Consider the following 144,179-nt stretch of genomic DNA (forward strand, 5'->3'; position numbering starts at 1 on the left):
TTATGTGGAGAAACATGCAAACTGTGTTAATTGAAAACAGGCTTAAGCTGCAAGCACACAATTGAAAATCTCTCTCATGCACTGCCACTTTAAGGAGGTCCACCTTCAGGTAAGCAAGGCAACAAAGTGGGCATAGCAACAGTCAAGGGCACTGAAAATTTCTTAGCCGGTGTATGGCTCATAAGACCTGTTGACATGCTAATCCCATGGAGACAGCAATGTAGGAGGGGAGGGGGCTGGGAGATTACAGTATAGCAGTGGAAGTCCAGCAAGGTTGCTCTGTTGTTTCCTGGAGCTCATGGCCTATGTCTTAAGAGGCTTTAAGAGGCTTGGAAGAGATGAGCTGCCATCTGGCTAAATCCCAAACAGCCAGCCACACATGGCTGGTAAAATGTTGACACTGCTGATGTTGTTTGGTGCAGCACAGGGCTGCTGATGACTTGATTCTCTACCTGGGAGAAGATGATCTGAACCTTATTTAGAATCTGAAATATGTCTAATATACAGATATCTGTGTTGCATATGGAAAAATGTGTTTTCAAGTATGAGTCCTGAAAGAGTGAAAATCAACTAATAGAAAATACAGTATGTATATAAATAAAGTAAAATAAATGTAGAACTTAAAGAATTTTGAAAGTTGAGAAACTCACAGTACTGTGTGAAGTAATTACTGTCCAGACAGCTCTGGGCTATGATCTTTGCAGCCTTTCCCTCTTCCAACAATGAATTAAGAAGAATATTCTGAAAATTAAAATAGTTATTTAGCATCAGCTTTCACTTGTCTTTCAATGAGGTGCGACATGTCTTAAGTCAGTTGCAAGCTGTAGTGACTGAAAACTGAAAACAACTTGACGTACTCTCTAAAACATTTCTCTCTGACACTAAACTTTCCTGGTCTGTTATGTTTTTAAAACTAAGACAAAAGTAGTTGTTCCCATCACAGGTGTTGCCATACATTTTTTAGCAGGTGCAGTCCACTTGAAATGTTTTCATGTTGCATTGTCAGTTTTGTGTACCTTAGCAGTGATTTGGTTTTGCAGCATGACGGTGGTTGTTTACAGTTTCACACACTGCATCTGTGTCAGGACAGCTACAGTACAATCCCTGCAGGGAGGGAACATGCTGGCACCAAGCCTTCACCCTACCAGTTTGCTCAGGTCTGTTGAAAGCATTCACTGTTCAGTTTACTTTATCTGTCTATGATTAAGCCCTTTAATCGGGTTTTAGATATGGAAATGACAGCTCTCCTGTGTCTGAAATAATTATACATACAAGTTAGATTGCCACCACACTGTCTGTCATTGTCCTATCAGCTAGTCAGTCATGCAGCCTGTGAGTCACTTAAGGGGACCATATCTTCTTTGATTTTGTGAGTTGATAGTGTGTGTTGACATCAGTGTTTAAAATAAACATCACAGTCTGGACTACAGTCAAATACAGTGTAAACACTGTCAGCTGAGATGCATGTACCTGCAGCAACTTTTTACACTTCTGTCATTTTGATTTTAGTGTGAATCTAAGAGGTTGTTCTTAGACAGTGTGACAACAGATAAACATTGTTGTTGTTTCTTTTAACATAAGGCCCTGTTTTGTTTACATTCCCCTTGCAGGGTGACACATGCTTTAGACTGTCTGCCTAGAGCAGACATGCACAGTGATGAATGGTGCTTTGCTCTCTTTCTTCTGATGTTCAGTCCTCATATCTCCTGATCAGGGGAACATGGTGTAGAGGTCAATCCTGGTTCCAAGAGCCTCAACCATGTGAGCTGGTGACATTAAACAAACAGGCGAAAAAGGCGAGGATAGCCTTTCCCTTACTAATCAATCACTTGGAAAGTGCCCATGAGCAAGGCACTCAGCTCCCAGCTGATCTGAAGACTGTGGATAGGCAGCTCAAATGTGCTTGATAGACTGAAAAAAGCAAATCTCTTTTCAGACTCTCTTTAGGAACCATAACAAGCAAATGTTTGTCCGATAAATAGGACATTATGCACCTGGAATATATTTTGTCCAGTACCAGAACTACAATGTGTTAGATGTTACCCTTACTGACATAAATGAGATGAGCAAACTATTGTCAATGTTTAAAGCAATACTATTCAACAGCAGCACAAGTTACAGACCCTAAAATTGCCATAAAGTTAAATCAATACTCCTTTAAAACAGATTATTTATTATTTATTGCAAACCTGTTGTGTTAGACTGCATTAGTTTTAGCTAGGTGTACCTAATAAACTGGTAACTGAATGAAATTCCCTATTCTGTATTGATAACTTTCCAACCTGACAAAATGTATTGTCCTGAAGTGATAAACTCTGCTATTTTGATGACAAAGATTCTAAAGATTTCACCAGAGCTTACATGTAGATAGGTAGAAAAACTACATTTTTCACAAGTTCAGAGGTGAATACACCCAAACAACATGCCATTATATCAGTTAAATGTGAGCTGGCCTGGGACACCTATCCGTGGATGAAAACTGCTATGAATCATCACCATTCAGCAAATGCAGAGACCCTGATCCTTTCTCACTGCAAACGTCTGTCAATACCAGGCGGCAGCATGTCTGTACACAATGCTCTGCATGGAATTGATCTAAATACAGTTGTCAGGCTGTATCTATCAGTGACATGGTCTGTCTGGTTCAGGTCATGTGGCCAATGGAAAATTCAGATTTGATTAGTGCAATCAATGCCTCTGAGTTCATGGAATATCTTTAAATATGTCACAGTGTTCAAAACCAGAAGACCTTCACTGATATGTTAAGTACTGATATTTAAGAATAATCTACTGTGTGCGTGGCTCAAAACATAAACACCCTGCTGCACCAAAGTGCAGCTTTAGAGGTTTGATTAAAAAAAATGTGTTAAAATAACAGCCAATCATAAAGTAGATTTGTGTTACTAAGGAATTTTTATAGTGGTGGAATCCTTTAGTTTACGGTTCTCATTGGGTATATATTTATATTTTGTTCCTCAGATATAGCTCTAGTGCTCCAAGCCTTCCTGTCCACAGATAAAAGCACCTACAAACATGAACAGGTACACACAGAAACATGCTCATCCTATGGGACGGGCTTGAGAACTAACATGTTGGACCTGCATCTGTTTCCTGTCTGTATTTGAAACAAGAAAATTACACATGTGGATTTCATCATAGTTTCCTCACATTTGGACAGTCTAAAAAGTAGGCCACACTATCTGGTGAATAAAGTTGCTCAAAAACCCACTCTCACCTTGCTCATGTCGCTGAATGAAAAAAAGCAAAGAAAAGCATTATGGGGGCATGAATGCGCCTCAGGACTCCCTCCTACACAAAACTTGCTGATCTATATCTCATTAAAAACACTAAAAAGCCTCATGAAGGGATCCCATTTTGGATTCTGTATTCTGCTCAGACAGCCTGTCTGTCCGAGGGTCACCCCGTGAACTTCTCTCACTCCTCTGTTATTATTCCATTTCCTCCACTTGAACGGAAAGACCGAAATAACCCTGCTGAAATCTATGGCTCTCTGGGGGCCAAGCTTTTGTGTTGGGGCGAGTGGAAAACAAGAGCAGTCGTGGCTGAATGGCACACTGCAAGATCTAGAGTTTCACGGCCTCATGGGGCTCGGTCCATAGACACAGACACGGCTCATTACATGAAAAGACTATAGGGAGACCATCCGAGAAGTGTCGTGTAAGACACTCAGCCTGTATAATTCGTGGGGGAAATTGTAGGCTGGACTCTTGACTGAGGCTGAATGATGACTGAGTATACAGTGATGAAATATTCTGTAACTACCTGCAATTGTGAACTGAAGAAGGACAGGTTATAATCCTCGCTCAGGGTATCCCCTGGTTTTTAGTCACCCCAGCGATGGTCTGAAATATTTCACCTGTTTAGATGATGAACATGGTAAACATACTTGCTAAACATGCTGATGTTAGCATTTAGCTCAAAGCACCACTGTAATACAGCTTAACAAGTTCACTATTGTGGCTGTAGACCAAGAAGAAACAGCCACAGCTTGAGGCTGAAGCCATATTATCTGAAATTGGAATGCCACCAACGGCCAATAAGTGCTGGCTCCAATTGATTCCAAGTCAAATAGCATTAACTTCTCTCTAGAAATGCTATGTCAATAATTTTTTCAGTAAGTCATTATGGTTGCAATCACTCAGTTTGTGCTCGGTAACAAGTGTGCCTGTTGTCTTTTTGGAAATGATTGCTCCTTTAATAAGATTTGAAGACTTATAGTAGATTTGATGACTGCAAGGTGGCTGTTGGTTGACAACTATGATTGCCAATTCACTCATCTGCTGCTCTCCTCAACTCCAAGAGTCCCACAGAGTTGGATTATTGTTGCAATAATTCTGTAAGTTTAATATTACAGGGAGATTGATTAAGATACAGTAAGCTAGTGTTCAGATTGGTCCAAGCTAACAGGGCTTGTTTGCAGAGAATGAAAGGAAAGAAATTTGGAAGATGCTGGCTTGAAATGGAACAGAGAACTCCAACCACAAGCAGCAACTCTGGGTTTCAACCTGGCTCCAATGCAAACCAATGGTTAATGTCACACCTCGCTACATCCATCATTATTCAGTCCATGATGTATTCTTTTATTCTTGTTTTCACTATGAAGTTATTGAAGTAGTTCATTTAAGGTTACATAATACAACTTGTCAGCCACCGGCGCATAAAATCACTGGCATCTATGTGGATCTGTCATAGACACAGTGCTCCTAATAGATGCAGTTTCTCAATAATTAATTAAAGCAGGTCTGTCTTTGCCTGCTTAGACATCTTATATTTTTTATAGCAGCACTTTAGAGGATGCAGCACACAAAATGTTGTGAAACAGGTGAGCATGAAAAGTCGCACTTAAAGTCAAAGTGCAACAGCATGCATAGACACACACACAAATCCTGGAAGACAGCTGTCAGATTCAAACTAATGAGAGTTGAGGCTGGCACCATAACGGATTTCTTTCTGTCTCACACTGTTTATCTGTCTCAGTCCCTGTCTTGCACACTCGCAGCAACCTGGTAATGTCATAGGTGGACTTTGTTATTAATGCTATCTGACACTGTCTTCCTGTGAGGCACAAGATCGAAACACATCACCCTCTCCCAAAAAAGGCCAACAAAGTTCACATGTATGCCTACGGATTCTGTGCCACCCCTTTTTCTATACTGTGTGTAAAATGACTCTCAAGAGTCGTTTCTTTAATTGAAGACTGTGTTAATTACACACTTTCACAACACAAATAGTAGCATATAGTTCAGCTCCTCCACACCTTACCCAAGTTCTGAGGTACCGTCTACATAAAGCATATAATTATGATCTACGGGCATGCTGGGACGTGTTGCTCCCTGCTACTATTTTTAGAGATTGGTTTATGTTTCCACAAGAGAAGGTCACTGTCCCTCTGTGATCTGATTGAACCCCTATGACTTCTCCAGTACTGTTGGTGTAATCAGATCCAGGCACACTAACAGCTCTGGTGCTTCCCCAGGTCTCTTCATGCATTATAGATGAACAGATTTTGTTGCGTGTTTTAAAATGAAGCTGTGTGTATGCCTGGCACTGGTGATGATCTGGTACAGTGATGGCCCTCGGCGCCATTTCACGAACAGATAATTAGGAAACTCTGCTCTTCTACTTCTGTATCAAGGCAGGCACTGACCGACAGTTTCATTTTTTTAAAATTCAAAAATGTTTCCTTTTTTATGGCTGAGCATACAAAGGATTGTGATCAAAGCAATTTTCTAAGTGAATTATATTGTGATTAATTTTAATAAAGGGCTGTTAACAAGGTGTCTCTGCAGAAAACAATAAGTGGCAGGTATCCAGAGAATAGGCTACTTAATCCTTATGAACTCTGTGGTTGTAATATAAAGCAAATTGTTGCTTTGTATTTATACACACAACAGTAGCAGAGCTGAAACAAACTATCCCTGGTTACAGATTCTCAATATTGAGGATTTGCTGCTTTTCTTTGTAATATGTATTGGTAAGGACAATATTTGGGGAGTTTTGCAATGTTGGTTGGACAAGACATCACCTTGGGCAATCACTTTAGGAATATTTTCAATTTTTATGTATGAGTAAAAAGGTTAATTGAAGAAATAATTGACAGATTATAAAAGTAATTGTTAATTTCAGTCTTAAACAGCAGGTTTGTTATCATGTCAGTTCCCATGTTGGGTTGTCCTAGGAGTTGAGGCTCCAACATGGATGTAATATAATAGCTGGATACCAGACCAAAAATGGCTCCCATTAAGTCCTTTAAGAGTTGGCACATATAATACACCAAAACAAGCTTCTGGGTTTGCTTCTGAATCGTGCAGCCCACTGAATATGTGCAGTAGTGTTTCCCCTTCTGGCCTTGTCTGGAAGTTCCCGCTAAGTCCATAGACTTTACATTGTAGTGACATCACAGATTTTTAAATTGCTTTCTCAGCTCAAGCAAGATTTTACAAATATATAACCTCCATGAATCAAAAGTTCATAATAGAAAGAATCATAATTTAACTTGATTGCAGTTCGAAGTGTCCTGTCAGCAGATTTACAGACATCTCTTTTACAATGGTAATCTAAGGCAAAATGAGCATAATGCCCTTGTTTTGAGTCCGGCCGAGGACCTTTGTTGTATGGAGCTCACCATCTCTCTCTCTCACCTCACTTCCTATGTTTCACTACTTTTGACTTGATAATAAAGGTATTAAAATTGCTTTTAAAAGTTAGCTCATGCAAGATATGTTCTAGAAACTCAGTAGAAACTCAAAAAAAGCATTATTTGTCACAGTGAAAATGAGTTTGCTTTTGTCCTTTCCTGAAATACAATTTAGTTATAAAGATGGGTAGGCATGAAAAACCACCCGCTTTTTTGACTGACACTGAAAGTGTAGCCTTTTTCCCTGTGATACAGCCTTAGTAGGTTAAGCAAACACCTTTTTGTTCAAAGGAAAAGTGAACGTGATGTGTGAATGCCAGTAAGCCTCTTTTTTATTCTCTGTTATCAGTAAGGAACTCTACTCTCTCCCTTGGCAACTTGAAACGTGTTCTACAACCACTTGTCGTCAACAAACACTATCAAACCTTTAATTGTGTAAATAGTCTGGCTGCACGTGTGTCTGATATCCAGGAAAGTCTGGGAGATTGCAAAAATGCGATTACTTTTACAGAGTTCGGACACAAGAGAGGCTACATGAGAATGTAGGTCAGGGAGAAATATTCAACTAAAAATTCATGGAGCAGCTGTAAAATGCAGACAAATGGCCTGTTTCTCTCTTTATGTTTGTTTGATAGGAGCACTGGCTTACTGTGTCACTAATAACATTAAGCTGGGCACATGCTGATGATGTCATGATGTCCTCACAGTAACTAAGGTTAGCCTCTGTGAGGCTGCAGCTGTTGTAGACAGGGCATCAAACCGTATGAGGAAGAGAAACTAAAAGTGTGATCGCTTTTGCGCTCTATTGCTATTTTAACTCACACACACGATTTCCACTTGACAAGCCACAAATACAGCAACAAACTCAATTTAGTATGTCTGTACATCTCTTGAAAGCACATCAATTCATAATGAGCTGCTGTGAAGACTTTAATATGACCAACCACTGGCTGAAACACATTAACCTTCTGCCTCTGGCTCTCATTCTGAATCCATGGTTGGATTTTTATTTTTTTAATTTCCAGTGAATATCTCAGCATGGTCAATGGGATTGTGTCAGCTGGTGAACACACAGTCTGTCCAGATAAGAATCCTCATAGCCACCTCCTCTGGGCATCCTGTTTTTCCCTCCTCATGTCTTATTCAGTCCTGTATGTGTGGAGCATTGGTGCTGGTGGTGTTAGTGAGAATACGCCTGGCTCTGGAGGAGCATCTCTGCATGCTGTAGGGCTCCAGGGTGCAGCCCTGGCAGACAGACGCACAGTGCTAATGGCTTTATGCATCAATATCTGTGTGTTCGAGTTGTTACTGTTATATCAGTCTGGACCAAATGAATGGCAACTGGAACTCTGTGTACTTTGCATAGGTCTACGTGTTTGTGAAAAGGAAGCGACTTTGACAGATCTTCCATGCGAGAAGTGTCACTGCTGCTAAGTCACAACCCTCACTGACCACAGGCCGCATGAGAAGCTGACATGCTGACATGAGAAGTGATTGGGAGTGTTTCTTTGTCAATTCTTTATGTATCAGTTATTGAGGGTGATTTACTGGCATTTAAAAGAAGAAACTATCTAATTTTTCATCAGCATCACTTTCATTTATGAATGGATATTTCAGATAAGTTGAAATGCACCAGGTATTTATACCCAATTCATTTTTTCAAACTAGACACATAACACTACTAATTAATGGGGGAAACATATACCTGCTGGTTATAATGTTGATTTCAGACATGTGATACATTATGTTTTTTAAGTACTTGTTTTAACTCTTAAGATTCTCTGTAGCTTACAATCAAATGAGTACAGACGTCATAGCAAATACAAAACAGTCAGTACCTTATTAAAGGAGCTCTGGTGCTTCTGCTACCTTGTCATTAAGAGCCATGTGATGTTCTAACTGCTTGTGGTGACGTCCTCCTGTGTGGCCTTCTTTCCCCTGAGGCCAGCCAGAATGAATAAGCCTTCAGTACCTTAACTAAATAACTTCCACTACAGCCTGTTCCCTAAAAGCAATTTGGTGAAAAGGATGTAAGCACTCGTCCAAGACTACTGAATGATACATATTTAAAAACAACATAAATAATGATCATACTTATAACCTACAGCTGTAAAATGTAGTCTCTGTCAGTGACTTTTCTAAGCAGTGCAAATCTGACCTCAATATGAGACTCACAAGGTAAATCCCCATTCACATTAAAGAGCACTGAAATAAAAGATGGCCTATTTGTTTTCCAACACAAATCTACATATATATGAACTATGACACACTCATATCACTTTCGTTTTTTTTATTGATAATGAGGTTCTTGTGAGGTTCACATAACAAACCACATTTTTATCCTTTAAAAAATAACATATTTATACTTAAAACATCTTACTTTACATCTTAATACATAAAGGTGTTGTTTCTTTTGCACAGCAAAGATATGACATTTATGTTTTTAGACAACATACCAACAGACATTATGTACATGGTAGTCAACATAATACTTGAATGAATTCCACAACAGTGCAAAAATAAAATAATTGAAATAGGCTGTCACATAAGCCCCTGACAGGAACATTAACAGGTGCCTAATTAGACACACTGAACCACTTCAGAAAAAAACGAAACGTGCTTTAAAAACAGAATGTTTCTTTTTTTATCATGAGGGACATTTTTCCAACAGAAAAATGCCATTTTCACGAGAGAAAAAAAGGTAGGTAAACAAGCTTGAGGCTACAACAAATCCTCTTAAATAAAAGAGATGGAATTAGTGCTGTGCGTGTTGAGGCGCACTGGGATTTTGTCGGTTCAACCAGCCATCTCTCAAATGGGCATGCACTTGTTTTCCATGTTTTAATGGGTGTACACAACCCTAAAATACCATTCTGTAGCTAACGTGTGCTGATTATTGTCCCAGAACATTTGAGGATCTTTTTTGAATCATTTATATTAGTAGTGGAGGCACAAATTAGAAAAACACTCTCCAGCACAAGGTTGACGACAAAGGAAATGTTTCTTGTGGAGACATCAGCTCAACAAAACAATGCGTCAGAGACGCACAGAAATGCCTAATTATTCAAGCAATTTCCTGCACCTTTAACTCTTCAAACCCATTAGTGAGCAGAGAGGGCTCCTGGTTGCTCTCTATGGAAGATTCACTCCCCGTGCTCTCTCCAGAGAGAAGTCTGGTGACTCTGAGGTCAGCTTTCAGTGTCTGCACGTCGTTTCCTATGCTCATCTCCCCCAAGTCATTAATAATCTGAGTCAACTCCTGTTTACCGTTTGTAACACAATCATCGTCCGTGTCCAGAATGTCTTCACATTCAAAGTGCATCGCCTTCTCCTCCTCCTGCTCCCCGACCAAGTCCTCCGTGATGGAGCCCAGCTTGGGCGCGCTCCGGCTGCGCTCCACCGGGGGTTTGTAGTAACACTGTCCGTTCAGGAGCTTCCTAAGAGGAACCAACGGAATGGTTTGTTCCCCTATGAGCTGCTGCTGCTGGTGCCTGGCATCGTCCCTCCGTTTGAGTCTTTTGAACTCGGCCAGGGCTGTGGCTGAGGTCTGGTACAGCAACAGTGCCATAGCCTTTGCCTTTTCCGGCTTGGACACCAGCACTGCGTGGCAGCGCAGCATCACGGCCTTGTGCTTCATCTCGTGCCTGTAAATCCAAGCAAAAATCTTGGGTAGCCTCGGGTCCGCGACGCAGTATGTTATCCGGTGCAGCAAGTACAAGTGTCCCGGTCGTCTGGCCTTATCGTCCACATGCACCATCCGGATCCCTTGCGAGCTGACGGTCAGCCTCATCTTGGTGCCATTCTTGCCCATTTCGCTCTTGCCCCAGATCTTGCTCACCGCCACGTCCGTGCAGCCATCCCCTTTGGACTGAATGGTAGTGGCATTCCCCAGGTAGAGCACCGTGTATGTAGGGTCCTCGCTGGTGATCTTCACCTTTTTCCTCTTTGACTTGAACATGCTGCCCACCCTGTTGAGTGCGCTCTCGGGGCAGGACTTGGCGAAGGAGGTGAGCGCAGAATAGTTGAGACTCACCGCATAGCCCTTCTGCTTGGACTGCTTATCTTCCTCAATCAGGTCGAACTTATTCTTCTTCCAAGGCAGCATTTTATTGCTGTTTCCAGTCAACAGCAACAAATTCTACTGAGAGAGAAAGGAGGGGGGAAACAACGTTTTATTACTACTAAATCCTACAAGTGTTTACTCTCAGGTCATATATGAGCTACTCTATGAGAAGTGAAAACACCGTACTTCATCTGTGCGTCCCGTAAAGTGCTCTTGTCCATTGTGGTGCATCACGTCCTGACTGTTTGTAGTGCAGATTACAGTCTGCTGTAGTGGGACGAGCCTCATGGTTTATATATCAGGAAAAACCATTTCAGTGTGACTGTAGGGGGGGACTGAACCAAATGAAAGTAATCATGTTTACGTTTGGGTTGACTGTGTTCATTGATACAAAACTCCCACGTTTGCTTCCTGTTTTTAAATGACTGAAGCATCATTTTAAACAAATGTAAGGTTCCTTATCTTGTAATGAATCAAATTACTACAGACACAAACACTGAATTATTAATGCAACAAGTAGCCTACACTGTGACATTTAATAATGCCATTCCTTACAAAAGAAAGAACTGAAATGCTCCGACATTCTATATTCTACAATACAGAAATTATTTTTTAAATCTTACCATGAAAAAAACTATTCTATGGGATACTACAGCCGAGTTGTCAACGAAATGAAGATATTATGTTTATATTTTCATTAGGCTATAAAATCATTGCTGAGCCCAAACAAATAAAATGTATGCATTAAAATGTTCATGGTTTTTCTTAAGCATAATTAGACTGCCTTATTCCCACCACAAACCAAAATCACGTTTTCAAGTCTTGTTAAATGTGTTCACATTGTTTTTGCCACAGTCCTGATAGATAAGATAGATTCGACATACGTAGCTGTTATATGTTTAACAATGTAGCACATTGACATTCACTGTGAATGAAAAGTGCAATACAAACAAATGCATTAGGCTATGTATGATTATTATTATTGTCGTTGTTGTTGTTGTAATTAGGCTAGTAGTAGTTGTTGTCGTAGTAGTGGCATAGTAGCTTACTTATATGGTGTTTGCACTTAAACGCAACATTAACATTAAAAAAATAGGCCTGTAAAAATAGGCATGTGGTCTAAATTAAATGTGTTTGTCTTTCGTGAAATTGATAGTAAAGACTACAGTATAATCGCCAGACTGTCATTTGATCATATTGATGAATGTGGGATGAGGGCAGCAGGGTAACCCTTATATGGCTCTATGCTGCCATCCTTTGGTTTGCATCAGAAGTGCGTTTTCTGATAGTGGAAGCAGATTTACTTGTCACTTTGCGCAATACTAGGCTTTAATTTAGGATGTAAAATCCATTTGCAATATATTAATGACAAGTGTATTATATGTAGCCTACATTATGTATTACTGTAAAATGTGCCATGCATACGGAACTAATGTTGGTGTAATCCCATTTTCTTTAGGGCACATTTGACAGCTGGACAAATAAGTGGACTGTTCCATAGCTTAAGATGTTTATAACAAATGAGTTATCTCCTCAAGACTTTCAATGAAATATTTGTTTCTTTTTGAACATGGGGTAAATATTTAAATGAAAACGCGTTCATAGTAACCGAGGTGTAATTGTCTGAAAACGTCACTAAATTGGTTTGTTCCACTTCCGCTTCTTACGACAACATCGCAGTGCCATGGACGCGTAGTGCACATGGGTTACGGTTGTTGCTGACATTTCTAGCGTTTCCAACTTTCAGTTTAATATTTCTACGGTATTTTTTGTGTGTGAAGACAGTATGGGTAAGAAGAAGTCAAGCGGAGGAGGCGGACTTGGCAGAGCTCTGATAAAGGAAAGACTCCAGGCTGGCCGAGGCAACAAGAGGGGCGACTCTTGGGTATGACATAGCAACAGCTAATCACGTCCTATAAGCTGAATATTTCGATAAGATATGGCATTTTATCAAGTCTGATTTGTTACGGCAGTGTTTGGGATAGCAAGCGACTCCTAAACTACATGTAGGATTTAGCTGTTATTTGTATATAACTTAACTGCCAGTTGTTGGTCACCAAAGTCTAACTAATAACAAAAACATGTTATTTTTTGCCTTTCTGCTTACGTAACGTAAGAAAGTACATTAATTAATACCTAGTCGTAATAAATAGATTCCTGTTCTTGACATACGATCCATATTGTAGTGTTTTTTTTATAATCAACGGGCTTCCTACTGTACTGTTATCCACGTGTGCAAGGCAGTTATAGTTACTCAAAAGCTATGTGATTGAAACATACCACAATTACAGTGTATAGTCATGATCAGGGTGGGGAAAGTTACCTTGGAAATGTAATAGGTTACAGATAACTAGTTACTCTATTTAAAATGTGATAAGTAATGGAACTATTTCAATTACTTAATCAAAGTAATGTAACTTACTACATTTGATTGATTTTTCTAATCTTATAATTAATGTTTTCAGCTGTTAAGGTAAGTGTACCCATTAAGCCCACCAAAATCTAAGTTCAGGTGTTTTTCATGGATACTGACATGATGTATAAGGGAGATAATTTCTTATAAAGCATTATTTAGCTCTCATTTGAAAATGTATTCATTAGTTCATGAAGATTTGGGAAGATATTTTATGATAAAACAGTGGACCTAATTGGTACTGTGACATCATTTAAGCCCATGTGTGTTCCAAGTAAGCCCATATCATAATGTATTTACAAAATATAAAACGATATTGTTTTCAAAGAATTAAATATAGCAATATATGTATTCAGTAACATGTTAAATATTAAGAAATGAAGAAAAACCCCACTCCTGAGCAAAATCTTAAAGGTCTGACTTCAGATGTAACCCCTCTGTAATAATTTTCATAAGTAAATGTAATTTAAATACACATTTTTTTCAGTAACTGTAACAGATTACAGTTACATATATTTTGTAATTAAATTACATAATGCTGTTACATGTAACTAGTTACTCCCCAACACTGGTCATGATAGACACTGTGCCTTTTGGAGATGCACACTCTTTAGTAATCACTGCCAATGTACACTAATCAGGTTTGGAATGAGTTTTGGCCTAATTTGACTTTTGATTCTCACTTTCAGCTTCATACCAGTGAGCTGAGTGATGGCTACGACTGGGGACGGCTGAACCTGCAGTCAGTGACAGAGCAGAGCTCAATGGATGACTTTCTGGCCACTGCCGAATTGGCAGGAACAGAGTTTGTAGCTGGTAGGTTATACCTCATTTAATTCTTGGGTTTTGCTTACTCAGTTTACTTAACTTAGGAGTTGCAAGTAGTGTGATGTATGCTGGGGTCTATCTACTCAGGGTCTGCTCAGGGGAATAGAGTTCATTTTAAGAGTTTAATTCTAAGTAAGTACTTAAGTTAGAAGGTTGAGAATGTGGGTTTCAACTTTTAAGTATTTAAATACCTTTTTTTGTTATTGTTTTATTGCAACTTCTTTCTTCTGTCCTCACTGGTGTTTGTTTCCTTTTCATAGAGAAACTCAACATCAAGTTTGTGCCAGCAGAATCTAGAGCAGGCTTATTAACATCTGAGGAGAAAATCAGGCTAAATAAGCTGCATGAAGATAACAAGCATTGCCTCAAAATTCCTCGACGGTAAGCTGAACTGATTTAGTCAATTAAATGACATGTATATTTGGCATTTTTAATGTTGTTATTTCTCTGCTTGTTTTCAGCCCCCACTGGGATGGAAGCACCAGTCCAGAGGCCCTTCAGCAGGCAGAAAAAGACAGCTTCCTTGTGTGGAGACGAGATCTTGCAGAGTATGTAATATTCATATCCATATATAGTTTATTGTAAACCTATGTAGGATTATCTGTGCCAGTAATTTAATCACTATTACTTCTAAAGGCTAGAAGAACAACAGAAGTTACTTATCACACCATTTGAAAGAAATCTTGAGTTCTGGAGACAGCTGTGGAGAGTCATCGAGAGAAGGTAGAAACAAAAACTTTCTTCTTCATTTATCATTTTATTTCTTCATACCTGTATTTAAGGAGGAATGTGTTCTTCTTATATGATGCTTAAAGTAAAACTGTTTATTTTCTTGTAGTGACGTTGTCGTTCAAATTGTCGATGCAAGAAATCCTCTGCTGTTCAGATGTCCTGACCTGGTAAAAGCATTTATCTCTAATGGTTACAGAATTGGTTCAGTGAGGAATGCGGTGTCTGTTACTGCTTATGACTAGCAGAAATACTGAAATCAAAGTGAGCATCAACTCTACTCTGTTGATTAAATTTATTCTTTTCATTGTGTGCTGCAAGGAGTCATATGTCAAGGAGGTTTCGGAAAATAAGGTCAACATGCTGCTGGTAAACAAAGCCGACCTGCTGACCAGAGAGCAGAGGCGAGCCTGGGCCAAACACTTTGAGAAAGAGGGGCTAAGGGCAGTTTTCTGGTCTGCACTGGCTGAAAGCAACAGACTAGAGGCAGAGGAAAAGGTGAGAAGGTGGAGGTTTACTGACAAGCTGTACATGAAACTGAGCCGATAACTGTGTGGACTTGCATTATCATACATCAGGGGTTTGGAGCTCAGAGAAATGTTTGCGCTCTTCAGCATTTTTGCGCTCTTCAGCCTTTAACCCCAATATTAAAAGTGGTAAACTTCCCTTCCCACAGGGAATGGAAGTGGAGGATCCAGAGTGTGGAGAGAGCGACCCAGAAGAGGAAGAGCAGCCAGACAATGAAGACTTTAGCCAAAAGGGTGCATATGGAGAGGATCAGGAGGAAGAGGGAGAAGAGAGTGATATAGAAGAAGAGCAGCAGGAAAAGATTATTGTAGATGAGGAGGAGTGGCACACCTGCTCAGAAGATGAGGGAGAAGAGGAATGGACTCTCGCTTCATCTAATGAATCCATCCACAACTCCAGTCGGCTGCTGCAAAAGGATGAATTGCTGGCAATGTTTCAGTCTGTTCACAGTGGACCCAAGTGTAAAGAAGACGAACTTACAGTTGGGCTGGTGGGTAAAATGTATTACTTACTTTCTGTGTGTGTACAGTAATCAAATATACATATGTTGTAATCTTCTGCAAGCTTTATTCAGGAATGCTGGTGTGTTTGTTCTCAGTATAGCTGTGACGAAGAGCTTCTTGAATGGTGCTGAAGAGTGTTTTAAATGGAAAATTAACTCAATTCTTACATTCTTATGACAGAAAAAAGTTGCAATATGAACTAAACCTTCATTTTTCATCATTTCACAACAGGTTGGGTATCCAAACGTGGGGAAGAGTTCCACCATCAACACTATTTTACGGAACAAGAAGGTGTCTGTTTCAGCCACTCCTGGACACACAAAGCACTTTCAGGTATAGAATGGCTCTCCAGACCTCTCCCATGTGAATTCAAGTCATGTTTTCCATCAGCAGAAGGACAAATATAAGATAAGATAAAACTTTATTGATCCCACAGTGGGGAAAATTCATTGCTACAGCAGCTCAAAAAGATCGATATGAGAAAAAAAACAAATGTATACAACAATAAAATGAAAAACTGAATAAAATGACCTTAAAGTGCAATTATAATGCATGTGATTGATTTTGCCTTTTATGTTCATGTATCACAGACTTTGTATGTGGAGCCAGGGCTGTGCCTCTGCGACTGCCCCGGGCTGGTCATGCCCTCCTTTGTTTCTACCAAAGCTGAGATGATCTGCTGTGGGATCCTGCCCATTGACCAGATGAGAGATCACGTACCAGCAGCCTCTCTGATATCTTTTATATGACAATCAATCATTTTTGTTTCTGTTTCAGGAAAAACTTTATGGGAAATATGGTTCTACTTGGAAACCCAGTTATACAGTAGGTCTTTGTCTGGGGAAACTGATGAACGCCTTACCTTATTACCTAATCTGACAGTGGTCTAATTTATTTTACATTAATCATGCCAAACATCCAAAATGAATTTAAAGTATATACATTGCTGTTTTTACCCAGAATTTCACATTTTTACACCATAAAGCTCACAGTGTTACCAGGCGATCAAAGTTAAGCCCTTAACAGATTTGTTAAGTATGTCAAACAATCCCTCGTGACGTATTGGAAGGCACCTACGGCATCAACATCATCCGACCACGAGAGGATGAAGACCCCGACAGAACCCCTACCTCTGAGGAGCTGCTGATGGCTTACGGATGTGGGACTACCAGACATTTATAGAGTTTTCTATTTAAAAAAAAAAAAAAAAAATAGTAAAAAAATAAAAAGAATTATTTGCAAGTGTGCAACTTTCCTCGGCTTTTATTTAGTATTCGGCTACTTCTTGTTTCTCTGTGTTTGTAAAGCACTGTGCTTTTAGATACAAGCTGTATAAAGTTTATCATCCTGTGTTTTCCTGTCTTTCAGACATGAGAGGCTTTATGACGTCACACGGCCAGCCTGATCAGCCCAGATCTGCCAGGTACATCCTGAAGGATTATGTCAATGTAAGTTGCACATCCTTATCAGATTTGGGGGGAAAATTACAGTTGTTTTGATTTCTTTTGATTACTTTTGTATACTTGGAAGGTAATATTGGATTGAATTTGAGTAACAACAGGCTGCTAAAAGTCAGTTTACAAACACTCCTCCATGATTTAGACCCCAAGCAGGACAACTGAATGCAAATTACTGTCATCTAGTGGTTGTTGCATTAACTGCAGCATGGCATTGCATTACAACTAAAAACTGCTGCGTCTCTGCTGTACATTTAAGACTGTGTTCTATACAAAACTGCAGGAACATAGAGATTGAATAAAAAGAGGGAGCAGTGGTAGTGACAACAAAGCAGCAAATGAGAGAAATAACATTTTATTTTCTCATTGTTTCATGGTAGTTACTTTCTAAAGCAGAAATAAATTACCACCAAATACTCAACAGATGGTTTACTGTGGAGTTAGATGCTTCATCTTCCTCCTCTGCATTTCTCTTTTTCATTCATTTATCCCATCCAACCCATTCAGCAGTAAATACAAAAAAACAAAACAGGACAAATCTGTGATATTTTTTCCTCGTGTTAATACTGCATCAAGTGCAGCAGTCATTTTTTAATACCTCATGGGTCTAATTTTCATCTACGTGGTTCCTCAAACAGGATTGTACAGTAGCGACTTGTAGTTCCAAGTTTAGTGCTTACGATTATTTTTTCTCGTTCCAAAGTAGGCTATCTGAAGGTTTTGCCAAAACACGGCAAATGAGAATTTTTGGGAGGCAGTTGTTGCTATAAAATCAGTTGTTACCCCACATGCATCTTGAATAGATGATCCTCTCTCTAACACATACTGCCTAACAATGTTGACTCCTCACAGGGCAAGCTTCTGTACTGCCATCCTCCACCACATATAGATTCCAAAGACTTCCAACCACAGCACAGCAAGTTCCAGCAAAGGGACTCGGACAACTGTGACCTCTCCTTGTCAACAAACAAAAAGAAAATCAAGAGAATCGAAAATGTGGTTGACAAGAACTTCTTCCATCAGGTACAATACATCTTACTGTATTGTTACTAGCAATGAAAATGCTTGAAAAGTATCTCTTAACATTGTAGCTTGTTTTCCTATTTCCAAAAAGGCTGTTTATTGAGAAATTGAATGCTTGAGTTTTGATGGGATCTCTGTCTTTAGGAGAATGTGCGAGCGCTCTCCAAGGGGGTTCAGTCTGTCATGGGCTACAAACCAGGCAGTGGACCAGTCAGCCTAGAAAAAGCTGGATCAGAGATGGTGGTGGGCAAGCCTTGGAAAAAACATGGCAACAAGAACAAGAAGGAGAAAGTACGCCGACTTACCAAGCATCTGGATGCCTGAAGATGATCTGAAATCTAAGCACTTTCAATTACAGATAATTTCAACTGGAATGGAAAAACCCTTAAGTATGGTTCACATGTGATTCCAAAGGAATAAATGCTGAGCAATATCTGTAGGTAGATGTAGGCCCCTTAATCCTGTGAGTAAAGAAAGGTCATGTTGCCTTGATATTAACCAGTGAAGTGCATAATCTGTAATGGACTGTTGTGGTTTTTAAAATGGTTTGATCATATTGGTGCAATGCATTCCATCAACTGAATCACCAGTTGTACATCAGATCTCACAGGACTGCTCGGAAATTAACTCTACATTCAGAGGGTGAGAATTTTATAAGATGTTGAAAAAGAGGTTTTCAACAATTACAGTTTGCTGAAGTTTTCAAGAGGCATAACTGAACGTCTTCATTAAACATATTACTGTTTCTTGGATACACCTTCACTCAGTTATGATTTATGTGATTATCATTGGCTATTGAATAAAAGTTAAAACGTATTATGTGTCACTTGTTTATTGCATTTCCATCAGGAAAATAATGATTAATCTTCAAGATGTGGGAAATATAGTTTGCTTAAAAGCTATGATTACTGTGAGTTTGAGTAGCAATCCAGGCTTTTGATATTAAAGGATAGGTTCACAATAGTTCAAGATTGTCTTACAAGAGTTCAGATGTTCAAATAAACATTTAAATACAGGTTTTTCTTGCCATAATCAGTCCTCCTGTTCATCCTATAACACAATGGAATGAAAGATGTGAAATGTTTGCTCATAGTGCTGAAATGTGTATTTTTCATGTTTTACACTTAATTAACCAAAACTAATATATTTATGTAAGAATTCCCCAAATGCAACATGTGCAATACACTAGAGTGCCAAGACCCCTTATATTTTACAGCTTTTACGAGTGTTGCTTTATTAACTGTTGTTTCAACGTCTCTGTTCTGAGAATTCAACACTCAGACATCGTTCTGGAGTTGAGGGTGTTATTTTATTCATTCAGAGATATAAACAATTCCCAGGTTGCCCGGCATTCACAACTGCGAGGCTGTCAAGCAGCAACTCATGTGTGAAAGACAGGAACATTTCCCCTCATATGCCTCATCCTGCAGAGGATTCAGCTCCTGAAAAGCGACGCTGCTCCTTGCAGGTGATCCTGAACTCAGGATGCATGCAAATGATTATCAAAAACTACTTGACTACACAGGTGTATCACCAACTATTGTACAGTGAAACTTTTACTTATTTTTTAAAGAAATTACGTATCTGTGCCACAAATGAGCCAGATAATCTCCCACAATTTATTCCAGCAATGCAACATTAATCACAGGTGAGCCCCTCCCTTAATGTGCAGTCACCTCTCAGGTACCTTTAATGCGCAGGTTTGCTCTTCGGCTACACGGCTTTTGGCTGGCACGGCATGGCTTGCTTCGTTTTTTAGCAACTCGGAATGTGAATTTATTTGCAATTAACATGAGGGTACGCATATTAAAGTTGGAGGGCCAGACAGGAGAAAATCCCAACCTGTCGTCCACCAACTTGCTTGCTTTTTGCATCGATTCAGTCACCACCTGTTTTTCCCTCGACGCAGGCAAACTTTGCGTCCCCATCGGTCTCTGCTCTTTATCTGCTCTGTTTTTACTGCTCTCATGTCTTCTGTAAGTAGTTTTTTTATGCAGCATTTTCTCCAGCAATTTACTGAAGTCTTTCTGGTATTAAACCTGTTATCACTGTTTCAAGGCTCGTGTATCAGAGGTGCAGAAATCGGCGAAGACATCCGGGAGAGACCATGACCTCTCTCTACTGTTTCTTGGGTAACGTGTGTGCTACCACTGGTGCAGTTATGTCCAAGCAGCTGCATGTTCTGGTAAGGTAGTAGTTTATATCATGGTGCGTTTCATCTTTTGCATTCAATACAGTAACTTATTTCTGCTTCCTCCCTTCTAGATTTTAATGGGGGCTTTTGCTGCTGCTATGGATGCTGTCAATTTTATTTCTTGCTGCTTCCCAGTGTGTCTGTGCTGGAACTCGAAGACAGGTAAGTTTAGAGCAATGCCATTAAATACGAGTAATGCAAAATTTATAGTCTCCTGGACAGTCACACTGTAGATATGGTACAAATACAAAATGTAGCATATGCACTTAGGCTTAATAGTAGCAGCCAAACCGTTTAGGCAAAACAGTAAGCTCTACAGATAACCAAACAAATGAACTGGGGATGTCACAACTTACTGTTTGGTACTCCATCTGATGGTTGTCTATGTTGTATGGTGCTCTCCCACAGAGAGGAGGCTGAAGATCATAAGAAGGAGGAGGAGACAGCACCTCCTTGCAGTGTGTGTGCTGATGGTTGTAGCAGGAGGGTTCCTGAAGTTCAGAGTCAGCCACGACCCAGCAGACAATCCCCTCAGTGGTAGAAGACTGCTGCACATCTCCCTGCACGTACGGAGATGACAGCAAGTTACAGACAAAGCTACACAGTGCAGCTACAACCCAACACACATACACTAACTAAACTGTAACATAGTGCACTAAAACACGACAGATAACAGATAACTGCACTTTGAATGCAGTTTGCATTAATGCTTGTTTTTTATAGTGATTAGATGCTCTGTCAATACATATGGTTTGTTTAACTGTGGAGTCCATGGACTTATGCTACACTGCTGTTTGTATTTCTAATGTGCCACTGTATGCCTCTAAATACACAATTTTAAAAATATTTTACAGCATCAATATCTGCAAATGTGGATGGATATTCATGTGCTTAAATCCAGCATTATTTGGCAAAATGTCCTGTTTGTTGTATCTAACGTTATAACACCTGATATCTGTTCTTTTTAACAGGACAACACTGAAATCCTGGGTTACATTCTTGGCCTGCTGTCCTTTGTCATCACGTGTACCTCCAAGTTTCCTGCCCTCTACAGGGCCGTAAGTGATCAGATACAGTACGGGTGACTTGATGTCACTTAAAAACGTGCTTTTATTGCTTTCCCAAAAATGTTCCTAGTGGTGAATCTTTTTAGGAAATGGCATTTGCTTTTCCCCTGCAGCACAGAGGACGGATGCTGACAAGGGCTAAAATGTTCTCTGGAGTGCTGTGCTCACTAGCTGGTGTCCTCTATGCTGCTGCTATACTCCTCTACGACACTCAGCTTGCGTTTCTTCTGACAGTTATGCCGTGGCTGCTGTCAGCAATATGCTGTGTCACCCTGGACCTTCTGGTATCCTTTTATTGTGTGGTCAGTGAGCATCTTACTGACATTATTAGATTCAGGGGTTTAGTTTTCAAACACCATAGTAACACTCTTGCCACAGACTGGAGATGGTCCCTTGGAGCACGTGTAACTGTATATTGATTCAACCTATGAAAGCTTTTATGTGTTCTAGACACAAACTGCTTTTTCCTGAGAGAAAAAAAACCCTTCTTTCATAGAAGAAGGAGCAATAGCAGCAATAGCCACCATGGCTGAACAGTGAAGGAAAGAGTGCCACTTACATGAATCCAAAGATCACCAACACAAAATACAAAAAAAGACCATCAAAAGTGGTTTGATCTTTGGGAAAAGCATAAAAGAAACAAAAACACATCAAGCACAGAGTAAATCAAGGGAGAGTGCGGTATAATTAGGTTAAAGTGATCTCTTGAAATCTTTGAATGTATATCAGTTGTCCATCTTTTTAGACCAACTGCAATGTACTGACCTTTGACCCAGATTTGTCAGATTCTAGTCATCTATTGGTGCAAGGGGGGAACCAGGCAGCAACCTATAATGTTTTCTCCAGACACAGAGAGCCTCTTAGGTGACACCACTGAGGAGAAAGCTGTCATTTCACTAACACAAACAAAGGTAATTCTTCATACTTAATGTTTTAGGTCTTATTTGTTTGTTTTCCTTAACTCTAGAAATTGTACATTGTTACATCTGTTGCACAAATAACAGATTATCACTGTAATTTCTTAGTGAGACCTTGATGTAGTGAGACTTACTGAATTAAGAAAGAACTAACTGACTGCTTTATGTTTAACAGTGACATTTAGAAATAAATGGTAGGCACTAGGCATTGATCTCTAAGATTTGAGTCATGTTCATAAAATGAAAGCCACAGTCACTTGTTTCTGTTTTCATTTTTTAATCTCATGGTTGTGGTTTGAGTTTGAACATCTTCTTTTTTACTATTCAACCTTTTTCTTCCAAGACAAAAAACGCCCCAATGACTGAGATGGGCCGTTATATGGATGTCAGTATTCAACCTGCAAGAAAAGTAAGCATAGTTGTTGCAGACAGCTTTTAATAATGGCAGTGAAAACTGGACATTTTCTCTTCCTGAGTCAGCGGTTCCTCTTGCAGTTTAATATCTAAAGTGGAGACCATCATGTTCTTGTTGGCAGATATGCCTGAACGAGGTGACAGTGTCCAAGGAGGAGGTGAATGAGCAGCCTCTGAATAGGACAGTACGAGTAATCAGAGTGGACAGTTTCTGCTATTCAGATACCTCTTATGACTCTTCGCAAATCAGTTCTGATCTAGAGGTGGGTGGGACCAATTAAATATTTTGTTAATGAAATGTGATGACATTTTCTTTCACAATGGGCTTGAGTAAGCTAACTGATCAGAAAAACAAAACTAATGTTTCACACAAAAAAAAGTAGTTTTTTGAGCAAATAAATTAAGTCATCTGTTGTTATCCTGAACCCATTCAACCCATCTCAACTTAAATAAATCACAACAGCAGAAGTGACTTCAATTATCTACCCAAGTTTTTTGGTTTCTATTCTAAAATGTTTCCCAAAAATGTCCAGAACGTTTTTTGTTTTAGGACTAGATTTTTCTTTTCATAATTGATACTACTGAAAAGAAGTGAAAAGGCTGTTAAAAAGGTTTGGACAGTGTCCTTTATCCAGCAATCTAAAATTGTGTTGACACGTAAGGATATAGAGTGTTCGTCAGACAGTGAGCCACTAGGTGGTGATAGCATGTAGACATAATGGGTGGCGCATGACAATTGTTAAAGTATGAATGAATGTGACTGTGTTTTTCACTATGATTAACTTGAGTTGTGTCACCTTGCGTGAACTGCTGTGATTACATTCAATTTATTGAGTTTATTGCCTTTCATGTTGGTTTATGTATCGGGTTTTCCCCTCTACAACATTGCACTGAAGTTCATCAAGAGGTAAAACTTTGGAGCTATAATATGTTGTCTGCTGAATGTTTGACAGGGTGTTTTTACTATTTGGCTTTGTTTTTCTGAGTGTAATAAACTGCAGGAAAATTGGATGCCTTGCAGTCTGACAGAGTTGGATTCTGTCCCTTCTTGATGATAGTACAAGTTTGGAGACCGCCACTTGAAATTGTGGCTGTGTTACAAAAGTATGCCTCCAAACTTCTGTTTCAATGCCACTAAAATGTCTTGTCTGAATCACCACCCCTAGTTTAAGAGCTGAAACAGAAATGTTCCTCTTCTGGTGTTTAATCAGAACCCACCAAGGGTATCTCCAAACCAATGTACTGGAATGTTAGTGTTATAATTCAACTTGTAAGAAGAAGTAACAGTGAGGACAGTGTGCTGCTGCAAGCCAAGCGTTGTGCTTTCCACATGTGACTCTGGGGGAAGTAAAGTTAGACGGTCATCAGAGGTTCTTCTTAGAAGACAATGGTCAGCAAGTTCTTTGAGGATTGATGAGTCGAAATCTACAGAGGACTGTGTGTGTGATCATGTGATTCTGTGGGTAAAAGTTTATGGTTTGTAAGAAGCAAGAGTTTGTATTTTAACTGCTGATTATAGGCTAAGTAAAGTGTAATGTGGCTTTATTCTGCAGTTGCACCCAGCATTATATTTTGGCTAAATTGCTAAACTAGTCTTGTATTTAGATGATGGTCCACATGTGTATAATTTCTCCTCTTGGGTTTCCGGGGAGAATGACATTTCAAGCTTATTCCTTCTCTCTGGCCATGATGCTTACAGCCTCAAGAGAAACTCCCTTACTGTGCTACTGTAGTACGCCAAGCTATGGAGGATGTAATTTAATTAGAAACAAAGGCAAATAGTGTGAGAGCAAACAATTGCAGTTTAATACTGTTTACCAAACAGGAAAAAGCAACGGATGTAAATGCCCTTACCGCAGTTAACGTTAGAAAAAAGAAGGCTTTGAGAGATTATTCAATATGTACTTTGTGTAAATTATGTTTGTGGTAAGGCTTTATTTGGCTGTGGGACAATTCTTCCTCTTCAGCTTCGTCTAACTTGAACTCTCAACAGTTGGTGGTGGTCTGGTAGCCACTCGCCTCACACGCCACAGGATCTTCAAAATATTATGTTGTTCATCTTTTTTGACCATTAATCCTGAGCAAATCTCTAGTCCAGTGGTCTCCAACCATGCTCCTGGAGAGCTACTGCCCTGCATGTTTTAGGTATCTCCTCACTCTAACTCGTTATCAAGCAGCTGAGGCTCGTCAAAGGGCTTGATAACGAGTTGATAATTAGAATCAGGTGTGTTAGAGTGAGGAGATACCTAAAACATGCAGGGCAGTAGCTCTCCAGGAGCAGGGTTGGAGACCACTGCTCTAGTCAATAGTCTTCTGCTGAAAAAAGCAGGCAAATTAGACTTACGTATTTCTCCTTCTCTGGTGTCTTTTCCACTTGCTAGTTAAAACTAACAGAAGCTGTGTACTTGTTGATACAATGGATAGTTATTTACAGGCAAGTTAACCCAGTGTCTAATCTTTAATCTATAATGTGCAGCACTGTTGTTGAGTACAGGACACCCAGGGAAAACTGTCACTTTTCATTTGCAACACTTTTCTCTCTACATTAAACCTAGAAGTTAACCAACTATAAAATGATTCAAAGCAAGCGGAGGACAGAAGAGATCATGGTGCTAGTGTACATGAATTTAAATTCTGGCTGTTTTACATGCCATCACCATACTCAAGGATGATGAAAAACCACACAACATTTTGAGTGTGCTGCCTGCCTAAACTGAGCAGCCAGCAGCTTGGATTGTCTATTGTACTGTTTCTTGCTCCTTTCTGCTGAGTGCTAGTTCCTAACTGAGGTGAAGGTGAGGGTGGGGTGGTGGGGGTACACTGAGGGGTGGAATTGTTTGAGATTTACTTTGTGGCTCAATTGTTCTGCTGTAAAGGATCTTTGATTAAAGACCAACACTGGGCTGGGCCTGTCTGCTTAGGAAGTAGTGCAAAAAATGTCTGCCTTGTCTATAGGGGGCCACAAGCTACCCTCTGCTATTTTGGGAGATGTTTATGGCGTCCTGTGTGATGCCTGCTGGCCTGGGGTTTAACTCTGAGCTTGAGGCATTTAGCTGTTGTTCAAATACAGCATGAGTCATCGGAGCGGTGAAATAAACCTTAATACCAGCACCTCAAACATTACAAACAAACCTATGTTAAATTAGAAAAGGGTTTGTCTCCTTTGTGTTCCTTTTGTTCCAAAAGTGATTAAGACTAAGTGCTACATAATAGTAATATCCTCTTCACAGAAGTGATTTTTGAAACACCCTTTAAAAACAATTGTTTGAACAAATAAGCTAACTTCTTGAACTAATTACTTTACCATTGTGAGAGACAAGCACCTAACTCCTCCACACTGGTGTCTTCTACTGCCTATTAGTAGATAATTAGTTTTAATAAGGTTGCTCTGTTTGCCCTTTCTTGTCCTTATTTTTTAGTGGGATTTTGAAGAGGGAAATGTACAGTGGAGCGAACCAAATGCAAAGCAGCAGGAGGAACATGAGTTTCCCCTGGAAGAGTGGCCAAGAATCCCCAAATTCTTTAACATCTGCACCTGTGCTGTTGCTGGACTCCCACAGAATTCTGTAACCAGAAAAGAAGAGGGTGAGAGTGGCTCCGCTGCAAACCCAAATGACGAGGAAATGTCAATTAAATGACGTGATACATTAATTTGAATGGTAATAAAAACTGTAAACATTGACCTGTTGTCTGACGTGTTTTATTGCAATGTTTTACAGTTTTACAGTTCAGTTAGTGTATGTGTGTTGTGTTGCTTTCATCCTCTCTGAGAACTGAGATCTGTTAGGAAGGTTTACAAAATACCTCCCCTAATAAAACAATATTGCTCCCCTGCTGCCTTGCAAGGTTATTGGGTCATATCCTGTATTTTGCCGTCCGACCTGTGTTATCAGGGCTGGACTGGGAAAGTGGGCCGGTGGCGCAGATAAGCACCAATCTAGACGGCTGGGGCTCCTCTGTCCTCTCCATCATCTCTCAAACCTCTGTCCCTCCACCCGCTCCAGGGCTTTAGACTATCATGCCAGAGCAACAGACCAGCAAATTTTTAACGAAAGAGACTTCCTGAGGTCTGATAGTGGAACAATACACAGATTAGAGTAAAGTTATGAAGCACATTTTACTCCTCCCTGTTACATTTCCTCAAGTGACATCTCTGAGACAAATGACTGGGAAACAAGTAATGCAGTGTAGCAGAGCAATTGCTGATACCAGCAGTTGTAATTAATGTAACTTAACGCCTTGTTCAACCTGTAATCCTGGTTTGATAGTTTGTGTGGGAAAATGATTCAACATTCAACCATTTATCAATCGTGTGAGCAAAGTTCTATTGTGATGTAACCTTATCATTTTATTGTTCCACCTATTTCTGCTGTCCATATTGATGTTTTTGAACAAGCTGTGATTAAAAGCTTAACAATGGGTTATGACACTTTGTCTTTCTATTTAGCAAGCATTTAATATATGGTTTGTAACAGGCTATAATGTAGTTAGAAGCAGATGTAAGGAAATGATTTGGTGTTAAACTTTGGTATTCAACTTCTGGAAAACATTTCGCGAAGATCATAACTGCATTGTACCATGTTGTCATTCATTATCTGTCATTGTTCAGCACATTTTGACAAATATAGTCTCGTATTGTGTAACACTGGGCTACACCTCACTGTTTTGAACATCGGGATGATTATTTCATGTGTGGCTTTGCTTATCATGACACACAGTGATATAGGAAAATATCCATATTAATACCGTGATATTTCAGTCATATAATTTAGTCAGTGCTTAATATATCTTTATTTATGTCATTGTATCGTCTTGCTTTCTTTGGGACATGAGTAATGAATCCACAATGAAACGCCTAATGCATTCCTTCCTGCTTCTTAAACCAATCTGTAGTAAGATAGATAGATAGACTTTTATTGTCATTGTACAGACACCTGAACAACGAAATTAAAAAGCTGTAGCTGAAGGTGCTTTTACACATAAAAAACGTATAAAGTGTTCCACATAATAAAAAAAAGAAAACATGAATAGGAATACACAAAGTAATACAGACAAAGCTACATGATAGCTTTGTTTTGCACAAGCTGAGATTAACTTGTGTGCGTCTTGGTAAAGAAATTCAGCATTATGTTTCTGTTTGGTAGTTCATCTTTATTTTCTATGACATACAATAAAGCAACAAAAAAAAAATCATGAATTTGTTCTCAATTGGTGTATTCTGGTGTGATGTTGAATGCTGAGCTAGCACTGCTCCATCTCTGGGCCTCAACCCTGTCCCTTGTGAGACTGGGCCAAAAGAAAACAAACTGCATGTCCCCCATAAAAAGGTGGAATTCTGTTTGCAGAAGTGAAGAGAAGCACGGATTAGGACATCTGAAGCAGCAGTGGTACATGGGTCTTTCTGTTTTTCTTGGCCCATACGTCAGTGGTCGCTCCACTGCAGAGGACATAAGATCCTGGATTATTTGAGCAGGACATTTTGTTCACCTTGCAAATTGTCCAGAAAGGGAGGAGGGAGAGGTGGATTTTTTCAGGAGTAACACAAAATCCTGAATTCTTGCCAGTAAATGGGCAGGGAATACATCAGAAACTGAATGTTGATCAATGAGTACCAAGTAGTTACTAAATAACTCTGAATAAAGGAGATAAACATATAATCATATAATAAAGTTGCTTGAGAGTTATAAGTGGCAGTCAACTGATCTGACATACAAAGATGAGTTTCCGTGTCACTTATGTCTAAGTCTAAAAAAAAGCCCTGATAATGTCTCAACTTGAGCATGATACTCTAAATTTCTTAAAGGAAGTCTGCATTACAATTTGGGCACATGGATTTTGAAACTGCAATGGGCAGGGAGGGCTCTAAAGAAAGACTCTTTTGATTGAATTATGTGAAACATAGGATCCAGGATCTCTGCTCTGCTGCTTCAATGGGAAATCCAATTCAACAACTCTGCTATAAATTCTACTGTTTTGAAGTTCATACATTCTCAGTGTTTGTTGACATTGTCAAAAAGGTGATATTTCTGCTTTATGCTTATAACTGAGGTCGTAAGTGGTGGTGGCATACTCGGGTGAATTATATTGAATGGTGTTCCTAATATTTTGCCCCTCTCATGTATGTTAATGGAGTGGACAAAATATTAAGAACACCATTCAATATAATGCACCCTAGTACACCACCATCACTCACTATTACCTCACTAATAAACATAAAGTAGAATTATCACCTTTTTGATAATGTCAACAAAAACTTAAAATGTATAAACTTCATACATGTAGAATTTATAGCAAAGTTGTTGTATTCGATTGAATTAGTTTGCACAGGTGTGCCAAGTGAGGTGGCCGGTGACTGTATATTCTTGTTATTCCAAATGTGGCTTATGTGAGCGGGGACATATGTTAACTAAGGACCAGCAGAAGAGTAGCTTTTAGGAAAATTGGGTTTTTTTACAGGAATATGAGTGTGCAAGCTTTCCACCTTGCGTGGCCCTCCAGTGACGCCACGCTGCGTCACTTCCTGCCGTCAGACAGCCAGTTCAGGCCAGTTCACTACGTGCTGTAGTACTCAGTCTGTCCCGCTGAGCTGTCAACACACAGCAGCCCCTGCTCTGAGTGTCCGCTGCGACAAGATTTTTCTTCTCAACTTGGTCCGTTTTCTTCTTCAACGACGTTTTCCTTCAGATAACAGCTGCTTTCATCTCACCATGACTCGGAGGTGATCTTCAGAGTGTCCGGGTGGTTCTGGGTGAGTCTGTGATCCAGGAACATGTTGCGGTGTCTCCTCTCTGCTGTCATCGTCACACATGTCAGTTGCTACCTAGCGGGGCTAAAGCTAAAGTGGTAACGTTAGCTGCTGCTTATGTGGATGTCAGCTTTCATCCTCTCATGAAGGTGAGAGGCAGGGAAACCAGACAGCTTTGCCGGTTAAACGGGAATTCGCCCCCACATTGTCTCAAACCGAAAGTACAGAGAAAGACACATGGATGTTATCAATAAGCTGGTCAATGAGTAGCGAGCTAACAATGAAGCTTGGCTAATGTTAGCCAACTAGCCCGATGAAGACTCTTCCTGGCAGCCTGGAGGCTGTAGGAATGATTCATTTGTCAGTAATTTAACATTTAACGCGTAGGATGTAGGTCTTACCAGGGATGTAGTCAACATTAGCTAGTGAAAGGTTAACCTAGATTAAACCAAGGAAACCATGAACCAAAGCCGCATCCTGCTACAATGTTACAGCTTTTACCATATGGCAATTACCAATAACACATATTTTAAAACTGATTCTTAGGTCCCTAAATGGCGATTTGAGTTGCTTGTCACGTAGTATTCACAGTTATTCAATTACTTAAAAGAGTACCTCTGTTCAGGTTGTGAACTGTTTGGTCAACACCTGTCACTCTGGTCTGATTAGTAACAAGCAAGGATGTACTGTGCACATGTCAAGCAAACCAGCTTAATTAAATTAACAAGAGCCTGGGTAATGCCTAATTTCATCTCATGCTTATTAGCTTTCACAACTTGAATGTGTGATAACATACTATTGAAAATATGTAAAACAAACTGTACCTATAAACATGCTCAGCCTCTCTTGGAGCTCTTTGAGTCATTTTTAATCTAATTAAAACACAAGACTTTTGATTGTTTGATAATTATTGTTTAGCCTCAAAGTAATAAATTGTGTGCACAAATTAACAGTAAGGAAACAATTTGTAATCTCATATAGCAATGTCAAAGATAAAACAGCACCCTGTTTGACAGCCTGAGGCACATCTACACCTCTGTGTCTACTGAAATAATACTATGAAATGCAAATGCACCCTTTACACTGCCTACGACTTTACATTGGGTGTGTTTTTTTGTTATGGCTGCATTAACAGAGAATGTGTGCATCTTGCAGCAAAGGCTAAACAAGAAGTGTATCAAAAAAGTATGAAAACGTTATTGTTATTATTTTCTTATAGTTTGCAGTAGCTCCTTCCTGTCTTAGGTCTCTTGGTGGGCTCCCTCACTCGTGGCCCTCTTACATAAAAAGTTTTTTAGGGCAGTCTGCACAAGGCTGACTTATACTTCCATTTCGCCTTGCCATTATTATTATGATTGGCCTTACTGTACTGAAATGTATGCCTTGAAAAATGTTTTGTATCCTTTGCTACTTTGGCACTTAACTGTTACTTCACTTTAGATTTGTTTGGGCGATTTTTTTTTTTTTCACTATGTAGTTTTTGCCTAATAATTGATTTACCAGCAGTTTGACCTTCTGAATACAAGTGTTTTTAATCTAAAACCACTTGTCACAAATTAATTATGTACAGATGATTGATGCAACTGCCATAAACAAGTAAATGTGTCATTGATCATTTGTATGTGCCATACCAGTAAAAACTTGAATGGATATTGGTATATACTCTTCTAGAGTTGTTATTCTTGCATTACTTGTGGCTACATGCTGTAATTGTGGATGTCATTAATTGAGACTGCTGGCTGCTATTTATTTATTAGTGCTGCAGGCTCTGCATGGTTGGCATACCCAGACTACAAAAGGGTTTAGTAAACAAAGGATCAGAAAGAGATTTGTATAGCAGCACTGACAAATTTAAAAACGCCCTGATCTAGTTCAAGTTTATTTGTGTTGCACAAATACTGATCATGCAGACCAGCTCAGGACAAATGTATTCTGTTTATTCACTTTTCAGCATATATTACTAACAGAGACAGTGGAGTGGCTGGTTTGTGGCTCTCTATGCAGCCACAATGAGACTCAGGAGATAATTAGTTTGTGTGGCTTTTATTAACATGTAACCTTTGAGTTGAGAACAGTACCCATACACACAGTGTTATATTCCAATAGGACATGAATAAAATAGTCCCTCTTACACCCATAAACCTGAGCAGCCTCTGACTTCATGCTGAAAGATTCAGATGTGATGTGCAAAGTGCAAACTTTGTTTTTAATAATGTGACTGATGTTACAAAAGCCTGGGATAAGCTGGACCCCACTGCTTGGATGAAATATATCTGATGAATTCTGTACCTCTAAAATAGACTTGTTGTATTCATATAAGTTATTGGTGTAAAATAGGAGTCATTTTTGAACAAGATTTAACAAACTTTGGGATATCCTCAGCTCACGCCTTGCTTTCCCAGCAGTCAGAGAAATGCCCTACTGGTGAAACAACATGCGCTCAGGTTTCGCATGTTTTCACAGTATAAAAAAAACTAGAGCTGAAAAGATTATTCAACCGATTTAACTGTTGACTGGTAATGTTTCCATGAAATGTACTGGTTTATTTAATTTATTCTCTCCACTGATAGGAGAGAGAACCTGGGGCCTGATCGTTGTAGAAAAAAAATTACATTAGTGTGGGAGATATGTGTGATTTGAATGTCTGCTTAGGTTAGTGCTCAAGAGTTTGCTTCATTAGACTGGTTGGAAAAAAATAGGCCAGAAAAAAAGGGTAACCACAGATTTGTGGTTGGATATCGATGTGAGACACACTGCATGTCTTACATCAGTTTGGATTGATGCATTTTCAGACACAGAGGCTTATTTGTACATTTTCTAAATTGAACTATAGTTTTTAGTTTAACATGATGCATGCTTGGTTTCCAATTTTCCTTTAGAGGTGTTACTCTGCCTCAGATCTCAGATATAGCAGTATATAAAAATCCCACTCGAGTGGCTCCTTTTCACTTGGAATTAAGTCTACTAATAAGAGATTAGCCTGAACGTTTTAAGATTTGTGTCCATGTGCTGGTTACTTAGTTCAGTAAGGCCAGGAAGTACGGACAAACACAGACTCTATAAATATGTGTCTAGAGGACGTACTTGTCTATGGACTCAGTTTGACAGTTTGACTTGGGTAAATAACCTGATGAGTACTTGTTTTAAAAAAAATAAAATAAAAAAAAAGGCGTAGTACATATAGGATCATCTGGATCCCTGGAATTGAGGAATTGAACCTGCACTTTTCACCTTTGAACTTTGAACTTTTCTGTGGGAGGGTTTGAGGTTCTGTCCAAGCTGAAGATTTGGAAATGGTTTAGTCTCAAGTTAAGAAGTAAGGCGCCAGTATTCCACGGGCCTTTGAACCAACGCCTCAAGACTTTTCACAGGTGCACTTAAGCACAGCAGCCTGCGATGGAAGGCCTGCCAGTGTTGATTTAGAGTTGAGATGAGAACTATCCTGACATGGTAAAAGTCCTCTCAACAGCCCAGCACTGTTTGATGTGGGAGCTCCAGAGCAGCATGATAGAGAAACTGATCTTTCTAGTACCGGCCCAGCGGTTTGTTTCCAACAAGACCAAGACAAACCTGCAGCCTTTATCAATGGAAGTGAGAAGAAACACTTGGAATGAAAATAGAAACAACTGTGAAATTTAACACAGTAATGCAAACCAGAGGACAGAGTCGTTTGTTCATCAGATAACGCTGAGTTCATTGTGGATCAAAGTTTCCCTTCTGTTTTAAAGTTGTGTAGTCCAGCAACTCTGGTACGTGTTCATTTTAGAGTTTATTCAAACATTTTACCAAGGACTTTTTTTTAGACTGTTTCCTTTAATTCCTTAGGAACCTGCATGCAGTTTGAGTCTACAGATTAATGATCCTGATTGACCGATAGTGTGATGTTGCAGGGAGACTTGTAGTGACGTGTTTCATCTCTCAGTGATTCGTTTTGAGGCTGCAAAACTGGATGAGAAACAGCAGCTGAAAACCTGACTCCTATGATTTTTGGACATATTAAACTCTTATTCATCACCAAAAGCCTCAAAAGCACCATTTTTTTCTTTGGAATTACTTGGAAGACTTCCATTTGCTCTATTAGCTTGTAGCATGATATCACAGCATCCTGTCATTCTCCAGGCAATAGCATCCCAAAGGTCGCCCCTTGTCTGACTGCATCTCAAGTCTGTGTGGGGCTAGATGGGAACATAAACCTTCTTTGGGACCTGTTAGATTGGGATCTGGCAGTGAGAGCACAGATTGAGTTACATTTCTTCCCTTCGTGCATTTGTCGTACCGGAAGTTAAGATTGTAATCAATTTCATCTGATTTGCATCTTTCATCTGAGTTTGCACTGATACACAGATGAGATTTGCGACTTAATTTTGCATATGAAAGAAACTTGAAACTGTTGAATAATCTGTTACTTCCACCTAGAATTGTTATTTCCTACCGTGGGTCATAGAGTGTCGTAAAGCTGCTCTATTAGGTAATAACGTGTTTTAATCTCATGCACAGTGGTATCAGAAGTGTTTCATAGACTGTCAAGCAATGCCACTGTTAATCCAAGAGCATGTGGTCTGACTTAAAACTTTGGATCTGTAGGATTATTGGTTTTTCCCAGCCTTTTCCTTCCATTATTTCTAATAGGGTTTTCTCTGGATGGAGCCCGCATACTGAGACCTTGGTGATTTTTGTCCTCATTCGTTCTCTTTTCCCACCACATTTTCATAACAGCCAATAATATCAACAGTTCTTCTCACTTGATAGTGATTGCAAGTGTACGATGCACAAACAATCTTAAAACATACAGTATCAGTATCTATAATGCATTTGCAGCCCATACTCTGTGTGGATTATCCCTACAAGTTTATGGGTGTTTGCTTCATTGATAGATCAGTTTGAGTAGGTTATTTTTATTACAATGGGCTTGAATTGTGTTTGAGGTTGATGTACTTTCATTAAGTCTAACAGCTTTTTACATAAAAAACATATCCACACTAATGACAAAACAAAACTTATTGTTCAGTATGTTATCAGTGGCGGTGGGCTCTTGAAGCTGGCTGGGGAAGAGGTTTTGGTTCGGACAACAGAGGAAGGGCAGGTAGTCATACAATTTTTTAGTAAAGCCAGTGGCCACAGTGATAAACAGCTTGATTGGCCCATGATGTGGAACAAAGCTTGGCTATTATACCCCATGAGTGGGAGGGGAAGTGATAAAGAAAGCACATTGAGTGCAGAGTATGATGGTAACAAAACACTTTCCTCCAAATGCTTCCATGAATTATAGACTCCTGTCATTAGGTCATGGCTCATTGTTCATGTTTTCCTTTTTGTCTGTGCGTCGAAGAACAGGACAGAAAGGGAAAGGACAATATGTCTAGTCTTAGCTATCATAGAGTTATTCATTTATATACAGTAGTTTTGCTTTGCTCATGTTCAGGTTCTTATGAAACACAGTACCAGTCAAAAGGTTGAACACACTAACTTTGGACTGGTACTATGTTCATTAAGTGATTGCTGAGCAGCTGCTTAAATGGGATCTTAACTTTGTACAAATTATATTTAGGTAATGATGACACTACTATCTTCAAACGATTCAAGCACGGGACTTGAAGCATTACTTTTAAGTTAAAGCTACCATACAGTGATGCATGACAACAATCTTTTTATTACTATCACGTAAGATATCGGGTGACATTTGAAATTAAATCCCACATAAAGCTGACACTGTAAGTTCGTTAGGCTAATTGATGAGGCGATCAACATTAAAATTAATCTGCGACTATTGTGATAATAAATTGTCATTTTCCAAGCATAATGTGCTGTACATTGTTTGGATTCAGCTTCTTGATTCTGAGCATTTGCTTTGCTTTTAAGACATCGCCTTGGTTTTCCAAGATATTGAGACAAGCATTTTTTTTGTATTTTCTTTCGATTTATAGATGACTTATCAAGAACATAATATGAAACTAATCGTCGGTTGCAGCCTCAGGCCCAGGGCTGTACAAACATCGGCTCTGCGTATGAAAGAAATGTTTATTTAAAGGTCCATTTGCTAATGTTAATTAATGTATCGCTGCTTGTAGTTTGCGCTCAGTTGATAAATTGGAGTGTCAGAGCTCATGATACACTAAAAAGAATTATTAATTTATTGTGTCCATAGATAATCACTTCATATAGTATGCTCCCTGCTAGCTAAGAGCTGTGCTTGGTACTCATCTGGTCTTGGTAGCTGTGTGCGTCTCTACGTCTGTCATCTTCTTACAAATACTTTCTGTTTTTGTTATACTGTTTTTTTCCACTCCCAACAGAGAATAGCCAGTGTTGCTTATTAATACAATAGCAGACTAATCAAATGAGAGACAACAATGTGGCTGTAGGCTGGGCTGAATGAATCTATAAATACCTCTGAAGTCATGCTGACTCCTAGAGGCCCCAAACAGGGTCCTCTGTATTCCAGTAAGAACAGTGGTCTCTTCTGTCATCTTCGTCTTCACAACAGGAGACTCAGCATTAATTCTGTTGTTAGTGTTTAGAAGGAAAGAAGAGGATGGGAGATGCATTACTGTCTTTCTATAGCATTGGGACCAGAAGGGAACACCAAGCCTCGTGAGTTGATGGTAGTCAGGAGGCATCACCTGCGGTTTCAGCAGGAGGTCACGATTATTATATAGACTTTTTAGTAACTGTGGGAAATAATTACTGGGAATGGAGCATAAAATGGATGGTCAGCACGGGACAGGATTAGCAACAACAGAAGTCCACAGGAGCCGGTGGGAACAGGAAGATGTACTTTAACATGATGGGAAAACATTTCAGTTACACTTTAGTCTGGTCTAGTCCGTGAAATTCAACCCAAAGATCTGTATCAGTGTGGACATGGTAATCTGTACTCTCTTGATGCTGTCAGTCTATTGTTGGAGTTGTTCACTTCAGACTTGTTATTAGAAAGTTCACTCATTTCCAAATGTGGTTTCTTGAGGACAATTGAGTTTAATTTAATTCATTTTAGTCAGTTGATTGTCTCCAGTAAACCAGTAAACACCTTTAGTGAGTGTCTTACATCACTTCGTAGGTTTGAAACTTCCTCAGTTGCAGCTCAATACACATTAACTATTTTTGTTTTTCCTTCCAATAATATGTTACTATTTTGTTGAAGTCTCTTCTGTAGTTAACCTCTATAGTCAATTTAGTGGAAAGACCTGACCTTTTAGAAAGATATGTTTATAATGTGCATTGTTTGTGACCCCCCCTCAGGGTTCCAGGTTGGTGTGGTGAGAGAGCAAGCTAACTACGGGGTGGAGCACTGCCTGGGGCATTTTGTCCCTGGCTGTCAAGGTAAGAGCACACCAACCAGCTGGAAACGTCTGCTTTATTAGTAGTTTTTGTGGCATATGTAGCCATTTTCAGCCAGACACCCAGGTTGTTAATCCCCTGGAGCTGATTGCACTGCAAATATACTGAGCAGCTATGTGAGGAGACTGTAGTAGCACCTAAATAACGAAGCTGCTTTGTAAAAAAAGAATTTATGGGACAAAGGCCTTCTCTAGATTATGTGTCTATGTCAAAGTACAACTAAACTTGCCTCCTTCCCCAGTTAACATGTAACATATTGGTATGTGAGCCACAAACAGGGTTAAAATGTCTGGCCCGTCAGCTGTCAAGCTTTAACTTTAGCCTGTTGTCTGTTTTGAGTATATAATTATGGAGCGCTGTTTTCTGAGGTCACAACCCTGTTATCTGAATGATGATTCCAACATAACAGACAATGTAACGGTCTCTGATTTTAGTAACCGCATAAGCTTGATACTTTGCAATCTGTGAGTCACCATACCAGAACAGCAGTCCCATAAAAGACTGTGTCCATGATGCACTGATGTCGGCATTTCCAGTCAGAGCAGACATTGGGGAGGGAGTGTTCTTGTTGCTCTGCACCCACTGCCTAGTGCCGGCCAGGGGGCTGCTATTGTAAAATACTAGGAAGGGCTTGGTCCTAAGCAAAATATTGCGCTGTATGCCAGAGAAAAAGTACAGCCGAGTGCAGCTGACAGATAAGGTCGAGTGTGGGGGTAGTGATACAGGATTACCATGCCTTGACAAGCCAGCGCTCCTTTGTGATCTCCCTGTGTTTGTGTCATTTCATATGGTTTTTTTTTTCCTTTCTGTTTATATGTGTGTATTTCTTTTCTTTGGCCCCCTCTCTGTTTGATGCAAGGCATCTCTGTATCATGATCTGCTTCTTTGGGCTTTCACACTAAAGGCAACGTTACAGCAGTGCACAGAGGAAGACCATTGTTTTCAGTGAGGAAGGCAACAAAGCTCCCTTGAAGTTGCATGAGGCAAAACTGGAGCATTATTCTATCAGTCAGAAGGTATATTTTTTATCAGTGGTAAGGTTGGCTGTAATTAGCAAAAACGGTCTCAAGGGAATACAAGGAAATGCAAGTGCCAGGTCAGACAATTTGCGGTTGATGTTTACATAGCCTTCATAGTCCTTGTTTCAACTGTTGAAGCAGCTTCTAGATGAATGATTGTCTGTGTAGCTCAATGATTATATATTTTAACCCCTGAAATATTTGCACATTATTCACATCGCAACTACATTTACATTGACCATTTACAAACACATATCCAGATGTAATACTCTTGGCAGGCAGACTACCTTGTGCAAGTTATGCACTTTTATGGGAAAGCCTGTGCTCTGAATGCCTCTTCTTCCTCTTATACTCCATCCCTTCGCCAGTATTTTTTACTTTTTCTTTTTCCTAACTTATGACATATATATGATGGTGTTGTTGACAACATAAGAGATATTGAACAATTGTCCAGTACCTTTTAGCTGCAGCTGCAATATGTCACCTGATTGTGTATCTCTTTTACTGAATCAGAATTTAAAGTACTTTTCGTAGGAGTAGCTGAGTTGGAAAACTATAGTGGTGTATACTAGTATTGTAGCTGTATTTGTATAGTGATGTGCCAGTTCTACTAAACAGTGTATTGACTCAACAGGACTGACAGTGTGATGTTCAACAGTAATGCTGTGTGTTTGCTAACATGCCAAGTGCTGTTACAAATCACAGACATGCAGCTGCAAGTTTTGTGCTACCCTTTAGCTAGCTGTGGATTCACATCCAACATGTGCATAGAGTAGCCAGCAATTGCTTCCCATTTCTAATTTATTACTTCCCACCTGCCTTGTGTGGAATGATGGGAGGTTACGAATAAAGCAGCTTTTTATTTTTTCATGGTTGTTCCCAGTTTGGCACACCAAGCCGAGCCGTGATGACACAGGTTTCCACAACAGCCTCACAGCCTGCTGTGGTCCTGCTGTGAGGCTGTAGTATCAATGGCTGTGTTGGAGACCAAAGAGAAACAATGTTTATAAATCTCTCTGTGTTCAACTCCTACTGCTTTTGTAGCTTCTCACTGAATCGCTCTGGCTCAAAGTTTAGTTCCTCTCCTGCTTTCATGTGACTAATATTTAATATCATTCTTATTTCACTGTCTCTTAATTGCTTTCAGCCATATCAGAGCTGTATTAAGTAACTGCTGATGAAAACCTATCCCTACATGCTTTTGCTGATTAATATTAAAAGCTTTCCACCAACAAACCACCTGGGGGCTTTTATTGAGAAGTGATAGGAAATGAAATGCAATAGCAGAGCTATGGTAGCAGTGCTATTCTCTATATAAAAATGTTATACTTAACAACATATGGAAATGTTTGGCTCTATCTGGTCAGCTGAGTAGTTTTAAATATTGTAGGGAGGAACAGCGATAGCCGCAGTTAGCTGTTATATGAAGATTCTTAATGCTTTTTCTGCACACCAGCACACCTCCAACACGATACACAGCTTTATTTTACCTCGCCATGCTGTACAGTGGAAAACACTCATCATGTGGCTGTTGATAGCATGGCTTGACGCATCTACCTCCACCACCATAGGAAAACTCTGTCAAGCTCCCTCACCTGTTTTTCTGACGCTGCTCTCATCACCCAAAAGCTGGGTTGGCATCTTAGCAGCACATGATGGGATGTCACCAATTGGAGCAGAAACCTGAGTGTCCTGAGTATCCTTAGTGTATTGGTTATCAATCCTGACCTTAATGCCAGTTGCCTAATTTTATATTACTTGCTCACAGTTTGATTTAGCCTCGCAGTAAATTCATTAGCTATAACCTCCGTTATTTCCAAGGGCCTGTTCTTCTTTTGACACTATCTGTATGTGAATGCAAAATTCACATACACATACTCTCAGAAAGTGCCTTCCTTGACAGCTGGCTGGTCCTTAGAGAAAACTGAGAGGAGGAAATGGAGACATGAGACATGCTTGATATTGGGTAACACACATTTGGTGACTCAGCTGGTCTGTGCATGGATATGTTGCCACACTTAAGAGATAATCTCAGGTGTTTTGAGGTCAAGCAGCTGTCTGAAAAGGGCTAAGCATGGTTGTAGTTTGAGCATGTCCTTTCAATGAACTACTGTCCTCCAGTTAGCTTTATTACTCTTTGTATCAACAGAAAGTAATATATCTCTTTTGAGTTGTTCTTGTCTCACAGACAGTTGAAGAGTTCACACTGGCTTAATAGGATTTTCCAAGAATTAAGAGAGAGTTTTATCCCTTCTCATCTGCCCCTTATTGACCATATGCCATTGAAAGTTTCTTTTATATCTATATGTAGGAATACACTTGATTTAATGTACAAAGCATTTAAAGTATCGGGAAAAAATCAATTAACTAGATTATAAAATTGAGTCGAAGAAACAACATTGAAGCAATTGAATTGACAGAAATTTGATATTTCAAGGGCTGATGGTACAACAACACATGTAATTCATACATATTAATGATTAATTTAATGATTTTGAGTTTATGTACCTTTAACATTAAGCAGAACATCACAAAGTGTTACTTATACTTGTCTCATAGTCAAACATTTTATATACATGGTAAAAATGTGTCAGCTTGTTATTCACATAAGCAGAAAAAAATTGATATCCAATGCCCAAGACTTAGAGAGTGATTGATAAATGCATTGCAGTGTTATTCACCTCCAAATATTGACAATGGTCGTACCTACTGACTAATTCAAAGGCTCTTGTAAAGTAGCGTTCAGGCATTTAGCTAATGCTCTTATCAAGAACATAAGATGGAAGCTTCTGTGCCTTAACAGGACATTTCATCTTGTGTCTCTTAAAGACAAACAGTCAGATTGATGCTACCATTGATCCTCTCACAGGACATTCTCACCTTTCACTTGATTTAAAGTCTTTCTCCATCTCATTTTTCTGCTGTGTTTGCAGTGACTAAGGAAGGGGCTTGGCAAACTGTTCTGCAGCATGGAGAAGGAAGATATGAAGGTCCTCAACAAGGGGGACGAGGAGGAGATGGTGAGCCTCATTTTCATCTTGCATTAGCACCAAGGTGGGAATTGTTATTTTGAGACTCATAAGACTGTGCCACTTCTATCTTTGCACCCTTCAGGAGCTGCAGGGCTACCGTCTGTGCCGTTGGCGGTTGGCCCTCGTGGGCCTCGGGGTGCTGTGTACAGGGGGCTTCCTCCTCCTGCTGCTCTACTGGATGCCAGAGTGGTGTGTCAAATCCACCTGCACCCGTACCACAGCCCGTGATGCCGAAGTGGTGTTGCTGCGCTCCACGGTGAGTAGTAAACTAAACTGTGAGGGTATGCATTAATGTTTGCAGAAAATATTGTGGTTTTATCCATAGCTTAAGAGAGGCTGTTGACGTCTTATCAATTAAAAAAATGATAGTGATATCAGTAGTGCTCATGTGGATGTGTGTGTGTAGGGTCAGGTGTTGTGAAGCAAAAATAAAACAAAGGCTAAGCAAAGCAAAAAGGTGCATGCGCTGGCAGTGAAAATAGCGAGCCTACGCTGGAAGCTGGGACTTTAATATCCTGTAGAGCTCTGGGCTCAGGTGCTCCTGATCTGGTTGGATACTGCAATCAGCTCCTCTGGCACCTCAAAGATAACATGGGTAGACACAGTAACTGACACGGCACATCCACAAGCAGACAGGGATTACCACAATATCCATAAAGTACGTGTCTGTCTGTGTGTGCGCATTCCTGTCTCTCTATGTTGGTCTCTTGCTTGTTTGCATTCAACCCTGACCATCTGTATATGAATCCATTTGTCGGATTATGTGTGTTGCTTACATTTCATGATGGTTGAAGAATGAGTAATATCCTTCAATGGAAATATTTTTGCTACTGTTCTCTTGATTTGTTCAGAAATAGGACTTTGGGGTTTAAGATGAAGATTACATTTAGGATTATTTAGGGTAAGGCAAAGTCTGAAAATAACAGGCAAAGCACCAGATACAGTTCAGTGTTGTAATGTGGAAACAAAAGTCCACCTGCTGCTCTGATCACTTGCCTTTTTAAGACAGACGTGCATGATAGAAATGTACTAAAGACAGCAGAACATGTGTCAGTGTTAGTAAGTAATGGAGGATGGTTATGGGATTAAGGTTCACAAAAGTTCAGTAGTTGAATTTAGTTTTTGTGTTTTTGACCAGGATGAGTTCCGGCGCTGGTTCCTGGCTAAGGTTCGAGTGATGCTGGCCCCGGGGAGCAACCCCTTCCACAGCCTGGAGACCCAGACCACCTCCCCCTCCTCCCCTTCTTCTCCCTCCTGCCCCTTCTCCCCTGACTCCCCGTCACTGGCCAACGGACACACCCCTCACCCCTCTGATAGCAGCCCCGCTGAGGAGCTCATCAGAAGATTCGCCGATTACCAGCCCACACAGGTAGGCTAAAACACTTGTCTCCACAGTATACTGTATTTACACACATACTGAACACAACATTGACAGCAACTACAAACACACCCTGACAGTGAATCTTATAACTAGCTGCCAGTCTAGCAACAGTGCCTCAGTGTCTGTTGAAGTTGACAGAAGGTTTTCCATGTTGTCATGTGTGATTATATCCCAAATTTCCATAATGATAGTGATAACACAATTTGTTAAATGTATCTTACATTGCTATTCTTGTGGTTACTCTCCATTGACCACATTCATTGCATAATGCCTTAACCTAACAAGTTTAACCAAATTTACTGTAGTGTCCTCCATTGATCCAAACATTCAAATTTCCGTTAAAAATGAAGGGGAAATATTGGAATTTTACATGGTGCACTGTCAAACTGCCTGTCGTCGTTTTTTTATTTTAAATGTGCTCTGACTTATTTTCTGGCTTTAAGTGTGTGGACATTACAGTAATGCTTTGCCTGTCCCCCCTGCCCCTCTCCCTCCTGTTTCCCTCAGATTCGCTATTTTACCTTCCATAGCACAAAGTATTATTGGAACGACGAGGTGCAGAACTTTGAGGTTTTAAAGTAAGCATTCTTTGATTTTCTACACAAATGTATTGAGCTATTTTTATACTATTATGCAGCATTTTTTACTGCAGTAGCAATAGGCTAAATAAAGAGCTTATGTGATAAATAGCAATAATGATTACTGTACAGTAATCATTATTGCCTCATATAACTGATGAGTAGCTGTAAAATGGCCAAAACAAGCGTTTGCATAAACAGCTGTAGCCAAGGTTGGACTTGCATTGCTGGCACTGTTAAGTGTTATTAAAAATGTCAAGTTTGTCCCTTGCTGTAACCTATATTCTCCCTACAGTGGCCTGGAAGATCTGCAAGTCAGCTGCTCCACCCTCCACTCGGAGCACAGTGCAGGCCTGACCAGGAACCAGCAGGAGTACAGGTAACATCTGTCTGTAGGATGAATCCAAAACTTGAGATCATTTGTACAACAGTTATACACCTGTTTGCGGTGGAAGGGTAGTCAGGACCATTTGTTACGTTTTCCTAGTGTTGCATATTATATAACAGTAATGCCCTGACAGCATTTTCCTGACACCTTTGAGTAAGTCAGGCCAGATTTCAGCTAGGATTCACCAGAGGAGGAGTGGCCAGGAGAAGGCAGTGTAGATATGTTGAAATGACAATTTATACAGAGCACACTGTTTTTAAAAGCTGCCTAACCTAAGAGTAATCATTGTAACCATCTTGTAAAGTGTTTAGGTTGACAACCTGGAAACCCTGACCCTCATATTACATTGTTGTGTATCTTTGCTTTATTCTGTGTGTTCTTAAAAATGAATGTCTGATTTAAAACACCTTGAACATAGAAACAGTTTGACTTACATGAATGTGGCTCTTGTTTGTTTTACCTCTTGACAGGAAACTGTTCTTCGGAGTGAATGAAATTGCAGTGAAAGTGCCTTCTGTTTTCAAGCTGCTTATCAAAGAGGTATGGCCCAATTGCAGCAGTTGTTTCTCTCATAGTCTGACTTTTCTTTAAATGAAAGACACTTTATCAACTTAGGTGCTCATTCCAGTGTTTTTGCAGGCATATTGGCACAATTAACTGACAGTTGCCTATATACCAGATTATAATGACTTCATTATGAAAAGTTGAGTTCATTATAGTGTGTGATTTCATTTGTGGACTACGGACATTTTTCCTCATTGTCTGAACTTCATTCATTCAAATAGTAGATCTCTGATTGTGTGCTACCAATTTGTTCTAGCTTTTAAAGGTAACTGATTGTTTGTAAAGGATACAATATAACAGTTTGTGCCCTTCAATTAACTATTCAACAAAAGTGCAGACTTTGTGAAACATGCAAAAGGACCAATTTTTCCCAAGTGCCTCAAAGATTGCTGGGAGGGTGGTCTTATCTACATACATTTACATACTTGAGAAGTAATTGATTCAGTTCAAGGAAAGAAACCAATGCTGTGTCCAAATACCCTAAAAAAATACAGATACAGCTTTGCATTATTATGTCTGCATGGAATTAGTCAATTGAGCTCTATTTCTGATGAGTACATAAACCCTAATCCTTCAGGTTCTCTATTAGAAAAAATACATTCGAGCAACTTCAGTAACATAACTGATGCTGGGCATGTGCATGAAACTTAGTTAAATTTCCACAATGCATCATTGGCACTTTTTTCCTTTTAGGCAAGTCCTCAAGCATCTCTGTTTTCAAATGCATCACAGTTTCACCTTCATGCTATCACCTCTGTATTTGCCATACAGGACTAATCTCTCTCTCTGTCTCCTCCTGCAGGTCCTCAATCCTTTCTACATCTTCCAGCTCTTCAGTGTGATCCTGTGGAGTGCCGATGAGTATTACTACTATGCTGTGGCCATTGTTTTCATGTCGGTCATATCCATAGCTACCTCTCTGTACACCATCAAAAAGGTGAGCCCTTCATTAATCAGAGCCATATCAATATTTATTGCAGTTCTGAGTTACGTGGCATTGGAGAGAAATGGGATACATTTTTTGTTCACACACAATTTGACCCTCACATTTCACAGATTGGGACTGCGTTATATTTAATGTCGCTGTAATTTAGATTTTCTGAAACATGTTTTTTGCATATTTTATTCGCATGTTAAGACACATTTATGGCAGCCTACTTAGCTTGTAACTATACATTTTTTTTGCCCTGCTAGCAACGGGGCCAAAGGATGGCAAGGTCGGTTCGCCCATCCACTTCAGAGTTTAGCCATATATTGGTTCATCTGTCCATCCATACGCCTCAACACTTTGATCCAGAGCAAGATATCTCAACAACTAATGGCCAGATTGAAATTTGGTACGAATACTCATGGAGGACAGTTCCAAATGTTTTTTCTGTAGCATCAATTTTAGGCCAAAATGTGAACTTTGTTTGCAAGATATTTCATAATCTGGCAGGTATAGCAGTCTTCAAAACTTAAATAAGTAGCATGTAAGAATTACAGTGGTATTATTTATTATTTATGTGTCAGGGGTGTCTTTATAAAAAAAACCCATTATATCAGTTTATCTTTGTCTCATCTCTGAGGCTGCCACAGAAGTGTGACTCTGCTCTATTTAAAAGTTCAGCAAGTACCAGAGAGAATCACAGGAGCACATAAACACTTGTGTTTGTGTGTGTGTTTGTCCCTGTTGTTTACTGCACACATCCCACAAACTAAACTGCTCTGGTGCAGTCACATTTCTTACGCACCCGTTCAAACCCCAGTGTCACGTCAGACACACTCGCTGTCCCGCTCATGTCTAATCCAGGTGTTTCAGGCTAGCATAAAGGCTCATCTGCACACGGTCTGCTGCCCCTGGCTTCATAGTTCACAAACTCGGATCAAAACATGCTTACAGTCACACAGGTGGTCATTGGTTTCAAGAAGCTGTTTAAAGTATTTCATCCGTTTTCCTTGTTCCCTTTCTCCAGCAATACGTCATGCTTCATGATATGGTGGCAGCTCACAGTATTGTCCGTGTGTCTGTATGCCGAGCCAACAACGGTTTGTCAATATTTTCTTTTTTTGTCCCCCTCTGCATTTTTTGTAGATTTCTTCTTCTTTCTCTTGTGGACTTACCACACAGCATGCATTATTCTATTCAGTTTCCTGCTCTTCTGAAGAGTGATTTCCACAATAAACCTGACCGTAGATCTTCTCCTGTTTCTGTGCTGGGCCAGACTCAATTACACTCTCACCCCACTTTGGCTGTCCTCTAGATGGCTGCTATGGTGGAGAGTTAGAGAGAGAGAGAGAGAGAGAGAGGGAGAGAGAGGGAGAGAGAGGGAGAGAGAGAGAGAGAGAGAGAGAGAGAGAGAGAGAGAGAGAGAGAGAGAGAGGGAGAGAGGGAGAGAGAGGGAGAGAGAGAGAGAGAGAGAGGGAGAGAGGGAGAGAGAGAGAGAGAGAGAGAGAAAAACATTACAACAGAAGTTTGTACACAGTTCATGCATTCATTTACTGCACTGTCCGCTGCTTGTGATGCCTCAGCTTTTTCCCTGCTGCCTAGAGGGGCGTGAGTAATGAGAGATGTGCTGAACAAGACTTTGGGGCTCTAACCGATACACAAAATATCTCCTGTCTCATCCCTCCCCCTCCTCCCCATCCACCATCTGCTACTGTTGGCTCATTTACAGACTTTTCACCTTTCTCAATACTCATCATTTTCAAATTTTTGTCATTACCCACATTGCTCTCTTCCTGTCTGTATTTAATGTTTGCATTTATCCTCTCCAACCCCCTCCCTGGCAGATATTGAAGAGATTTTGTCTACTGACCTGGTGCCTGGTGATGTGATCGTCATCCCCAGCAATGGGACCATAATGCCATGTGACGCCGTGCTGGTCAGCGGCACCTGCATTGTCAATGAAAGCATGCTCACAGGTTAGAGAAGAAATCTGAAAATTTAAGTTTGAGAACTTGGTAACAAGACAATTATTTGGCATATCCCAACCACAGGAGACTCCAAATAACAAAGTGTAAACCTTCCAGAAGCCAGTCCTAATATCAGTTTAACCTCCATCAGGTGAGAGCGTTCCTGTGACAAAGACCAATCTCCCAAACCCGGTCCCAGGTGAGAGGGGGGAGGAGGCTGACAGTGCCTACAGCACAGAGGAGCATAAGAGACACACACTCTTCTGTGGCACCCACGTCATCCAGACCCGCTTCTACACAGGCGAACTGGTCAAGGCTGTGGTGGTCCGCACAGGTAAGAGTTTTTGTGTCCGAGGATGTAATGCTAATGTTTAATTGTCCCTTATGCTTTCTATTTAAACTGTTGCACTATTACAACAATGGGATTTCATATATTTAAATTTGACTGTGAGACATAACTCACTTTATACGAATAGCAACTGAGTGAGCTGTGCTCAATAAAGTCGACTGAAATACATAATAACTTTAAAGAACTACCGATGCTTGGTACAAGAGCAATTCAGCATTGCGGAGTTCAACCATATTAGTTAAATTCAGGATGTCTTATTCTTGGTCATCACAGTTAGGAGACCTGTATCCCTGTCTGAAAGTATAAGTATAAACTTCTCAAAAACTTCACCTAAAACATAACCACTTCTTCACCCAGGTTTCGGCACAGCCAAAGGCCAGCTGGTGCGCTCCATACTTTACCCCAAACCTACCGACTTCAAGCTGTACCGTGACGCCTACCTCTTCCTGTTGTGTCTGGTGGCTGTGGCTGGAATCGGATTTGTCTACTCCATCGTCCTCAGCATCTTGAACAAGGTGATCTAAGTCAACAGAGCAGATTAAACAGATGTTCTGAGTTGCATGGGTCAGAGTTTCTGTACCAAGGTAAAGGAGGTGAACAAGGGAGTATAGCTGTTGCAAAACCAGTTCTTATACCCTCCCATGAAACATTTGATGCACTCTGCTTTTCTGTATCAGCTGCACAATGTAGTTTCAGTTAAATCTCACAGTTAAATTAGTTGACCATTGAACATCCTTTTGTGGCTGATGCTTAAAGGGGAACTATTTTGTTTGTCCTTATTTTCAGTTATATAATATAAAACAGTGGTCTCCAACCCTGCTCCTGGAGAGCTACTGCCCTGCATGTTTTAGGTATCTCCTCACTCTAACTCGTTATCAAGCAGCTGAGGCTCGTCAAAGGGCTTGATAACGAGTTGATTATTAGAATCAGGTGTGTTAGAGTGAGGAGATACCTAAAACATGCAGGGCAGTAGCTCTCCAGGAGTGGTTCATATTAAATGTGGCAAATGTATCAAATAAATACTAAATGTGTGGAAAAGTAATACCTGTGAGCAAAAAGCACCAGCTTTATAGTGAATACTCTGAACACTGGTTTCTACTTTCAACCCGAGCCAGCACTAGCTCTTGACAGCTTTCTGTATATGGTCATCTGCTATATGCACAGCATGTGAGTTTACTGCTCCACTCTGCTAACATCATGGTTTTGGGGGAAGTCATGCCAAGCCATGACTCAAGTTGAGCTGGCATGCTGTTAGTGTTTTTCCATTACACAAAGTAAAATCAGTTGTTTACCTGTTGGAGGTGTGCAGGTAATCTGCAGTTCTTCATCAAACATCATCCTCACTGTGGCTATTTCCGCTTACGATTCCTGCATTATGATCCACTGAACAAAGAGCTCCAAATATCTCCATACATTACGTTAACTTTTTTTAGAACTGCTAATGGCGCTCTGTTAATTCTGTGATGAACACATTTTGTTCTTTACAATAAACGTTTCCCATTATTAAGTCATTTAAAAGCTTTTAAAATGAAGCAGAAAAGTAGGAAATATTGAATTTGCACCGGTGGTACTTAACACCACTCTGATACGGCTGTCCCTTGGCAGGCTTCTGTAAAGCTGGCCAATCAGAACAGAAGAGGGCTCATAGGAAAGGGGCCTGAAAGAGAAACAAACTAAGACTGCCTGTTAGAGACAACTGAGGGGCTTTCATAAAGGGCCAGAATAAGAATAAGAACTGTGAATGATGCAACACATACAGTGTGGTAATACATTTATTGAGTACTGTGTTGAAGAACATGCAAGTGAACTGTTTGAAACAGTACTTTGCATTCTCTGTGAGGCTTGTTGGAGGATTAGCATTAGGCTTCAGACTTGGAGGATCAGTCAGTTTGGATCACCTATTTGGATTTGTGGTTAACATAACAATCAGAGGAAAAATATACCCTAGAGAGACTTTGCTACAGTATACCACACTGTTCAGTTCTTAAGTGGGTTTCATATGCCCAGCAGCCCCTTGAACAAATGAGGGATGATGAACACTGAAGCCCTAACAGTTTAAATTAAGTGCTCATTTACAGTGATAATAAAACATGTAAAAGTTTCACAACCTTTACCTTTCTGCCTGCCCAGGTTCCAGCAAAGACCATCATCATTGAGTCCCTGGACATCATCACCATCACTGTGCCACCTGCGCTGCCAGCTGCCATGACAGCTGGTATTGTGTACGCCCAGCGACGCCTCAAACACATTGGCATTTTCTGCATTAGCCCACAGAGGATTAATATTTGCGGGCAGATCAATCTGGTCTGCTTTGACAAGGTGGGTACTAGCGGTTGTATGATTGCTGTTTTTCGCCAGGCACATAGTCAACACTACTAACCTTCCATATTTAATGAAGAAGAACAGTTTAAAAAGTTAAATATGTAAATGTATGTACGTTTTCAACAGGACGCACACCCAAAAATAAACAGAATTTACAGAAACATAAAGTGATATGAACAGTGGTAGGATGAGAACATTTTGAGTAACCAAGCAATTGGAGTGATGCTGTTGATGTTAAGGTTTGGCAGGTGTCATTTCTTAAGAAGAAGCAACTACTGCCACCTGCCTCTGGTTGTGTGACAATAAAGATTGACATGATTTAATTCAGTTGAATTCAGTTGTATTCTTACATCTGTCTTCCTCCAGACTGGAACTCTTACAGAAGATGGATTAGATTTATGGGGAGTCCAAAGAGTTGAGAATGGCAGGTAAGATTGTTTTTACTCCAGTGTAGTAAATATGTAACTAGCAATCCACGTTGAAGCATTTTGGCTTCATCCCACAAAAGCTGTGTGAAACTTTAGTCATTGTCTTACATTATTTAAATAATCTCCTTGCTGATGGTCTCTTTCACTTATGTTTGTTATGTTCTGCAATTTACATTAAACTGAAAATGATAAGTAAATGCTCTGAACCCTTGAAAATGCTAAAATTCCTCTGAGCATAGTGATGATTGGTATTGTTTCAAAAAGACAGCCAATCCTTAAATCCTTAACCAATTACTACATCTGCATTTCTTGGTGAATCTTAAACTAATTCTCACATATTGCAGTAATGTTGAATGATTTGCCCCCCCCAAATTGAGAATGATAATTATTGATTGTGTGATCATAATTTATGTTTCTTTGTCTTGAATCAGTCAAAATGTAACCATAATCGTGCAGTGTTGTACTAGTAGTTTTCACACAGTACATGAGGATGAGATCTCCATATTTATTTGTCTCAGCAAAACTTTTTTCTGTCCATGTTCATCATCTGTTTGTCCTGCGTCTCCAGTTTCCACCTGTCAGAGGAAAATGCCTACAAGGAGAATCTGGTCAAGACCCAGTTTGTGGCTTGCATGGCCACCTGCCACTCTCTCACCAAAATAGAGGGCCAGCTGTCTGGAGACCCATTGGACCTCAAAATGTTTGAGGCTACAGGCTGGGTAAGTTGCTCTGTATCTTCCCAAAAGCATAATTATGGCAAGACTAGAAACACAACAGTGGCAATGTCAACAAGGGATTCTGTTACATGCTCATTTTTCTGATCCCTACCAAAACCTTTGTATGCCCAGATCCTGGAGGAGGCCACTGAGGAGGAAACATCTCTTCACAACCGTATCATGCCAACTGTGGTTCGACCCCCAAAGCAGCTGTTGCCCCCAGAACCTGCCGTATCCCCAGAACAGGACATGGTACGTGCAGAACTCACTTGTTTAACAAGATAACAAAAGGTCTTCACTGAAAACCAGCATATTCGTATTCCTCAGTGTAACACAGATAGACACTACAGTCATGGCAATACAACAGCTACATTATTAACAAATTTGAATTATGGGTTTGTTATTGACATATAGTTTTTCCTCAACTTATCCCACTTTACTCTTGTCATTCTAGGAACTTTATGAGCTGTCGGTAAGTAGTTGGCTTTCTTTTTTTTTAAATGCACTCAACAAATTCCTCTTTTTTACCTGTTCAACTGTTCAGCCTGGCCCCTTCTCTCAAAAGCACTTTAAGACTAGATGATCTTAGCCCATAGATTTATAAACGGACCAAGATGGGAAAAAGATCATCTTAGCCTTAAGAAGCTTTTGGGCATCAGGCGATCACTTGTAAAGAACTGTAAAATCAATAAATAATTTCAATTGTTAATGTCGGACATTTCATTTAGATTTAATTTTAAATTCCGGCTTTTAAAGAATATTGTCAGTCTTAGTGAGAGAATCTAATTTGTGTAGAGTTCATGATTTTGTCAACCGAGCACTTATTTCATTTTGTGTTATATCTGTATATATCTGTATATTATCTGTATATTTTATGTCATTGTTTTTGAATGAATCCGTTCAATGTTGTTGATGATGTTATCATATGTTTGTGTGTGCATGTGCAGTCAGCGTATGAGATAGGTATCGTGCGCCAGTTCCCTTTTTCCTCAGCACTCCAGAGGATGAGTGTGGTGGCTCGTCTGCTGGGGGAAAAACGTATGGATGCCTACATGAAGGGGGCACCAGAGGTGGTGGCGAGTCTCTGCAAGAAAGAGACAGGTGAGATGTCAAATTACTGGAATTGTTATGGTGGTACATTTAACTGAAACCCACTCAGCTGCTAAAGCGGTGAGATTTAGCAGTACATCAAAGTATAATGAGAACCAGTGAGTTTTGTTTCTTTTTCTTCAGTTCTGCTTATTTGTTAGTTACTCTCTCAAAAACGGCTTTCCTGTTGGTATGGGGATTTGGACAACATGTCAAGTACCTTGTGATTAGTTCAGGTTGCAGAACTGGATTAACAATGTTACAAGTGCTTACAATGGTTTCTATGTTTTGGCTGAAAATAGTAGTTCATTGTAAGGCATTGAAGCAAACTATTGATCCAATTAGGCAACTTCCACCAAAACAGATTCTCTACTTTTTTTTCTCCACCCCTCACACTACTTTCATCCAATCCTGGTATAACCAATATTTTAATACTGTAAGCCCAAGACTTATTAGCTTGTTTTTGCCATGCAAGTGGTGGCCAGATTCTTGTAAACAGCCTCCTACCACTGACCAAAGCATTTAAAGACATAGAAGTTGAATGAGTCTCTACTGCTGTTACTGCTCTTCTATGACTTTACTTATTTCTCCACTTTCTCCCTGTCTCTTTGCAGTGCCAGACAATTTTGCAGAGATTTTGGAAAGCTATACCAAGCAGGGTTTCAGGGTCATAGCTCTGGCTCACCGTCGTCTTGAATCGAAAGTCTCCTGGCACAAAGCCCAGAACATCAGCAGGTAGTGTATACTGTGGATATTGTTGTCTGTGACCTTTTGATTTTAAAGCTCAGGATTATTGCTGCTCTTTTAGCATGCTTCAATCAAACAGTGACACACCCACGTTGCTGGGTTGACGGGCCTCTTGTGTACTCAAAATGTTTAAATGAATAATAACTTACGCTAAACAATATAATAATTTGGAGCAATAGTATGTGGCTCCCAAATACTTTTTTGAAGGTTTTTGGACTTGGTTTATAAGTAAGAATGTATATGCATCTTCCTCTGAACTAGGGATCACATTGAGAAAAACATGGAGTTCCTGGGTCTGATCATCATGCAGAACAAGCTGAAAGCAGAAACCCCAGCAGTACTGCAAGATCTCCACCGAGCCAACATCCGCACTGTCATGGTTACCGGTGAGAACATGCTCACATATATGAACATATACACATAGGGCCTGATTTACTAAGATCCCAAATAGTGGGTACTAAATTAGGTGTGCACTGAAATAGATTGCGCGTCTCGTTTGCGTGCGTTTTGCGGGTGATCGACTAAGAATAACTGCGTAAGTGAAAACAGGTGCAACAGGGTGGAGACAGCAGTATTTAAACGAGGGTTTTGCGTATCTTTATGGAGAGTTTGGACGAGCAGAAAGACAGAAAACAGAAAACATCTCACACTGAAGCTGAAAATGATTTATGATCAACAAACATTAGATGCTTTTTCTGGGCAAGCCTTTCTCTCTGCAACCTGTTGATTTTTTTGTATTTTTTTTCCAAACTCAATCACCTCCCCCTTCATTTGATATTGAGCAGGGGTTTTCAAAGCAATTATATTAGAGTGGCATAAAAAAACACATAAAGCTTTGTTTGTTTTCTAACTTGGTACTGTGTCATCATCCTAGTCTATCGCTATCGATAGGCTGCTTTGGGTAGTCAAAAAAAAGTCATTTTACCGGTATGTTAGTGGTTTGAAATGGAATATGATTAAGGAAAAATCTGTGTAAATAAAGCAGAAAAATGCTTACTCATTCGTTTTGCAGGTGACAACATGCTGACAGCAATCTCGGTGGCTCGAGACTGTGGAATGATCCCTCCTCAGGACACAGTTATAATTGCAGATGCCCTACCCCCCCATGACGGACAGGCCGCCAAAATCACCTGGAGATACGCCGACAAACCAAGCAAGACATCTCGCCTGGAGGTGAGGCGATAAGGCAAATGAATACTTACACCAACACAAAACATACACACGTCTGCATTCAGCAATGGGGTGAAAAAACAATTTTACCCATTGTTCGCAACAATGCATACCACAAAATGTTATTCCTGGCAGGGAGGAAAGCCTCTGAAACTGAATCCAGGTTGTTTGGGGGCCGCTGAAACAGTAATCACAACACGGCATGTGAAATAGCTTTAGAAAGGTTGCTTTCAGAGCCAAAGTGTCCCATAGCACCTATTCAGCAGGAAGGAACATAACTTTCCTGCCATTTCCTTTTATTGTTGGTCCAACAAAAGGCAAAACAAACTTTGCCAATATTAGTAGGTGGTTTGATACTTTCTCTGACAGAAGGGTTTTTTGTCCACAAAAAGAAAAGAAGAAGCTACACTTGTTGTCTTCAAAGCCGTGCTGTCACAGCAGTGACATCCATACCAATGTTCAAACAATGGATATCAGTCAGTTATACCAGCAGTTTACAGATGAGATGAGCACACAGGGGATTTTAACCCTAAGATAATTTAAAAGTATTCATTTAAACTTGCTTTGCTTGCTGCGACAAAACAAACGTTAATTAAAATTTGCAATCTCAATCTCTTTTAGAGATAATTTTAGTCTTGTGTTAGGACATGCATTTGCTCATATATTTTGTATTATTACTGTGTAACCATTAAAAAGTTGAAGCCCTTGGATGATATAATTCATTTCAATACAGCAGTTGAATGATAAGGTAATAGTTGTTGACACTGTCTGAGAGGTTGATGCAACAAACTAGTTATTGAAGCTACCATATATTGGTATTTTCCATTGTTTTGATTCTGATCCATCATTTTATTTCATTAAAGGAAGTAAACATCAGCCTGGAGGACGTGTGTCACGTAGACGAGCCCAAAAGGCAAGAGCTGTACCACTTTGCTATGAATGGAAAATCATTTGCGGTCATTGAAGAGCATTTCACCGACATGCTTCAAAAGGTATGAGGTCTCTTAAATGAGGTTGGACATCTCTTTTCATTAACTGGAGCAGAAATATTCAAGTTGCAGCTACTTTTCTTTGATGACGGTTGTAATAATACGTAATGTCTATTATGATCATGTGCTCTGCCCTGTAGCTGGTGCTGCACGGGACAGTGTTTGCAAGAATGGCACCGGATCAGAAAACCCAGCTCATTGAGGCGCTGCAGGGTGTAGAGTGAGTATTCATGTCCAACATATGACTTTGAAAGTCAAGTTTTCCAAAGTTCATTGCAGTTGTATTACCTGCAGAAGTGTTAGAAGTTAAATGTAACCAAAGAATTCAAACATAAGTGGCTGAAAACGTGAGGTTTGAAACTGTGTGAGATTTTAAATGTAAAATATGGGACGATTGAGCACAGTCTCTGATTTTTATTTGTCTCTCACAGCTACTTTGTGGGTATGTGCGGAGACGGAGCAAACGACTGCGGGGTATGTAGTGCCACCATGCAAATAAATGTTTGACTGACACATTGAAATGGACATAAATTGATACCGGTTAGTACATATGCTATCTTTCTTTCTTCCTTCATCCAGGCTTTAAAGAGGGCTCATGGTGGCATCTCTCTGTCAGAGCTTGAGGCCTCTGTAGCCTCTCCCTTCACCTCCAGGACGCCTAACATCTCCTGTGTCCCCAGCCTCATCAGGTTTTCTTTATTTGCATACTATACAATATATACGTACATCATAAAAAATAGAAATGGTCAAAGTGAGCTACAGTAGTAACCCTTTCAGGTTACATCTTCCTTCAACTCATCTCACCACATAACAGTTGAATATATTAATTGTAATTATATTATTATGCTGATTATTTGAGATGCCAAGATTTTTGAATATTGTGTCTTGAAATTGATTTAAAGTTCCAACATTTTAATTTACCAAATTTAAGGTTAGGGTTAGGGAAAGCTTTTAGATTTCTTGATTTTTAAGTGTTTGTGTGTTTTTAGAGATGCTTGACATGAATTTTACTTGTCGTCTTATGGGTTTTTATGTTGTCTTTCTTTATTTACCAGGGAGGGCCGTGCTGCTCTTATCACCTCCTTCTGTGTGTTCAAGTTCATGGCCCTCTACAGCATCATCCAGTATATCAGTGTCACTCTCCTTTACTCTGTACGTAATTCTGCTTGCACAATAATTAGCACCAGTAGAGTTCATCAGAAATACAGTAAATGCCATGTAGACTTCACTCAACAAAGTCTCTGATCTGTACTTTTTTTTCCTTCTTAGATTCTTAGTAACCTTGGAGACTTCCAGTTCCTCTTCATTGACATTGCCATCATCCTCCTCATTGTCTTTACCAGTAAGTATAAGATACATTAAGTAACAAATATAAGGTTTTTTTTAACCATTGCTTTTTTTATCTGAACATTCCTGCGCCACCTCTCCCTCCTCAGTGAGTCTGAACCCAGCGTGGAAAGAGCTGGTGTCACGTCGTCCCCCATCAGGTCTGATCTCAGGGCCTCTGCTGTTCTCTGTGCTGACCCAGATCCTCATCTGCTTGGGCTTCCAGACCATTACATTCCTTTGGGTCCGACAGCAGCCCTGGTACATGGTCTGGACACCGCTTTCCGAGTGAGTACTTTCTGTCATTACGGAGGAACTGCAGCCATCTCAACATGATTGTTACCATGCTTTTTAAATGTGAAATAGCTCAGTTTGTGGGCAATGATCAGGGACATAGAGACTGCTCTTAAGCAAGCAAGCATGTAATGAATATTACATTTAAATCAATCTTGTACATCTAGAAATGATTTGTTTGTGCACAGGCAAATTTAGATTCCTGTATTTTGACTGCGGACTAAACATATTCTTTGACTCCTCTCTCCCAGTGTCTGCAACCATTCATCACACATTAACATGTCTGACCTCAACAACACAGAAGTGGACGACCACAACATCAAAAATTATGAGAACACCAGCCTCTTTTATGTGTCCTGCTTCCAGTATCTCATTGTTGCCATTGTCTTCTCAAAGGGCAAACCATTCAGACAGCCTAGTTACAAAAATTGTAAGTAACTTGCTTAACACAAATAAATCTGTCCTAAAGTGGTACAAATGTACTTTATGTATTTTAAATTTGTGTTTTTTTTATTGCTTTCCACAGGGCCTTTTGTGCTATCTGCTGTGGGTTTGTACGCTTTCCTGCTGTTCATCATGTTCCATCCTATTGAAAGCATTGATGAGTTTCTAGAGGTAAGAGGAGCTCGAGAAACACACATTTACTCAGCGCTGGTTTAAAGTGTAGCTTTTTTTCATCACTGCTGAGCATTGTAGTATCTTTTTTTTCTTTTCTTTCAATTTACGGCCAAGTCCATGATTTCATGAAGACGTGAATTAAACAAGGCTGTCCTGCTAATTATAACTTGGTGAGCTTTCATTGATGTTTAGTGTTTTTGTGTCCCTCTCTCTCTGTACAGATTGTTTGTGTTCCATTTGAATGGAGGCTAAAACTCTCCCTGATCATCTTAGTCAATGCTGCTGTGTCTGTTTTGGTAGAGGTAAGACACACATGTAATCACGTGGTAACAATAGATCCTTTTCTCATATCCAGTTTTTGTTTTCTCATGCAGTGTGCTCATCTTTGTGTCATTTAGCTGGACAGCAGGATCAATGTTGTGTTGAAAAGAAATTTTGTCATAAAATGAAAATATTTTTGTGCTTGAGGAGACGCTCTATGGTATCTGTAGGAGTTAACACTTAAGTATGTGATAGTGTTTTTTTTTTTTTTTTCAAATTCATTTTTAGTAAAACTATTTACATTTCAGGCTTTTTTCTCTAATTTGTGGATAGGCCGATGTTATAACTTATTTCTGCATAGCTTCATGATAGTAGATAGTTTATTCTGGCCTGCCACACTCTTCCTTCCTAATAGCTGGCTGCCCTTCCATACATGCACTGCTTAGCAGACACCCTAGAAGGCACCATTTTCTAAATTACCAGTGCAAACTCCTTTAACCTTTTCAGTGAATTAAAAAAACAACCTAAATCATTTTACACAAAATCAAAAAATGACACCCAAGTTTTCAATATTTTAAAACAATGTTAACCGAGCACTTTCTTCTCACTAATTTTGTGTAATTTCTTTTTTTGTCAAAGTTTTAACCTCTTATATGATGATTAACGCACAACCTTGTGGAAGAAAAATATTTCCACACATGATTTTTTTAAAGCCTCTGATACAATGTGACTGCAAAAACAATTGAAGACCTCTGTGCAAAAAATAGCACAGCTATTAGTTATGTGAAATCAAATTAGCCTCTCTGTAATTCTTTCCCCTGCCCACTGCGCTATTCCATAGACCTTCATCATTGACATCGTCTTATGGAAGCTTGTGTTCAGCCGAGACAAACAGGGCAGCTTTGGCGACACTCCTGCCACCCCGACACCACAGGTTGGGAAAATCTGACACCTTGTTCTATAGCCCTTTCATTTTCCTCTTGTGTGGTGTTCACTCTCTCTGTCCCTACTTCTTTTCTCTGATGTTGCAGACCGCACCTTTCTATTGTAACCTCTAACCAAGACATGCATGTGATGGACTTAAGTCTCATATTATCTGTCCTCTCCCTCTCATGCACTGCTCATGGGCACTCAGTTCATGCTTGATAACAGTTACAGATTTACTTCAAAAAACTTTAGAGTTAAGCTGTTCTTAAATAAAAGTATTTTAGTGAAGATATTTTTGTTGAAGTTGAAGCTGTTTCCAGATTGAGCGCTGATGATTATCACTGTTGATGATTAACACATTTTACAGTAGGTAAGAGATCAAATAAGTGGCGTTATGACTGGAACATTATTCATCTAATTTAAAGCTGGTTGGGAAAATCAAATGAGGAATGCACTTGCATTCTTTACACTTAAGTATACTTAAACTTGTCAAACAGCCTAATGATTGATACCTTTTCAAAATTGGTGCATCTGTTGATGGGTTGAAAACCTGGCAATTGGAATAAGGGGTAGGATTAGATGGAAAGTTGTATGAGATTTGATGGTGGAGTTAATATAAGAATCTGGTCCCACAATACAAATCCAGGCATAATTTAAAACAACTTCAACCTTTTATCTGTGAATTTGGTGACATTTAAGTGCAATATAATGAATTTGGCGTTAATTCAGTTCAGCTTCATATCAATGTTGCTTCAATATACTGTAGATAACAATTAGATTTTTATGGTGTGATATGCTACCATGCACATGTATCTGTAACACTGCAAACATTTATGTTGGAGAACTTTTTTTTAAAAATTACAGTTTCTGTCCATAAATATACAAATGTGGCCAGTTATTATTCTCCCTCTTGAAAATTTTAATTGCTCAAACTGATTCAAGGCTTCGATATGTCCCATTGCTTTTGTTTTCTAGAAGTATGAGTGCTTGTTAGCTCTTCTCCTTCCGTCTACTGCTCCTCCAGTTCGACTGGCCTTAATAAGCTCTATTTGCTGCACTTGTCTGTTAGCTTCCCTAGCTAATTATCTCAGATGACACTGTCAGTGGTTCCCATGAAGTACAGTATGTTTGAATTTGAAGCAGGCTAACCTAATTGCCTTTTCCATATATAATGTTAATGACAAAATTTACTTGTATATTTTTTTAATCTGTGTTTGATCTTTGACTCCATGAGCTTGTTTTTAAGGAGTAGGCTCAGTCTTTAAGCTGTCTACCGCCAACTCCTTCAAACCGTTGTCATGCTGAATTTTGTTTTGAATGACTTGCATGCATGCATAATTGTAATAGTTGAACATTATAAAGAAAGTGTACCTACGGATTAGACAACTGGTTCCTCTACAGTTTTAAATTTTGCATGATACTAGCATGCCATTATCTGATGTGATTTGCTGTTGTCAGTAGAAATGTTTTAGAGAAACTATCTGACACTCATTCATTGAACCTTTTCTCCCTCCCTTTACTCCTTTTTTCTGGTATTTTTATTTAATTTATTTATTTTTGGGGCTGTGGTATTTTCAGGGAGGCATAGACCTGCGGGCGCACAAGTGTCTGTCCTGGGTGTGCTGTCCACGCAAGATGACACCCAAGGCTCGCTACATGCATCTGGCCCAGGAGCTCAGTGTTGACCCCGACTGGCCACCAAAGCCAACCACCACTACTGAAGCCAAGCCCTGCCCAGAAAATGGCTCCGCCTATCAAATCATGATCAACTCCTAGCATCCACAACCCCCCTCCCAGTATCCAATACAGGGGGTATTGGATGTCTTACAGGAGACAGGAGACATGACCATGACACATGTTTGGCGAACGCACATTCAATCTATTCATATGAAACTGTCACAGGCTATTTATTTGTTACTGTTCAGAAGCTCACATCTAATACTGTAGTTCCAGAGACATTACTGCAAAAACTATAGACTTACACATAAATACCAAATAAAGTTAAGTTTCTGTTATCTCTGAACTCTTGCTCTCTCTGGCTTGCCCACTCAGGTCTCTTACTTACATCAGTAAAATTAAATTCCCATCGCTTATAGCAAGGCCTGTTCACCTAAGCTGAACAACATTCGACACATAGGCGCGTTGAGAAGCCAGGTCAGATTAGCGTGTTGACCAAGAATTTAATACCCGCCTGACTGTGTCTGTCTAGAAGGGGTATAGAGGGGCAATAGAGACTTGAGTCTATTTCAGAGCTAGCCTCTGACATACATGTGCTGTCAGGAACATCATGGGAAGTGTAGGTCTTGTGCCAGAAGATTTATGTCATATAATTGTTAAAAATACTGAGATTAAGAGGGTTGTTTGACACAGACTCTGGATTTTGAGGAAAATTAATGTAAAAAGAGGTTCCACTTAAAAACTGAGCTTGTCAAACAACGGTGAATATTGGAAAGATTTGGAAGTGGTCATTGTCTGATCTGTAGCAGCAAAAATGTAAATCTTCATATTTTTGTGCGGTCACCATCGCACAATTAGGCCGTTCATTTAGTGCGTAACCTGTGTTGTGGGCAGTGCAGGCTCGGATTGCTACTATGTAGTGGTCTTATACAGTTAATATACTGTACATACATGTTGTTTTAATGAGCTTGCATAACCACCTGGCAAGCACTCATTAGAAAGCATAGAATTATAACCAAAAATAAAAACTTACCATAGACCCCCAGTGATGAATAAAATGACTAATTTGAAGCCTGTATTCAAATAATCTGTCAAGCACACTGTACATTGCAGCAGATTAGGAGTCTTTGAATGCTTGCAATCAACCAGCTGAAGTTCATATTCACACTTGCAAGTGAACACAAAAATTGATTGTCACTGATGATACAGGTCTGAAAAAAACTTAAATAATTGAAAGGGTCATGTCTAAATTTTGTAGGGTTTGGAATCTGTACAATAATTCTAAATATATATATTTTTAGTAAGAGCTGACAGGATAATTTTACCTGCTTTCATTAAATGTATTTATTGTGTTGATGTGTCATCAACCATCACCTTCCATAAAATCATACTGTTGTTTTCGGCCACTTTTAATTTAATTTAAAATAAATGTAGAAAGTGACTTGCTGTTACTAGAAGTAGGCAAAGTAGGTTTAAGGAAGTGTTTTTTTGTTTGTATATTTTTTATTGCAAAACTTTCTCACAAAATACACTAAACGTGCATATTGATGATTGAAACTACACAATTATTAACCTCAAACTAATCTGAGGTTGCATATTTTCTCATAATTTGGCCAAAACTTTTATACACATTCAAGAACTGATGGCTTTGAAAAAAGTATAAGTGAGAGAGCCTTATACACAAACAGATGTATTCATCCACACTCAACCATGGGCTGGGACCTGTGGCAGGCTATCCATCTTATCAAAGATATTATTTAGAAAATATACAAAAACACAATAAGAAAAACGAATCATAAACCAAGGAATTGCAAGTAGCATTGGTCTGTTGGTCCAGAGTGAAATATGTCAACAATTATCAGCTGTTTTGCCATGAAATTTGGCAGACATGATGTACAGACGATGAATTCTCATGAATTTTTTTTTAATCTCCTGGTATTTCATGTCATTCCACCAACCAGTCAACAACACTTCAGCTCCCAACAGGATACCTCTAAAAGTGATGACTGAACTCTCATTGCATGCATGTTGTAACCGAAGACCGCAGGGGACAACGTTGCCTTTCCTCGGGCACTCCCCTTTAGTCCAATTTTTTTTTGCCCTGGTATTGGTAAAGCGTAGAAATAGCAGCATCACAATCTAATGAGCCACTAGCATTGCTGTAAAAATTGAATCTTGTTTTTGCATTTATGAGCCATTTCCTGTCACTATCTAATGACATCAGACAGGAGACTGAAAGCATGCAAAGACGTGCAAGACACCAGCTCTATGTGGTCATGTTTTAAAGGCGTGCAAAACTAGATTTATTACTACAAATACACAGCATTACGGTAGTATTAAGAATATTTTACATGTACATCTCTGTATTAAAACATCTGCAGAAGAAACTGCATGCATCTTGCTGGTTCTCATGGACAATTATCCAAATGCATGAAACATGATGTTTTAGATCATTCATCTTTAAACTCATGGCTGATGGGCTCCTGAGAGCCATACTACTTTTTTTTAATTTTTTTTATTTTTTTTTTTATAAATGTCCGTAACCGTCTCAGTAAAACCTTTCTTCCTATGGAAGACTAATTAAGAGTGATGGTAAACTAAGGCAAGGCATTGTGCGTCTCATCAGCTCGCTGCTCTCAGCACATTCAGAACATCCATGTAACAGCACACCCTGCACAATATGGATGCTGATTAACATTAACATTGTGTTCATGTATTGCACATAGGTTACCTGCATGGAGAGTTAAGGGCTACATTTTATGTTCACTGCTCTCTCTTTGATGTTTAAAGTGATACTCCCCCAAGTCTGTTCATTAGTATCTAAAACTCACTCACAATTTGTAGATTACAAAGGTGACTAGAGGTCTGTAGTTTCATTCTTTATAAAAATCTGAAAGCGGGAAATTAAATCTGGAAGTTCAAATCAATCCCAAAGCGGGGTAGTGGAAAAGCAGTTTGCACTATAGAGTTTTGATTTGCATTTTGATACTTTTCAGCCATACAATTTGGCACAATTGGGAAAAAATTGTAATTGACTGAATACAAGCTGACACTGTTGTAAGAAGAAAACAAACAGCCTTTTCTACAGCCACCAGAGATGGTGTTTCATAATCCAAAGACAGATTTTGGGTCAAGTATCACTTTAGAACAAAGATACCAAAACATATGTAGCTGCCTCCCAATGACATTATAACTGTATTCTCCACAAAGCTGCCTCCCTGTCATTATTTTATGCTTTAATTTTCTTAATTTTAAATGACATGTCCCTGTGTATACTCTTGAGTGCTTATCAGTGGTTATGCAACATCTTGTCAAAAGAATATCAACGTAATGTGACTAAAATTAAGCAAATTATTTCTCAAACATCTGGTAACAGCCCCTTTGTATAATTTGCCATTTTATCATGTATTTGGTGATTATGAATCATTTGATTCATATAAATCCAATATCACAACAGATTTCCATAATATCAGCAACGTCACTCAAAAGTCTGAAGTTGCTCAGTTCTTAAAAGCCATTGTCTATTGAAATACTTGTAGTAATATTACAGATGCATATGAAACTTGTGATCCATTCTGTTTTTAAAGCCCAAATGTGATAGTTATAGAATAGTAGAATAGTTTTTATGTATTTGATTTGCAAAGTTATGTTGTTACTTTAATAGCTTCATGGTCAGACTGAGAAGGAGGATAGATACTAGATGAAACTGATGAGAAATGCATAACATGGTTCAAATAGGGATACTTGTGCCACCTTGCAGAAAGATTCTGATGGTTTGTCATGAAATTGTCATTTTAGTTTTGTTATAGTTAAATAATGTGGCTGATAGGCCACATGGGTTTCTATGCTTCTGAATATTCAGCAGTATTTTCTTTTTTTTTATCTTTCAGGGTTTCTTTTTTTTCTTTTCTTGATACCTACTGAGGCTAAAATTGAATGTTATGAAAAGAACAAAAACAGTGGTTTTGTTTTTTTGAATGCAATGCAATACCATGGTTATTGATTATATTTCCAAAGATTTAAAAACATTTGATCACATCTGTATTGGTTATTAGAAAAACAATAATTTTAGCCTGTGTTCAGTTCTGTCAATTCTGATTTGACTGAGCAGAAGTGAACTTTAAATGGAGATAATAATATTAGAGGTTGGATTTTATCTGTATATATGAGATGTACATTTCTAGTGTGTGCATAAAAGTCAAAAGATTTAGTTATAAAAATGTAAGGTTTTTGGATTATCAAAGGGCTGGTGTGTCTTTTTCTACTATTTTGGTACTGTGTTACAATCAGTTGTCTTTCTACTTTTAATTTATACTTTCTTTTGGATTTGTTTGTACCACTTTTGTTATGAAGTTGCATTAGCTTGGATTTCCTTTATTTGGGCATGAATCCTGGGCATTTATTTCACAATTTTAATCAGTTATTGTGAAGTATGAATAGGGCACTTGGGTGAATATACAGTAATACAGAAAATGTCTTCTTTTAGAGTTAAAAGACACAGACTGGAAAGACTTCAAGTCACCAAAATAGGCGTACTTCTCAGCTTTTCTTCTCTTGAGTCTCAGCATTTTGTATGAAACCAATCATCTGATCTGACACAAGAAGGGAATTAAATGGATGTAGTGTATTTAGCTCCTCCACTTGGTGAATTCAGAGTAAGAGCAACATCTGACAATCTTGTTACTTTTTTGTCTGCTCATTCATCTTTTTTTTTCTGTCTAGATTTTTTTAAAAATATCTTTTGCATCCATGTTAAATTAAAATGTAATTGGCAAAAAGAATGCGTTGCTGTTCAGCGGTCTATTGTAGAGGTGATGATATTGCTGCTAGTGGCAAAATGATCCAGTCACAGCTGTGTCATAACTGTGCACATTGATACAGAAAATAAATCAATTTAATGACTTGCAACATGTCAATATTGCTACTGCTTTTCTTCTACGCTACAGTTTTGCCTTTTTATTGTGACACAGCTATGTCAAAGCAATGGATTTTATGCTGAAACTTCTACTCTTATACAGGTACAACATATACTGACTGTTGACAGTTAGCATCGGCCTCTTATTCACATCATGTATTTTAAACAAACCATTGAATGGCATTTAGATTGAGTCGGCCACTGAGTACATGAAGCCTCACGTGGATGTTGTTTCCTCAGGGAAATGTGTGTCTTTGTAATGAATAGAGAAAATAATAAAAGTTCATACCCAAAATAAGGAAAATATACAGTTTGTAAAAGTTTTTATTACAATTCATCTGTATGTCAGTGCTTTCACAACAGTTTATTTGGTGCGCTTTTATTTGCAGCTCCCACACCTCAGCAAGAGACTCACCTTGGGTGTATGTATTTTTTTTATTGGCAGAGATGTACATTTTTTGGGGGAATTTTTTGTACTTTATAATTTATTTTTTATTTATTTTCATTTCTTTTTCCCTGAAGATTGTATTTCAGATTTATCTTGATTTCTTTCTTTTCAATAAATGTTCTTAAAACATTTTGCTGCAGGTCTAGTTATTTCTGTTCATTTGGGATAAGTGGGATATTACATAGGCTGCAGATAATTATTAGTTTATATGCTAGAGAATGGTTAGGAAGCCTCAAATTACAAATATGTAGCAAGTCTGAGTATATGGATCAGAGTGTATCTAAGTTGTATCCAGATATTTACTCACTCTACAAGTTGACACGGATCTTGTAAGTGTAAGTAACTGCAGCACATAATTTATTGTGGGATATTGAGGGCTGTAAGGACACATTGGTGTCATCCTCCATATTCATGAATAATATACCTCATTGAGAGCAGGCTTTAAAACGAGATTGTGCTTGTATTCAGTTTAGAAAAAATTACTTTTTAGAATCCGACCTATAAATTGGGGTTATGGTTTGAGTTACCCAAGCATCAGTATAGTGTGGTCCCTGCTCCCACTGGTGTAAAATTAATTGATCCTTAAGATTAGCCTTAGTATTACAAATGCTGTTGGTAATCAGTTTTTTGGAATTTTTGTCTGACTGCCACAACTCTTGAATACATTAGGTCTTTGTGATCCTCCTATATGATATGTAATAAATAATTACACTTTCCTAGACAGAAAACATGTCACACAAGTAAGAACACACGTTCCACCTGTTTATTCAAATGACACCTTTATCAGTCATAACAGTATTGTCTATTTAAACTCTGTGGTTGCACTTAGGATGGTGTCTGTTTTTGTTTTTCCATCCTTTTATGTGCAATGTCCATATCGAAAGTCTGCGAGTTTGCATGCTGCTTGAGAACATGACAGGGAGAGTCTAAAATAACACTAATCAAATTTACAAGGTTTCTATGCACATAGTAATAAACACTGTGTCTGATGTATATGCCTGTAAAGGCTGTCGGTATTGTTTAATTTGTGTTATCCCACTGGCCAAATGTTATTGTATATACAGCCCTAAAAGGATAGGTTCACAATGTTTCATGTCTGATGGCCATGTGAATAGAAACACATGTGCACTCTTTAATCATTCCTCCTGTTCATACTGAACATCCTGGAACCCCTCCTCACACTTTGCATTGTCTACCAGTTTGTGGGGGTACCAGTGAACCCCCACAAGGCTGTTGGACCAGACGGCGTCCCTCCTAGAGTTTTGAAGGCCTGCGCAGAACAACTCACTGGTGTATATGCAGGCATCTTCAATCTGTCTTTAAACCAAGCAGTAGTCCCCCGTATTTTTAAATCTTCCACCATTGTACCGGTCCCAAAAAAACCAAACCCATCCACGCTGAATGACTTCAGGCCAGTGGCACTCACGCCAGTCGCCATGAAGTGTCTAGAAAAACTGGTTCTCACACACATCAATCACACAGTTCCGAGCACGACCGACCCCCTCCAGTTCGCCTACCGCCCCAACCGCTCAGTGGACGACGCAGTGGCCTTTGCTCTACATCACATCCTGCAACACCTGGACAGCAGAGGTACATACGTCAGAGCGCTGTTCCTGGATTACAGTTCTGCTTTTAATACCATCCGCCCGGGCAGGCTGACTGAGAAGCTCACAGACCTCGGCGTCCCGACTCCCACCTGTAACTGGATCTTGGATTTCCTGACTGAGAGACCACAGGTGGTGAGGATGGGAAGGAGGGTGTCTGCAGAGCTCACCGTCAACACAGGATCACCACAAGGCTGCTGTCTCAGTCCTAAACTCTTCATCCTGTACACACACGACTGTGTCTCCACCCAGGACAACACCATCATCATTAAGTATGCGGATGATACCACCATCCTGGGCCTCATCAAGGGGGGGGACGAGTCGGGCTACAGGAGTCTGGTGAATGACATTCTTGTCTATGGTGAGGTGAACGACCTATGCCTCAACACAGAGAAGACAAAAGAAATAATAATGGACTTTAGAAAAAAAACACCCCCCTTGCAGCCCCTCATCATCAAGGGGACTGAGGTGGAGAGGGCTGATAGTTACAGATTCCTGGGACTACAGGTAACATCTGATCTGAGCTGGACTTTGAACACTGCTGCCACAGTGAAAAAAGCCCAGCAGAGACTGTACTTCCTCAGGCTGCTCAGAAAAGCTGGTCTGCACTGTCGCCCTCTCACCCAGGTCTACAAAGGACTGATAGAGAGCATCCTCACCACAGGTATCAATGTCTGGTATGGGAATACCACACAGACAGAGAGGAAGGCTCTACAGAGAGTCATAAAGACTGCAGAGAGGATCACCAGAACCGAACTCCCCTCCATGGACACAATCTACGCACAGCGCTGTCAAAAAAGAGCAGAGAGAATCACCAGAGACACACTACATCCAGCTCACTCCCTGCTCAAACACAAACAATGCACATACAACCTCAGACACAGACGACCGGACAGCATCATCACAAACACAACACGTTTCTTTAACAGCTTCTTCCCTGCCACAGTAAGACTCTCGGCCAAAACAAGATGAACTACCTCACATCACATTATATCATACCATATTTAATTTATTATATTTATTTATAGTGTCTTCCTAACTTTTCCCTTACACAGGGTTTTATGCACTTTTTTTAGTATGTGTATGTGTTTTATGAATGTGTCCTTCTTGTGTGTCTTTTTAAATTTTTGTCTTGACTCTGAACAAACCGCACAAAAATTCCTATGTGTGCAAACACAAATGGCTAAATAAAGTTCTTGAATCTTGAATCTTGAGATAAATTAAAGATAATGTTTAGAGGCTTGAGAAGATAAAATACAGCAATTCACAATGAGCAATGCAAAAAGTAGTAGAAAACTTTTTTTGTGTGTGTCCAAAGTATGTTTTTACTGTTGTCCTATCCTGCCCAATCTCATAACCCCTTATATTAATCCAGGTTGGGAACCACTGATGCAAGTGATAGGAGACAACATCCATAGTCCTTGTTTCAATTAGAAATGTATTTTAAAGTTTATCTGAAGCTTATATGAAGCTTCCCTGGTCTGAGCTATTCAAATAAAGTGGATATCTTCCACAGTTACAGTCTTTGTAGTAAAAAAAAACAAAAAAAACCTTTCTGTGTCTCAGTTGTTCTTGTTCAGCTGCAATGGAAGTACACTACTAACAGCTTTGGTACTACAAAGACTAACTTTGAACGATATTAACGTGATTTGACTTATTTGGACAGCCAAAGCCTCATATACGTTCATTAACCTTTTTAGATATACCTTTGCATGGAAGGACGCTTGTGGATTTTGTCCCCCATCACTTACATCGAAAGTGCTTTATGAAGTGATCTTGTGATGGTCAGTATGAACAGGGGGAATATTTATAGCAAGAGAAAGTAACCAGGCAGTTCAGGGTGCTGTCTATGAAGGGATCTAAGAGGAGCCTGAGTGGGTGAGACGGTGCAGCATTACACTCACTTGTTAGGTGCACCTGTGCAATCTAATGCAATCCAATATAACAAGTCTGCTTTAAATTCTACATTAATGAAGTTTATACATTTTCAGATTTTGTTGACATTGTCAAGAAGGTGATAATTCTGTTTTATGATTATTATTGAGGTCATAGTGGGAGATGGTGGTGTATAAGTGTGCATTATATTGAATGGTGTTCCTAATATTTTGTCGACCCCATTAACATACATGATGGGGGCAACATATAAGGAAAACCATTCAATATAATGCACCTTAGTACACCACCACCTCTTAGTAGGAACACAATAATAAACATAAAGTATAATTCATCTTTTTGATATATCAACAAAAACTGAAAATGTAAAAATTTCATAAATGTAGAATTTATGGAAGAGCTGTTGAATTGGATTGAATAAGATTGCACAGGTGTACTTAATGAAGTGGCCGGTGATTGTACATCGGAACTGTTTCGCCTGGAGGGGTTGTTTTTGTTGGTGCTGATTTGGAGGTTGTACCGATTCACCGGAAGTAGACTGTCATTCTGAGCTGTGTCCTTGCTAGCTAACGAGCTACTCAGCTGCCATAACAGGCAAGCAAATGTGTACCAATTGGAAAGATGAATTAAACAGTGCCTAAAGACTACATTTTAAAACAAATCCGTTTGTTAATAGCAGCACCATGTTGCGTGTCGGGAGCAAAGCTGGCTGGTAAGTTCCCGTTTAAACGAGGTTAGGGATCAGTAACGTCAGCTAGGTGTTGTAGCTGCGGGGAAAGCTAAGCGCAGATGTAGCTTAGCTGCTCATTTTGACAGCTGAGGACAGCGGGACCACCTCCTTAATGTGAATATCTGTCGTCCTAATTAAAAAGCTTTATGTTTCAAAAACCTAACTGAATCCCCACAAAGCATATACATGAGTTAGTGTCACTGACATCTTAATTATAAACAGGCCTTAGCTGCTGTTGTGGATTTTGACGTAGCTTTGGTCAAATAGCTAAACCTTAACTAGACGACACGGGTCTGGACTAGTAGCTTTATATTATCTATGTCTGTACAATATATTCAACATTATGTATACACTGTTGCTTTAAAGTTGTACCAAATGTCTTCAGCGTCTTGTGGTGCTACTTTGTACTAAAAGGACCATTTAGCTAACTTTATCAAGTCAGAGTATGACCATATATGTACCATATCACACGCTAGTCCTTTTTTATCTCTAAGTTATTTTCTGTTTACCACCCCAAATCTGTTTACCACCCCTAGCTCCTATAGTAACTTCATTTGAGATTATTAATGATGATAGCACATCATGAGTTTCAGGAAGGTGAGATTGTTTAATGTGTTGCTCAATTTCTGTTATCTCAGCATGGCTTGCAGGAACCTGGTCTCCACTAACATGGGGGTGAGATTTCGGGTACCGCTCCAGAAGCTGCACCCTCTGTCTCGTGCCATCCACCACCGCTACTCGGGTAACACCAATCCCCAGCGGCCACCTCATCGCACGGCAGCCCGCTATTTCACCTCCATGTCGCGGTTGCCCATGCGGCCACCTAAGCCTCCCCCAGGGTCAGGGGGACGTGGCCACCAGCAGCAGCGCAACTTTTGGATGGTCCGCCTTGCTGCCAGGCTGCTAAAGCTCCGATACATCCTGTTGGGCAGTGCAGTGGGAGGAGGGTACACAGCTAAGAAGGTCAGTATGGAGTCAGCAATTGTCTCATCACTTCTTTTTAATCTTTTATGAATATTAGAGACTCTGTAAGCCATGGTTTATTAACCTTTTCTGCCATGAACATTTCTTCATAGTTCTCAATGACTTAAGACCCGAGAAATGAGATATTTTCACATGAGCTTCCAAACAAACTGACAGTTTACAAGGGTACTACGAACATTAGTAGTCACAATTTTAATTTTGCCATTAAGTAACAAAAACCCACCCAGATTCATACAATTTCCCCATCAATGGTTATAATTTATTGGTTGTTTTTCCAGCTGTGATCTTACCCTGCTACTTATTCAAAGCAGTAGAAAATCCTCTCTTTCACACAGTCTTATTTCCAAACACACTTTTAATATAATATAAAGTAGATTCATATTATTATTATTATATATTGTTTATCCGAAGATAACACAAGCGTGTCATTATACCCACAGACCTATGAAGAGTGGAAGGACATGCTGCCTGATTTTAGTGAATACAACTGGGTCATTCCTGATTTTGTCTGGGAGCTGAGTGAACAAATTGACCTCGGTAAGTGTTTTAATTTCAGTGCCATGTAGTGAGAGACATGCAATTTTACATCTTATAAGTTAAATAAATAACTGGACATGTCTTCTTTGTAAAATAAAGGTTATACTTGAAATGTGGCTGCACATTTATGCATCATAAAATACTTTCTACCTTCTTGCCTTTCTGTCTTCTCCACACTTGACCGATCATCTGTTTTGTCCACAGATAAACTCACCAAAGCTCTACCAGAGATTGAGGAAATAGCCAAACTACTACCTGACTTAGACAAGATAGGAGAGAACTTCAGCTTCCTCAAAAGCCTCCTGTCTTCTGGTGAGTGAACAAAATCTTAACCGTGTCTTTATAAAGTTACTGCATCTTAACAAAATAAATTATTATTTATAGACAGAAGAGTGTTTAGTCCAGTGTCCAGGCAACAGTAATTTCACCCAAGCAAACCAGTCTTCCACATCAGTGTTGGCCTTTGCTTTTATATAATGTACCTAACAATTCAACTGACTGCCATATCCCAGGCTGAAAGAACAGTGTCTGCTGTTTCTCCTGCCGCAAAGTGACCCCCAGCAGAATGAGATAACATAGACTCAGAGTTATAACCCTTCTGTCTGTGGTTGTGGCTGCAAATGGATGGATTTACATAGTGTCAATTCCACATTCATGTTACAATATTTATTTAAAAAACAAAACATTAACTAACAAGACATCAAAACTGCTTTGTGTCACTTTTTTTGTCACAGTCACCTCTGAAAAGACAACATCTCTCATGACTTGAAATCATGCCCACACACCAACTTTCAAATGATCATTACTTTGCTACATTTCGCAGATGTAATGTATCATATAATGCATAAATTACTACATTTAAGGCTAACCACGTACCCTCCCGCTGACTTTCATGATGTTTGGAAAAGCACTTACGCCATCTGCTTATCAGGGGTTTTCATCATAGTTGCTCACAGCACACCATGGTACACATATGCCAACAGCAAATCAGAATGATCTACTTGCCACCATACAATTTACAACACTGTTGAAATTTGTAAAGCAATCTCAGGTTTCCTCTATCAGCTCAACACAAAACTCCACAGGGAACCTTTAATTCACCATGAAATTCCTCTAATAAACTTTGCAGAATTTAGACCAGTTGCTTGGTTTTCAGCACTCTGAGTCCAAAAGGCATTTATGGAAGGTAACTCCATCAAGTTACAGAATAACTTATAATATGTTGTGTCATAATGCAACAATATCAAAGAAAATGTCTTCTTTTACTTACAAATCTATAGCCAGTGGAAATACCTTTAAATCTAACCACATCTTGATTGGCTGTCTCCTTGAGGATCCAGCCCAGTGTATTGGTGTGCTGCTCTCCTTTAACTGCTTCTCATGAAGTGGCTTTTTTACTTGAAGCTTTGGCGCAGCAATGACTTTTGTTTTAACACACATAATTTAGCTGTGGCCCTGCTTTGACCACCATCCCTCTGCTTCTGTCTTTTTATGATTTTTATCTTGTGTTGTTCTTCCTTTCTCCGCCCCCCCCCCCCCATCCCCCACCCTCCTGTCCTCCTCCACATTCTTCACAGGTGTGAGTTTGGGTAGTGAAGTCAAAGGAGCTTCTGGTCTGCATCTGTTGTTAGGTGTGTAAACCCTGCTCTCAGTAGCGCTGCCCACTCCCCTCCTTTCTTTTCCGCTGATGTTTGACCACCATCTTGCCATGATGTTGGTATGGTTGTGGTAGCGTTCCTGTTTGCAGACTTCCAAGCTTCCAGGTTGCAGACCAGTGCTGCTGTCAACAATGGCATTGTTCATGGTGAACGCAGGTTGTGTATTCAGTGAAATGTATGAACTATCCGTAGGATGGTGAAACAGTCTCATTTTGGACTCTGGGTATTCAGAGCAGTAGGCATATTTCCACAGACATCCTATTAGACTCTGTTGCTAATATCTGTTTACTGTAATCAGTAAAAGCCTGCTCCTTTCAGTTGCTCTCCCTCTTTGTGAATTATTTTAAAATCATTAGTGATCCTGAATGGTTACTATTCCAAGTGCTAGTTTTATTTTTTTCCCTCCTTGTCTGAAGAGCTCTCAAAAGCAAATCCAGTGTGTTTGCCTTTAGTATGTTCTCCTGTTCCCTTGTGACTTTCTTTAACTTGACTGTCCTTGGCTGCACTTTGTCCTACCTGTGTGTTTTGCCTCCTTTGACTTCCACCCTCTCTCTCCCCTGGCCTGTGTGGGCTGCTTTCTGTAATTACATTCTAATCACTAATATTTGGGGTGATCTCTTTTCTTTCTGCTTTTAGTTATTGCCACTCAGATGTTCGGAAAATTAACCCTAACTGCAATCTACATGACACTTCCACTGAACTTCAACATTTGCAAATCAACAAATACTTTTTTTTCAATGAGCCCAATTAGTGGCATGCTCAGTTGGATATGGAAACACGTGATCTTCCACAGTCACTTGTACAAAAAGGTTCCCAGCTTAGAGTGACTCATAAAAACAACAAAGGAGTGTCCCTGGCTCCTTGTCTTCATTATAACCTTTCAACTTAATCCCCTCTACATGACATCACATTTGACTATGTATGGCACATTGCAGCATAGTGCTTTTCTAAACACCTCCCTTATTTATAAGCAGACTTTGCTTTGTGCATGGCAGTAAAAGCTTGTTAGTTCACATCATATAAACCAATAATATTAATAAGTTTGACCTACAGTAACTGCTTTTATAACACAGAAGCCCCACTAAAGTGCAAATCAAAATTTCTGCAAACTATGTCCAAATATATACTTAAACCAAACCATCATGCATTTTTTCTGAACATTTTTTGCATTTTATTATAATTACTTAGAGAACTCTAATATTGGACGCACACTGTAAGAGGTTGAATGTTTTAGGTTCTCCTCATGACTCGGCATTCAGTGGTTGAATAAGTTAAGACTTTAGAGATTTAACTTCATTACTACCCAAGAAAGTAAAAGGGAATGTTCTAATCTCTGAACTGAAACTCTATTAGAGCTTGATTATGAATGAAAAAAGGAAATTAAAAATGCATTCTTGAAACAATACGATTTTTTTTTGCTAAAAACTGCACTATGTAAACATTACTGCAGTTTGTATAAAAATACCACTCAGTGTATGTGTCTGTACATCAGTGCAAGATTTTCCAAACATCTGAAATCTAATCACACTGGTCTTTCTTTTTCTAATCATAGGCATGCTTTAAATAATGGCTATCTGGCACCTTTTGGCCACGGGCATTGTCACCTAGGCTTGTGTGCATTATGCACTTAGTAAGTCATGCATTTTAATGTCTAACCTCATTCTGTGTTGTTATGTGTCTTCTGGTAGAAACCTCAGGTGACCCTCCACTAAAAGCCACAGATGCTTCTGCTGCAGCCACACAAGATGCCAGCGACAAGCAATACAAAAAGGCAAGTTCATAAAACCTGCTGACACTGTCAGCTTTGTCCTCTCTAATTCACCACAACATGGTTTCACAAATATCCTTTAATGCAGCTTGGCTTCCTTTCACTTCAGTGGCAAGAGTTGTAGTGCACTAGATCCAAATTCACTCAGAATTTATTCAGAAACTCCAGAAAACATTCAATTTGAGTTTGTATTGTTCAAAGGATAAGACCTGTTGTCCTAATATTGTCAGAAACATGCATTTAAGGGCAACAATTTTATAAATGTAAATACTCATAAAGCACTTGTAATTAAAATGTCCCCTAAATTTGATATTGTGTAGGCATTGATGGGAGTTCATCAAGGCTAATAAGGCCACATTTATTTGAAATGAGGAAATATCATATTTGTGGGTGTTTTTTGATTTAGTCTGTTCCACTGAATGTGAAATGTGCTTTTCACACTAGCAGCTCGTTATGAACAGAATTATTTTAATGCTTATGGCAATGTTATAGGAATAAAATGGTTTTACTGAATAATTTCAACAGTATGATAAGATAAATGGCAAGTTGTCTTAAATCTTAAGTGCAAGTCTCACTACAGAGCAGCTTCCTCTGTAATGAGATTGTGTGTTGCATAAAAATGTGAAAGGTTTTAGCATTGACAGAGGATACCGTGTACTCACTGTATGGCACTTATTCTGATTGAGTCTAATCTGAGTTTATTCATTGCTTCATGAGTGCCCTTACAAGAATGTCATGCTTTTTTCCAGAAGTACCATTCATGGAGATCATTCCTTCGTCTAGCTTTACATCACACACCATTCACTCTGTATTCACATTTGTTTAATTTCTGTTGTCCTCTCTCTTGTTCATTTTGTGTTTTGTTCTTTCCTACAGTGACAAAGTTCAGTGTACCGCTGTTCTATTTTCTATGTTTTTCTGTGTTTTTAACATTACAGAGTTAAAGTTTAAACAACAAGATTTTATGTGAAGATTTGACATTGAATATGAATATTCTTAGGAGAGCTGCATTAAAATAAGAGATGCTGCCTTTCTTCTCCTATGCCCTGCTTTTAGTCTGCAATCATGTTCTCCAACATGACACACAGTATAACATGACACAACTTACAAGTTGATGTTTCACATCAAGGTACATTTGTGAAAAAGTGAAAAAAAAACAGCACAGAAATGGATAATGTGCTCATGTTGGGGACACCTGAACTAAAGAAATTTCACCTGCTATACCTTAAGGCTTTACGCTTCACCCCTGATAGAGCAATATCCCAGTGCTTGCTTTGCTTATTTAATCATCATCATCATCTTCAGCAGCTTCAGTATACTCAGACCCATCATGTTTAGAATTGCAGAATTTCATTTTGTGCACCAACATTTAATATTGTGATCTTAGTTATAAACTACAATTGTGAGCAGTTCAATACATCACAAAAAAAATTGGTTATTATTTTACATTTTCAATAAAACTCAATTTTCCTTTCTCTTGTTGTACTGCTAAGAAATATGAAAACCGACTGAATTATAGCGTAGAGTTATTAATCCACAGTGATGATGATTGTCAGGAAAGAGAACAGAATCACTGTTGGTGCCACTTGCTGAGAGGCGCTGGTTGTGGTATTAGTCGCCTCTTCTGCCTTCAGTCTGGCAAAGTTTGGCATCTCCCCTTTGTGTACGAGAGACTGACTTTGTTGGGTCACACTGATGACGGTGGCAAGATTACCAAAGCTAGAGACCTTGATTCTGTTTAACTTGAGCCTTTGACTGAATCATGACTCTGAAATTAGTCAGCAACAAGGTCACAGCCAGTGACTGAGACACAGGCGGGGTTTCCTCTGCTGTAGCCGTTAGTTTAGAAGCAGCATTGGCCTGTATGGCTGACCAGCCCAATGACCAGCTGGTTGTTGTTTTTGTTGCCGCTCCTACATCTCTCTCATTATGACATACCCCAGCAGGGTCTGCTTGGCGAGCTCATTCTAATTCAGCAGCAGATCCAGCGGCACGAGGAGGAGGTCCGGCGGGCCGCTGCAGCGAATAATGCGCGTCCCCCACCGCCAGAGCCTGCTCCCAGTCCGCCTCCGAACCCCAGCCCCCCTCAACAGAAACGCAAGGTGAAGGTCCTACCCCACTTAGATCCGCCCTATCCCACAAATGCCTATCAAAAGACCAAAGCTAAAGATTAGGAACTGAATATATATTGTAGGAATACTTAATAACTTCAGTTCCTACCAATTAACTAATTAAAGAGTAATTAACATCAGGCTGAAAAAGTTGTTTCATTGCCCTCTCTGGTAGAAAGTTACAAGACTGCACCTTGACCACACCCAGCATCTCTTACCGGTGTGATAGATTGTGGTCAAAAGTGTACTCTAGTGCATCTGTTTCTACACCTAACATGGATGTCACAATTTACTGTTGCAACCCAGAGTACACTTCTGCATCACTGCAGCGAGGTCAGAAGATAGACTACTAGAGAGCAGCAAAAACAAGATTTTCACCTAATGTTAAGTTGCTGTTTAACTAACTTAATATGTGAAAAATATATCAATATAGGCAATTAAAATAATCAAATCAGACTCTTGTAAAAAAACAAAAAACTAATCAGGTTATAATGGCAGTGTTTTCTTTGACTGCTAAGAGTATAGAAGTTCATTATTGTATGTTAACTTAATACATATGGACACAGACAGCTGCAAAATATTTCATTAATATATTTCAGTGCTGTGGCCATGCAGTAAATACAATCTTTGATAAACCTACAATGTTCAATTTGTGTAAAGTAAAATGCAGCACATTACACAACCACCACCAATAAACCAACTCCTCTCTGACTAAAAGTGTTTATTGCATGGCTACTGCATTTTATATTACAGGTGTTTGTGTCTGATCCTCTACTTTGATACATGGCGTTAGGGTTAAAATAAGTTTTGTAATACGTCTTAATTTATTATATCCGTAGTGGAGACAAATTGGCACGTTTGTAGCTTTTACCCAATATCCAGCATTAACCTCCATATATCACCCCATCGTCTGTCAGGCTGTGCTAAGATTTTCTTTGCCAGTTGGTTGTCGGAAGGGCATGCATGGGCCTCTGTAGCTCGGTTCCCAAAGCAAAGTGATGTAGCTCAGACTCACTGGATGGAATATCATCAGAAGCACTATTTATTACGGAAGCACTGCATGGAGTCGAGTAGCAAGTCGCTGCATGGTTTGAGCTGCACTTTTTCAATCTAACATGAATGGAACCAACTTTTAGTATCAGTCAGGAGCAGCAAGCCTAAAGTCTGTTAGCTGCAGTTTTGTAATGCCAAAATATCACAAGTCTCTCCATTAACAACAAACATAAGGTTTTAAAACACAATTGGTACCTAGAACATAATTTACAGAGCACTTCATGTCTTAGCTGTGTTGTGTAGAAAGTTTTTGTTAACATAGTTTGGTGTGACTGTTAAATTCCCTTTCCTTTGCTGCCAATCCCACCTGTTAATGTATGCTGTGTCCTGTTTTCTGTCCTGTCTCTCATCCCAACAAACATATTGCAAGTGTACAAAATGTATAAACAATTGAGGTAGGATTCTGTGATCTAAATTCAGGTTGATTTTTCTGGGCTCACTCTGTGATTTGTGCCAGTTTGTGAATCATAGCTTGTTGATCAAACTTGAGTAATGCCACAATAAGAACTGTCTGCTTGAAATCTGGTTTTTGTTCCTCTCTTCATGCATTAACTTGACTTTCAACTCTGGTTCTTTCTGTAATACAGTGTGCACGTAACGTACCTTTGTGGTGCTGGTGGGAGTTCATGCTTGTGAGGTCGGGTAACGGGAAGCCCTTACTATCAAAATCTTTCAAAGAGAAAGCGTTAATTCAGTTTGTTGCTGTTCTTTTTCTATTTTTGTACTTTGATCTCTAGTCTTCAGACAAAGAAAGGTTAGACCAGCTTCAGGAGGAACTGCTTCGTACTCAGGTACAGTAAATATTTTCTTGCTTTGGTTAAAATCAAATTCATCATATTGTTCATAGCTGAATAACGTGATAAATCCTCTTATTGCACTACTGAACCAAATACTGTCACCAGGTCCAATTCTCTTTGGAGTGTGAAGTGTTGCTGATGCTGGTTGTTGATAGTTTACTACTATTTATTCATAGCTTAAATATCAACGCATGCTGGAGAGACTGGAGAAAGAGAATAAAGAGTTGAGGAAAGTAGTTCTGCAAAAAGATGATAAAGGGATTCACCAAAGGAAAGTGAAGGTGGGTTACACATGGAAATGCATACGCACAATAAATACACCAATACACACTGACTTTTAAAGATTAAATCAATTTTATGTGGGTGTTAACACTACATAAAATAACATCATCACACATGATCATTCAATGAACATGGAAATATTTTATTGATATATATATAAATATTTATATGTATATATACTTATTTGATTCCTGTGGTTCTTTGATGCTGCTCTGGTGTCTTGCCTGTAATATTAGTTATTTTTCTATTATTTCAGTTATTTCCTGAAGTAAAAGTGCCAGCTAAGTGCTTTAATGTTAATATACAGTAAAATGTAATTAAGCTTTAACATTACTGTTGTATCCCCTCTTTTAGAAATCCCTTATTGACTTGTATTCTGAAGTCCTGGACATCTTGTCTGACTATGATGCCAACTACAACACCCAGGACCACTTACCCAGGGTAAGGAGCTAATTTAGTTTTTTGTTGACTGGGAACGGATTAAAGCAGGGCTTTATTTCAGTTTTGGCTGCTTAGTTGATGCAGGTGCTGTAGTTTTTCAGTGTTTTTCAAAAACATGCTAAATATCATTTGTCTCCGCACTTTGTGTTCCTTCCCACTTTTTTCCATAACTTTTATTTTTGGTTTACCTGCCCTTTTCTTCTCTTCTGTCCTCCATCATCCACTTCTGCTGCTGTTTCAGGTGGTTGTGGTTGGCGATCAGAGTGCTGGGAAAACTAGCGTGCTGGAGATGATAGCTCAGGCCAGGATTTTTCCCAGGGGCTCTGGAGAGATGATGACACGCTCTCCTGTCAAGGTACGTGGGACCAGACTGGCTGGTGTTTGTGTAATTTTATCTGTGAAAGTACAGTAAAAAATGATGCACTCATATAGTACAAATCAAAACATTTGGAGACACTTCCTCATTCAAGGGAACGGGAAGGGGTTTCCAAACTTTTGATTCATACTGTATAACATATTCACAGGCTTGTAATCACTACACATATTGGCAATTTTTTGCTGTAATGAAATTGTGTAATGCATTCTTTCTTTCTTACATATAATACTTTTTTCTGCAGGTGACACTAAGTGAAGGGCCCCACCACGTGGCCATGTTCAAGGACAGTGGCAGAGAGTTTGACCTTACCAAGGAAGAGGACGTAAGTCACAAAGCCATTCATTCATCCACCTAATATGAATTTCAGCACTAATTTGAGCTACATTAAAATAAGAAATGCTGCCTTTCATTGATGTTATCTGTTTATACCATTACATCTGATCTCTCTTTCTGTGTCCTGCAGCTGGCTGCTCTGAGGCATGAGATTGAGCTGAGGATGAGGAAGAGTGTAAAGGAGGGACAGACAGTCAGCTCTGAGGTTGGACATGATTTTCATTCAGATTGTTAACAAAGCTGCCGTTTCCTTTTTTTTTAAAGCTGCAAAGTGTTGCAGAATAACAATTTCTTTCTTTTTTTTTTGTCAGACAATATCCTTGAGCGTCAAAGGCCCCGGTATCCAGAGGATGGTGCTTGTTGACTTACCAGGTGTCATCAGTGTAAGTAAAGACAACTGTGGTCTTGTAATATTAAGACACCTTTGCATTAGATTAATTTGCACAAAGGAAGTATCTCATGCGTAGGATCATTATATTTTCTTGTATTATTTTTGACCTAATGACCCTATATAGATTCATTAACATGTAGCCTACAAGAAACAGGATGTTGTGATCTATTACCTCGATATTTACACAACAATAAAGATTTATAGAATTGTATCATAAACCAAACTATGAAATTGCTCTTTTTAGAATCAGGAAAACTGTAACTATGCTGGTCTGCGTAAATACAGTAATACAAATACAGTTTTTAAGAGGTCTGTTTATGTGTTTTTCTCAGACTGTGACTGCAGGCATGGCATCAGACACGAAGGACACCATCTTCAGCATCAGCAAGGCCTACATGCAGAACCCCAATGCAATCATCCTCTGTATTCAGGGTGAGCCATGAGCATGCTATTCACAACAATCATGTATAAAGGCAGTAGTTATGATTGTAAGCAAGGAAAGGACTGACATTCAGTCCCTTGCTGCTCTGTCCCATTGTTCTTAAGCAGAACACCAAATCCAAGTCCTTCACCCCTTTCTCACTCCTTACCATCATCACTGTTATCATTTACACAAAATTACCACTTCTTCTCTGACTCTCATCTCTTTCCATCCAGATGGCAGTGTGGATGCAGAGCGCAGCATTGTAACAGACTTGGTTAGCCAAATGGACCCCCATGGGAAAAGGACCATCTTTGTCCTGACCAAAGTTGACTTGGCGGAGAAGAACTTGGCCAGCCCTAACAGGGTGAGACAGCTTAACTGTTCATTTGAGCCCAAAAAGGCAAATCAACAAAAATGTTGTTTTATATGTCAACGTTTATGGTGATCATTATAAACTAATTTTCCTTTGATGTATTTTTTTTATTGATGACCATAAAGGACAGCAGTGCCACTGTTGAATTTTGCAGTATTAATTAACTTATTATTGATTGATAATTTCTTCAAAACAGTCATTAATCAATCATTCATAAGTTATTACCATCCCTTATTGACTGACTGCAAGAGAACAGAAACACTTACAAAAAGTGACCTTCAGCTGAACTTGTACATTTGTATTTGCAGATTTCTTTAGGCCTGTGTATAAAATATGAGCCGCTGTGAGAGAAGCTTTATGCAGCTGCACCACAAGAGGGAGCCCAGAGCTTTGATTTTAGCCTGATGTTCCCTCAATGAGCCAGTGTTGGAAAGCTTGTACCACAGATTAAAGGAGCTCAAGAATTTAAGTCACATTCATTTTTTTCAGATCCAGCAAATAGTGGAAGGCAAGCTGTTCCCCATGAAGGCCCTGGGCTACTTTGCTGTGGTGACAGGAAAAGGTAACATGCACTACAGAGGGATCCAGCAGTCTGCATTAATCCCACGAGTTAATGAGTATTTTCAGATAAATATGTCCCAGCCTCCTCTGGTAACCAGGGACCTTCTTGTAGGTTCTGAATTATGTAATTCTTAATCACATATGTTTAGATATTATTCTGTATAAAATAACTAACTGAATTGCCAGATACTGACATCTTATTCTTGTCTACCCATCTGTAGGGAGCAGTGGTGAAAGCATAGACTCCATTAAAGACTATGAGGAGGATTTCTTCCAGAATTCAAGATTATTAAGGCAAGTTACACATCAGTTACCAAAATGTAATGCTTGATGGAATTAATGAATGTACAGTTGACAATTAATGTCCTTATGGAACTAGGGACGGTATGTTGAAGGCCCATCAGGTGACCACAAAGAACTTGAGTCTTGCCGTCTCTGACTGCTTCTGGAAGATGGTCAGGGAGTCTGTTGAGCAGCAGGCTGATGTCTTTAAAGGTATGATCACTCTCACAGGCTATTTAGCTATTTTAAACTCTATCCATTTGGATGGATTATTGATTAATGTCATTGGTGGCATTTTGCGAGTGTTTATATCCAAAGCCTCTTACAGTGCCAGGCATGTTGTGATAGTGTGAATGGGCATGGTAGGATTTAAATCAATTAACTTAACAGGGAACAGGTGCTACTCCTGACTGTCCCACCTCATGTAGTGGTCTTAGTCAACCTGCCTCGCCACACTTTTTCACTTCCCCAGTCCTGCTTTCTAACTGCAATTAGACAATCACGGGTCCATTGCTAACAGCACAAGAGATTTATGGCCATGAGACTGCAGTTCCCATAGGCCCATTGTGTGGTGTATCGATCCATAGCCCATCAAATCACACACAGCCGGCCTTCATCCTCCATGCTTGGCACCACCGTGGCCCCACAAACCAGCAATTAGCCTAATCACCATTGTGGATAGGGAGCTGTGGAAAGGGACAGCAGGGTTGGTATGCATGTGAGTGTCTGTGTCTTTCTCTGTCTCTGTGTGCATAAGTGAGAACTAAAACTGACTTAATAAAGAGTGTGTGACTGGCCCCATCCCCTCTCCTCCTAATGGGCCAGTTAGGAGCGTGTGTGTATGCGCAAGTCCTTACACACTTTTATTAAAGGATAGGCACCATTAGCAGCCTGAAAGCTGCCTTTATATCATACCAAGTTAAAACAAAGCAATTCCCTACCTTGTACTCCCCCAGTTGATTCAGTACATTACATTTTAGATCTTAACCCGTATGAGAAGGGCCTAATCTCCAGGGTGATCCAGCACATTTAAGCCCCTTACTTGGGCTGACAGCAAAGCAGCTTGGGAAGAGGAGATAAGGGAAGAACTGTTGGAGCAGACATGGGACGACAACATAGCACACATCCATACCTCATCACTCTGTATAAGACATGGACTAATACAGTTCAAAGTCCTTCACCAACTGCATTTTTCAAATGCTAGATTGGCTATACAGTACATTCAAAATTTCCCAGATGCCACCAAAGTCCTGCAATTTTGGACATGGCAGTCATGTATGTGGTAGAAAGCATTACCACAAACTGTGTCTCTGTCATTTTTAGTGTGGCAAAATCAGAGGAGAATTTATCTTTGCATAAGGAAAACGCTACTGCATTTGCATCTGTCTTAGCCCGCTGTTTCATTCTTCTCCACTGGAAAACAACAAAGCCCCGTTCATTTACACAATGGGTCAGGGAGATGATGACTTCTCTTAAATTAGAAAAAGTCACATATTCAGTATGTGGGTCTAAGAAAATGTTATCCAACTTGGTAGAAACTTTGTTTGAACTAAGCCTTTTCTTGCAATAGTAAACTAGCCCGATGCCCTTTTTTCCGTTCAAAATGAAATTATAACACTAAGACAATGAAGAATAGAAGTCTGAATCAGTCTTCATGTACACATCTTATGCAGTTTTTTTTTCTTTCTTTCTGTCTTTCTTTTTTTCTTTCTTTTTAGCATTTAAAGTCTATTTAGATAACATTGCGAGATGTCCCCTGTAGCTTTGTACCTATTCCTGTGAATGGAAAAATCAAAACAATAGTTTGGTGTTTAAAAAAAACCCCAAAAAAACCAAAGCAAGTCCCGTCCCTATATGGTCATTGCAGTTTGATGGAGCGTAACATCAAACATGAAAAACAATACAAACAAACAGGAGATTAGTTTCAACCAGGTATGAGTATGAGCACCTACCAGAGGATTCATGAAGTGGTACACTGACTGAGGAGATGAGTTTTTGTTATGTAATAACTAGTATTCAATCATAATTTCATTTATGTTAAATTTAAAGTTGAATATTATTAATATTGATGTTAAAAATCTAATATTCACCGTCACCTTCCTTCCAGCATCCCGCTTCAATCTGGAGACAGAATGGAAGAACAACTATCCTCGTCTGAGAGAGCTGGACAGGGTGAGAAAAACAAACACTACACTTAAAATTACACTCTTGTATCACAATTCCCCAGAATATTTATACATATGTCTTCATTTTGCCTCTTTGCAGAATGAACTGTTTGAAAAGGCTAAAAATGAAATCTTGGATGAAGTCATTAGCTTGAGTCAAGTGACCCCACAACACTGGTAAGTTTAGTCAGGTCGGAGATGAGTTGTAGCTTCATTTTTATATTATAGGTAATAGTATCATGCCATTTATATACAAAATCTGTTTTAACAAGATACTGTACCACGTTTGAAGAAACCGAACACGCAACTGTCTGTTTATGAAGAACTCGTTCTCACACTAAACCAGCCATGAGCAGGAAACTATTTTTAGAGCAAACTGCAGGCCTTTCTCTGCATGTATTTATCTCTACATGAATGTAGAGTTATACCTCACCCTCAATGAGGAAAACCTTGCTAAATGAGATGTATGCTTGGTGTTGTGGCCGTCCCCAGTGTGCGTGCCATCAGTTCTCCCAGATCAATACTCTGATAAATGGCCCATGGACAGGAACAGGGGTGGCCCAGTTAGCCAGCCAGCGGCCAGCCAGCACTATTGGAGATCATGCTTATTGACAGTGAAGAGTGCTAGCCTGAACAAAAGGGGAGCTTAATGAAATATGAGCATGTGTTTATGATAAATGAGAGGCACAACACTGCTCTGCTCTCATGGGGACCTGGGCAGGGTTTTGTTCCATTGTCGCACTGCTGTGGAGAAACTGAGTAGGAGTGGGGAGACCGTTAACAGCTAACAGGGTCATAGTGGAGCTGTATTGGAATCTATTGGAATCAAGCGCAATCGCAGTAGCACTGACTACACAAGTAAAAGCCGCTCAGCCAAGAGCGATCCCTCTTCACTCATTGTTTTCTGTCTCAGCGGATCACTAAATGAACTGAGCTGGAAATCTGGAAGCAACTTTGTTACAAACACTGCCTGCTTGTTATATCTATTATAAATCTGAATAAAAAAATAATAATCTGAATTTAAAGGTAAAAAAAAAGGTATGATATGGACAAAGCACCTTCAGCCTGTCACTACAAAACAAAAACACAGAGTACCAAAATAGTACAACCTGCTCCACAATGTGGTGCCAATTAAAAAATCTTCTTTCAGTCCAGTCATTGGAAGTTGGCATGACTTATCTTTTAACCTCCCAGGGAGTCCATCCTGCAAAAGAAGCTGTGGGAACGTGTTTCCACCCATGTGATTGAGAACATCTACCTGCCTGCTGCCCAAACAATGGACTCTGGTACCTTTAACACCACCGTAGACATCAAGCTCAAGCAGTGGACCGACAAGCAGCTTCCACATAAAGCACTGGAGGTAACGGAGACCAACTTTATACAACTGGTTATGTTATGATTTAGATTGTTAATACAAGATGTTATTTATTACATGAACGCTAATCAAATTTTTGTTAATTCATATTTTCTGCTGACAAAAGGAAATCTCCAAATATTAGTGCATGAGTTTGTGCCTGTTTTTGTATTTCATTTAAAATTATGCTTTTGTCAAAATTGAGTTATTTCTGAATGATTTGGCACTTAAGTGACATTCAGATTCTCTGTTTTAGAATTGCTCCTTACTACTTATATTCAGTTCAACTACTCTGACACAAACTGCTGAACTTCTAAAAAATATTCAATCAGGCAATGGGCTTATGTTAATATGAGCCTTCTTCTTTCTCCAATATACTTTGCCCCCCATTAGGTTGCCTGGGAGACACTGCAGGAGGAGTTTGCCCGCTTCATGGCTGAATACAGAGGCAAAGACCAGGACGACATTTTTGACAAGCTGAAGGAGGCTGTGAAGGACGAGAGTATCAAGAGGCATAAGTGGAATGAGAGGGCTATGGACAGCCTGGTAAACACACAGTAAATCTACTTACATGCCCATGTTGATTTAATTTAGTTTGCAATTTAGTCATCATGTATTATGAATGTAAAGAAACTGATCTTGCTGGCATTAGTGCAATGATTATTTGTTGCCAACAACTGGCCCATCTGGTATTGGGCTTAAAATGCATTATCATTGCATGACATCTTAACTGAAAATGTACTTTTTCTTGGTGTGTCTGTCTGTGTCTGTGTGTGTGTCAGAGGGTGATCCAGCACAATGCCCTAGAAGACCGTTCCATCACAGACAAGCCACAGTGGGATGCAGCAATCCAGTTCATGGAGGAAACCTTGCAGTCACGCCTCAAAGACAGTACGTCAGTCATGATGCCTTCATGTAACATCAACCTGGTTCGAGATAATTTAGATGGAGCTCAGTATTCAAACATAGTAGGCTCAGATCCTTTATTACTACGAATGAAAATCTCCATTTACTCCACAGTCAAACACACCTGCGCTAATCAGCATGGTTTCACATGATATGGCTACCAAATTGTGGAGTAAATGGTTAAATAAGTCACAAAGGCAGATCTCCTGTGTTGCCTTGAGTATTTGTTTATCAGCTGCACTGACAGGGTTAAAAGCTCTGTTTCTATTGTGCAGTGAATACTCATGGGTTATGATTTCATGGTTGTTTGAAATATTTTGTATAGAAGTGGCTAGTACTAAATAACATGCTGTATGTATTGTCTTTACCCCTTTTCTTTTGTGCTCCTACTCATCTTGCAGCTGATTCAGTTATCAGAGACATGGTGGGTCCAGACTGGAAGCAGAGGTGGCTGAACTGGAAGAATCGTACACCAGATCAGGTCAGAGTTTTTAATAGGTATCCCAGAAACGTTCATTTAGAAGAGTTATAAGACACTAATTGCATTGATTTCAGTAGCACCACCATGACAGTGCTTACTCTTTTTTTTTTTTTTGACCTTGTAGCACATCCGTAATGAAACGAAAAACGAGCTGGAGCGCTTGCTAAAGTTGCACGAAGACCACACAGCCTACCTGGCCAATGACGAAGTCACCACAGTCCGGAAGAACCTAGAGGGACGAGGGGTTGAAGTTGACCCTGTGCTGGTAAATACTTGTTGAAATACTTTTTTCAATTACATTTTTCATCTCTGCAACATGTACAAAGTTTGTGCTTCAGTGGCTGTTTTTTTATAACATTGTCCACTCATTAACTGCTGGATTACTGACTTTCTTACCTGGTCCAGATCAAGGACACCTGGCATCAGCTGTACCGACGACACTTCTTGCAGAAGGCGTTGTCACACTGCAACCTCTGCAGGAGAGGCTTCTACTACTACCAGAGACACTTTGTTGACTCTGAGGTAAATAGATATGATGAGTTATCCTGAGTTGTCTTTCTCTGCCAACTCCTTTTAAGTTGTATTTTAAGTCACGGTGTGAAAAGCTAATCTGTGTGCCTGCATGTTTCACCAGTTGGAGTGCAATGATGTGGTACTGTTTTGGAGGATCCAGAGGATGCTGGTCATCACAGCCAACACTCTCCGACAGCAGCTCACCAACACCGAGGGTAAGATTGGGGACTTAATTATAGCTAATGGAAGACTTAATTCAAAGGGGCACTTAGTATCTCCTGTTAGGCCTGTCTGGCTTTAGCTTTTAATGACTTTCCTACTTTTGGAAAGTCATTAATTGGGACAGGATGTCAGTATTGTTTTTATGATGCTAACAGTTTATTTGTGGAATTTTACTCCACTCTTTAGAATAGAAGGACCAAAACAAGTGGTTGAAAGTTGTCAAAATGTGTTTGCACAGAATAATTATTGTTATTGTTAAGCGCTGCGCTTTGTGAAAGGTACATAACCAGTTTTCCAAGTCATCGATGACCCTTCAATCCTGAAACTGAGTCCTACAACAACTATACACAAAAATGTATATTGGGCTAATAGACAGTTTGTCTCGCAACCATTTTAATGATGGTAAAATGTGTTGATCATATAATTTATTGCAACATTGAGAGACAAATTCAATGCATTATTGTTGAATTGGATATTGATTTCTTTCATATGTCTTCTCAGTGCGCCGCTTGGAGAAAAATGTAAAGGAGGTGCTTGATGACTTCGGGGAAGACATGGAGAAGAAGACCCAGCTCATCACTGGCCGCCGAGTCCAGCTGGCAGAGGATCTCAGTAAGACACAAAACATTTTCTACAACAACAACAAAAAATTAAACTGCTATATCTCAGTGTCACTCACACACTGGCTTCTGTACATTCAAATATACTTTTAGTATATTGTATTGTTAAATGTTTCCATTAAAGGAGGTCTCAAAGTTGTCAGTAGGTGGCACTGGTGCTTAAGGAAACAGTACTTACTAATCTGGAAGAAAAAGTATTTATGCAGTTACTGACCCAGACTGATACAGCCAGCTGCTTTTTAGGCTTCATTTAGGGATTCACTGTTGTTGTCTCAAACTCTTGTCAGGTCATCATATAATAAGCAGCATTGTTGGCAGATTTCCAGCAAAATTGTGTAGATTGATATGCACAAATCGCACAAGGTGTTGGCTTGGTGTAAAATGTCAAACATACTTTACCATTTCTAACTGTCATTAGCCACATTTACACCATAATCCACCATGCTTGTCCCCATATGTGTATACCATGCATCTATGACTGACCCCATGAGACTGCTACATATTTACTTAACATGCATTTTGTGATGATATCCTTCATATACACAAATATGTCTTTTACAATATCTTCTGAGGCTTTAATTGGCACATAGTATAGGAAGAAGTGTGTGTGGGTGTGCGTGTGTGCGGGCTTGTGTGTATAGCTGCAGTGTGCTGGCTGTCTGCCTGTCAGGTCTATCCACCAGCTCTGTTAACACAACCCTGCTGATTAAACGCAGCACAATTTGCAGTGCCCACATGCCTAAAAGACAAGTCCAGACAGTCTTTCTTTCAATGCATGCAAAGACGCCCTCTTTCATTTTACCAAATGGCATCTCTCTGAACTAAAATAGCGTACGTCACTTCAGAATGGAAAACACTATTTGAAATTTTCATGTAGCCTTAGGTCTTCCTTCATACTTAACAGTAACAATCAGATATTCACCACTTCAAATGATTGACACCCGCCCTTCAAAAAGGAACTGCCGGACACCTTATTGATTGCATCTGATGTTAAAGTTGTGTTAGTGTTAAGATTTTAGCAACTAAATAGGTAGAAAACGCATGTTTTTAGTTTTATTTTCTATAATTTAATTCTAGAATTTCTAGGAAAATATTGTAGAACAGTTGTGCAAAGTAGATCAATCAGAATTTGAGAATCCGTGTTTTCAAAGGTCATGAACCAGATCACTGCACATGATATTGCGAATGCTTGGCGTCCTCACTTGATGTGTATATGGGTGGGATGAGGCTTCGATGAGTCAGCCCACCAGTATTGCTCTGGTCTCAGTCTGAGTCTGGCGTTAATGGTAACCAGAGATGAATGAGGATTTCTGTGTTTTTGGCACAAACACACCAACAACAACCCCCTAGTTGTTGACTATTAGTCATGTCTTGGACAGTGCTACCAGTGACATGACCAGACCTTTTGTCTGTGGTTTCCATGGATATCTAAATCTTGATTTAACCACAGGGAGTTGATTGAGGCACATGGACTGCTGGTCAGCACCCACAGATTTAGATTCACACAACTAAGCTGCAATGTATGTAGTTTAATCATAGCCTTCTTTTGTTGACTTCTTTTTGGCTCCTAGCTTTATGCAACAATTTGTTAACAGTTGTTGGGGGTGTTATACCACAATTTGTGTTGCCTAAAATTTCCTAGCCTGCACAAAATTTAATGCCAGCAAGTTTCTGTGGTGAGTAAAAGCAGGTGACCCATCTCCACCTTCCCTGTCTACCATCATCTGTAGGAAATGTGTGTGTGTAATCCTGCTTTTGCTTATGTTGTACATAGGGATGCATCGAAAATTTTGCCACCGAAAGTATTCGGCCAAAAATGGCCCAAAAGCGCATTTTCGGTTTTCGGCCGAAATACTTTTATCACCGAAACAACACGGCCGAAACAGCTAACTAAAGAGATCAGCTCCTCTGATGCATCTGTAGCAGACGTTATTCCTTTAATTGCAGCACTAAAGTGTAGTACACTCTTAAAGTCTGTGAGCACACGTTTCACTGAGATCTATTTGGATACTCTGCACTTCATTGCGACTGTACTTGATCCGCGTTATAAAGATCATTACTTGGATGTGGGATTAAAGCAGCGTGCACGAGAAATGATCCGGGCCGCTATGGATGCAGAGAACCCGCTTAGAGACGGAGAAGCGCACAGCACAGTAGAAGGTGTGTGTGTTTGTGTGACTATAAATGCAGCGCGTGTGAGAGTAAAGCGTGCTTATAGCTCTGTGTTGCTGCTTATTAGACCGATACCGATCGCGATTTCGGTTTTCAGCCTTGGTTTCCTCGTTTTCGGTTATCGGTTTCCGCCAAGAATTTTCATTTCGGTGCATCCCTAGTTGTACATCATATCTTGAATAAATAAATATACAGGAGTTAAGAATAAAAAAGGTATTCAAGTATGTTTCAATGCATTTCTTTGGGTGGGCCCAACATACTGTATCTGCTAATTTTACCTGTCCCGTTGCTGAAAGCTCCTAATAATAGCTAGGACAGTGACGGTTGAGTTGTCTCCAGCGGTCATCTTATTCAGCAAAACTTTGCTTGCTAAGCAAAGTCTGTATACACAAAGCAGCATGACAGGCGTGCTGTCATTACTCTCTGCATGACACCAACACACAAACACACACATGATCATAATCCTGTACGTAAACCTGCCTCAAAATAGACGTTACAAATGCACCGCTCTTCTCTCCTTTCCATCAGTATATCCTTAATACTCATGCTTGCATTATCTTAATTGTAGGCATGAAAGAAAAACATTAAAATACTGTAGATACTCTAATTAGTATGTAATACATTCATTTCATTTCAATTCTTTACAGTGTCCTCAATGCTGTTTGTTGTAAATCCTAAGCAGATCTAAGCAGATCAATACCTTATCAAAAGTGACATATGATTCAAGAACAATCTAGACACGTCTAACTGTATTAAACATAATTACAGTAATCTCGAATCTTAAACTTAAACATTTGTATTACATATCTTTTGATTGGCAGTTATTAACAATAATCATTGTATTTTTAAAATTACCTTAAATCCAATTCAACAGATCAGTTTAAACAGGAGATTTTTCATACAGCTACATTTGTGACTATGTTTATGTAGTGACATGATTCAGGCGTTGATGCTTTTCCCTCTGGCCCATGCAGATCTCATCCTGCCGTCTACCTCCACATATTCTTGGCTTTTATGTACTAACTCTAATTGATGGGTGTTGCTATGGCCTCAAACACTCAGACATGAACCCTCTGTTCCACATTTATTTAAACCCTTACACAAACATACAATCCCTATTGTTTCCCCTGTCAATCTGGACTTCCTGACATCCTGATAGGAGACTCATTTTATAAAGGCCGACGTGTGTGTGTGTGTGTGTGTGTGTGTGTGTGTGTGTGTGTGTGTGTGTGTGTGTGTGTGTGTGTGTGTGTGTGTGTGTGTGTGTGTGTGTGTGTGTGTGTGTGTGTGTGTGTGTGTGTGTGTGTGTGTGTGTGTGTGTGTGTGTGTGTGTGTGTGTGTGTGTGTACTTGACCAAGAATCAGTTATCGCCTTAAGAAAACACACACACCCCTTCATTGACTTTTTCCCTCCATTACTACAAGTGTAAACACACATCCATTCATATCATATAAGAACAGGATACATACTGTATGAAGCATTTAGGTACACAAACATTCAGCCTAACGTGCATCCACAGTTAAACATGCATAAACTCACACAAATTTCACACCAAGTACATCAAAACATGGCAGTTACACGGAGAGATGCACAGAAAACTGATCAAACATACACAGAGAGCCTTTTTTTGCCAGGTACAGTTAACAGTTGACCGGCTTCATTTCCTCTTCAGTGGAGTTAAGCTTTCTGACACCAGCCTTGGGGAGAGGAGACAGAACACACACACACACACACACACACACACACACACACACACACACACACACACACACACACAAACAGTCATTTCTCCACTCCACACACAGTTAGGAATGCCCAGACCTGCCTGGCCTTGCAAATCCCATAAGTCAAGTCGATCCCAAACTTTCCCAAACAGGCATGACTTACCCACTTCCCAACACCAAACCCTGTGCCGCGATAGATGTGGGAATGTGGTTGGAATCTGTCATGTGATCTGTAGGATAGAAACACACCTGTGCACACATACACACACACACACACACTCTTTCAAAGGCTCATGGGAAACTTTTGGACCTTTACTGGCTTTTAAATCTCAGTTTTTCAGTCACTTTTATTATCATATAATTAAAAAGTATACATTTTTCATGATTACAAGAACCACTTGAAGTTATTAGTGAGATGGTACAAGCGGCAGGTTTTAGGAAGTCACAAAAGCATGCTATGACTCAGCTTTAATTTTATGGCGATGTCAGAATTTTCTTTTTCCCCTTACCAAGAAAATTTGTGTTCCAGACTTTTAGCATTGTCAATCTGTCAGTTTGAGTAAGTGGGTGAGTGGAGGATCTGGGTCATTAGCTGTCTGACACTTTGTCCAGGACTTTCTATGTAATGCAGCCTGTGTGGGTATGTGGGTCCATCAGTCTGGACTGGAACTACATGGCTGATGGGCTGACTCGGTGACACGCCTCAAAGCGAGTGAGCGAGCTTTCTTAAAGCAAAACCAAAAAGTCTGCAAAAACATTTCACTTGTGGTTCGTTTAAAAGCCCGGCTGCAAGTTTGTAGCCTCATCCAGTTATGCATTGGCATGTCCAGTTACTGCATGGTGGCGTCGTAGTTCCCAGAGGCAAACTTTAATGGCTTGGTCAAGACACGCAATTTATTAGACGGATACATCATCAAGTCATTTTGTGTTACTAGAAGACATTTCAGCTGTTGGCAGGCATTGAACCTGTGGCCTTGCAGTCAAAAGAGTGTCTTTGGTACTTCAGTGACAACCTGTTATTACTATTATTATTATCCTGTTATTCATTTTTATGTCTTCATATGATTATTCAAATTAGCAGTGAAAAAACACTCAGTAGGAGACACACAGACCTCTTTCCAGTCATGCAATTCCCCTGCAGCACCGTTGTTTATCTGTATAGCAACCTTACTGAATGCATTATAAAATCAGTTTCCCTCAGAGCTGTTGTACCCCCCACTCATTTTCCACCCTGTTTAAAGACAGCAGGTCAGATTGCCTCAGGCCCAAACTATGACCTGACCCACAGGTCAGCCAGCTAATAGCACAGGCTACTTTATCCAGCAAGCTTTCTTTCACCCTCTCCATCGATTTAAGTCTCTGTCACTGTTTTGCTGTCTTTGTCAAATTCCGCCCAACTGATCCCTTCCCTCTCTTTCTTGACTCTCCCATGTGACAGAGGGGAAGAGAACAAGAACAGGAAAGTTGAGAGCAGACCTCACCTTTACCTGACAACCTGTCTTATGAGAACATGAGGGAAAAGGAAGAGATAGAAGGCGGCAAAAAGGATTAACACACTTAACAAAGGCAGAAATGTGCTCCCAGGGGCAGTCTGCTGTTAAGCACTATTTGCCCCTACTCGCAGACAGGCCCAGCATTGCTCAGGTTACAATTACAGGTCAGGTGTATGCGTCAACAAACGAGAGGGTGAAAAGCAGCGCTAATCAGCAGCACAATGTACATTGCAAAGAGGTGTGTGTATGTGTCAGCGTGTGCCAGACCAGCTGTATGGCACAGTGCCGTCTCTGGAGCACAGCCCAGGCTTAATGTGCAAGCACAGGCCTCTTAGGAGACCATTGGGATGTTGCTTGGCTGCTTCATTGCCTCTCATAGAAATTGTGTTTTGTGTGTGTGTATTGTACTGGAAAAAGTACTGTGTTGCCGGATTTAGGAAACTGCACTATACCAGAGGGTTTCCAGAATTACTGCTCCATTATTAAGTGTTAGATATCATGTTTAATATTGTGAGCTTCTACAGATGTTACACTTGTGCACATAAATCATGACTGCACAATTTCCCAGCAAGTTTTGTGTCGACAAAATATTTAATATGGGACTTGTCTCATCTGTAAGATATAGACCCCCGTTTTTGAAGAAGCTGTTGAGGGGGATGTATTGTTATGTTAACATTTAAGTTATGGCACTGTATTCCCACAGTATTAGTTATGAGTTGAGACCTCGTTACCTTGATGGACTGTGCATATAGTGCTCTTATTTCTCAGCAGTCAGCAGTGACTAACAGCCATCTACCTTTACTCTTCTGTCACATGAACTGGCCGCCACTGAAGGGGAAGAAGCGTTTCTTGGCTGTCAGTCCTCCTCTTAGTGGCTGTTTATCTGACATGTCAAATTGATGAAGGGCTTGTGTACAGTCCAGTGGCACATACACATTCACACACTGTGGTTGTTATTGACACATTATTACCCCAGCACTTCTCTTCTGTGTTAATGTGAGATTAAAACCTTCTTAACTTGGTCATGGGAAAGATGTTTCATGAGCGACTATAGTAGAGTAGAGTGTGTCTGTGTATGTTTATATGAGTGTGTTGCAAATGGCAATTTCTCGGTTCTTCAAAGGCCTAGTTTAATGTTTAGGATCAAATAAAGATTATTTTGAATTTTTTAGATTATTCCATTAACTGCCGCAGTAATAGTAAAAGCACTTTTTGTGAAATCAATTCTCATCGAGTTTCTCACTGAGATGGTTGTAATGTTTTACAACCCTGTCCAAATTAAACCCAATCACATAACATACCATGATAATTATTGTGAACTATATCTCAAGATCTCAAACGTGTTTTTCCCCCCAATACCATAAGTAACAATTTAAGGTTAATAAGAGCATCTTGAGGATCAGCATCAGTCTAAATAGCTGATTAAAGATAAACAGCAACATAAATAGTTGTGTCCACTCAAAGATGTGTTTGACCATCAATAGCCTATATTTAGGGTGAAGGTTGAGAAAGCCAGTAACCTATGTTTTCCTGTAGTGCACTTGAAGTTAATTATTTTACATTGTTTGCATTTTCAGACACCCAAATCATGCACAAATCCCTTAGCATCACATTTTACTTGCTAGCACATTTTCCATGTTTTGGGATGGCCAGTTTGAATAAACAGCTTGCAACCAAACACCTCATTCAGCAAGTTCACCATCTACACCGTAGGCCACTGCTGCATGGAAAATTATGGATTTCAGCTTTTATAAGAAGGCTATTTGAGGGTTAAAGCGTTTAAGTTGTCAACAGTTGGTGCGCTTAAGAACTGTGATAATGTGTTCGCATGTTTGCGCTTGCAGTCACTTTCTCCTCTTCCTTTTTCTTGTGTGAAAGCAGAATACAATAACGCTCTGGTTGTCTGGGCTTGCTCACCGGAATGCCCTCTCAGCCTCACGCTCACTTCGTTTCCTTTCATCCCCCCCTCCTCCTCCTTTGAGCAGCTACCTCCAGTGTGATTAGTGGGCGCTCAATGAGAAGTGCTCCTCTGTTCTCTTCTGCTTTAAGGGATGACGTATCGTCTTGAGGTGTTGTGTGCACATGTGCCTGCGTTCAGGGAGGAGAGCAGCAGAAGCTACCAGCATGCTGTGTTTGGTCTTGCACAAAACCTTATAGTGGTTCATTTTTACTGGTGTGGCTTGAGTTATTTATGTTTCTTTTGCTTAAATGAACACAAGAAGTAAAACAATGGATATTCTGTAATTCTGTATGCTATTCTCTCTTATTTTACTCATCATTCACAATCAAGGCTTCTGATCGTCCTGTGGACAAATTTATGATTTAGATTTAGATTTTATAAAGAATTTATAAATAGATCTTCATTATTGGAGAGTTTTATTATGTATTTCATATTTATCTACAGTATATGTCTTTATCTAAGCAATGGTTTTACTGGTCCAGCCCAGTTGAGATCAAATTGGGCTGTGTGTGGCCCGTGAACTAAAATGAGTTTGACAACCCTGATCTAGAGCATAACTTTCTCAGCTCGTTATCACGTTAATCATGTACTCTGAGTCTCTATGATCCCTTATTTTGTGCCAAACATGTTTTTTTTAATGACAGTATAGGTTCCAGACAATGAATTGTCTGTATTAACTTACATTTTGTGTGAATACAGAAAGTTAGCTTCTGAACATTGTTACTAGATGTTAGTCCCTGAGACATGGTCACGGAGTTGAAAGGGCTGCATTTTAGAGCATGGGGAAGGTTTGTTGCTCAGTGCCACAGTTTGATTTGGCTGTCTGTCAGGTCAGGCTGCCCTTACATACACTGTTTCTACATGTTGTCCTCTGTTTTTTTTCTTCCTCCATCTACATTTGCCTGTTATTCTCATTGGGTTATTTGTCACTCTCTTGCTTTGCCTTGCTTCTTAACCGCTCATTCCTCGGCTCCTGATTTTTTCTTTTGCTGCTTTAAGTTGTGCTGGTGACAAGGCTCTAGGTCTGTCGGTCAGTCGGTTCACCGTTTTACAATGAAATATCTCAACTAGTGGACATTCATGGTCCCCAGACTGTGCATCCTTATTGGCGATCCCCTGACTTGTCCTGTAGTGCAACCGTGAGGTTGACATTTGTGTTTTATAGTAAAATATCTCAACAACTGTTGGATAGAGTGTCTTGAAATTTGGTACAGACAGTCATACTCCCCTCAGGAATAACTTTAAAAACTTTGTTTATCCCTTGACTTCTCAGATAGCATCACCATCAGGTCAAAATGTCAATTTGTTCATTTCTTTGACCAAAAATCTGCAAAACTCTTTGCAGATTCAGCAGTTTGAATGTTTGTGTTTTGTGCTAATTAGCAATGGTTAGCATGCTAACTCGAAAAACTAAGATGGTGAACAAGGTGGACAGTGTACCTCCTTAACATCGGCATCTTAGCATGCTGAATGCACCGCTGTGTCTAAGAGAAACCTTACAGTCTTTAGGATGGCTGTATACTCCTAGTCTTGTTTCCACCTTTCTTGCGCTAACTTTAACACTCAGTTTCACCCTCCCTGACCACAGTCTTCATTGCTTCTGAATTAAATAGACACTAGTTTAGCATTATAGCAGTTTGGCTCTGAGAAGCTTAGCACCGTTACAGTCCAAGTTTTTTTTTCCTACGCAGGAGGAAACCTCAGGCAGCAGAGTAACTGCCAAATGATCCATTTTTTTCCTGTTATCATCAAGTATACAAACATCAGATACACAGTTGTCATAATGCTGGCACAGATGAAGCTGCTCCTCCTGCATTTTATCCAATCTTGTCAGGTTAATGTTGTGTGAAAGTGACTTCCAAAAAACTAACACTGCTTCTCTTTTCCACCCTTAAACAGCTCTATTATCCTCAATTACCTTCTGTAAGGATTTAGAAATGTAAACATGTGTGACAGCTTTCTTTGTGTTCACTATTAGATTAGTAAATAACAAGTTTAATATAGTATGAGAGACATTTTGTCATCATGTCTGGTTTACTACAAGCCCCATAACTGATTAGGTCAGGTTCATGTTCAGGTCAGGCCGCTACTCAGCCAGAGATCATTTGTGAAGGAACGGCAATGTGCGACGGTGAGCGCATTGAGTGTTTTTGTAGTTCGCACAACTCCGACAAAGTGATACGTCTTCTCTAATAAATCAGCTGATCTGGTAACATCTGTTTCAGAAGTTGCATTCTCTCAGTTGTGTTGGATACATATTAAACTACATTTAGGAAAATATAAGCATCAGATAATAGTCGGTATTGGCAGATACTGAATATTGAAGTGCTCTGAGCACTATCTGGTTAGGACATCCCTAGCTATGTTAAAATGAAGATGACATTTACCAGTTGTGATGCACTCATGCTGTAACACAAGCTACAATCAGATGAAGTTGACTGAAAGAGTGAGTCTGTGGGTAAAAACACAGGAAAGTAAACTGAGGAAATGAGGAAAAATGAGCTGTGTTTTTGATGAAGCAAATCAAGAGGTAATGAGTGAAATGGTGATAAGGAAATAAAAACGTGAGGAAGGATGTAGAGTAATTTTTCAGTCTCCTTAGAGAGCGAGAGAGAAAGCAAGTGTGGGAAAAAGGAAAGAGACAGTGGTGTGTGATGGGAGGGGAACCATAGTAAGGCTTCTGTTCACATGTTTCTAGTGCAGTGAGGCCACCAGGGACCCATTCGCACTGATCCTCTTGTCATTCTCACAGACACACATACACACAAAAAGGTCTGACATCAGGTGCTGCTTGGGATGAGGTAATAGGAAAACCATACACTCCTTCCCTGCAGTATTTTTGAAAAAATGCACCATTTGAATTATTTTAAGTACTTGAAAATATGTGGAAATAACATATGAAGCCGTTCAAAGTATAAAGTTTAGATGGGTTAAACTTTGTACCCTTGTTGTCATTTTTAAGAAAGGCAAAAATATAAAAAATGTTTCCTGCTACGTACCATTGTCAAAGTGATGCACAGTGACACTAATAAATAAAACAAGATTAAATCCTTGGGTGCCCAGAATTTCACAATGTAAGGCAGGCTCTCATATACTGTTTGTGTCGGCAGTTAACGTTTTTAAGGATTTCATTTTTAGGTTTTCATTTAATTTCAGCAAATTTTTAAGAATAAAAAAAAATCTGTGTCACCTTTTATGTGTACAATTGAGAATAACAGCATGAAAGTCTTTGAGGAAAGAGTCCTGAAGTGTGTGTCATTATCCCAATCCATTAGTACGATTTATTGGATCTCATCCCTTTAATGCTGATGAAATTCTCTTTCATCTTGTCCTCTTGTTAGCCTTATATTTGTAAGAAAAACACCTGTAGTCCAGTGACTCCAGCCTTTGGGCCTGAACAGACTTTCTCTCAAAGCTCAAAGGAATTCCAGGTGTGTTTCTTCTCAGTGTTGTATAAATGTGAAGGTGTGAAGGGTCCAGAGCAGCTGGAGGTATGTATTACCCAGAGGGGAGGAAAAGGAGAGCTGGACTGTTTAATCTCTGTCGACTTATTTTTATCAAATGGTTTGGGGTCAGCGCCATGTCAAGACGGGACTGAGACAAAGTGATTAAAAAGTAATTCTTTATATTTAGGTCTTGTTATAAGGAAGGTTGGGTTGGTATTTCTGTTTTCGTGGCTACAGGATTCTTGTGTGTGTTTGGCACCTGCTGAGACGCAGCTGTGTGTGAATATAGTATTTGTAAATTTGTGAGTGAGCACATTTCCTTGTATGCACTCACACCTGTGGCCGATTCAGCAGAGGGGAGCTTCTCTGAGGGATTATAACAGGACCTCCGTTTAAACCAAGCTTGTCATCCTCACATCCCCAGGCTTATGTGGCTACTGAAGATTGATTGCCACTTAGCCTCAGCACAGAGCTCCATTTGAGTGCAAAAGGTGAGTCTTGAAAAACTTAAGACATCTGACCTGCTGTGATTTACACCATGAGTCATAAGTAGACTTACTGTGTAAGACCTGTTCATTTTAAGAAAAGGAAGTAATGGTGACAGTTTACTGCTGTATTTGGTTGAGAAATTTCAGTTAGACTGTTTCCTCCTGTTGTATTAGTATCTGCTCTATCAGTTAAATCCATCAAGCCTAGAGCTAAATCCACAATCTCCCAAATGTTGTCACTGCCAGCTCCATCTTTACAACCCCTGCACTAAAAATCTTTTATGTCTGGCCCTTCAAAGGCACAAGCAATGCTTGTCAATAAAACCTGCACCTCAAAGACCACAAACGGTTATCACCTGGTTCTTTCAAAGGATTTTTCTCTGCATTTTGCTGTTTTTGTTTTGTCTGCCCTCTGGCTGACCCCAAGCTTTGACCTGTTCAGACCCACGTACGTCTCTCCCCAGGTTGGGCTTTTCTCTCACAGGCATCTGTTTTCTAGATAAGAGCAGCGAGTGTGCAGGCTGATTCATTGCTCTGTCACTGACACAGCGCTCGGGCCGTCGACATCCCCGCTCTCCCTGTGTCCATGTCTCTCATGGCCTACTTTTTATAGCGTGACAATCCAGATTTAGTGACAAATCAAGCAGCATGCTGAGGAAAAAAAAGCCTTTTCTGTTTGTTACATTAAGAGATCGGCTTTCAAAGAAGGAAACGGCAGGGCGTTCAACAGTTCAGAGTCCCACCTACACTGTGACCTTGGCAGTCAGGAGATACAGAAAGTTTCTTCATGAATGATGACAGGTTGGGACGGGAACCAAACACTTTTTCTCTGGTGACCACGCTGTGAACTGCTGCTCTGTTTTGGGTAGAAAACTTCAGAGCCGTATGCTAAAGTAGCTTCAACCTTGGCGCCACACTCAGTCGTTGAAATCTTTCTATTGCCACTTTTTCATAACAGCCACCTTTTCTTTAAGCTTTCTTCCTTTTCACATCCAGCGAAGAAGAGTGGCCATCTCCCATAGGAAGAGGATTAGTATATTTTCTCTGGCTCACAGTAAGTTGCGGGCCTCCCTGTCCTCTCCCTCTCATCTTTTTCTCTCCTCTGTGTTGGCTACTTGTCCAGCAGGGCTGCGCAGTTTCACAGTCTAATTACAGGTCAATTAAAGGCTTTCTGGCTCAGCTCTCCTTCTGCCAGCGCTTCGGCCGCAGCGGGGTTAGGGGACTCTACAGAGTGAGAGTGAATGAGATATCATTTCATGTGGAGATCAGCCGAGAGAAGGCCTTGAAAGAGGGGATTGGGGGGAAAGGCTTTCCTCTCTTTCTCTCAACGGGCGAGAGTCCCTCCACCCTCTGCAACCCACACAACACCCAGCATCTTAAAAAGGGGCCTCTGGGATAGAGGCCAGAGGATTATGGGAATATTCATGACCAGATAAAGGAGTGAGCGGCTGAATGACTGTGTTTTGCGGCTCATCTCTTAGGTAAACAGGAGCCTAAATGGAGTTTTAGATCGCTACTCCCACTGCTCATGAGGATCAGGCAGTGGTGACTCTGTCCACTGTTTTTTGTTGCATTTCCACAGGACGGTGAAAAGAAAGCCTTGTTTTGGCCTTTTCTTCCTCTTGCTGGTGGCAAACAGATGGTGCTGGGGGAAATAAATATCAGTTTCTCACAGTTTTTATCCACAGAATATTGGCTTTTCTAAAAGACGCCATTCACCATCACCCGTGGCCTCCTGCGCTCCTGAAAGCTGCTGAGGGCTCATTTTAAAGTCATTAAGCATCCCGCTGTAAGGGAGTGGATGATGGATTTAGCTGTTCTGATCTTTGCCATCTTATCTCCAAAGTGTCACGGTGGAACTCTAGTTTTGCAGGTAGTCAGGATAAAGCAATCAGAAGAGATGGCTGCCCTTTATCAACACTGTGACACAAAGAGGACCAACAAGGTTCTACCAGTGTTTGGGGGCACCTGAAAGCAGCGTAAGAGTCAGATACACTTTCTTCAGGAGTTGGTAGAGGAGAGATTAACGTTAACGTTACTCTGAATATGCCGGATGGGTAAATAAGCAACAAGTTTGTGGCAACTTAAAAGACAATGCTGGCAATTTTCTATAGTCTTATTAATCTGTACTGTGCATGTGTCCAAAGCCTGATATATCGTATTCCTCTGTGCCATAGACCTAAAGTTAAGGGAAACTTTGCTGATTTTTCAACCATCATTACAGCGTGGGTAGGATATGCAAATCTAATATGTTTAAGTTCCTTCCATGTTGCCCGCACCCAGATCTCCCCTTTTGCCAGGTGACCTAAAACACATCATCTGCCATCTGCCTTAGACTACAAACTTCATGTTAGCAGTGGTACTCTCAAGAACGGAAAAGAATGGGTTTCGCAAAACACTACTTTGCCATGCTACACTAACAATAGGGAACAGTAGACACAAAATATCATACTACTAAATACTTTAAATTATCAGTATATTTGGAAGAAAACTATGATACAAGGCCGAGTGTCGCACTGTTGAATCAGACAAAACAGATTCTGGAAGTGAAAGCGACCACCGGACCGGAGCAACAGCTAAGTTAAGCTGCTAAATTTGAGTCTAACACAAAAAACAACAAGCTTTAAACGGCATGTGTTGAGGAAGAAAAGAATGATTTTCATCAGAAACTTTCTCAGCCAATCACAGGATTCAAACCTGCATCTTTACTTGTCACAAACCCCCTAATCAACTTCTACTGCTACCCCCAGTGATCTAGCAGAGTTTGTAGTCTCTGCTCGACAGTTGGCAGGATTCTAAATGTTTGACCCTAGTTAAACAGTCTGCATTTGAAACACTGAGGTTCCACTGAGCACCTTTATCATCAGCCACATCAAAACCCAGTTAAGCTTTGAAGCTTGAGCCAGGGGATTTCCCATGTTTTGATGATTCGACAGTCAGTGCCCTCCTTTCTTCACACCAACCTAAACGCCACCTCCACTCTTTTTTTCATCAGGTCAGACAGATGTTTGTAATCCTGCTCTGATTGGCTTGGATTGAGTTATGTTGTCCTGTGGTCAGGGCACACAGCCCACGCGGCTTACTATGTCAGTTGCCTTTGAGCTGTGCCCTGCAGTGAGCTGTGTGCTGGAATGGCGTACCGCAGGGTTATGTTTCATTCAACCCCACACCTGCTGCACTGACTTGTCAGCGTGCCCCTCTACAGGCCTCTTTAATGCCTCCATTAGGTGTTGTAATCTCCTCCTAACGCCCTGCCATTTTGCCTGAGTGTGTTAACAGAATATCAAAGGCCGGGGAATCTTTTTTTTTCTTCCTTTTTTGCCACCTGCCAGCGGTGTGTGTGTGTGTAGGAAGGTTAAAAGAAGCAGAGGTGGCATGACTGTACAGCTCCCGCTGGTGTTCAGTACTTTGGGATGGATGTGTTCGTGTGCCTTTCAGGGCCTAACTTTTCTCAGTTCTGTCAATCAGTGTGTAGATGGGTGTGTGTGTGTCAGCTCTTCTCATGTTATCCAGCACTTCTCAGCTCTGCTAGTGTTTCAGGACGTGTGCGGGGGTGTGCCTGCATCTCTCCTAACAGCCATGTGCTTTTCATCCATCAGGAAAGGGATACCTTAGCAGCCGTGCTCCCATCAAAGGGGCTGCACACAAGCCCCCCAAGTATGATATTTAGTTTCAGTCTAAAGCACGCACGCAGTTATCACCTTTGTGCCGACCTGAAATGGACACTTAGGACATTGTTGCTCTGTGGTCCAAACCATAACGATTTATCTCCCCGATGCACAAGTCTTTTTAAAGCTGTGTTTTCATGGGGCCTTCTCGTAGGAAAACAATCAACAATAGTTTGCCTATGGATCTCGTGTGGCTGATTGATCAAGACTAGCAGTGCTAGTTTGTTCTTCAGAGCTGGTGTTTGAGTTTGTGCTTGGGGGAGATCCAGACAGATTAGCAAAGGGTGACAGGGAAGCTGAGAGCCAGCCAGGACTAGAGGTGCAGCTGGCATTGCGAGCCGTGGCTTCCTTTTCTCCGAGTTGGCCCGCAGACTTCCTTCAGCCACTGTTTAATCAGCGATTAAGACTGCTTTAGATGGCTTGCTCATCTCGTGTGACAGTACATGTTGGGTGGAAGGATTGCTCGTCTTATGCGGTCTCTAGACAATAGGAGTGTAATCATGAGAAGAAGTGACTGACTGTTTTTCCAGTAGATTCCCCCCTTTCATGTGAAATGTTGTTGTTATGGTATCTCCCTCTGTCCATTAGCAATGTGCCCGGGAGGTAAATACCATGAAAAAGGGGGAGGGTGAGAGCTTTGATGTGGTCTATGCTAACTGGGAAAAGGGTACACAAGCCTTCATCATCACATGTGTGAAGGTGGTCTGCCTTGAGGTTTGGCTGTCACTGTCAGAGGGGACCATCTGGTGTTTTCATTGAAAAATGTGAGGACATTTCTACCTGCAGAAATACACTGCAGGGATTACAATTGTGTTTAATATTTACTCCGTTTACAGGCAACAGATTTATAACCAGGTACATGCCCTGATGTAAGTTAATTTAGCAGGGGTTTTTTTCCCCCAGTGTTTCATTTTCATGAAGCGATAAGGAACAAAATGTGACCCAAAAATCACTGCTCACATTTCAGCGTCCAACAGTCCAGAGATATTAACTTTACAATCATAGAACAAAGAAAGAAGGCAAATCTTCTTGGCATCTTCTTTTCTTGAAAATCACTAAATCAATTGGAATTCTTGCAGATTATTTATCTGTTGATATGATTTGAGTTCTAGGAGTTTTTTTTGATTCATGTTTGTGTATGTATTGTTTAATTAATCAATATTCTTTGTGTGCTTCCTTGCAGAAAAAGTTCGTGAGATCCAGGAGAAACTTGAAGCCTTCATAGAAGCTCTTCATAAGGAGAAATAAGAGAAGCAGGTATTTGTCTCTGAATAGTAAATCTAACCAGTCACCTGTACCGAAGTGATCGTCAGTGTTACAACAAAGCAAAAGCAACTGCATCACTGTAAATCAAAATAAAGCAAGTATTTATAAACCAAAGTGACTCAATGTGTGCTGTGTTTTATCTGATATGTTTTTCCTCCTCCATTCTTCTTTACAGAACCTCTGAAAGTAAATATTTGGATCACAGCAGAGAAATGCACTGAACAAAGATCTGTATATGACTGTCATCACCCCCCTGATCCTGCCCCACCACTCACCTGATTTTAATACCTAAGGCTTGGCTACTTGTCGCCCTTGGACGCTGATGGAAAGATGGACCGAATCAGAAGGATAAAACGGAGGATCAGTTTTCAGGCTTTCTCTTGGATTTTCTATTTTTATTTTTTTATCTTAGTTTTTTTTTTTTTTTCTTTTCTTGCAAACTGTCCCAATTTCATGAGGTGGACTCCTGCACAGGAGCCCAAACACAGTCACATCAGGAGTAAAATAAGAAGCTCACACAGCGTTGTCAGACATCTGAGCACTCATTTTTGAATAAATGAGGATTGTGTACATTCAATCTCCTCAGTTTTTTTTTCTTTTCTTTGTTTTTTTGGTGTCTGTATACATGATCATACAAGTGTGTGTGTGTGTGTTCACTGAACTGTGTGCACAGAGACACTATCGGCACTGTTCCTGACAGGTGTAAAAAGCCTTGAGTTTCATACCAATATCTCACCTGGTGCTTCTAAAATCTGCCATGTTACCCTCACTGTTAGAATTTGCCTCTATTTAACATTGGTCCTTCTTAGTTGCACTTAAGATTCAAAGCACTTACGTTATCCCTCCAAGCTGCAGCTGCATTCTGCATTTAATGTACATGTACCCCTTAATGAGACTGTGTGTAGTTTCATCAGATGTTCTCACCTTAATTCAATATAAAAACAGTAAGTGACACTGGTTCAGTATTCAGCTTCGACACTCTCCCTCGTATCACTAATAGGATCGGCTCTGAACCAGGTTTTGGAAAGAATATAATGCATAGATTTATTTCTTATTATATTTCTCTGTTGGGGTTTATCTGACAAAATACTGCACATAATAACCCAGTCATACCTCTAACTCACCCTTTTGTTTCTGTTCATTTGGGTTTAATGTGTGCACTTCCAATAACACATAAGACTTTATGTGCATTAACGTTTCATCTCAGCTCTCCATGTTTCAACTGACAGATAATTATACAAATTGCTCAAAAATATATCACAGTGTCTCTCTGTCATGCCTTTTAATATGCAACGTATCAGATTATACGTAGTCAACATTAGGTAAAAATCCTTGCCATTTATTAAATTAACAGTTTTAAATATATGATCAACCAAATTCATTACCATTTATTCTATTTTGATAAACTATTACAGTATCTGTCAGTTGATACACTTCTTTACCTTGCACCTGAACACAGTAGCAGGCAGTTCATATTCATGTATTTCCACCCGGTTTTATGTCATTTTTGGCAGGACAGGCTCTTCTTTATTTATTTACCTGTGGTGACGCAGCACAGACCCACTCATACTAATCCACTTCCCCTCATCTTCTTCTTCGTGTGTTTGTATCAACATTAAGATCTTAGGCTTCTGTCAGGGGTGAGATCAAAAAAACAAATACAAGGAAAGTAGTTACCTTACTCTGTAAATTAACAGGCATTGAAAGAAGTAAACAATCTAACGTGCTGTTAGGTGACGTTAAACCGAAAATTTGCGCTTTCCTGAACTCACTTCTTCTTCTACCATTCACTTTCCAGTGCCAGATGTTTCCCTGTCACGTGCTTTCCTCCTCGATATCTTAAATCGGCTCTCAGAATTACACTTTCACCTCCACGATTTAGACCATTCTGGTTCTTCCCATCACCCGTGTAGACATCCACTCATTCTTCCTAGCGTAAAAACTGTCTGATATTTGACTGAAGGGGTGCGAGAGACTGTGTTTACCCCATTCATTCATTCATTCATATGTGTATATGGGTATATATAAATAATATGCCGCGCATTCTTGTACAGTTAAAATGAATGGGATGTCATGGAGCTACTATCATGTACAGCACATTTGAGTGAGCCACTTGTGTAACAGAAAATCGGTGAGTTGGTTCAAAAAAATGTTTTATGTAGTAGAAGTAATGTTTGCATGGTGTACCCCATCGAATGTGCTTTATTTATTAAATTTGTGTTTAAAAGAGAAAGTGAAAATAAAAATTGACATAATTAAAAAATGACCTTTTTCATGATGTGTCAACCTGTTCAGTCAGTGCTATCCCCAACTGTCCTCCCCTTCCCCCCCACAGAGTTGCTGTCAGTTGACCGCTTCGATCCTGATTAAGATATAACAATTATTGGAGTTAATTACATTTTTGTACATTCATGGTTCCCTGAGGATCAATCCTACTGACTTTTAAGTAGCACAAGCATGAAGTTAAAGTTTTTTTCCCTTTAATTTCTAGTATCTCAATAATGGATTGTCACTAAATTTGACACAGATGTCTATGTTCTACAATGGAGATGATGATCCCTTGATTTTTCATTTAACACCACCAGCAGGTCAACTTAAATACTTTGGTATATGACCAAATAAGCAAAAGTTAGATAACACACAAAACTAGGATAGTGAAAATGAAAAAGATTACATCTGCTACTCATCAGCATGTAACTCTGTCACTGTGACCATGTTGCCATGCAGGTATTATCAGTTTAAAGCACCGATGTGTCTATTTATCTAGGTCCATTTACTCAAATCTTCACAGCCTGCAAGAGACTCAAGAAGAAAAAGTACTTGACACAAACATTTCAATAATTGTTTCACTCATCCTTGAAGAGTTGTGTTGCATATGCATATGTTTCCATTACAAACATACATAGTCTGCTGTTATCCCACAGCTGGTTGCTCCTGCTGGATGCAGTGACCTGTGTGCTGATGTGCTGAGGCCTATGCTCCAGGTCTGGGCAAACCCTCAGAGTATTTAACTCTGCAATTATCTCATCCAAAATCAGGCTGAAGACACGCTGCAGCCTGAGGCAAACAGGCAGCCAAGGGCCTGACTGATTAATAAGTCAGAGTCCAGAGGTCCTCCACTCCTGGGCATCTTCTCCTCTTTCACAAGAGGCTGGTTGTTAGCACATCTCCACATTGCTCAGAGGGCAGCACAGAGGAGAGGGATGGATGTAAGGAGGGGGGCCAGGGCTCCTCCTCACCACCATCACCTGAGGCTTTACACAGATTTAACTGCCTCACATCAACTTGATGTTTTTGTGCAGCTATTATATTCCCCTGTTTTCTCAAAAACAAGGGGAAAGGAGTGAAAAACGCCTAATGACTTTGTAGCAGCCGTGAAAAGAAAGGGGGAAAAGTCAACCTCCAGCAGAATGCCTTTGTGTTATCAGATAGCCACGTTCTGGAAGGAGGGAGGCCGGCCGGGACACACTATACGCCATTAGCATCTGCAAAGGCCGTCACGTTGACTAATAGCCAGTGCCACAACAGCACAGTGGTTCAGTTTGTGTTTTCCCTCAATCCCCTTTATGCTGGTGACACAAAAGCAGCCGGGCCAGACCTGTCAAATGTGCCACAGCAGCGGACGTGCACAAAGCTTCATTTCTAGTCTTTTTTAAGAAAAAGAAAGGGTCAATCTTGTTGTTTCATTTTTTTTTAATCCCCCACCTCATCACACAGACACATTTTGGGTCTTTTGGCAGGGGGTGTGGACGGTTGGTGTATGATGAAAACCTTGAATAAATCTTGGTAAAAGGCAATGAATTGTGGAGATGGGCGTTTTTTGGCAGTAGCAGCAATGTCAGCATTTGTTTGCCCTCTTGTTGGTGATGCTGGCTTTGTTCTCGTCTTTCTGACTCCTCTGTTATGGACCTCCCGGTTGAAGTTGTGGGAGAAGCAAGAAATTCTGGCAACCAGATTAACGCACACAGCTGTCAATTTATGGGATCCTGGCTTGCACCGCTCAGCAGCTTGAACCATCCTCAGGTGGACATTTACCAGAACTATGGTGGTTTTAGAAGTCCACTTTAAATATAGTTGAATAAATTCACGTCCCCTGAATGTCAAATCATGAAACTGACAAGTGTATGATGGATCAACTTTTTAAAAAAAAATCCTACATAGAGAGTGCAATGAGGTGTCACCTTTTGGAAATTAAGAATCTATTTAGCTTTAAAGGTAAATCTTCCAATGAAGCCTTTTCCTGGTTTACTTAACAATTGTCTTTAAATTTAGATTTCTTAAAAAAAAAAAAAAGACTTTAAAGGCTCTGAATTTTTTTTTCTCAATCAGCTTCTTCTGAGCAGTCAAGTTCTCCCGCATCAGAGATTTTTATTATTATTTTTTTATATATCTTTTCACTGGTTTGAAGTCGGCAGAAAAAGGTGATGTCACCTATCAGCTGAGTTTTTGAGTGTTGAGCACTATTAAAAATAAATACCAAGGATGATTTATTTCCTAATTTTGACTTTGTTACTTATTTAGTCATAAACATTTGTTATGTTGAAATACTTTTGATTTAAAACCATGTTTTATGGGTTTTTAATGTACTAAACAAAAATAGAATTGTTCTAGTTTGTAGTTTGATTACTGGTATCATGTCATGGCTTTAACACCAATTCGGCCAGATGAATTAACCATAATTTGAATAATGCTTTCTTTTTTTCATTTTTCCTGCTTTCAAATTATTATTTAACATGCTTACACAGTAAACCTATTTCCTATGTTGTTTTATCCTTCTTCTTTTTTTCCTTTTTTTTTTTTTTTTTACATCCACTGAGTCCACATAGTTTACCTTTATGTTTTAATACTTGTTTGCATGGCTGAGTTTGCTGCACTGACTGTGATAAATATTTGACAGTACATTAGATTTTGTGTGGCTCTCAATACATTAAAGAGACAGTATAATAATATTTAAAGAGACACTACACCACATAAAAGACAGTGATTTGGCCTATGAGAGTCACTTATCAGCACTTCAGTGAACAAGTGCAAATAAATACACTGGATGTAAATCTAACACTTTGCGCCCCGGGAGACAAACTGATGAATCTTATCAGAGGCTTGTTGAAGCAACAGGCTTCCTTCTCCGTTTCAGCCAACAAAACCTCCTACTGTCCCCGGGGCCCGCTGCTTTCTGCCCTGCAGAGAATAGCGTCACAATTGGCCTTTGTGTTCATTATGTTGGAGGCATCTTCCCATTGCACTGTGGGGTCCATTCCAATGCCGAATTAGGCCCATGGGGATTTTAGCCAAGTCACAGAGGTCAGTGACCTTCCTTGTCACACCCCCAACATATACACACACACACATACAGAGAGCCCTGTTCTTATTCTGTGTGAGTAATAAATTATGGCTTAAATTTTAGGAACTGAAGGAGACTCGACCGTGTGAATCTTGTGGTGGTCCAGTATGCATAAATATATATATGTGTGTGAGACTCAGCCACTGTTAACACAAGGGTCAGGGTGGCAGGGCAGAGGATTGCTGCATGTTCTCACCATTCAAGTCCAGTCTGAAAGAATCCATAAAATGACCTCACCATCTCACGACATGGGACGTCATACATGAATTAGGCCTTTGTGGAGGGAAACAGCCTCCATTAATAAATCCCTGATGGTCTAACTATATTTTCCTACTAAATCCTGCCAAGATGAAGGGTGTCCCCTCACACATCGGTCACCCACTGGGCAGGAAAAAACACACAGTGATATTAGACTGTGATCCCAGTGCTGCTGAATGTATCAGATTTAAGATTGTTGTGCCGTCAGCTAAAAACCTGCAAATGTGTACTATTAAATTGGGTTATATGTATCCTACAAATAAAAATCCAGTCCTGCACATTTTCCAAAGCTTCAACAAGCACATTTGATTGACAGGTTTTGATCTAACTAATATCTTATTCATGTTTCTTTGATTTGCCACTATACTACACTAATTCTAGTCTGAAGTTTGTGTTGGTATGTGTGAACTTTCATTTATCGTTTGTCCAAATGCTGGATTTTCTAATGCATCTGTTGCTTGAGACCTCCAAACTAACTTGCAAGATTTTTGAAATCCACAACAATCAATAAATCTCACATCATTTATGTATGACAGCTGTTGGCTTCCTGTTCATCACAACATCTTAGCTGAGTTAGCATTAGCTTAATAACACAAGGCATGAATGGAGAACATCAAAATTGAGAAAACATTTCTCACTTTAATTATTTGAGGTCACACCTCCATTCTTTCAAAAAATACTCGGGGAAAAAATCAGACTGTGCTACAAACAGATGTTTAAAACTTCTTGTCAGTTCATAATGATAATCTGGGTTCTCATAGAAGATATGACAGAGACATAACCAACCATCCACAAACATCAGATATTGGGAAAAATAGTCTGCAGTGTGAAAACCATCATAAGGACTGTGACACTTAAATTTAAGCCATACCCGCCTCCCCAAGATGGCAGTGAGTAATGCAATGCGAAAACAGTGGGTAGAGAAATGAAAGGAGAGAGTGTGTGTGTGTGTGTGTGTGTGTGTGTGTGTGTGTGTGTGTGTGTGTGTGTGTGTGTGTGTGTGTGTGTGTGTGTGTGTGTGTGTGTGTGTGTGTGTGTGTGTGTGTGTAAAAAACGGAGGGGTGGGAACTTTCCTTTGCAGAATGCTGATATGCAAAGTTGCCATGGAAAAACTGATCGTCGCACAAACTGTTTCTTAATCGAGTGTTGGTCTTAGTGAGAGGGAGGGACTGGGAGCTTTTAGCACAAGAAGCGGCTATGGGTTTGCAAGGACTTAGTGGGATTATGTGAGCATTCATTGCAACCAGTGAGGCCAGCAGGTGAGGGTCGGGCTCAGCTGCCTTAGCCTTTAGGTAAACAGAGAGTAGGGTTGCCAGATCCTGGCTGTGTTGCCAGGCTGAAATTGTATCTGTCCACACTACTTACGTCAGTCAGGCTGATCTGCCTCCTCCTGCAGAGCTGTGGTGACAGAGGGCTGCACTTGTTGCCGGATGGGGGACGCTGAGGACCATCTTTTATCGTCTAAGTGCCACAGTGAGACCAGACCAATAACGGTCTGGTGACATTACTTGACTGGCCATCAATAGTATCTTAGCAGGCACTAAAACCTAAAGCAAACAGGCAGCGAGCCTGAATGTGAATGTTTGAATCAAGGCAGCGTTAGCAGTATTGTGCATTAAAGGAGAGCAGAAATGACAACAGGCCTGGTAAAGTGATCAAGTTTGTGAGCTTTTGTCTCTTTTCAGGAAATGCTGATCTGATTTTCACCAAGCTTATACGTTTAATTAGATTTGCATTTTCAAATAGGCCTGTTTAACATGTGTTCTGGCAGTTAAGCAGTAAAACAGGCTTATACTTAAATGAATGGATCTGTGTTTTCCTAGAATACTTCAGTTTCAACATGTCTGACACCACATCAGGTTAAGACAAGGGAATTGCCACCTTACATATTCAGCGTTGTCAGGGATTCGTGCCCATTTTCTTCACAAACACACAAAAAAAGTGTTTTTTCACATGACCTTTGCACAAGAGTTGAAAATGAGATTATAGACAGGACTCAAGAAAATGTTGGACGGAAGAGCAGCTCTGAGGGGGCAATGTTTTTAAAAAGGAACACAGTGCATGTGGGCCAAAAAAAAAATCTTGTTCTGATGTGCCAAATATACAGAAAGCTGTAAAAATGAATGAACAATCAACTTAATACTGAAACAAATAAAGCTGCAGTGATCAGTGTGTACAGCTTTCCTGAGTTCAACTTTTTTGTCTGTTGGTCACGATGGTCACACAGGTTTGTCAGTTGTATGTTTTTAAATGTAAATTTGTTAGCTTTTCTGGGACTATTTGTTCACTTTTGCATGTTGTAAAACTCAGCTAAACATTTAAAATGAACATCCTTCTCCTTAGCATCCTATCATGTCATTGTTGAGCTCCTCCTCCGCTTTCTGTTTGTTCACCTGCTGGTCAGTCGGGTTTGGGCTGAAAGGCCACCATGTTGCCCCTGCTGACCTTCTGACCTCCTGCAGCCTCCACACGCCTCCTCTCTGGACCAGCAAATATTGAACAAGTCTGTCAGTCATTCAGGGTTGTGGTCTGTTACTCTGCTGCCCAGTGTTTGACTGTTGCCATAGAACAGCTTTACCACTACTGGACAACGGCAGGTCAGGGCATGCCCCTGCGTGCGTGTGTGTGTGTGTGTGTGTCTAATGTAGTGTTGATTAAAAAAAACATAATTTGTCTGAGTACATGTACCCGTATGTATTTTCTGTATGAGCTCATCTGAAACATCTATTGTTTCCATTTTCACTAAACACAGTACCAGTCAAGTTTGCTTTGATCTTTAATTTCCATGTGCATCATGAACGTGTGCATGTATTTTATTATGTGCCAAAAATATTGTGTTCATGAACATTGAGGTAACAACCATAATGTAGTTGTGTGTGTGTGTGTGTGTGTGTGTGTGTGTGTGTGTGTGTGTGTGTGTGTTCATTGACATATTTTCCAAAAACTATAAAACCTACTGTCTGCCCCCAAAACTGGAGGCTGATGTATAAACAGATAATGAATGACAATAAAGTAAAACACAGTTGTAATGATATAAATAGGTGAAATTCTCATTGTTTATGGCCTCATAAATTCTAAATAGGGAGATTTAAAGTCAAGTGTTACCAGTGTAATTGTTTCTCACAGCTGTTTCTCAATTGTTTGTGTGTGTGTGTGTGTGTGTGTGTGTGTGTGTGTGTGTGTGTGTGTGTGTGTGTGTGTGTGTGTGTGTGTGTGTGTGTGTGTGTGTGTGTGTGTGTGTGTGTGTGTGTGTGTGTGTGTGTGTTTGTGATCCTGGGTGCTCAGGAATGTTTGCTCTGCCAACACTGAGTGACTGTAGTCATCGTCGTCTCTCCAGCCTCGAGTGAAACAGACACTCTGCAGCCTTTTATCAGCCGGACACGGCCCGTCCCTTTATGAGGAGGAAAGTAAATAATGGCGGGACTTTAATAGGTGGATAATGTGGTTGCATGGCTCAAGACTGACTGTCCCTGAGCAAACAGGACCACATCAGCCTACACACACACACACACACACAAGCTTTCATTGCTTTTTAAGGATTTAAGGTGCTTTAACGTGTTCAGTCTTTCATTGATCACAAAAACACACACACAGACACACACTGATACAGGATATCAGTTTTTGTTTAATATGCAGGTTTGATGAACCAATGATATATACATTATATATTCATCACTTATTTCATCACTTGTCATTTCATTTTATTTTTCTCTTTTCTCTTTGGTGTCCATCTCCAAATTACCTCAATTTAACCAGCACCAACACCCTTCAAACTCATTTCTATTTGAAGAGCATCATATAGTTTTAAATTGTGGCTTCATTTACTTATTTATAACACTTGTTTTATATTTTTCCTCCCTCATTTTTTATTTAAGTTCCTCTGCACTCAGTTTTTTCTAGTTCATCTGTTTAAACTTGTTGCTATTTAATGTTTTTTTTTTCTTTTTCTTTGGGTTCATCATCTTTTTCTTCTTGTTTTACGACCCGTCATCAGATGTTCACCTGTAGGGCTCCTGTCCTGACTACACATTCCTGCTCACACACACACACACACACACACACACACACACACACACACACACACACACACACACACACACACACACACACACACACACCATCATCATCATCATCATCATCATCATCATCATCATCATCATCATCATCATCATCACAATCCTCTCATATCACATCCATTAAGAAACAGTAGATTTATCTCACAGACAGACACACACCACACACTCACATGCACTTAAACACCCAAAGCGCACACACGCTCCCTGAAGTCTCCAGACGCCAATTAAGATAGTCTACTTACCTTGGGGCATTTGCACTCCTGCTTACCTCCCTCCTCCCCCTGAGTCACCACCACCAACCACTCCCCCCGCCCCCCCACAGACCCTTTGACCCCTGACACACGACCTCTTTGCTGAATGAGTACACACAGGGGCGTCAGAGCGAGACCCCCGGCCATTCCTGACACACACACACACACACACCCACACACACATACACAAACCCTCTGGCTGTGCACATTGAAGTGAACAGTAAAAAAAAAGGTATGGACCACTGGTCATACACAAGCCGTTCCACAACTCTCTTCACTACACACACACACACACACACACACACACACACACACACACACACACACACACACACACACACACACACACACACACACACACACACACACACACACACACACACACAGCTGGGAGGTGAGGGGTTAGTTGTGGGTCGCAGGTTAATAAAGTCCAAACGAACAGCACAGCTGCAAGATGCAGGAGGTGCTATAAAGACAAGGAGTAGTTCAGTTGGTTTGGACTGATGACATGAGAGAGACCCATGAGGACATAAGAACACAAACCATTTATGTGACCCAGTATTATTTACATTTAGTACAACTGAAAATTTCACCTGCAAAATGTCTTTCCAGAATTAGTGTCCCAGTCCCAAAATCCTTTCTGTCAAGAGTTTTCACTGGGAAAACTTTCTACCAGAGGAAATAGTCTTTATGAAAACTGTTGACAGAGTGCTCTTTGGATTATTTATCTAACAATCCTTAGTATATTGTAGTAAGTTCGATTTTTCTTTGTAAATATTGATTTCTTGTGTAGGAGGTGCCATGGGATTTATTTTTTTTATTTTTATTTTTTTTACAATCCTTGCTCTGGATATGTGGAGCCTGATATCACATTCAGATATCACAGCCCCATGTAAATAATAATAAAAATAAAGAGCACAAATGACTCTTGAATCTTCTTAGACGTCTGTAATTTTCACGAGAGGGTTATTTATAGGATAGAATAGAATAGAATAGAATAGAATATCTTTATTGTCATTGTAACAGGTGCAACGAAATTTAGTTCAGTCCTTGGCAGTGCAAAAGAGCTAATAAATAATTAAAAAAGAAAGAAGAAACATAGCAAATAATGTGACAAAATATTCAGTCATGAGTATTTTCAACCAGCAGTATTTTTTTAATCAACCAATCAAAATCTCTCCAGTTACAGCTGTAGTTGTTTCATCTTCTGTGTTGCATATTACCTTTGTACCTCACACAATCCTCCCAATTTTTAGAAAGGACAAAATGTGAATTGTTGCATTGTGGTGGTCAGTGTATGAGGACATCAAGGGATCAACACAGTGGTGGCAACACTGGGAGGAGGATAAAACCAGAGCCAGCCAACAAAACTAAGCCCAACCTGAAAGGCAGCCTGGGCCAGTAATACGGGATCATCCCTGGTGTAATTCCTCCCTCCTGGCCCCCAACAAAGAGACCTGGGACAAGAGCTGCACATCTGGGGGAGGGGAGAGGCGGGCTGAGAGAAGGTCCGGTGGTCCGGCAGTCACTGACCATGTCGCCATGCCAACAACATACATGCACACACACACATACACACAAACAACCGCCTGCAACAGTCCGGAGCCTTCTTGCCCTCTTTCATCCCCTCCATATTCTAATCAGCTGCTACGGACCTCGCATTGTGTGCGGACGTGTTCAAACATGGCGGAAGATCAGAGGTCAGCCTGGCCGCTGACCTTGGCCCCTAGTGGCCCCTTCAGAGGCCCAGGGAGAGGGGTGTTGTTGGATGTGGGTGGTGTCAGGCTATGGCTCTGTCCCTCTGTGGCAGGTCCGGTTCTTAATCGGCTCATGGGCAACTCGGAGGCCGGAGACCAATCGGTATTGTCCAGCTGCGTCTGAAAGGCCTGGTGCTGAAAGGCTGGGGCAGGACAGGGTCAGACTGGCCGCAGCGCTCTGTTGCCTTTCAAATGCCATCGATACCCTTCTTCACTGTGGCCAGCTCTGCATGGCGAGCACCCAGCCATGGACACTGGTGGTAACATGTCTCTAGAGAAGAGCATCAACTCATTATTAAGATAATGTCAAAATGGATAGTTATTTGATCTTTAAACTTAACACCAATCGTGTTATCAATCATGTCCTGTAGATTCAAAGGTGCTTTCCCTTTCCTTGCTAGTAGTTCCTTCTTTTCTCCCCTTTTCCTCTTATTTGTGACACAGAAATTGATTTGGTGCTGCCATTTTGCTTGGTGTCCCAATGGTGTCTTCAAAAATTCCCTCAGAAAAGCTTAACCTGGGGGGGGGGGGGGGGGATTAAAATCCTGATAGAAAGTATTTTTATTTAATGTGTAATATCCTACATTTATATTCAGATATTGGCCAACAAAGCCATATGATTGGCTATCGGACCGAACTTTGTCATATGGCCACTTCATTTGTTGATTAGGTGGATTTTTTTTTTAGTAAGTAAAGAGTTATCTCCTTGTCATGTTCATTTCCCTCCTTTGCTTCCTCTGAGTTCCAATATTTCCTGATAAGAAACAAGTAGTGAGTGGTGATGAAGGACAGAAGACAGGCAGTATGAAGGACAAAGGTATTACTGAGTGATTATTTCCAGTTCTCTGGGTTTAAATCAGGGAAGATATTTTGATTAGCACAGCAGTGAAATCTTTTTCTGTCAAGTATCCAGCAAAAGAAGAAAATACTACAAACGTTAACAAACTGACTTTAAAAAAGGTCTCATCTTCATCTAAAGACTACTACCACTGTAGTTTTTCTGTCTGATGGTATAAATTGTCTTCTATGGTTCAGATTTTTGAAAAATCCCCTCAAGATTAGGTCAGTTGGGAACAATAACAAGTTAATCTCTTATTGTGAAGATGTGAAGAGGTGGAACTAAAGTACATGTCCTACAAAATCTGTGAGTGGAGTAAAAAAAAAAAGGTTTTCTGCTGTCCAGGTTAGCTGTTTCTCACCCCATACACACACACACACACACACACTCACATACACGCTTCATACAGCCTCCACTTGTTGACTCAGGACTCAATTAGCGGCTGATAAAAAGATGTTGCCAGACTCCTAATTCACTTCCACTCACACAGCTGCTGGTGTCTCCTGGCTGCCCTTAAGAGACTGACCCACGCACGTTAATTCTATTACAACCGCCTGCCAGACTAATTTCATCAAGCATTTCTCGCTAACTTGCACGCACTAATCACATTTTCAGAAAAACTAATACTGATCAATGAGGTGGCCAAGGAGATGAAGTGTTGTGGCAGCACGCACAGCCACTGAGGTAACACAAGCTTTTCTTGAAAACACATTCCTCAGGACCAGAGAAAGAATAAGGACTGATTTGTTTTTCTGAGGGGTGTTACATTCTGTGTTGACAAGCTGAGGGATTTTACATTTTGTGATGAATGTTTAGGGTCAATATGGGACAAAGGGGAGCTTGTTAAGGGGGTTTGTCCACAAGAGGTACTGAAATTGAAAAACTGAGTTATATGGATGCTGTGTTTTTTGTTAAAAGCACATTATTCACCATCATCCATCTCAGTAAATAGTGAGACATTTTCATATTTTCATTTCCTAAAGGGAAAATTTGCATCATGAACCCGAATCTTGAGTTTGACAGTTCTTTCTTGGCCTTGGAAATATTAGTTTGACAAAATAATCTCAACTCTTTCCAGAACTCTCAACCGCATCTCACAGTCTTCATCAGTGGATGGAGTTGAACAACACCCTGCGCTTATGAAGACTGTGAGATGTGGTTAAAAGCTCCATAAAAAGCTAGTAATAGTTAAGATTGGTTTGTCAAACCAGTATCTTATATTTGTAGTGTTTACCTCCATTTCTGTCCATTATCATAACTTTAAACTCACCAAAGTAACTGCTGAGATGGTTAAATCAAAAACAAGGAAAGAAATTCGAGCAGTCAAGATGATCTGATAGGTTGTGTACAAGCCAACAGTTAATCCTGATGATCTAAATCCCTTTATTCAGAATTAAAACCGAAAGTGAGAACAACTGAAATGCTGGTAAAAAATATCACATTTCACAGGAAAGCTATGTGCGCCTCAACAATGGTAGTACAGGCCAAAGTTGAACCTGTTCACTATGGACATTTTTTTACTGATCGCCCTATATTTTTTCTTCCAAGTTACCCAGGGGTTCATTTTGAACCTTGCCCTGTTGGACTTCTGTTAGCCAGGTTTGAGTGTCCCTTGATCTCAGCAATTAGCTTTGTGACTACAATGTTACGATTAACGATAAAAATAGTCCTCAAATGTATTTAAAAAAAACACCCAGGTTGTCTGTGAGACTGGAATTCCCCTCCTATAAGTGGCCTCTCTGTCATCAAGCGTCTCTAATACTGTACCAAGTCATCACAACAAGTCTTTGATACAATATGGGTGACAGTGCAGTGAGTCCAAAGAAAGTCCACTTGCACCTAAGTGGATATGTTTTAATGAAGTGGACTCTTCAAACACACTCACAAGACGTGTGACATCCCAGACCCCTCAGCTCTGGTTGATTTGCAGGCTAATAGGACCTGCCAATGAGATCGTCTCTTTTTCCTCTTGCACTCAAGAGAAAGGCAAGCAATTAAATCCAATTGGAGCCTACAGCAATGCTGGGACATGGGCCCCAGGAGGCCCTAGTGGTCCAGACGTTTAATCATCATCTGACCTAGTTGCTGGTTCTGATAAATGGGCCTGGGGAGGGAAAGCGTTGGCCGGTCATTAATCTAGAGTCAGATGGGGACAAGCACACACGGTTGCCGCCAAGTTAATTGGCCACTTATTTTAGCACGAGCGGGAAGCTAAAGCGAGATGGAGATGGATGTTCCTCTGTTGATCCATAATTCGGCCCTCCGGGTTACTAATACAAGCAAAATAAACAGAATAGGAGGAGGAGGTGAAGAGGATAAGAAGAGTGAAGAGAAGGAATAGGAGGGGACATCTCCAAGGAGATCGGAGGGTTTTCCACAACTCCACAGTGCATGAAAATACAGTCCAAGGCAGCTTGTGGAGGAGAGGCCAGTTTGACTTGAACTCTAGAAGAGAATTGGCTTCCTAGTGAAATTGGACAGTCTTGACCTTTTTAACTGAAATATGGTGAAATAAAAAAATAAAAATGCTACATTAGATTTTAAAAATTCTGACAAACTTCCAAAATCTTGCTATGTCCTGAAGAAAAATTGCTTAATTACAAGAATGTTCACAGGATCCTTATCTATCTTATCTCCTCCACTCCTGTGTGTCCTCTCTGCCAGGCTGTCCAATCAGGTTGTAGCGAGGGTCAGCAGTCATCCAGGTGGTTGCCCACCTGATGGATGATGGGAACAGGAGGGGCTGACCCTGCCATGATAAGGACCCTATCTTGATAGGGGCTTCCTCTCAAAGCCTGAGCTCAGTCACATCGTGTTGACAGAGAGAGATGGATGTGCAGTTGGATATATGGATTGATGAGGAGGAGATGGACATGGAGGGTTCTTATGGAACAAGACACAACCTGTCCTTATGTGTTATCAGTTCACCTCCTGACCCTTGTGCTTTTTTTCCTCTTCACTCTCAGCATGATAGATGGAGATGGAACATGGCTGGTTGCTGTTATTTGTTGTCTGGTTATGGATTTTTTGTTTATTTTCTCAAAAAATGTTTGCGAAGTTTGCAACTTTGAGACTCACCTACAAAGGAAACTGATAAGAGAGAATCATTCTGTATCCAAAAACATCAACCATAACCCTCATATTTAGCAATATTTGACAATCACACAGGGAGAAATCACGATACACTAAAAAAACTCTTAAACTAAAAAAAAAAACCTCAAAAAACGAACTGACTAACAAAACTAATTATGACGTATACAAATTCACTCAAAAACTCCGAAAGACTACACACACAATCACTTTGCCCAAGGTGTTTGCCGGGATCTGAGACGACAAACAGGAAGAGGGACTGGCCCATCTCATCCATCACACTAAGAGATCACATCTGATCAGAGACCTGACTGTACATGCTGCTTCCCTGGAGGTCCTCAGGGAATCTGTGTTAGTGTGTGAATGTGGGTCTCTTTTTTTCCTGCATGTAAATGTTTGTACCATCCACTTCCTATCATGCAGTGTAAGTGAGAATATGTGTGTCATTGTGTTTCTGCATGTGTAGTCTTAAGGAGGAATCACCATCTGGATTTTCCTCCAGCATTAGTGCTGCATGGCTTGTGCTGCTCCACACCATCACGCCTTGATGAATATGAGGAATTGGACTGAACACCGGGAGTCTGATCAATATGATCAATTGGGGCGTCACTGCACCATGCAACCTAATTCTAACTAATTGGGACTTTTCACACATATATCCAGAGCAGAATGCCGTCCCTAATGAGCACGGCTGCTTTCACTCTCTGATCTGAGGCTAGCAGCAGGAGACTGGCCTGACTGACCTACTTGGTCCCTGGTGGTCAGCACTGAGCCGGACACAGCTCCTGGCTCAGCCCCAGTGAATAGCTGCTCATCCCCTCTTCTCAGCGGGAGATAGAGGTCCTCTGAGCTCCAGGTCTGACCCCACGGGGGGAGAGCGAGCCAGGGTCAGATCCCAGAGTCAACAACCCTGAACCAGCCTCCACACCAGCACTGTGCCCTCCGACCACCAGCCTCTAGTCCCCTGACCCTGCTCAGCGCTGGCTGGACTCCCTGGGGTGAGTCAGTGGGTCAGTCTCCCGGAGGGTTATTGTAGCTGCCGCTGGCCAATGATAAAAGGGCTAGTGGTCAAGCCAAGGGGGCCGCAGAAGCCATGAAAGCAAGGGGATAGTGGCACCCCTGCCGCTGCACTCTAATTTGGCAGGATGCTGGCACGTCAGCGACAGACGCCGGTCCAACAATGGCTCAGCACTGGTAAACAATAATGTTTGTGCAAGGTCTCTTTCTTGGGGCCAATCTTGTGCTCACAAAGCCCATCTGGCATCAATAAGATGTCCTGAGATGCTATTCAGCACATCAGTCTTCATTTTGCCAGGCTTTTCAGCAGAGGTCCTCTCTGCATGCTCAATACCCAGTGTTGGCCAACACTTGGAAAGTGACAGATGCTATAGATCTAAAAATTTTGAGTTGAAGTGAGCATCTGTGAATCTATCTGTTATTAGATTTAAGATTTCATGCTGTCCTCCATGGAAAAGACTTGTTGAGTTGGTCAGACCAGATTCTTGATTAAGTGGTGACATTTGGCTGTAAAGGAAATGATTACATGGCATGATTACAATGGCAACAAATTATTTTAGACTAGACATGAAAAAATAAGCTCAGTGTCTGTGTTTTGTCGTGATAACGTGATTGTCTTAACTTGGCGCCAGAATTACCTACACTGACTGATGATTTGCCTTTCTTTACTCATTATATGGTGGAGATAATTTAGAGACGATTGCCATTACAACACATAATTTGTCCACCACAGAAGACTGACAAGTTTACTTTTCAACTGTAAAATGTTCCTTTGTTTTTTGAAATGTTTTAGATATCATAATTGATATTAGCTTTATAAATCCAACATTGGTCTGGCTATAATAAACATACACACAATTATTTCCTCTCATACTGTGTCTTCCACAGAACTTTCGGGTCACGTTTGGTGGTGATGATAAGTAATTGTTAATGGCACATGTTGCTACTCATGCCCAACAATGTAGAACACAGCCGCTTTTTTGCCGTCCTCACTTCACAAATTTCCTCCAATAAACTGAAAAAGTCCCACATGTAAAAACCTCCTCATTCAAGCTTGATTCAGGCCCATATGAGTCATGTCTTTATATGGAGGAGTGTGGGAGGAAGTTTGGAACAAGATGGCCAGTGAGTATTTTGTTCCCAGCACTGGGGCTGGGCCGACTGGGCCGGGGTTAATAGTCAGGAGGCTAATGAATAAGAGCGAGAGACAGAGAGAGAGAGCGTGAGAGTGGAGGAAGTGAGCACAGCAAGTGGCAGATAGAAGCCAGAACTCTCGCTCTGCCTCTCCCTCTCTTACTCTGTGTCTTGCACTCAATCTGGGACAGGAAGTAGGATTGTTTGTGACCAGCACGTGTGATCCACAGCCCAGCATGCTCTGCTCTCCTGAGGGAGGTCAGGCAGGAAGTGGCCAGGCGTGGGCTGTGACCTTTGGGTAATGAGCGAGGACCCTCAGGGGGAACTGCTGCCTGCTGCCACGTTCTCTGCACACACACACACACACACACACACACACACACACACACACACACACACACACACACACACACACACACACACACACACACACACACACACACACACACACACTTCAGTGCAGGCATGTGGAGACAGTAGACTCACAGCAGAGACTCTGGAAAGCAGTATCAGATTCAAATGGAATTACTAATCCGTCCATATGTGATGCTCAAGCAAAATGAAAACTCACATGGGAGATAATACAGTAGAATAACAACAGAACCTGTGCACAGTCCAAAGGGACAGTTTGAATGAGTGATGTGTTGATGGTTTCAGCTCTGACTGGTTGCTGTGTGCAGCTCCCAGCTGCATCTTTGCACAGTTGTGGTGCAGGAGCAACATTTGGGTCATTAAAAAAAGGCCCTATTTTCTCTGAGTGTGCATAATTTAATAAATAAATGACTAAACTACATTGCAAGACATAGATTTTGAATGAATGAATGAATACAACTGACCAGAGCTGGTTAAGCATTCAGTTTAAAAGCAGTTATAGACACATATTTCTAAAAGAAAAAAAAGAAAAAAAGTTTTAATTGCAATTTTTCCTTAATTCTTGATTTGGGAAATTATTATTTAATTTCTTGTTTTACTTATTAAGTCCCTTACTGTAACATACATGTAATTCTGACTACAGACCATACATATAAAATTGGCCAGACCAATTCATGCAGCTAATTGTATCTTGTATTTAACTTGATTTTTAAGTGATCAAAACAGTTACTGTCTACATTCTTGTTACAATGGAAATAGAGTAATGGACACACACTTACTCCAAAGTTTCAAATGGACAACATTTCAATCCAAGTTGGATCTTCATCAGGTGAAAAAGATTTTTAAAATGAGTCCCACAGCCATAAACAGTATATACACATGGCATGTATTGTGGCAGGTGTGATTCCAAATTCAAATTGTTGTCAATATTTGAAATTTAATTGCATGCATGTGTGAGTGTCTGTGAGACTGTGTGTGCGTGTGTGTGTGTGTATGTGTCTGTGTGTGTGTTTCTCTCTGTTTGTGCAGTTGAAAATTCACTTTGGCAAATTGCTCTCTTCCCATGCCTCTTGCCCTCTCTCTGGCAAACTGCTTATTAAGCTCTGCCATTGTCAGGACTGTGTGTGTACGTGCGTGCGTGCGTGTGTGCGTGCGTGCGTGCGTGCGTGCGTGCGTGCATGCGTGCGTGCGTGTGTGTGTGTGTGTGTGTGTGTGTGTATTGGCATGCCAGTGTCCATGTGTGTTAATGTGTGTGTTTCTTAATATCATTGTGTATATGTTAAGTGTGTGCACGTCAGTGAGTGGCCAGTCCGGGTGTCAGACAGTGGACTAATAAGTGCTAATTCAGAGGGACTGTCTTAAAGGGATGGGGGTGTGTGTGGTGGTGTGTGTGTGTGTGTGTGTGTGTGTGTGTGTGTGTGTGTGTGTGTGTGTGTGTGTGTGTGTGTGTGTGTGTGTGGGGATGGGGGGTGCTGTCAGCGGGGCAGCCAGCCAGGTTCCCAGGATACCCTCTGCAGACCACTTGAGACGAAGAGAAAGAGAAGAGAGGGAGTGAGGGAGGAGGAGAGAGGGAAGAGGGAAGAGACGTTCCCTAAACAAAACACAAAAACCTGAGGCCACAAGTCAGTCAGGGAGGCATTCAGATCCCACGCAGGTAGCCGGGCCGGAGAGAAGCCAAATTGTCCTTTGTGACACAAGAGCCATTGAGCGGGAACAGGATGCTGTCTGCGGGATGTCCCAGACCCCTCGGCGCTGTATTGTAGTGTGTGTATTTCTGTGCGTGTGCGTGCATGTCTGGCCCAGTGTTGACTTTTAGGAAAGATTGACGAGGGAGGACTTGGCTTGTCTCAAACGCAGCTCTCTCCTGTGTCAAACGTCTGACAGTGAATGAACGCTTCATAGACAAACTCAATTAGCCAGCATGGAGATTTGAAAGAGGTGTCTCGTGCTACAATGGGACCCCACTTTTTGACATATGGCTGTGGAGAATGTATGGCAAACACATCTCTTTGTTGATTCTGAGACAGTGGCAGACAGGTTAGATGACGCCTAAGACAGTGAGACAGACAGAGAGAGAAGACCATGAGGAGCAGTGAGAAGGGATGTGATAATAACAGTGACAGCCAAAGAGACAGATGGATAATGTATACACCAGTTCTAACTGTCAGAGTCGAGAACTAGGACAAGGCTCTGTGTTTATAATGTCAACTAACATTAAAGGGTTAGTTCAGCCAAATCACTCACCCATAGAGATGCTCAAAATAACAAGTCACAATAATCCACCGATTATGTGTAGAAAATGAAGAATACTTAATTTTTTTCTGAATGTAGAAAATGCTTCCTAATAAAAATGGGATGGAGAACAATGATATGACATGAAGGATAGAGTATGTTGAATGCTGTACCCTTGAGATAAATTTGTGACTTGTGATATTGGAACATAACAATTAATTAATTAATTAATTTGGATTCTTAAGTAAATGTCACTAATATTACAAATAACAATATTATATTACTTCAGTGCATTTACTTTAAACTTTGAATGCAGGACTTTAGTTGTCTGTTAATTAACGGTTTTTAATTGTTGTGTTGCTACTTTTATTTAAAAAACATTAGTGATGGAAAACATTGACTAGATTTTTGTGCAAAGTCAAATGTCATCTTCATATTGTAAATGGCAACACTTATTTGACAAGTTGACTCAATTCCACACCCAGACTCATCCTGTGAGTGTGTGACTGTATATACACACTCACAGGATGAGAGTTTATAAGTGCATGCTTCTATCTTATAGTTTTCTATGTTCACATGCACATATGTATGCGTGGGTGTTCACTGAATGCTTGAACATGTTGCACCATGTACATATGTTTCCATGTACAGTTTATAGATAATATACTGTACATAATATCTGCGGTTACAGCCAGTGATTTCCCGAGGTCATGTTTAACCCTACGCTGCAGTCAGCTCCGTTTCTCATCTGTCCTCTGTGACTCCCTTGAAAGCCCTGATGAATAGCGCTGGCAGTTTGTGGTGGCACAGGCTGAGTTATACATAAGACCTTCCTCTCATCCCCAGGCCATACTGTACCTTCATAAAGCATATTTCACCCTTACATACAGAAACACAGTTTCCTGGTTCATATTTTAAAGTTCAGGTGCTGAAAGCTGCTACATGGTGGGAGACGAGCCAGCATGTTCCGCACAAAAGAATGAATTTATGTCAGCTAAAATCAGTACAAGGGGAGGCTGATGAATGGGGAGGCGGCTATGTGCTTGTGTGTGTGTGTGTGTGTGTGTGTGTGTGTGTGTGTGTGTGTGTTCATCCCCATGACAACAAGGATGAAAACACGCACTTCCTTGCACAGTGAGCCCATATAAGGGGGCTGCTGGGCCGAGGCCTGCTCAACAATACCTTTAATGTCATAGCTCAGTGACTGCTCTTTGTATGCGGGGCGGCACGCTGCGACTCACACAAAAACTCAAAGGCAAAATGGATTAGAATATGAGAGAAAAGATGACTGAATCAAACCCAGTGGATTGGAGGAGATTAGCTGAAGGGATTATGGGAGAAATGACACACTAATTACTTTCTGTTGGGGTAGGGGATGAGTTTGAGTTTTAAAGTTTTTTATTTGAGAGAGGTGGGCACATGCTAGACATTTTTTTGAACTTTTGACACAGTTTCTTCTCTGTCTTCATTTGAATTTCAATATACTGTACAGAGGGAATGCAGTGCAGACTGAACAGAAATAACTATTCAGATTTCAATTTCAGTCAGAATTGATTGTAGAATTTCAGAAACCTATTAAACTATAATAGAATAATAAATAAAATCCACACTTCAGTATCTTCCATGACTTCTTGAAAAGTAACTCACACTCTTACAACATTATTATTAACAGAAAAGCAAATGTAATTTTAAATAAAACCAACTGAATTTATTTAAGGAGCATTCCTTACAAAGCATAACCGTTTTATAAATCCTGCATTATGTGCCACCAAATTATTCTTTTGTGCAGTATTTGGGAATGAACATTTTGCTTCAACATCTTTGTTCAGCCATTTAAAATTTTGAAACCCTTTAACTGTTTGCCTCTTAAACTAAGTCAAACATTGCAAAGCTTTGAATGTGAAGCTGATACTAATTCCTGATCTTTATCATCTGAAGCACTCCAGACCTGCCTGTTGTGTTTGTGAGGAATCCAAACCTAAGTCAAACACTTTGCAAGAAACAACAGAAAGCCACTCAAACCTGCAAACTGACTTTGTGACTTCCACTCCTGTTGACCGAATGCTTCTCTCTCACTGTTAATTATTTGACCAAACTGGAGTCGAAGAGCTTAGAGAACGTCTTGTCTGGAGTTTGCTCTGCTCTCCAGGTCTCCAATTAGCCTAAAAAGACCCCAGGAAGGATAGGCAGAGACAAAGCAGGAGAAAAGGGAGCAGGAGGCCAAAAGAAAAACAAAACACAACAATCAACAAGACCTCCTGGCGTCCATGTGGGGGGAAGACGGACACACACACACACACATACACACCTCCTCCCATCCCTCACAAACGCTGTGGTGTTTTCAGAGCTCAGGCCGTCACTGTGGAAACCTGGAGCTTCTTTCGTTCATTTCATTCGTACACCTCCCTTCCCTTCCTCCCTCCCTGTGTTTTTTTTCTCATTGCACACTGACATCCCCCCCCCAGTCCCCACCTCCTCCCGCCTCTCCATTCACGCCCTCCCTTCTTCCTGGGCTAAAACAAAGCATGGGTCTGAAAGGGCTCTGAGGTAGGTAAATGTATTCAGTGACACCGGCCGGATGATTCCATTCTGCGCCAGCCCTGTAACATTTGTTTCAGGCCTTGTCTGAGGGCAGGGACAACGTGTTGGGCCCTTTGTCCCACGTGCCCTCTGCACAGCCCTGCAGTTAATGGTGGCCTTGTCCCAGGCTGCTGGACCAGAAACCTGCAGCCCCACGGGACGGACAGACATGGCGACACGGGAAGTGGGAGAAACAGGGGAAGCTGAGGAGGGTGAGGGGGCTGTTTGGGTGTACAAGCCCCTCAGCTAGTGAGCCCACCTCAGAAGTTTCAAATGCACTCAAAAGAAAAGAGGAAGGCATTGCACGTTAAATTTACAAATGCATGCACTCAGTCCATCCTGATACCAGTCCAATCAGTCCACTTAAAAACTGAGACTATCCTTTCCTTTCCTCGCTTTTCTTTTCTTATCCTTTTCTTTTCTTCCTTTCCATTTCTTAACTTTCCTTTACTGTCCTTCTGCCCACATCTATCCCATCCTACACCTAAAAAAAAGGATGGAGTCCTCTCCTCTCTTCTGATACAATACTCTCCGTTCTCTCTCCTTTTTCATCCCACTGTGAGTGACAGGCTGTTCAGCCGAGCAGCCAGGTGCTGGTGGAGAGGATGACCTTACTCACTGGGGGTTGAAGGCAGACACCCTGCTGCTATCTGTATAGAGAGGGCCCCCAGCATTTAGCAGTGAGGGTCCCTACTCTTTCACTGCCGATCGCTTGAGAGAGCATCTTCACTCTGGTTTTGTACGTCTCTCTTGCTGGGAGAGGAGTGGGCATTGGGGCTGAGAACTATACCACACTTGACTCTGGTAATCTCCTGAACAGCAAAAGAGCTGAAGCCTCAGTTGATCCAAGAGCATAACTGTGCTGCCGTTGTTTTTTATGAAGTATCATTTGCCTGAAACATTTCATTACTGTCAGGAGAGAGTACAGAAAATCACTGTATAGTTAACCAAATTATAACTCAATGAAGCTTTGCTGAGGTTCATCTGGGCAACATCCCCCCAAAAGTCAACTGTATAGCTTCACTAATTCACATTTATGACTCTATCAAATAGGTTTTTATCACAGAAGAAAATATATTAAATTAGAATACTGTAAAGTGAAGTGAAAATGATAAGATGTCAATATCAGCTAGTGTGCTAGTGCTTCATATGAGGTCTACATTTTTATATGCATGAAGTTGACAGTGAAATGACTTTATAATACTATTTGTAAAGACCTACTTTGTTCATTTTGTCCAACTGAATTAATGTGTATCAACTGTCTGAGACTGTTTCAGAAAAGTCTGGATTTTTGTACTTAAAGTAGTTATTGAATTTTGTGACTACTGACTTTTGATCACTTGCCCTCAGTGGAATTGTTTACGTGTAAAATGACAAATAAATAAATTGCACATTAGTACAGTACACAGTTTGTCCCTTAGGCATCCTTGCTGTGTTTTCGTTCCATGAATTCACTCAACTGCATTAAAATGATTGTCTACTATAATCAGAAATCCTGGGAAGTTGATTCCCACCAGAGTCATTTGTGTATGTCTGTGTGTATGTCTGTTTGTGTGTGTGTGTGTGTGTGTGTGTGTGTGTGTGTGTGTGTGTGTGTGTGTGTGTGTGTGTGTGTGTGTGTGTGTGTGTGTGTGTGTGTGTGTGTGTGTGTGTGTGTGTATTTATACGATCCAAAACTCAAATCCACCCCATTCTCTCACAGTGATTCGGCAACAAAATCAGCTCTTGTATTGGGGGGCCACCACTACAAACTGTGTATGAGGGGATTAGGGGCTCCTTGACTGCTCCTTCAAACACACACCCAGCATGGCCGCCTCGATTATGACCATTAGATACCCTGAAAATGAGGGTGAGATGAAAGGAAGGAATACTGAGGGCTTTTCCCAGGGACGAATTTGACCACACGTCCAGCAAAAATGAATGTATAATCCAAAACCCTACAAAGAGCAGGGTGGAAGCTGTCTTAGAGTGTTGTGCTAGCTTGCTGAGAGAGGCTTTATGTTTCTATTGCCTTCATTGAGCCTGGGAGTGCTATAATAATGATTAGGGACTTTAAAGGCTAGATTAAAGTGAGGACAAGGGCAGCTTAGTCTGTGAAGTAATTTTAGGGCAGTTGAGCAGGTTTCTTAATGGAAAAATTCCTCTGAACAACAGTGAAAAGGACACAGCACTCCATCCAACTGTGGAAAGGGTTGTCCTCAGATCAAGCTGGCAGTCAGAATGAGAAAATAAAGGTTCACATGGTATTTACTCACACACATGCACACACATGCCCCATCACACAATACCCTCACACATAGACACACACACCACACTCACACAGCAGCTCATCTTTGGACTGTGTGTTCAATGGAGCTTCAGGCGGTGCAAGGTGATCCCGTATTATCCAGGCTGCCTTTACTCGGCAGGTGAAAGTGCTGTGGGGCAGAGGGGCTTAATGTAGCTGCTGTCTATTCACCAGCCCAGGAGATGCAGGATGCAGGGAGCAGCTGAGGGGCAGAGAGGCGCGCTACATCTCAAATGACCGATCGCTGCAGAGGCAACTCACACAGGTCAAGAGGTCTCAACACTGGAGACATACAGCTCCCTGAAGGGTACGACAACTGGGACGCAAAGGCTTTAGAGAAGCATAAGTGTCATTGAAAGTTTTGTTTCAGCCCATTGGTTATTTTATTGTGCAATATGTCAAGACTAAATTCATACTGATGATTTTGCCCCTTATTAAGTTTTTGTGTCTTAATTTGAACTTTTATGGATTATTAGTTTTATTTCAATCTCTGATACTGACTTTTTAGGTGCAGTATCAGGCTAACCAAATCAACTTCAATGTTGGTATAAGATGACAAAGATTAAACAGTGTTATTGTGGAAGGAGTCTGAAAGAGTCTGATTGTTAAGTGTCAAGAATAACTGAGAATGACCACTTTTGATAGTTAGATGATGTTGAAAGTAAGATTGAGTTGGTAATGCAAAAGTATTTAAATAAGATGATGCTGGTAGGTAAAACAAGTTGAGTTGTAAAGCTAAACTCTCAAATTTTGTTTTAATCTTTGCTCCAACCCTCATGTTTTATCACAAGCTTCAGGCAGTGACTGAAAAACCAAGATTACATATGCAAGTGGCTGAAATGAGGTTGCTCAGAATCGCTTCAGTATCAATCTTCTGCTCACTCACACTAAGAGGGGCCAGATGAGGTAATCTGGACACCTAGTAAGATTGCCTCTTTGCTGCTATGACACATTGGAAGGATTACATCTCCTATCTACTTATATGTCAGTAGTCTTTGTTAAAGATATGTCTTGCCTCTGTCACTTGGCCACAAAACAATTTTAAATGGAGCATTAAAACGTAAATGGAAAATCCCCTGATTGTCAATGTCAATATAAAATATATACACAAATGAAAGTGGAATTGCTGAAAGTTTAAATAGTTACTCAATGAGAGTACTAGTGTGAAAAGTCTCCAGATGTCCAGCATCATGGGTCAAAGTTGAGCAAAAGGCACATATTTTTCACTGAACAATAAAACGTGTCACTCAAACTGAAATTCTACTGAAATTAAAAGCATATTTCACAATGTTATAAAAAAAAACCCTGATGTAACCAATAAAACTATAACAACCCCATACACTCCACACAAATCAAATGCACATTTTACTTGTACATTTTACTGCCAAGTCCACCCCACCCGCAGTCCAGGATTCCCCTTGAATATCCCCTAATTCCCCACTGGAGCTGATAACAAAGCCGTACAGGATGCCAACAAAGCCCCAGGAGATCCTGTAATATCCCACTACCAGCTCCCTCTCCCCCTTCGGGCAGAATAACTCCCTTTTCCTGCCAGAATTCCATGTCTGTTCATCTCAGGCCAGACAATATGTGTTGCAGAGAATGTGAAACTCTGTGCGGATGAACCCTTAGGGATATGTGCTCATCACTTAGGTTTGGGATAAAGGGAGACCTGCCAGGAGAAGGGATGGTAACTCAAGCATGCTGGAAAGGAGAGAAGGGACAAGCCATCCAGTGAGTCAGTGTTAAGGAAAATAACACCTCGGTTCAGTTCCCCCTGCACGTGGCTTACACACCTCCATGCTCAGGTGTGTTTTCTCCTCTCCTCTGGGAATGTTTACTGAGTGCATCAGCACTGCTTTCACCAGGGTCTAGGGTAAATTTGCAGCCAAAGCAATCAATTCTACAAGTGCATTTTGGTGAAAATAAAATGAAATACTGTGCTAAGAAATGTTCCTATAATATTTGTAAATCGGTGAATGTCTAAAATCTTCCAACCTCTTATTTTTATGATCAGTGTTTGACCAGTTATTTCTCTTGGCTGCTTTTGGTATTTTCTCTCATATTGAGTCTAAATAATTTTGAGGGAGTCTAATAAAATTGGGTAATTATTTTAAATTTAACAAGTGTAGTTATTATATCCTTCGACACAAGTTTGGAATTCATCAATGTACTATTTATTTTGTTTGCCATAGCTACTGTTGAATAAATATTTCCATCTTGATTTTTCTCTTTTACACAATCTTTCCCTCTTTATGACTGATTTCCCTTAATATTGGTTAGCTATTTTGGTTTAAGTTTATGTGCAGACCTAAAAAAGGTCTCTCACAATGTGAGTACTAAAAACAATGAGTTTTTTTTGTAAGAACTTCAGTTTGGTTTTACAATTTAAGTTTGATAAATTTAGAGTGAATTAATATCTACTGTAACATCTACTGGGAGTTTCATCCATACAGTGTTTTTGTGCAAAAGCCTCTCAAATATGATGTCAGACTATAATTTCCAAATTAAACAAAAGTGATGATAAAATTATTTTTGCAGCAGATTATAGTTAACGTTTTACATTACATTGCAGAAGAAACAATTAGGTAAAAATAACAAATGAAAAAGCCTGAACTGTCTGTAACATTGTCAAAGGTCATCAGTTCAGAATTTGCCCATTCAAACTGAGCCTATTCACACTCCATACCTTATTATAAAATGTGTGATTTTCTATCCACTTGCTATTTAATTGAAAATGTATCCTTCAAATCTGAATTTAATTACTGTCTTCATTTTCTCAACATCCAGCCATTAGATTCTGACACGGAGTAATTTTTCATGTCTCAGCCACTAGAGGGAAGTGTTGTCTCAACGGCTCTGTGAATGGTCTCTGAAACCTGCCTGAAGAGAAGAGTGGCAGCTTCTCCCTATCCGAGCAATTTGGGGTCGTCTGCATGTAATAGTATTTATGTTATTTATGTATTTTATAAATGTAAAGAATAAAACACACACACACACACACACACACACACACACACACACACACACCTTGAACATTAATCAAAAACATTGATTGGTGCACAAACAGTAACATCAGATGGACAGCAATTACTCTAATTGCTCCCACCTGGTGAGCCAGAAAGTTGAAAGGCTTAATTAATTATCCTTGTTGACGTTTCAGATCAAAATTAAATCATTTTGTAGAGTTGTGAGTTGCTAACTATTATGCCCATATACATTTTTACCAACAAAGAAGATTAGATGTGAATTTCTTGAGCTCTAGCTGTGAAACAGCTGACCAACATGTCAGCTCAACAAAGTTATCTTTCCAGCAAACATTATACAAACTGTGCTGTTACCCTTTTATTATATTTGTTTTCAAAAACTTGTTTGAAAACACTAAACTAAGTGCTTTTGGCTATTTGCTGAAACCAAATAGTGTCTGCACCGCTTTGACAGTGAATATGTATATTCCTGTTTCCACCCTGTGACTATCATTATTTGTTGTATGCATTTCATGTGTATGTACCCTGAAGGATATGCATTTCACTGTCTGTTCACAGATGTGGACCATCATCAAAGTGTACTTTTCCCCTTGAGGGAGGCATCCACAGTAGGCTACACCCTTCTGAAGTCAGGAGGTCTGTGTTTACTCCAGGGATTACATTACCACACCAGAGGCCTTCCAGACAGACCTACAGCCTGACAGACTGCATCACCACCCAAGGTAAAGCCTCCTCTGCTGGTGGGTGCAGTGGACAGTTCAGGATAGGCCCATGGGCTTCATGGTGTGCCCCTCTTTTCTGGGGAGTTTGTTGACTCAGATGGGACGAGTAAACAGAACCGGTGTGAAGCCGTGTGGGCGCTCTTTTGTCATGGAGCCCTGGCCCAGTAGATTAGGCTAATGCTTCCCTGACAGGAGGTGATGGATCAGGGCCCATGTCAGCCTGAGGGACCCAGTGATGAGGGAAGGAGGAAGGCAGAAGGGAGATCAGGGCCCAAGGGCAGCCCAATCCCAGGATCAGTAACATGTTGACAAGGGATTATCCCATTTGGTGTGCTGCTGAGGTCTCATAGATGGTCCAGGAGAGAGAAAGCAAGTGTACATGCAGTAGACAATGATGTGAGGTGTCCAGAAACCTTTAACTGAAGGCATGTTAGGGAGAGTGACTGATGATCTGACGGCACAGATGGTTGTTGTTACAGGTGAAATAATACTTGTACATGATACAGGAGAAAATGCAGGTTTCCATATCAACCAAGTAACAGACGATTCAAATGATTGCTCCCTTTTCTCCTTTCTGAGACATGAAAATTAGTAAATCTGCTGCTGTAGTGACTGGTAGAAATGAAAACTGTCATCATTGTGGGTTTTGACTGCAAGTTTGAGAGCCGCTGATTTAACAATAGCCGTAAATCCCCACGCATGAACAGAGATTGAGTTACAGTAAGTGTTGGCGATAGCACCCTTCCCTGGAAATGACAGTGGCATGATATCTCCACATCAACAGCCACATTTTGCCTTCGTCGAAATGTGAAAACCAGATTGTGTCTTTTTATGGGTTCCCTTTGAAATCTGGCACACTTGACCCTCCCTCCGCTGTGATTTTACTGCATGCTGTGGTTTATTTCTGGAAACCTCCTACACTCCTCAGCTTGTTTAAGACGCCTGCCCAAGTGTGCCTTTTGTTTACTTTGCCAGTTGGGACAAACAGTAAAGTGAGGTGATTAAGCATTTGCATGAGGTCTTGAGCACCCCAAGAGAAACCACAAGGAACATTTAGAAGGGAGGCCTGTCAGTCCACAGTTGTAGGTACTGTTGAGACGAGGGATCTGGACGAGAATAAATTACCAAGTCTTGGCAATATCAGTCACTGGCACTGTCGTTACATCTGGGCTTTGTCTGAAGTTATTAAATGTGAAAAATGAGCTCTTCTGTGTGATGTTATGGTGAACAATATGGAATGACATTGTTGGACACGAGAGCCTCCTATCATCTACTTTAGGAATATAAAATGATACTCTGAGGAGGTCAGATATTTGTCATTTAACTCTGCAATTTATTGCCAGTAATACATCCCTCAGAAGACAGATTTGTATTGAGGTTATTCTTTGTTAATCTGAAACACAAATGATTAGTTTTACATATTCCGATCATGAGGAAAGGGTGGTGGCAAGCAGGAGTAAAGGGGGAGAGTGAGACATGACTGAAAGAGATAGTGACTGACATGTGGCAAGGAGGCACTGATCCGTCTCTTGACGAACTTGTCGCCTCACCACGCTCCGTGTGTCAGGGCCTGGCACTCTCCCGGTCTCAGGCGTGGGTGGCCTCCTGACACGCGTTTGAATGTGTGTGTCACGTCCGTCTGGGCTGAAACCACTCCTGAACACACACCCACACAACAACACTGACACTGCGCCATCAGGCTCGCCACTGAGCCCAGACGGAGTCCCTGGCAATCACAACCTTTATCTCTTCCCTCCTTCTCTACGGGTTTCTCACAACCTCTCAGCCTTCCTGTTGCTTGCTCTTCCTAGCACTCATCGGTTAAGTACAACCACAGACATTAACCAGCAATTTGGGCCTGAATGATTATATTTAATGTAATTATGACCATGAGAAACAGAAAAAGGGCCTTGGGACTGCGCCAAGGTCTTGGACTGAGTTCATCTGAAAATGAACCCTGTGCTGTAAATTGTGAGTACCTGTCAGTGAAGAGAGTGCCAGCCAGTCCTACACAGGCGTCACTCATAGACCCCACTCTGTAATTGCCTGCTAGCTGGAGCTGCTGTGTAATTTTTTGACGTGGCTCTGTGGCGGCGGTGGTGGCGCTGACAGAATAAGGGACTGGAGATTTAATGCCCAGTCTCAACTTTCTCCCAAACTTCTGACTCTCTTTTTCTGCTCTATCAGTGAACCTTTTTATTTCTGGCTTCAATTATTTTCTCTGGGCTTAACTCAGGCTGCCCAGGTTGCTGCTAAAAGGGCACAGTCTGGCATGAGTTAAAAGCGACTTAAGTACCGGTTGTAGCGATGGGTCATGTCCTGGCAGGTACTCAACATATAAGGTGTTGTTTTTGCTGCAAAAAGCACTACTAAGATCCCATTAATTCAGTGGGAAATTTAGAGCAATGTCATTCATATTCACTGAGGAAGGCCATGTGTCTTCACATAACAGATGTCGGTCCATTTGCTGACACGCTACATATTCATTCTTGTGCATTCCTGCAGGTGTGTTTCTAGGTGGTGATCTCCATGTGATGCACCCACTCAGCATAAAGAGTGGGAGGAGGAGGAGGAGGTGTGTGTGGGGGGAGTCTTTAGTGACAATAGCCCCCCTTTGAATACTCTCAGTGTGTGGGCGGGGGGCATTTATAGGCCATTCATCCCCGGCAAGACCCCCCGAAGACACCCCCACATTCTGGGGATGACTACCTGCCCAGGAGCTCTCTGTCAGCCCATCTGTCCCTCCTCTTCCCTCCTTCACCACAGTGCTCCTGGAGAGGCTGCAGGCTCTTCCACACACACACATACCAACGGGTGATTGCTGACTCAGCTCTGCATTAGGCTGACGGTGCAAACGGAGCAAGGCAGGGGGTAAAGAGGGTGTGAGTGTATGTGTCTGTGTGTAGGAGGGCCTGGGCTGCTGTTGTATTTGTTGGGGAATGAGTCGGTGTGACTGTTTGTGTGTGTGGGAGTTACTGGGTGGGTGATTGTGCATTCATTAGTGTTGATGGATGTGTGTGCGTGGGTGTTTGTGTGAGTGGACGTATGTAGGAGGTGGTGGGTGTGTGTGGGTTTGTGTATAGGAGGAATTCAGTGGGTGACTGTGGGTGTTTTACTCTGTAGGTGGATGGGAGGCTTGATATCCTGAATTAAATATATACAAACTGACCTAAAAGTATCTACATAAAAAACCTCAGTGACACATTAACTCTTACAATTTAATTTGTTTACAATTTAATACAGATTTTTTAAAATAATCTAAAATCTGAACATCAGGTTTTAAATACATTTAAGCATCAAATTTCCGGAAAATATAATAATAATAATTATTATTAATATTATTATTATTAAGCATTGTTGACAAATAAGTAACTCAAACTCCAACTGCTTCAACTAGAGCCTTCAAATGTAAATGTTATTATTAGTTTTATTATTATAATATAATAATATAATATCACATTATATAGTATAATATACCCATCTGCAAATTGTTCTCATATGCAACACACACAAAATAAGGTCAATTTAATACCTACTTATTGCTACATGTCTGTATAATGCCATTTTTTAAAAATCTAATTTGGATAAATATTTAGCTCTGGGATATTTTTGCCCAAGATGATCCATTCATGAAATTTTGTTGCCAATATGTGGGTGTGTTTTTTCAGCAACATGCCCTCATTTCTTGCAGCAAGTCAGCAGTCTGTAGCCTTATTCCCATAAGTAGGTCTATAGGAACGGGCACAAAGTGACCTTCATTCCAGTATGCTCAGCCCATTAGTCCAATTTACTCAGCTGTCAAACTTCAAATTCACACTCTCATCCACTCTGAGAGCAGCAGGTTAAAAGAAGAAAGGTGTTCTGCATTCCTCTCACCCTCTTGATTTTAAACCTCATGGTCCTTGCACAGAAACTTGCTGAATAAACCTTCCTCTCTGTCCAGCAGTGAGAAACCAAACCTCATCCCCCTCCCTTGGTGGGAGGATGACTGTAGATGAGTTTGTAGTTGAGAACAATTTTTGGCAAGCAGGCACGCCGCCGGCTGCACACACGAGGCCTGCAGGCGTGGGAAAGACCTGACTCTGATAATAAGCAGCATTTGGCCCTCCTAACCTCTGCAGGCTTTGGCTTGGGCTGGTTGTCTCTTTCTCGCTCACTTGTTTTCTCTTTCTTTCTCTCTGTGAGTGGAGGAGTCACAGGAGAGGAGGTCAGCCAGGGAGAGGCACACAGCTGCGGCTGCGAGGTCTTGGTGTGTTTATTTGGGCAAGCCCAACCAAAATAAGCTCCAGCCAGGCATTGCTCCTGAGGACAGGGGCCACCACCGCTGCGGTGCTTTTCATCCTAACAATGGGGAAAGTGCTCTGATCGAGGAGGGAACCGCACGGCACAGTTTACTGTACAACAGCTGCCTCATCTGTGGGGGAGGAAGTGTGCTGCAGATGTGGACAGGATGGATGGTTCATGTTCCCACACCTACTCAGTTGTACAGTTGTTCAGCCGTGCTCAGGGGTCAGTGAATGAGTTCCTTTGTTTAGCATGAGAAAGTTTGCCTGGAATGAGTGGAAACGCTGCAGGGTGGAAATCAACAATGAGTACTGTATTTAATATTTACATTAAACAGGTGACATAGGTTGCATAATATGTATGTACAAAGCTATGTATCTTAATACATTACAAAATATCATTGTTATATAATGCTGAGAGCAGTTACATGTATTTGTAATGTGATCTTTATGCAATGTACAATATTTGCGGTAGTTTGGTGAAATAAGAATAGTTGTGTCATTAATAATGACTAATGCAAAATAAACAAACAACACAGTTGCCCAAGTTATTTTAATGAAAATCAAGAGGCCTTTGTCTGAGAAGAGAATAAAGGGCTCTGAGAAGGACCATAAAATGCATAAGGTCACAACGATGCCTTTGATTCACTGACCTGCCCTACTATCACTCAGGTGATCTATATTGGGGGTCAGCTGCCCTTTTATATGCAGAACAACAACATCCCCATCCTGCTTTACTCATCACACTGTTCTGCACTGACCCCACCAATTAAAAGGGTCACAAGCCCTATGCAAAGGTGAACAGGTGTGCCCGGGGCCTCACTAGGCTGGTTGATTGATAGCTGCCCGCCCACCGCCCCCTCCAGCTGCCAATCACTCCTCTCTGTCCTCACCACCTCCTCTCTGCTGCAGCTCTGCTCATCTGTTGTGGGCTGTAAAGTTGACAGATGATTAGTTGTCCTGCTTATCTTGTTTGTTCTCCTTCCACACTGTGAAAATCACCATCTATCTGTTTATCTGAATTTTTCCCCGCATCCTACTTTAACACACCTCTTTTTCATCTCTGCACAACCTCTACAGGACTCAACATTTCCAACTTCATCCTTCCTTCATCAACAACCCCCCCCACCCATCCTTGCATAGCTCCTGTCGGTCAGTCAGCACCTTAGGTAAAAGCCCTGGATGTGTTTGCCTGTTGAGGTCCCTCTCAGCTCTGACAGTGGGGGAACTGCATGGGGCCACAAAGAGGGACACGTGTCAGCCGAGCCGACAGACAAAGCAGGTGCTGTTGCCGGGGCTCAAGGAGGGGCAGCTGTCGGTCAGACCTGCTGCACCCAAACACCGACCACATCACATATGGCCACTAGATCAGGGCCTGATTGACAGCCAGGCTGGCGGTGGCTTGAGTCAACTCTCTGCTGGAGACTGACCTTAAACTGACCGCAACTTCACTGACGTCAGAACTGTAAAACTAGTATTCAGGTGTTTTGTTGTGGGTCTCAAGACTACCATGTGTTGTGTGAGAGCAAATAGACAATAAGTATGATTTTATTGATTATGCAATACATTATCAACCTCATAAATTTTGAGGTTGATAATTTGTTGCTAAAAACTTCCTCTTGTTGTCTATCTCTTTTAGCCATACAAATTGTAGAAAGTTTCCTTTTAATCCACATTTATTCATTTACAAAGTGTGTCTGTAACAAGCAACAGATGCCTACATACTGTATCTCCCACATCTGCCAGCTCTCATCCGCCCCCTATTTTTGCTACAAGCAGGATGCTTCCAGCCAATCACCACCTCCAGGGGGCCCTCGATTCTTAACCATTACCCCCCACCTCCTCTGAAATTAAAATGCAAAAATGCAGACTGCCTTGTGAGATTCCTTGCTATAATTCGCTGTCTTTCCCCTCCCCTAACCCTAACTCCCCTGAAGCATCACTCTGAGGTCTGACAGCAAGTGGGTGACTTCTGACAGGTCGCATTGATCTCCTGGCTGGGAAAGAAGTCAGCTTGACAATGGAGAACATGTGTCCGTTTTAGGACAAGCCTTAACTTGTCTGACCCCCTCATCTGGGATGCGCACACAGAAAAGCCATCCTTTGGTTTTAAAAATTATTCATCTTCTCAGACAGGAATTTGTTCTTTTGTAAATGTCTTGGCCTGACTTGTTTGAAGTACAGATCATCATATTTTGTTTTTCATCTAAATACTGAAAAGAAGCATTTGTCTTTAATTCAGCATTCTGCAATGTTGCGCACTTTCTGCTTGGTGGGTTGTGTTGGTGGGTTAGATTCAGGGCTTTTTGGGGGTTCCTTTAAAGCGGCACCATGAAGAAATGTGTTATCGTCTGTGTGTGATTAGGTAGTTCTGTTCCATTGCTGTTTCTTCCATGTGAACATTAAATAAGAGCCAGCCCACTTCTAAAATGTCTTTGATAGATGATATGAATTGCTAAATTCATTTATACAGCTTTGAAATGACTCAATCTGGTCACATTAATAAAAGGGACCATAATGGAGACAGATAAGCAGGAAGATGGTTTAGTTTATATTTGGCTGGAGTGTCAGAGTATGACACATTACAGTGATTCTTGGAAAACCACAGTTTTACACTGTGATGTGCACTTAGAGTGGAGCTGTGCGTGCCTAAGACACAGTTGGTTTCAGCACAGTGTGTAATTGGCCCTCTTTGTCCCAGGCCTACATATGTATATAGTATAATCTATGTGTGAGAAAGACAGGAACGATTGATTTCCCTTGATTAAACTGAACTAGAGCATCTGGGAGGTAGAGCATGTGTGCATGTGACTGCCACAGCAGAAGCTTCTAGCATTTTTATACATTAGAAACACCTATGGTATTGCCTGTATTAGTAACATAATTCCTTTGAGTTAAACAGTGTGTGCTGATGGGAAAAAATGCCAAGACTGTTTATATGCTACACAGGGGCTGCAGGCTAATCTATGTAGCAAGATTCTTCCCGGCCGTTTCCTCCAGCATGCTCACCCAGCTGCATTTATCTTCACTACTGCCACCACCTACAGCTCATAAACCACAGGTGAGGTTTGGACCAGGTAGGTAGCTCCAGGTCTATGGAGTGAAGCCAATGTAGAAGTGCCTTAAACCTGCATTCTCTCTAATGGCCGACAGGAGGCGACTCCACTGGTTGTACAAGGAAGTCAGTTTGTATAAACGTGTATGAGAAAATGACCCTACTTCTCACTTGATTTATTACCTCAGCAAACATTTTTTCCAATGAGTTTATGGTCTCAATAGCTAGTATCAAGCGTCGTCACCACAGCATGATGTTCATTGTATGAATTATGTCCCATTTAGAGTAAAAAAGAGGATAAAGCAGGGGATGCTTAGGGCATGGCTACCTTGTGATTGACAGGCGACAACGTTGATAACGTAACGTAAACGTGGCGGAAGCATTGATTATTTTAGACAATCAAAATGACAGTGTATTCTATGGAAGCCCATTTCCGCCACTGTGATGAAAAAAAAAAGATCCTGTAAGTCATTATATGAGAAACTATCTCAAAATAATGACTTAGTATGTCATAATAATGACTTAGTTTCTCATTATTTTGAGATACTAAGTCATTATTATGAGATAGTTACTCATTATTTTGAGATACTTAGTCATTATTATGAGATACTAAGTCATTATTATGAGATAGTATCTCAAAATAATGAGAAACTATCTCATAATACTGACTTAGTATCTCAAAATAATGAGAAACTAAGTCATTATTATGAGATACTAAGTCATTATTATGAGATAGTTTCTCATTATTTTTGAGATACTAAGTCTTTATTATGAGATAGTTTCTCATTATTATGAGATAGTTTCTCATTATAATGACTTACAGGATCTTTTTTTTCCATCACAGTGGCGGAAATGGGCTTCCATAGATTTAATTCATGAAGGTTAATGGTAACATTTTGATAGTCTAAAAAAAGTCTTGTTCAGAGTTTGGATATACTAAAACACCCTGTAAGGAGTCGGCTGTTCAGTTTTTCTAGTAAGTATATTTATTTTTAATGCTTTTCGGCCTGTTTTTCGCTAGCAAAAATTAGCATGAGCATGATTGCAATTAAACACACACTATAAATGCACCGTGCTAACCAAGCTAACAGGTAGTGCTGGGGTCAGCTCCTTCCTCTCATATGCTGTAAAAATCCAGGTGGAACCAGCTTCAAACCTTAGCTGATCTTGCTGGATTTACCTGCTGTGTCAGCTTGCTCAAGCTGGTTTAACTGGTTATCAGCTGGTAGAGCTGAGTTGAGTTGGTTTTTGACAGCTGGTGGCTGGCCTAAGAGCTAACAAAACCTAGCTTAAACTGGTTAAAACATTTACCAGTGACCATGTCTCTTTTGGCTTAAACAATTAAAGATATTCAAATTGCTAAACTCGAGGCTTCAAAATGAGAACTTTGCCTTCAGACTCATTTGAAATACTCAAAAACAATTTTTTTCAAATGATATGTTTGCCTGGTGGTTCTGCTCTTGGCTGTGTTTGGATACTTAGTTTAAACAGCACAATACAAATACAGTAGTGTTCGCTTCCCAAACTGATTTTCAGTTTCTCATATTTGAAGTCTGGATGAGCTTTGATAGGGTATGATAAGATACTGCTCCTGTCATAAGACAGTACATGTGTATGTGTGAGATCAGTGTGAGGGGATTGGAGTGTCTTGATTTCAATCTGGAGACATAAAGTTGATTTCAGGGTGAGTTAAAGGCCCAGCACTAAATCCTAATAGGAGCCACAAAAGGAAATATTCTCAGCTGCCAATCCACTCAAACCGTATAAGACATAAATACTGAGTGACAGAGTTAGGCGAGGACAGTCTGAGGTCAGAAATCTGTGTTATAACTATTAATTTAGCAGTTTTTCCATTCAGGTAATAAACCTTTGAAGTAAAAACAATTAGTAGATAATCCCGTCACCACTTTTATCATAATATATTTCCTTAATAATGTAATAAATGTAACCTGAACCAATATAGTCACATTTCCCTTTGGATGAAAAACATTATTTAATTGTTGGTTTTCATTGCATGGAAAAAGTTTATTTGCAGTTCATTTCCAGTGATAACATGAGTGTCATCAGTCTAATTGAGTTGCAGCACCATTGTCATTTTCCTAGTGTAATTATTCTGATTGAGTGATATCTGTTATTGTGATGAGTATTTACATACAACATATTATGCCTGTGCATATATTATTATATGCACAGGCTCTTGATGATTTTGCAGATGTGTAAACTGCCAACATTTGTTAACTTGTCAATTTAATAGTTAACATAGCACATAGCAGGTTCCTTCATATTAATAGCAGCTGTCCAGCTGGGCACATTTTTGTCCTGCTTCTGTTACAGCTGCACTTAGTTATTCAGTAATTTCTGTGGTGATTGAAGGAATTAAATTTCACGTTATCTTGGGCATACTAGAACCCGTACATTTGGATTTTCACGCCAGTGGCACTGAGTTGTTTTTTCTTTTTTCTTTACGTAGTTTCTGGATCTCATATGTACTTAACCCTCTATGTCTGCACTGCTCCTTTTGTTGAAATAGGCAAGAAAACAATATTTTGAGTCATCTCATCTTTCAAGTGGCCACAGTTAATTGACGACATCCCTCCTTGCGTCACTCACGACACCACAAGCTGAAGTGTGGTGAGCCTGAGTCTGTGAGAAAATTACAGCAAGTGTTCCAGCGAGGAGTAGGAGGGTGGTGACAGTGCCTTTCATACTTATGTGAAAGGAATTTGTTCTAATTAATGCACCACAGCTCGGCTGATGCACTAAGCAGCATGTGCTGAGGACTCCAGTCTGCATGGAGGCTAGGGAACTAGGGAAATGATTACAGTTTTACTATATCTCTGGTGTTTGCCATTTCTCTGGTTACTCTCGAATAATGTGCCTTTTTCCGTTTTTGAGGTGTGGTTCTCCAGTTTTGATATAGCTGATGTCGTTCAGAGATTGTGTTGTAGAGAGCTGAAGTGAAACTGGAACATCCGGGTTTTGTTCCTGAAGTCAAGACAATCCCATTGATTTTTGTAGTAGCATATTTTACTAACAGTTAAGCTGTAAAACATAGGCTTCTCAACAGTATGTTGTTCATTTCCAATATTTAGATACATATGGTAACAAAGGAAATTAACAATTGAATATCTTGTTTATTCAGTATTTCTGTTTTAAGCAGCCTTTAACACACCTAATTTCCCATGAGCCTTAGACACTGAGGGTTAAACAGCATTTCTTGACAGAAGAGGCAAGTCCAGAGATCGAGAGGCAGTGGCAAATTTAGACCAGTTTAGACTGAACAGTATAGAAGTGTTTTGACAGCAGTAGATTATGGCGAGCAATCTGAAAGAAAAAAAAACTTTAGAGGAGAGCATGGTGGTGAATTTTATGGATATGGACAAAGCCAAGTTATGATGACGTAAATACCCGTACTGCCCCGCTGGTAAATTCTCATGTGATCTGTAGTCTTTTGTATGCTCACACAGTTATCATTGTATGACTGTAAATTCAAAACAGCGAGCGCTGTAGTGGGTGCCAATTTGTCTTTGAATATGGAAAGTAAACCTTCATTTTCAGAGGGTTCAGAAAGACTGATGAAAGAAACAAGTGACAGACAGCATTTAGTTATGGAAGCTTGTGGAGCAGAGGTAAGCTGTCATGTGATGTCATGACTTCATCTCTCTATTACTGTTTATGTATTAAGATCATATGTTTTTTAATCTTTTGCACTCAAGTCAATATCACACATTATTATATTCCTCCACAAGACACTCCCTGTACACTCGGTTACTGAAGGAGAAATGTGTTATTAGTTTATCTGTATAAACGTGG

General features: G+C 40.3%; 5 protein-coding genes across 9 annotated transcripts; 4 read left to right on the forward strand and 1 right to left on the reverse strand.

The window, feature by feature from the left end:
• Window positions 1-8,968: 8,968 nt before the first annotated feature.
• fam43a (family with sequence similarity 43 member A) lies at window positions 8,969-10,967 on the reverse strand. The gene is made up of 2 exons (XM_062424395.1): window positions 10,908-10,967; window positions 8,969-10,799 (listed from the first exon to the last, which is right to left on the reverse strand). Exon 2 carries the CDS (start codon window positions 10,761-10,763, stop codon window positions 9,723-9,725), a length of 1,041 nt encoding a protein of 346 aa, XP_062280379.1. The 5' UTR covers window positions 10,764-10,799; window positions 10,908-10,967; the 3' UTR covers window positions 8,969-9,722.
• A 1,429-nt stretch (window positions 10,968-12,396) lies between these two features.
• On the forward strand, window positions 12,397-19,018 carry lsg1 (large 60S subunit nuclear export GTPase 1). Its single transcript, XM_062423967.1, has 14 exons — window positions 12,397-12,606; window positions 13,824-13,950; window positions 14,223-14,343; window positions 14,424-14,510; window positions 14,599-14,685; window positions 14,801-14,861; window positions 15,013-15,189; window positions 15,368-15,709; window positions 15,954-16,055; window positions 16,313-16,456; window positions 16,758-16,881; window positions 17,091-17,170; window positions 18,032-18,202; window positions 18,347-19,018. Exons 1-14 carry the CDS (start codon window positions 12,508-12,510, stop codon window positions 18,524-18,526), a joined length of 1,902 nt encoding a protein of 633 aa, XP_062279951.1. The 5' UTR covers window positions 12,397-12,507; the 3' UTR covers window positions 18,527-19,018.
• A 975-nt stretch (window positions 19,019-19,993) lies between these two features.
• Window positions 19,994-26,432, forward strand: tmem44 (transmembrane protein 44). Its single transcript, XM_062424806.1, has 10 exons — window positions 19,994-20,178; window positions 20,261-20,387; window positions 20,468-20,558; window positions 20,805-20,962; window positions 21,368-21,454; window positions 21,577-21,747; window positions 22,249-22,374; window positions 22,724-22,789; window positions 22,917-23,057; window positions 26,214-26,432. The coding sequence occupies exons 1-10, from the start codon at window positions 19,994-19,996 to the stop codon at window positions 26,430-26,432; spliced, it is 1,371 nt and encodes a 456-aa protein (XP_062280790.1).
• Window positions 26,433-29,411: 2,979 nt separating this feature from the next.
• On the forward strand, window positions 29,412-65,133 carry atp13a3 (ATPase 13A3). 2 transcript variants are annotated; one of them, XM_062423769.1, is made up of 34 exons: window positions 29,412-29,542; window positions 36,779-36,859; window positions 40,830-40,916; window positions 41,011-41,184; window positions 42,067-42,297; window positions 42,817-42,887; window positions 43,183-43,266; window positions 43,746-43,815; window positions 44,642-44,776; window positions 45,795-45,867; window positions 46,612-46,743; window positions 46,886-47,068; window positions 47,441-47,598; window positions 49,214-49,402; window positions 49,772-49,833; window positions 50,402-50,552; window positions 50,682-50,801; window positions 51,004-51,021; window positions 51,497-51,650; window positions 52,253-52,373; window positions 52,647-52,771; window positions 53,398-53,558; window positions 54,419-54,547; window positions 54,685-54,764; window positions 54,976-55,018; window positions 55,124-55,233; window positions 55,600-55,696; window positions 55,814-55,886; window positions 55,981-56,158; window positions 56,416-56,594; window positions 56,691-56,779; window positions 57,004-57,084; window positions 57,885-57,977; window positions 59,549-65,133. In XM_062423769.1, the coding sequence occupies exons 3-34, from the start codon at window positions 40,866-40,868 to the stop codon at window positions 59,744-59,746; spliced, it is 3,813 nt and encodes a 1,270-aa protein (XP_062279753.1). In that variant the 5' UTR covers window positions 29,412-29,542; window positions 36,779-36,859; window positions 40,830-40,865; the 3' UTR covers window positions 59,747-65,133. The 2 variants fall into 2 exon arrangements, with proteins under 2 accessions (XP_062279753.1, XP_062279754.1); XM_062423770.1 differs by lacking the exon at window positions 57,885-57,977.
• Window positions 65,134-69,081: 3,948 nt separating this feature from the next.
• On the forward strand, window positions 69,082-106,342 carry opa1 (OPA1 mitochondrial dynamin like GTPase). 4 transcript variants are annotated; one of them, XM_062423952.1, is made up of 31 exons: window positions 69,082-69,219; window positions 69,876-70,200; window positions 70,662-70,758; window positions 70,963-71,070; window positions 72,336-72,389; window positions 74,105-74,187; window positions 76,131-76,286; window positions 78,086-78,139; window positions 78,322-78,426; window positions 78,782-78,868; window positions 79,110-79,223; window positions 79,486-79,566; window positions 79,708-79,782; window positions 79,889-79,960; window positions 80,301-80,400; window positions 80,626-80,756; window positions 81,255-81,327; window positions 81,548-81,620; window positions 81,706-81,821; window positions 83,716-83,780; window positions 83,874-83,950; window positions 84,968-85,133; window positions 85,521-85,673; window positions 85,910-86,018; window positions 86,435-86,514; window positions 86,639-86,779; window positions 86,920-87,036; window positions 87,149-87,242; window positions 87,751-87,861; window positions 104,004-104,077; window positions 104,262-106,342. In XM_062423952.1, exons 1-30 carry the CDS (start codon window positions 69,191-69,193, stop codon window positions 104,066-104,068), a joined length of 3,111 nt encoding a protein of 1,036 aa, XP_062279936.1. In that variant the 5' UTR covers window positions 69,082-69,190; the 3' UTR covers window positions 104,069-104,077; window positions 104,262-106,342. The 4 variants fall into 4 exon arrangements, with proteins under 4 accessions (XP_062279936.1, XP_062279938.1, XP_062279937.1 ...); XM_062423954.1 differs by lacking the exon at window positions 76,131-76,286; XM_062423953.1 differs by lacking the exon at window positions 72,336-72,389.
• Window positions 106,343-144,179: the final 37,837 nt, after the last annotated feature.

This window comes from Scomber scombrus, chromosome 8 (genome assembly GCF_963691925.1).
Source record: "Scomber scombrus chromosome 8, fScoSco1.1, whole genome shotgun sequence".
Taxonomy (NCBI): Eukaryota; Metazoa; Chordata; class Actinopteri; order Scombriformes; family Scombridae; genus Scomber; species Scomber scombrus.

Coding starts and splice junctions, on each gene's coding strand:
- fam43a (XM_062424395.1), bottom strand. CDS start 10,763: ATGCTGCCTTGGAAGAAGAATAAGTTCGACCTGATTGAGGAAGATAAG.
- lsg1 (XM_062423967.1), top strand. CDS start 12,508: ATGGGTAAGAAGAAGTCAAGCGGAGGAGGCGGACTTGGCAGAGCTCTG. Junction 14,686..14,800: donor TGGAGAGTCATCGAGAGAAG/GTAGAAACAAAA, acceptor ATTTTCTTGTAG/TGACGTTGTCGTTCAAATTG. Junction 18,203..18,346: donor ACAAGAACTTCTTCCATCAG/GTACAATACATC, acceptor CTCTGTCTTTAG/GAGAATGTGCGAGCGCTCTC.
- tmem44 (XM_062424806.1), top strand. CDS start 19,994: ATGAGGGTACGCATATTAAAGTTGGAGGGCCAGACAGGAGAAAATCCC. Junction 22,790..22,916: donor GTATTCAACCTGCAAGAAAA/GTAAGCATAGTT, acceptor TCTTGTTGGCAG/ATATGCCTGAACGAGGTGAC. Junction 23,058..26,213: donor AAATCAGTTCTGATCTAGAG/GTGGGTGGGACC, acceptor CTTATTTTTTAG/TGGGATTTTGAAGAGGGAAA.
- atp13a3 (XM_062423769.1), top strand. CDS start 40,866: ATGGAGAAGGAAGATATGAAGGTCCTCAACAAGGGGGACGAGGAGGAG. Junction 47,599..49,213: donor TCCTCAGCATCTTGAACAAG/GTGATCTAAGTC, acceptor CTGCCTGCCCAG/GTTCCAGCAAAGACCATCAT. Junction 55,887..55,980: donor CCTCCTCATTGTCTTTACCA/GTAAGTATAAGA, acceptor CTCCCTCCTCAG/TGAGTCTGAACCCAGCGTGG.
- opa1 (XM_062423952.1), top strand. CDS start 69,191: ATGTTGCGTGTCGGGAGCAAAGCTGGCTG. Junction 79,567..79,707: donor ACCTTACCAAGGAAGAGGAC/GTAAGTCACAAA, acceptor TGTGTCCTGCAG/CTGGCTGCTCTGAGGCATGA. Junction 83,951..84,967: donor CAAGTGACCCCACAACACTG/GTAAGTTTAGTC, acceptor TTAACCTCCCAG/GGAGTCCATCCTGCAAAAGA.